Consider the following 144,179-nt stretch of genomic DNA (forward strand, 5'->3'; position numbering starts at 1 on the left):
GTTAGTGATGGCATAGAAAAAAATGAGTGTGCTGATACTGATTGCCATCTGGTATCCAAAAGCAAGGGCTTCCCGGGTGGCACTGGTGGTAGAGAACCCACTTGCCAATGCAGAAGACGTAAGAGACGTGGGTTCGATCCCTGGGTTGGGAAGATCCCCTGGAGGAAGGCATGGCAACCCACTCCAATGTATTCTTGCCTGGAGAATCCCATGGACGAAGGAGGCTGGTGGGCTACAGAGTTGAGTTGGACACACTGAAGACTCAGCACAGCACACACATCTGAAAACCAACCTGGGATCTATCTAAGGACCTAACTCAAACACAACTCAGGGTGGGTGTATGTTAAAAACAAAACCAAGATTCACAGCTCAAAGGCCTAACTAGGGTCAACACCTCGCCAACCTTTCCTCAGGATTTCTCAGGCTTGGTAAAATGGACGGCCAAGAAGCACCAGCTCCCTCCGATCCTCATCCATTCCAGGTAATTATGAATTTCTCTTAATGGTAATGACAACACATCCGATTTTATATGAAAATGCATTCCGAAGGATTTCTCGTCAGTCTGGGACCTTTGGGCATTTAATTCTGGGTACTGGGAGGAGGCGGAGAAGGCAATGGCACCCCACTCCAGTACTCTTGCCTGGAAAATCCCATGGATGAAGGAGCCTGGAAGGCTGCAGTCCATGGGGTTGCTAAGAGTCAGATATGACTGAGCGACTTCACTTTCACTTTTCACTCTCATGCATTGGAGAAGGAAATGGCAACCTACTCCAGTGTTCTTGTCTGGAGAATCCCAGGGATGGGGGACCCTAGTGGGCTGCCGTCTGTGGGGTTGCACAGAGTCGGACACGACTGAAGTGACTTAGCAGCAGTAGCAGTAACTGGGAGGAGGATAGACGAATGAACAGACAAAGAGAAGCAGACAGACAATTTTCCCTCAAGAAACATTTTTCATGCAAGTTTTCATACAAGGGAGAAAAGTACTGATTCCCGTAAGTCACGCATACTAATTCACTTCAGTTGTGTCCTACTGTTTAAGACCCCATGGACTATATCCCGCCAGGATCTTCTGTCCATGGAATTCTCCAGGCAAGAATACTGGAATGGGTTGCCATTTCCTCCTCCAGGGGATCTTCCTAACCCTGGAACCGAACCTGGATCTCTTATGTCTACCTACATGGGCAGGTGAGTTCTCTGCTACTAGTACCACCTGGGAAGCCACCTCTCAGTCACAGAGAAAATAATAAATTGACCAAACAGGAAAAGGAAAACAGACTGCTTGTCCAAGATATGGGGTTCAGGAGCTAGGGCAATGTGGCTTCTGACATTACTGGCATCTTCCCGGGAGCTGCTCAGCTATGTTAAAATACATCTCAAGGGCTGGAATTTTCACCTCCTTGGCAAAGTGCTGCAGCTCTCACAAAGACAGGGTGGGAGAGAGAATGGAACGAGAAGAAAACATAATAGGAAAGGAGAAAAGAAAGAAAAACTATGGAGACACAACAAAAATATCCACCCTTTCTCACAAGTCTTCACAGAGTCCGCAGCAGTTAGCGGGAAACCTTTCTCCCACTTACCTGTTAGACAAGGTTCAAAATTTCTCTTCTCTTTACTTCTATTAATTTATTCCTCTATAGTTAATATCCTCATTTTAACTTTTTTTAATAAAAAAAACTTTTTCAAAAATTTTATATTATACACTCTAAATCTGTGCAGTTTTACTGTATGTTAATTATCTATATGTTAATTAATTTTATCAATAAAATTGTTTTCAAAAGCCACAAACAGAAGTCGGGGTCTGCATGGGCAGATGGGGACTCATCCAGGAGCCCCCTGCCACGTCACGGGGAATGTGGTGCCCCTGCCGCTCAGGGTGTGCTCCCTGGTCCGGCTTCTAACGACAGGAAGAAATCAAGCCAGGAACCCTGGCAGGACAGTGAGAAGCCTGAGGTTCACATCCTGTCTGCTCCGGCATCAGCACCAGACTCTCAGCTCTGTCTCCTCAGCTTGGACAAGTGGTGTTGCTGTTGTTCAGTTGCTAAGTCATGTCCGCCTCTGCAACCCTAAGGACTGCAGCATGCCAGGCTCCCCTGTCCTTCACCATCTCCCGGAGTTTGCCTAAACTCATCTCCATCCAGTCGGTGACGCCATCCAGCCATCTCATCCTCTGTTGTCCCCTTCTCCTCCTGCCATCAATCTTTCCCAGCTTTCCCAGCTTCAGGATCTTTTCTAATGAGTTGGCTCTTCGTATCAGATGGCCAAAATATTGGAGCTTCAGCATCAGTCCTTCCAATGAATATTCAGGATTGGTTTCCTTTAGGATGGACTGGTTTGATCTCCTTGCTGCCCAAGGGACTCTCAAGAGTCTTCTCCAGAGCCATAGTTTGAAAGCATCAGTTCTTCGGCACTGAGCCTTCTTTACAGTCCAACTCTCCATTCATATGTGACTACTAGAAAAATCATAGCTTTGACTAGACGGACCTTTTTCAGCAAAGTAATGTGTATGCTTGTTAATACACTGTCTAGGTTGGTCATAGCTTTCCTTTCAAGGAGCAAGCATCTTTTAATTCGTGGTTGCAGTCACCATCTGCAGTGATTTTGGAGCCCAAGAATAGTATACAGCTAGAAAACATGAGTAAAATACAAACAACAACAGAAGAATTACAAGAGAATGATTTTATTCAAAAAAGGAAACTATTTAGAAAGTACAATTCTATTTGATTAACTTTTAAAAAACCTGCAAACTGAGGAAACATCGTATTAAAATAATTTAGAAAACAAAAATAGTCAAACAATACTAAAACATACAGCCTACAATGGGCATTGTTGAGAGTGTGAAAGAAGAGATATAAATAGCAAAACTCACACACAGGTGCCTTCAAAAGTACTTTAAAGGTCTAGTTCTTGGATTTCCCTTGTAGCCCAGTGGATGGGTATCCACTTTGCCTCGCGGGGGACCAGGGCGGGGGACCAGGGCGGGGGACACCGGTTCAATCTTCCACCTGCTGAGGAGCAACTAAGCCTGTGCACAACTGCTGAGCCTGCTCTGTAGGGCCCTACAGTCACAGAACTGAGCCCGCAGGCTGCACCACCCGCTACCAGCAGGCCTGGAGCCTGTCCTTAACAGGAGGGGCTCCAAAACAAGAAGCCCACACACAGAAGCCACACCTGGAGAAAGTCCAGGCACAACAGCGATGAAGCCTACTTTTATAGAGAAGAAATTTGGAAATGAAAAAAATAAAAAGGCAAATCAACTTTTTAAAAATATTTGTTCATTTTTGCACTAAAGAATCCACCTGCAATGCAGGAGACCCCGGTTCCATTCCTGGATCGGGAAGATCCGCTGGAGAAGGGAAAGGGTACTCACTCCAGAATTCTTGGGCTTCCCTTGTGACTCAGCTGGTAAAGAATCTGCCTGTAATGTGGGAGACCTGGGTTCGGTCCCTCACCCCAGTATTCTGGCATAGAGAATTCCATGGGCTGTATATCCATGGGATTGCAAAGAGTGGAACACGACCGACCGACTTTCGCTTCCCTTCCCTTCCCTTCACTGATGCACTTGGTCTTGGTTGCTGCGCACAAGCTTTCTCTCCTTGTGACAGGCGGGGGTTGCTCTCCTTGCAGCGCCTGCGGCTCATTGCGCGGGCGTTTCGGCGTTTCTCCGTTTCTCCGTGCGGAGCACAGGCTCTAGAGGTCTCAGGCGTCAGTAAGTGCAGCAGGCGGGCTCGGACTCAGCAGTCTGGATGACGGGCTTAGGTCCCGCGTACCACGCGGGATCTTCCGGTACCGGGGATGGAACGTGTGTCCCCCACATTAGCAGGCGGATTCTTAACCACTGGATCACCGGGAAGTCTTGGGAAATCAACTTTTAAAAGACTTTTAATGGTTCAAAAATGCAGAATAGAGAAAAATCAACTTCTAAGACATCTGAAGTTTTCCACATTAGAAATAAAATTATATAAAATTATTATTACTTTAAGTTTGTAAATATTTGCAAATTTGATATGGAGGAATTTGCAAAATTGTCAGTTAACATTTTTTGACTTAAATTGGACAGATTTGAGTAACTCAGAAATCTCTCGCCTGTACTTTTCTTCTGTATATTATTGGATATGTATGAGTGTGTGTTTTGTGCAATTTCCTTTGATTAAAAATAGACTGAGTTGGAAGTGAATTGCTTTATCTCTTCAATATGAATAAAGTTGCACTTCTCTTAAACTCCTGTTTAGAGTCTGTCACACAGGCTTTGTGAATAAGGCAGACTGGGATTCCATCAAATTCAAGGCTTGAGCCCTTGACAATAATTTTCCTTATCCAGAGGTCATTCCATAGAAGCATGCTATCTGTTGCTCACTAGAAGAGCAAAAACCACTGAATTCCTGTAAGTTGATATCTTCTTCTAAACACAGGATTTCAAAAATTCAACAAAAAACTTTACTGGCAGTTCAGTGGTTAAGGCCCTGTGCTTCCACTCCAGGGGACACACGTTCATCCCAGGCCAAGGGAACTAAGATCCCCCTCATGCTGTCATGGGGGCAACAACAACAAAATCAACAAAAATAATACATTGAGAAGAATGAACCCTCACATTACATGAATTTTGAACAGTTTACTAAACTATATTCTTATAGGACAAATGCTAGTAAGTACAAATCCCTATCTATTAGGGTGTTAGTAGAAAAACACCTTAGTTCAGAGTGTCTCTAGTACTGTCTTGTCTTCGGAGAGTCTTGTTTAGGCCCTCTTTCTTTCTTTTTTAACAAAGACTTTATTAAAAAGCTGTATTTATTTGGCTGCACCGGGTCTTAGTTGCTGCGTGCAGGATCTTTAGTTGCAGCATGCGATCTTAGTTGCAGCATGTCTTGTCTTACATGTGGGATCTAGTTCCCTGACCAAGGGAACAAGTAGTCTTAGCTACGGGACCATCAGGGAAGCCCTTCTCTTCCTTTGCTTATCCTCAGATTCTGATCTGCTTCTGTGTCCTATGACATGCGCATCCTAAACTGGAGATAACGCAGTATCAGAGCTGATACACTAACTGCAGAGATGACTATAACAGAAACTTCACTTAAAACTATTTGATTGGATTTGAAAGACTTACAAACATACAAAAAGTTGCAATCTAATGCAACAATTATTTCTTTTTTCCAGAATCATTGAAGAGTAAGCTGTGGACCGCATTACCTTTGAATACTATAGCATATATATCCTACAAATAAGGATGTTCTCCTACATAACAATACAATACAACCATCAAAATCAGATGCAGTGATGCATTACTGTAATTTTAGTTGAGCTCCATCAAGAGTTGCCCATTATCCCAATAATGTCCTTTATAACAAAAGCATTCGATTCAGAATCTCAAGCTGCATTTATTTGCCATGTGTCTTTTGTTCCTTTATTTTGTAACAGCTCCTCAGTCTTAGCTTTCATGCCCTTGATACTTTTGATGATGAAAGACTGGACTTTTTTTTTCTTTTTTTGGCCACACCATTGGGCATGAGGGATCTTAGTTCCTTGGCCAGATATCAAAACCGTGCCCCCTGCATTAAGAGCTCAGAGTTTTAACCACTGAACCACCAGGCAAACACCACGGTTGGATATTCTGTAGAATATCTCTTAAAGTAATTTAGTCTGTTTCCTCAGGATTAGAAATAAGTTATGCATCTTTGACCAGAAAAATCACAAAAGTGATACTGTTTTTATTGCGTTCTACCTAATGTTGCGTGATTTTGATGGTGGACCCTCTGTTGATAATGATCAGGGATTCCCAGCTTTTTGGCACCAGGGACCGGTCTCAGAGAAGACAATTTTTCCATGGACCCTGGGGGAAGAGGGGCTGGAGACGGTTCAGGTGACGATGGGAGTGATGGGGAGCAGTGGTGAGCCACAGATAAAACTTCACTCCCTCTCTGGCTGCTCACCTTTTGCTGTATGGCCCAGTCCCTAACAGTTATAATCACTTATTTAAGGTGGTGTCTGCCAGCTTGTCTCACATGAAAGTTGCTTTTTCCCACCTAGGGAGTTCCCTGGTGGCCTAGTGTTTAGATTTCAGGCTTTCACTGACAGGGCTCAATCCCTGGTAGGGTAACAGAGATCCTAAAAGCCTTTTGGCAGAACCAAAAAAATAAAAAGTTACTTTTCCCGTTTTAAATATATTTATGCCTAGGTTCTTGGAATGTATGCAAAAAGCATATTCCTCATCAAACATTAAATCTATGCATTTATATCATTTCAATTTATTAATTCACTTATAACTGTTTGGACTCATGATTTCCAGTTCTATTCAGTAAGTTATAATTAGCTACAAGTATTATTTTTTCTTGTTAGTCTGTCCCAGGTTTGATCAATAGCATCCCTTCAAGATGTCCTCCTCCCTGTCCTTTTGATGTGTGTCCATTATCATTCTTTTTTTTCAAAATATTTATCTATTTGCTTGGCTGCATCAGGTCTTAGTTGCAGCATGTGGGATCTCTGCTGAGAGAGGAATCTTTCGCTGTGAGGTAGGGATTCTCCAGTTGTGGCTCTATGGCTCACCGATTTAGCTGACCCATGGCATGTGGGATCCTCCTCGACCAAGGATCAAACCTGTGTCCCCTTCATTGGCAGGCAGATTCTTATCCACTGTATCACCAGGGAAGTCCACAAAGCAAATTTTAAAGTAGAAGGTAAACAGGAATCACCTCACTCTAAACTCTGTATTTTTATACCAGTTTTAAATTTGATTTCCTCAAAACTAATACAATAAGGAAAGGTATAACATTTAGGAGAGTTGATTGGCCATGAAAGTTGAGTTTTTCTCCTTGATTATATTTTGCTCATCTCTCATCTGGACTTCTGCAATAGCCCCCATATAACTGTTGTTCCTGCACCAACACTCATCTCTCATCTGGACTTCTGCAATAGCCTATGGGGTCTATTACCTGAGGCCCTAAAACTACTTTATGGGGGCTGCTATATGGGGGCTATTACCTAAGGCCCTAAAACTACTTTATTTAGTTTTAGGGCCTTTGCAAGTAGGTTTAATTGCCACTCTAAGGAGTCTGAATTTTGTTTTTAAGTTTCATGAGAAAGCTTTGAAAGATTTTAATGATAACCTGATCTGACTGACTCTGTAGAGTCTTCTTCGTAAAGTAGCAAAAGAGTGTTGGTGCAGGAACAACAGTTATATGGGGGCTATTGCAGAAGTCCAGATGAGAATAAGCAGCAAACGATACAATCATAGGGCAGCAATGTCCAAAGAGAGCTTGTGCTGAATAATGATGTCAGAGCAAAGGCCCATCCTTCTTCTCTGATGAGTACCTATGAGGCCATTCCTACTTCTCATGAAGTAGGGGTGGAGTGGTGTCTCTTCAGGCCAATAAATTGCAAGGTCAGAATCTTTCTTTCCTAAGCAATACCAAAAACGCAACATACTGATGTTAGGATACTGGTTTTATAGTATTCTTGCTTACCACACAAAAAAGACAACAACAATTTCAGAATTATGGCCCTGGGATCTAGCTATCTTCTAAGTTGATGTTTTTTAATACTTTTGAAGAAAAACTTGTAACAATGTACAGTTGGCTATAATCATCCTTCAATATTTTTTTTAACACATTCAAAGTCCATCTTTACTTTTTTATTTAGTTTTAGGGCCTTTTATCCTATTTTCAATATGGAAGCTACACTAAAATATTTTGATCCAGCTTAAAGGAATTTTTTTAATTTTCAGTGTTAGTTGGATATTTATTTTTGCTGTGGAAGGACAACCCGTGTTTTAATAAATGGGATAGATGGACTGTTAAAATTTTGGTCTTTCTAAAAGCCAGAAAGTATTCACTGAACATTATTTCATGTCCCCTTGGACCTGTGGCTCTTCCCTTGATCTTATTACTATGAGCTTTCATGTAGAATGCCTTTTTTTCTCATAGTAAGGCTATTCATGAATAAGTTAAAGAGGTTTTCAGATGATTGAGTGGTGAAGTTATTGCAGACTCTGGTTCAAACATAGAAAGAGGGTGAAAGAGATCAAGGCTTAGTCAGGTCCGACTCTTTGTGACCCCATGGACTGTAGTCCACCAGGCTCCTCTGTCCATGGGATTTTCCAGGCAAGAATACTGGAGTAGGTTGCCATACCCTTCTCCAGGGGAGCTTCCTAACCTAGGGATTGAACCTGTATCCTGTGTCTCCTGCATTGCAGGCAGATTCTTTACCCACTGAGCCATTGGGGAAGTATTAATAGTAGTATTATTAAAAGTAATAATAATAGTGCCTGACAGCCTTTCTCAGGGTGGTCTGAGATTTAGAGAGCAGAGAATAAGCACTATATCATCAATACTGTCAATGCTGTTTAGAAAAATATCGAGCTGATCTTTATTAAGGATAGGGCTTGCAGAATATGAATTATACTGCAATTATTATAAATTGTCCTTGGTCACTCTAGCTGGTCAAGAAGTATCAGTTCACTGGAGGAAAAACATGAAATAATTTTAGCTTTTCCAATTATAAAATTGTTGACTACCCCCTTTTCTGCTGTTTTGTCTGGTTAGCAAACCTTGGGCAGTACTGTGGAAGAAGGCAAGGGATGCTCTTAGCCTCCGGCCATTGACCAAAGCCTTCATCTGTAGGCCTAGGCCATGCTACACTAGCACTGGGAGAGCACAGTACCACAGGCCCCGCTTTGGGATTGCCTGGACCTTTGTGATGCTGCAGTCTCTGTTGATGTGGTTGTTTCCTGGTCTCTCTGCATGTGGTCCATGTATGTTTCCTTAGTGTTTTCTTCCCTTAAAGGGAGGCAAGATCCAAAAGCTAGATCAAGTAGGTTTAATTGCCACTCTAAGGGGTCTGAATTTTGTTTTTAAGTTTCATGAGAAAGCTTTGAAGGATTTTAATGATAACCTGATCTGATTGACTCTGTAGAGTCTTCTTCATAAAGTAGCAAAAAGTGTTGGTACAGGAACAACAGTTATATGGGAGCTATTGCAGAAGTCCAGATGAGAGATGACTATGGCTGGGATTAGACAAATACTAGTGAAGCAGCTGATTCATGATATATTTTGATTGCAGAACCCATAGAACCTAGTGGTGGATTTGGAAAAAGGTGTGAAAGAAGAGTATGCCAGAGGTATGCCATGATTTGGGGCCAGAGGTATGCCAAAAATCTATAAGACAGCCATTAAAACAACTGCAGAAAGCTGGGAGAGAACTGTGGTGTTCACTTGGGGACAAGGATGTGAATAATCAGCAAACGATACAATCACAGGGCAGCAACGTCCAAAGAGAGCTTGTGCTGAATAATGATGTCAGAGCAAAGGCCCATCCTTCTTCTCTGATGAGTACCTACGAGGCCATTCCTACTTCCCATGAAGTGAATTTTTTTATGGTTTTATGACAACGGGTGTCATCAAGTAAAAACAGATATCTGGTAAAATGGAATAGAGAAAGTGCTGTTAGAAGGAAGATCAAACGTCTAGAGAGCTTTGTTCATGATGTAAAGATACTGAAGCCACACAGGGACTGAGGATGTAAGTGAGGACAGAGGATGAGCATGTTGGAAGAAAAAGCATGAGGGGTCCTCTGATTCTAGCACTGTTATGTGAATGCTTCCATAGAAAATAGGCTAAGGTGCATGTTAATGATAAGGAATGAGAAAAGGAAAGCATGGCTTAAGGGCCAAATAATATAACTTACCAGTGTGAGGATTCCACCTGGAATGTAGCATTGTGGTACACACACTCTCTACTGACAGGATGGCGTGGGTGGTGGTCCGCTCTGTTTTACACTTTAACTTGGGTCTTTTCTGGATTCTGCATTTACTGCTAAGTACAGTAATTGTGACATCAGGAGGAAATCATCCAATCATGGTTTTCTGCTTTTCTTTTTAAATTTCTTCTCACTTATTTATATGAATCTTTTATACTTTTCATACTATATTCTTGTCTCACTTCTTACCCATTCTACAGGTTATGGTATACTGTACAAAATATTAGCATTCTCAAATTTTACTTTAAGTTTTAATCTACTTTAGGGCAGTTTTTTGACCCAGAATTTTAGAAATTATCAATAGGAATACATCTCTTATCAAGAATCTCAGCCATTGTGACATCAACTTACCACATTTTTAGAAAGGGAATGTTGCTATCTGGATGACCAGATTAACATATCACCCTGTGATGTCATCATATGGGCTCAATAAAGGACAGAAATAGTATGGACCTAACAGAAGCAGAAGATATTAAGAAAAGGTGGCAAGAACACACAGAAAAACTCTACAAAAAAAAAAGATATTCACAGCCCAGATAATCACCATGGTGCAATCACTCACCTAGAGCCAGACAACCTGGAATGTGAAGTCAAGTGGGCCTTAGGAAGCATCACTATGAACAAAGCTAGTGGAGGTGATGGAATTCTAGAGAGCTCTTTCAAATCCTGGAAGATGATGCTGTGAAAGTGCTGCACTAAGTATGCCAGCAAATTTGGAAAACTCAGCAGTGGCCACAGGACTGGAAAAGGTCAGTTTTCATTCCAATCCCAAAGAAAGGCAATGCCAAATAATGTTCAAACTACTGCACAATTGCACTCATCTCACATGCTAGCAAAGTAATGCTCAAAATTCTCCAAGCCAGGCTTCAACAATACATGAACCATGAACTTCGAGATGTTGAAGTTGGATTAGAAAAGGCAAAGGAACCAGAGATGAAATTGTCAACATCTGCTGGATCATCGAAAAAGCAAGAGAGTTCCAGAAAAACATCTATTTCTGCTTTATTGATTATGCCAAAGCCTTTGACTGTGCGGATTACAACAAACTGTGGAAAATTCTGAAAGAGATGGGAATACCAGACCACCTGACTTGCCTCTTGAGAAATCTGTATGCAGGTCAGGAAGCAACAGTTAGAACTGGACAAGGAACAGACTGGTTCCAAATAAGAAAAGAACAGACTGGTTCGTCAAGGCTGTATATTGTCACCCTGCTTATTTAACTTCTATGCAGAGTACATGATGAGAAACGCTGGGCTGGAAGAAGCACAAGCTGGAATCAAGATTGCCAGGAGAAATATCAATAACCTCAGATATGCAGATGACACCACCCTTATGGCAGAAAGTGAAGAAGAACTAAAGAACTTCTTGATGAAAGTGAAAGATGAGAGTGAAAAAGTTGGCTTAAATCTCAATATTCAGAAAACTAAGATCATGGCATCCAGTCCCATCACTTCATGGCCAATAGATGGAGAAACAGTGACAGACTTTATTTTTCTGGGCTCCAAAATCACGGCAGATGGTGACTGCAGCTGTGAAATTAAAAGATGCTTACTCTTTGGAAGGAAAGTTATGACCAACCTAGACAGCATATTAAAAAGCCGAGACATTACTTTGCGAAGAAAGGTCTGTCTAGTTAAGGCTATGGTCTTTCCAGTAGTCATGTATGAATGTATAAAATATATATGTATATGAATATAAAGAAAGCTGAACACTGAAGATTTGATGCTTTTGAACTGTGGTGTTGGAGAAGACTCTTGAGAGTCCCTTGGAATGCAAGGAGATCCAACCAGTCCATCCTAAAGGAAATCAGTCCTGAATATTCATTAAAGGACTGATGCTGAAGCTGAAGCTCCAATACTTTGGCCACCTGATGAGAAGAACTGACTCATTGGAAAAAACCCTGATGCTGAGAAAGATTGAAGGTGGGAGGAGAAGGGGACAATGCAGGGTGAGATGGTTGGATAGCATCACTGACTCAACGGACACGAGTTTGAGTAAACTTCGGAAGTTGGTGATGGACAGGGAGGCCTGGCGTGCTACAGTCCATGGGGTTGTAAAGAGTCAGAGACACGATTCATCGAACTGAACGGATATTTGTACAGTGAGCATCTTGGTGATCCCTCTTCTATGAAAGATAAAGCAACATCTTCAGACAAAACATATAATTTGATGCTAAAAATTATTTATTTTCTATAGAATCCTAATTATTGGCATGTTTCTTAAGAAATTTACGTATAGTGTTTTATTAATACACAAGTCACACTTTTTCAAACCTTGCTGTGACCCATTTGATGGGATTTGGACTTTGAAGTTACAAGATTACCTCTTCTAGGTTGGTAGAAGAGGAGGAAAAATATTACATAGGAACAATTTACAGGTAGCTCAAGTGGTAAAAAATCCACCTGCCGAAGTAAGAGACACAGGCAGGAGACACAGGTTCAATCCCTGGGTTGAGAAGATACCCTTAAGAAGGAAATGGTGACCCACTCCAGTATTCTTGCCTGGGAAATCCCATGGACAGAGGAGCCTGGCCAGCCATAGTCCATGGGGTTACAAACAGCTGGACATGACTGAGAACACAGGAGTAATTAAACTTTATGAATGAAAAAGATACTGAGTTCTGCCTTGTTAGAGCCCCTGAATACTGAGCAGAACAAATGTGATAATGGTTTTACTGAGAGATTGATTTTTCAATATTTAAAATTTTCTATATTTTTTTCTCCATTTTTTAGCTGCAGGAAAGACCAAAAGGGGTTAGCATACACCAACAGTGTTGCTTTGTTAAGTGTGCTTTGTAAGAAGCAAATATCATCTAAGTTGCTAATAATTAGAAACGGTGATAGAAACATTCTTTTATATGCTTAATTAAGAAGATGGAATAATGAATCTCTATCTATATTTTAGAAAAGGCCAAAGCCCTGCTGAACTAGATAACTGGACTTTATACAATGAATTGCCAAGATAAAGCAGGCAGATGCCACCACTTAAGGCATCGACAACCTTCATATTTAAGGTAACACTGCTCCTTCTTAGAACTTTTTATGTTTAATTACGTATTCAATATTTGCCTTCTCACTGTTGTAGGCTTTCTAAAGGCAAGGACCATATTTAGAATTTTCACAATATCTGAAATGCTGTAGGCTCATCAAATGAGTGAATAATCTAATTTTAATTTGGGAAGATTAATTAAATTGGGAAACTGTTAATTAACACACTGATCTCTTTTATTAGTCAACATTTAATTAGCTATAAAAATTGGGATATGAGTAGGAAAAAACAATTTTCACAAATAACCTAGTAATTTTTTTTCTTAAAAATGAGAAAACCAAACAAAATTTAATAACATGTATATATGGGAGAGGGCTTCCCAGGGGGCTCAGTGGTAAAGAATCTGCCTGCTAATGCAGGAGATGCAGGAGACGCATGATATTTTCGATCCCTGGGTTGCAAAGATCCCCTGGAAGACGAAATGGCAACTCACTCCAGTATTCTTGCCTGTAGAATCCCATGGACAGAGGAGCCTGGTGGTCTAGTCCATGGGGTTGCAAAGAGTCAGACACACCTAAGCAGCCTAGCTCACATGCATAGATAAGAGAGACCCAGAGGAATTCAGTAACTCCCCAAAATGGTCAAAACCCTCACCTTGAACACCATCCTTAGCTAAAGCCATTGGGGGCAGTGGTTTGGGGACCTCAGAGTTGGGGAGGGGGGAAGGCCACTCACATGGAGATAGAAAGCAAAAGATTAGTAAAAAAAAAAAAAAAAAATGTCGGGCAGAGACAATGGGATATAGAGAGGAATTTTAACAGCCTCTCCCTGTCTACCATACCAAGGAGTTCATCCTATGGTTATCTATGGTGATGGCTGCATTCCTGGGTCAGCTCCTCTGTTTACATTCTTTTAGGAAGTTAGGGGAAGATCAAAGCTTATTCCTGAGCTTTTGGGGGCCTTGATATTCATCTAGAAATAGTGTAGGGGTCAATGTGAAAGTCAAAGTGAAGTTGCTCAGTCGTGTCCGACTCTTAGCGACCCCATGGACTGCAGCCTACCAAGGTCCTCCATCCATGGGATTTTCCAGGCAAGAGTACTGGAATGTGTTGCCATTTCCTTCTTCATAAGTGGCAAATTTTGCTCTCCTACAGTCCTACCTTCGAAATATTTTTAAAGACATTTCACAGTCCAGAAGTCGATAGATTGCTTTATCTCACTGAGTCAGTTTCTTAGTTTTGACAATAAAGTCATGTCAGTTACTCATTTCAGGAAGCACTGATGCAAGCAGGCTCTTAAAGTTAGGCCTATAGGATATAGGCAATCAAGTATTTAATAAGATGCATTTCTATGGAGACAAAAGTAAAACAAGGTTTAGTGATTAGCGGGAGGTGGTTTAGTGATTAGTGGGAGGTGGTTTAGTCACTCAGTCATGTTCGATTCTTACAACCCCATGGACTGTACCCCGCCAGGTTCCTCTGTCCATGGGATTCTCCAGGCAAAAATACTGGAGTCGGTTGCCATTTTCTTCTCCAGGGTATCTTCCCTACCCAGGAATCAAACCCAGGTCTCCTGCATTGTAGGCAGATTCTTTACCGACTGCACTGTGAGGGAATGATTGGAGCAAATTATAAACTCAATATCTGAGTCTTGAGAGTTTCTACTTGAGAAGATTTGGACAGGGAAGCCTGGCATGCTGCAGTCCATACAGTCGCAAAAAGCTGGACATGACTGAGTAACTGAACAACAACAAAAGCAAGGCGAATAGGCAGCTCACGCTCAGAAACACCAAATTCCCCATTTATCTGGGGAAGAAGTTTGTATGGATAACATTTGCGGTGAGGGCTACAGGTGTGTGGCTTTATGCTGATCAGTTGGTGGTGAGGTAACAGGGTGGGCTGCAGAAATCTGGCCCTCGGCCAGAAGTTGCCAACCTCCACCAGGGTGGGGGTCTCAGAAGAATGTAAAGGTATTGTTATGTATATAACATAGGTTCCAGGAGTTACCATCCTCCACCTGGGTGGGGGTCTCAGAAGAATGTAAAGGTATTGTTATGTATATAACATAGGCTCCAGGAGTTACCCTCCTCCACCCAGGTGGGGGTCTCAGAAGAATGTAAAGGTATTGTTATGTGTATAACATGGGTTCCAGGAGTTTCCATCCTCCACCTGGGTGGGGGTCTCAGAAGAATGTAAAGGTATTGTTATGTATATAACATAGGTTCCAGGAGTTACCATCCTCCACCTGGGTGAGGGTCTCAGAAGAATGTAAAGGTATTGTTATGTGTATAACATAGGTTCCAGGTGTTTCCATCCTCCACCTGGGTGGGGGTCTCAGAAGAATGTAAAGGTATTGTTATGTGTATAACATAGGTTCCAGGAGTTTCCATCCTCCACCTGAGTGAGGGTCTCAGAAGAATGTAAAGGTATTGTTATGTATATAACATAGGTTCCAGGAGTTACCATCCTCCACCCAGGTGGGGGTCTCAGAAGAATGTAAAGGTATTGTTATGTATATAACATAGGCTCCAGGAGTTACCCTCCTCCACCCAGGTGGGGGTCTCAGAAGAATGTAAAGGTATTGTTATGTGTATAACATGGGTTCCAGGAGTTTCCATCCTCCACCTGGGTGGGGGTCTCAGAAGAATGTAAAGGTATTGTTATGTATATAACATAGGTTCCAGGAGTTACCATCCTCCACCTGGGTGAGGGTCTCAGAAGAATGTAAAGGTATTGTTATGTGTATAACATAGGTTCCAGGAGTTACCATCCTCCACCTGGGTGGGGGTCTCAGAAGAATGTAAAGGTATTGTTATGTGTATAACATAGGTTCCAGGAGTTTCCATCCTCCACCTGAGTGAGGGTCTCAGAAGAATGTAAAGGTATTGTTATGTATATAACATAGGTTCCAGGAGTTACCCTCCTCCACCCAGGTGGGGGTCTCAGAAGAATGTAAAGGTATTGTTATGTGTATAACATAGGTTCCAGGAGTTTCCATCCTCCACCCGGGTGGGGGTCTCAGAAGAATGTAAAGGTATTGTTATGTATATAACATAGGTTCCAGGAGTTACCATCCTCCACCTGGGTGGGGGTCTCAGAAGAATGTAAAGGTATTGTTATGTATATAACATAGGTTCCAGGAGTTACCCTCCTCCACCCAGGTGGGGGTCTCAGAAGAATGTAAAGGTATTGTTATGTATATAACATAGGTTCCAGAGGAACCAGGAACCTACCCCAAGGCAGCACTGTTATTTCTAGACTGTCCTCCCTTGTTTCTGTATTCCCTCCCTTCCTTAGATTGCTGTTGTTCAGTCCTTGAGTTTTAGACTCTTTGCAACCCCCTGGACTGCAGCACGCCAGGCTTCCCTGTTCTCCACTATCTCCCAGAGCTTGCTCAAACTCATGTCCATCAAGTCGGTGATGCCATCCAACCATCTCATCCTCTGTCGTCCCCTTCTCCTCCTGCCCTCAATCTTTCCCAGCATGATGGTCTTTCCCAATGAGTCTGCTTTTCGCATCAGATGGCCAAAGTATTGGAGCCAACAGTTTGAACCTGCCCTTTGGAACTCAGGGAAGGTCACAGAGGCTGAATGAAACCGACTTCCTACAAATAAGAAATGGGGGCCACAGAAAGGGTTTGTACCCCGAAGCCCCACAGCATCCTGCTCTGTTTCATAACAGGAGATATACTATCCTTTTAATGTTCTACTCAGTGGACACCTTTGCTCTGACAGCAAAACTGCTTTGGATAGGAGGAATCCAGTCATGAATTGCTAAAGATTGCCTCAAGAATAAAAAAGGGTGGATTCAGGCATCCTGATTACAAGGAAGGCTGTTTTGCAAACCTTGATATCATTTTTTTATGCTATGCTAAGTCACTTCAGTCATGTCCGACTCTGTGAGACCCCATAGACGGCAGCCCACCAGGCTCCCCCGTCCCTGGGATTCTCCAGGCAAGAACACTGGAGTGGGTTGCCATTTCCTTCTCCAGTGCATGAAAGTGAAAAGTGAAAGTGAAGTCGCTCTGTCGTGTCCAACTCCTAGCGACCCCAAGGACTGCAGCCTACCCGGCTCCTCCGTCCATGGGATTTTCCAGGGAAGAGTACTGGAGTGGGGTGCCATTGCCTTCTCCGTTTAAAGAGATAAGCTAGGGTAAACAGGACTGGAGGGAGAGGTTAGGGAGGATGACAAAAAACTAGCATCAGTTAGGGTACAAGGCACTTTCTGTGGTTAATCTTATTAATTTGAACCTATAACATTCTTGACAACCCACTCCGGTATTCTTGCCTGGGAAATCCCTTGGACAGAGGAGCCTAACAGGCTACAGCCCATGGGGTCGTGAAAGAGCCAGACAGGAATTAGCAACTAAACAGCAACATTCTAGTGAGATGGGGGACACCCGCAGTTGCAGAAGAAGAAACTGACAGTTACAAACATTTGGAGACTTGTTCTGGTAAAGGAAAAGAAAAGAAAATCCCACCAGTTTCCATGTCGTATGTGGTTAAGAAACTGATGTGTTAAAATTACTTGAAAATTGCTAGTTTGTGCAGAATGTGAATATCAACTAAGGCCTCAATATAGATGAAAGTAAAAGTGAAAGTCGCTCAGTCATGTTCGACTCTTTGAGCCCCTAAGAACTGTAGTCCATGGAATTCTCCAGGCCAGAATACTGGAGTGGGTAGCCTTTTCCTGCTCCAGGGGATCTTCCCAACCCTGGGATCGAAACCAGGCCTCCCACATTACAGGTGGATCTTTACCAGTTGAACCGCAGATCAGATCAGTTGCTCAGTCATGTCCGACTCTTTGCGACCCCATGAATCGCAGCACGCCAGGCCTCCCTATCCATCACCAACTCCCGGAGTTCACTCAGACTCACGTCCATTGAGTCAGTGATGCCATCCAGCCTTCTCATCCTCTGTCGTCCCCTTCTCCTCTTGCCCTGTGAAAAGAAGAGAAGCGAAAAGCAAAGGAGAAAAGGAAAGATATAAACATCTGAATGCAGAGTTCCAAAGAATAGCAAGAAGAGATAAGAAAGCCTTCTTAAGCGATCAATGCAAAGAAATAGAGGAAAACAACAGAATGGGAAAGACTAGAGATCTCTTCAAGAAAATCAGAGCTACCAAGGGAACATTTCATGCAAAGATGAGCTCGATAAAGGACAGAAATGGTATGGACCTAACAGAAGCAGAAGATATTAAGAAGAGGTGGCAAGAATACACAGAAGAACTGTACAAAAAATATCTTCACGACCCAGATAATCACGATGGTGTGATCACTGACCTAGAGCCAGACATCCTGGAAAGCATCACTACGAACAAAGCTAGTGGAGGTGATGGAATTCCAGCTGAGCTATTTCAAATCCTGAAAGATGATGCTGTGAAAGTGCTGCACTCAACATGCCAGCAAATTTGGAAAACTGAGCAGTGGCCACAGGACTGGAAAAGTTGAACTGCAAGGGAAGCCCAAAAAGGCATTCTGCATGAAAGCCTATAGGAGTGAGAGTGCCTAGTTGTGTGCGACTCTTTGTCACTCTTTGGACTGTAGCCTGCCAGGTTCCTCTGTCCATGGGATTTTTCAGGGAAGTATACTGGTTGTTACTCCTGCTAAGTCGCTTCAGTCGTGTCTGACTCTGTGCGACCCCATAGATGGCAGCCCACCAGGCTCCCCCGTCCCTGGGATTCTCCAGGCAAGAACACTGGAGTGGATTGCCATTTCCTTCTCCAATGCATGAAAGTGAAAAGTGAAAGTGAAGTCGCTCAGTTGTGTCCGACTCTTTGTGACCCCATGGACTGCAGCCCACCAGGCTCCTCCATCCATGGGATTTTCCAGGCAAGAGTACTGGAGTGGGGTGCCATCACCTACTCTGAAGTATACTGGAGTGGGTTGCAATTACCTTCTCCAGGGGAGCTTCCTGACCCAGGGACTGAACCTGTATATCCTGTGTCTCCAACATTGCAGGCAGATTCTTTATCCACTGAGCCATCGGGAAGATAACAGATAAATGTTATCAAAATGGAAAATACGAATACCAAACAAAGCACATCATAGTCAATTAGCCTATAAGGAAAAAAACAGTAGGACTTTTATTTTTGTTTAAATTTACCTCATCCTTGGACTGTAGCCTACCAGGCTTCTCCATCCATGGGATTCTCCATGCAAGAACACTGGAGTGGGTTACCATTTCCTTCTCCAGGGGATTTTCCCAACCCAGGAATCGAACCTGTGTCTCCTACATTGGAGGCAGACGCTTTAATCTCTGAGCCACCAGGGAAACCCAAATTAAAATTTTAAAAAATGTTTATTTTTCTGACCATATACACGTTAGTACAGTTCAGTTCAGTCGCTCAGTCGTGTCCGACTCTTTGTGACCCCATGAATCACAGCACATCAGGCCTCCTTGTCCATCACCAACTCCCAGAGTTCACTCAAACTCACATCCATCAAGTCAGTGATGCCATCCAGCCATCTCATCCTCTGTCGTCCCCTTCTCCTCCTGTCCCCAATCACTCCCAGCATCAGAGTCTTTTCCAATGATTCAACTCTTCACATGAGGTGGTCAAAGTACTGGAGTTTCAGCTTCAGCATCATTCCTTCCAAAGAAATCCCAGAGCTGATCTCCTTCAGAATGGTCTGGTTGGATCTCCTTGCAGTCCAAGGGACTCTCAAGAGTCTTCTCCAACACCACAGTTCAAAAGCATCAATTCTTCGGTGCTCAGCCTTCTTCACAGTCCAACTCTCACATCCATACATGACCACAGGAAAAACCATAGCCTTGACTAGACGGAACTTTGTTGGCAAAGTGATGTCTCTGCTTTTGAATATGCTATCTAGGTTGGACATAACTTTCTTTCCAAGGAGTAAGCGTCTTTTAATTTCATGGCTGCAGTCACCATCTGCAGTGATTTTGCAGCCCAGAAAAATAAAGTCTGACACTGTTTCCACTGTTTCCCCATCTATTTCCCATGAAGTGATGGGACCGGATGCCATGATCTTCGTTTTCTGAATGTTGAGCTTTCAGCCAACTTTTTCACTCTCCTCTTTCACTTTCATCAAGAAGTTCTTTAGTTCTTCTTCACTTTCTGCCATAAGGGTGGTGTCATCTGCATATCTGAGATGATTGATATTTCTCCTGGCAATCTTGATTCCAGCTTGTGTTTCTTCCAGTCCAGCATTTCTCATGATGTATTCTGCATATAAGTTAAATAAGCAGGGTGATAATATACAGCCTTGACGTACTCGTTTTCCTATTTGGAACCAGTCTGTTGTTCCATGTCCAGTTCTAACTGTTGCTTCCTGACCTGCATACAAATTTCTCAAGAGGCAGATCAGGTGGTCTGGTATTCCCATCTCTTTCAGAATTTTCCACAGTTTATTGTGATCCACACAGTCAAAGGCTTTGGCATAGTCAATAAAGCAGAAATAGATGTTATTCTGGAACTCTCTTGCTTTTTCCATGATCCAGCAGATGTTGGCAATTTGATCTCTGGTTCCTCTGCCTTTTCTAAAACCAGCTTGAACATCTGGAAGTTCACGGTTCACATATTGCTGAAGCCTGGCTTGGAGAATTTTGAGCATTACTTTACTAGCATGCGAGATGAGTGCAATTGTGCGGTAGTTTGAGCATTCTTTGGCATTTCCTTTCTTTGGGATTGGAATGAAAACTGACCTTTTCCGGTCCTGTGGCCACTGCTGAGTTTTCCAGATTTGCTGGCATATTGAGTGCAGCACTTTCACAGCATCATCTTTCAGGATTTGAAATAGCTCAACTGAAATTCCATCACCTCCACTAGCTTTGTTCGTAGTGATGCTTTCTAAGGCCTACTTGACTTCACATTCCAGGATGTCTGGCTCTAGATGAGTTATCACAACATTGTGATCGTCTGGGTCGTGAAGATCTTTTTTGTACAGTTCTTCTGTGTATTCTTGTAAGATGTGATTGGTGTTGCAAATAAGATGGTAGGTGTTGCAAGTAAGATTGTAGGTGTTGCACGAGGGCATCAGAGGGGAGACACACTCAAACCATACTCACAGAAAACTAGTCAATCTAATCACACTAGGACCACAGCCTTGTCTAAGTCAATGAAACTAAGCCATGCCTGTGGGGCAACCCAAGACGGGCGAGTCATGGTGGAGAGATCTGACAGAATCTGGTCCACTGGAGAAGGGAATGGCAAACCATTTCAGTATTCTTGCCTTGAGAACCCCATGAACAGTATGAAAAGGTAAAATGATAGGATACTGAAAAAGGAACTCCCCAGGTCATTAGGGGCCCAATATGCTACTGGAGATTAGTGGAGAAATAACTGCAGAAAGAATGAAGGGCTGGAGCCAAAGCAAAAACAATACCCAGCTGTGGATGTGACTGGTGATAGAAGCAAGGTCTGATGCTGTAAAGAGCAATATTGCATAGGAACCTGGAATGTCAGGTCCATGAATCAAGGTAAATTGGAACTGGTCAAACAAGAGATGGCACGAGTCAATGTTAACATTCTAGGAATCAGTGAACTAAAATGGACTGGAATGGGTGAATTTAACTCAGATGACCATTATATCTACTACTGTGGGCAGGAATCCCTCGGAAGAAATGGAGTAGCCATCATGGTCAACAAAAGAGTCCAAAATGCAGTACTTGGATGCAATCTCAAAAACGACAGAATGATCTCTGTTCGTTTCCAAGGCAAACCATTCAATATCACAGTAATCCAAGTCTATGCCCCATCCAGTAATGCTGAAGAAGCTGAAGTTGAATGGTTCTATGAAGACATACAAGACCTTTTAGAACTAACATCCAAAAAAGATGTCCTTTTCATTACAGAGGACTGGAATGCAAAAGTAGGAAGTCAAGAAACACCTGGAGTAACAGGCAAATTTGGCCTTGGAATACGGAATGAAGCAGGGCAAAGACTAATAGAGTTTTGCCAAGAAAATGCACTGGTCATAGCAAACACCCTCTCCCAACAACACAAGAGAAGACTCTACCCATGGACATCACCAGATGGTCAACACCGAAATCAGATTAATTATATTCTTTGCAGCCAAAGATGGAGAAGCTCTATAGAGTCAACAAAAACAAGACCAGGAGCTGACTGTGGCTCAGATCATGAACTCCTTATTGCCAAATTCAGACTGAAATTGAAGAAAGTAGGGAAAACCACTAGACCATTCAGGTATGACCTAAATCAAATCCCTTATGATTATACAGTGGAAGTGAGAAATAGATTTAAGGGCCTAAATCTGATAGATAGAGTGCCTGATGAACTATGGAATGAGGTTCGTGACATTGTTCAGGAGACAGGGATCAAGACCATCCCCATGGAAAAGAAATGCAAAAAAAGCAAAATGGCTGCCTGGGGAGGCCTTACAAATAGCTGTGAAAAGAAGAGAAGTGAAAAGCAAGGGAGAAAAGGAAAGATATAAGCATCTGACTGCAGAGTTCCAAAGAATAGCAAGAAGAGATAAGAAAGCCTTCTTCAGCAATCAATGCAAAGAAATAGAGGAAAACAACAGAATGGGAAAGACTAGAGATCTCTTCAAGAAAATTAGAGATACCAAGGGGACATTTCATGCAAAGATGGGCTCGATAAAGGACAGAAATGGTATGGACCTAACAGAAGCAGAAGATATTAAGAAGAGATGGCAAGAATACACAGAAGAACTGTACAAAAAATATCTTCACGACCCAGACAATCACGATGGTGTGATCACTCATGTTAGTACAGTGGTGCCTATATACAATATTCGAATGAATAAATATAAAATATAAGCATTAAAAAAAAAAAAAAAAGAAATTGATGCGTTATCACGGAGCAGGCAGAACCAGAGATGCTTCCCAAGCTTGAGCAGTTAGAAATTAGATTTCGGCAGGGGGTAATCAACAGGGAAGACAGAGCTGTGGTTAAATATTATTGACTGCGGAAATTTGGCAGTTCCTGGAAAGAGGTTGGTAAGTAGAGTTTATTAGGGGCATTTTTCAGCGGCCTGCCCGCGAACGCAGACTTTGCCCGGGGTGGACAAGGTGGACGGAGCCTGCCACCAAGAAGCATGTCTCCTCCCCCCCGGCAGGGTCGTCTCTGCCTCGTCGAGGCCTCCGGGCGACCGCAGGGACCGGCAGCTAGGGGCCGGCGTCCCTCCGCCTCCGGAGCCGCGCGGAGGCTGGCGGGGCCCTGAGGACCCGCCCAGGGGACCGCGCTGGGCGGCCGCCTGGGGGGCCCTCGCGCGCCCGGCCGCGCGCCGCCGGCTCGCCCGCGCTCCCGCGGCGCGCCCCCGCGTCCGGCCCCTCCCGCTGCAGTCCGAGGAAGCCATGGCCACCAGCGGGCGCCGACCGTACCTGTGGATATTCCTGGCCGCAGCGCTGGCGTCCTTCCTGGCTGGATTTACGGTGGGTGAGTGTGCTGACCGCTGCCCCGGGCGCCAGGCGCCCCTCCACTCTGCGGCCTGCGTGGAGAGAAGAACGACAGCCTGCGGGAACGGCCGCGGCGCCGCGTCCCAGCCCGACTGGAAGCCGAACGCGATGCATTCCGGCATGCCGAGCTCGGGGCTTCCCTGGTGGCTCAGCGGATAAAGAATCCGCCTGCAATTCAGGAGATCCCATTTGATTCCTGGGTCGGGAAGATCCTCTGGAGAAGGGATAAGCTACCCACTCCAGTATTCTTGGGCTTCCCTGGTGGCTCAGCTGGTAAGGAATCCGCCTGCAATGCAGGAGACCGGTTCCATCCCTGGGTTGGGAAGATCTGCTGGAGAAGGGATAGGCTACCCACTCCAGGATTCTTGGGCTTCCCTGGTGGCTCAGACGGTAAGGAATCCACCTGCATGTGGGAGACCTGGGTTCGATCCCTGGGTTGGGAAGATCCCCTTTAGAAGGGAACGGCTACCCACTCCAGGTTCCTGGCCTGGAGAACTCCATGGACTGGACAGTCTATGGGGTCTCAAAGAGTCGGACACGACTGAGAGCCTTTCGCTTACTCAGGTTACTGTTAAGAGCCGTTGTAAAGAAAATTTAGAGTTGCCATTATTCGCAGGGGTCAAAGAGATTGTTTCGTTTCCAAGAGTCGAAACTTGTAACTGCCCTTCTGTGATCATTTATTGCAAAAATCTCTGGGGAATCCTCCCCGTGTGTCAGCCGCTGCGCTGTGAAGCAGACCTCCTTGGGAGAACAAGAAAGATAGAGGCCCGTGCTCTAATACATAACACGAGGAAAATGACAAGATTCTCTCTCATCTAAAACTCCTTTAACCAACTCAGAATTACACAGCGGAATTTGAAGGTTTTCTGCATTTAGTTTGAATTCTTCGCACCGCCGCCGGTGATCTGTTTCTCTGCTGAGGGCTCTTTGTGTTGTTGCTGTTTTTTGACTTTTGGGGTGGGGGGACTTTTAGTTTTTATAAAAGTCAAAAGCACTTATTGTGTATGTAATATGCATATGTCCCCACCCCCACCCCCCACAGGTTGGCTTAGTAAGCCCCTCAAAGATACGGCCACTTCAGCAGACAGTCACCAGAATTTAAGGTGGAAACTGATATCTGAGATGAAAGCTGATAATATAAAATCATTTCTTCGGTAAGTTTGTTTTGAATAAGTGATCTTAAAAATAAGAATTTTGACACAATGCAGAGTGAAAACTGTTTGAAAACTGATTATATTGATGTGGGTAACCTTTGTGTGAAATGATATAATATCATATTAATTCCTGGTAGTTTAAATGTCCCTTTATACCACTCTTAGAGTAAAATCTATTTGAATGATGCCGAAGTCTTTCTTCCCTGACTTCGTGTGCAAAAAAAGTCTTTGGTTTCTTTATTAAGAGATGTTCCAACTTCATGCACTTTGAAGGGCAGCTGAACGTTACTCTCTGTTCCCCAGGCCTGGGTCTAATCAGGGAATTTATTTAAATGTCACATTCTATCAGGAAGACTCAGATGGTGGTAAACTTTGATTTAGAGAGAAAGAGATTAAAGTTTCAGATTCCGTTCACCAAAGATTAAACCTTTGTCCCATCTACAAACTTAAGGGACATAAACAGGACAGAAAGAAAGCAGAAGGATCAGTGCAAAACCCCCAGTGTCTTAGCAAGAGAAAGAATGACATTCAGGGGAGTGATTATGAAGTTCTTGAAGACAGCTATTGTGACATTTATTTCACTAAAGAAAAAAAAAAAAAAAACAGTTTTATTGAGGTATAAGAAAATTAGAGACACCAAGGGAACATTTCAAGCAAAGATGGGCTCGATAAAGGACAGAAATGGTATGGACCTAACAGAAGCAGAAGATATTAAGAAGAGATGGCAAGAATACACAGAAGAACTATACAAAAAATATCTTCACGACCCAGATAATCACGATGGTGTGATCACTCATCTGGAGCCAGACATCCTGGAATATGAAGTCAAGTGGGCGTTAGGAAGCATCACTACAAAGCTAGTGGAGGTGATGGAATTTCAGTTGAGCTATTTCAGATTCTAAAAGATGATGCTGTGAAAGTGCTGTACGCAATATGCCAGCAAATTTAGAAGACTCAGCAGTGGCCACAGGACTGGAAAAGATCAGTTTTCATTCCAATCCCAAAGAAAGGCAATGCCAAAGAATGCTCAAACTACCGCACAATTGTACTCATCTCACACGCTAGTAAAGTAATGCTCAAAATTCTCCAAGCCAGGCTTCAGTAATATGTGAACTGTGAACTTCCAGATGTTCAAGCTAACTTTAGAAAAGGTAGAGGAACCAGAGATCAAATTGCCAACATCTGCTGGATCATGGAAAAAGCAAGAGAGTTCCAGAATAACATCTATTTCTGCTTTATTGACTATGCCAAAGCCTTTGACTGTGTGGATCACAATAAACTGTGGAGAATTCTGAAAGAGATGGGAATATCAGACCACCTGACCTGCCTCTTGAGAAATCTGTATGCAGGTCAGGAAGTAACAGTTAGAACTGGACATGGAACAATAGACTGATTCCTAATAGGAAAAGGAGTACGTCAAGGCTGTATATTATCACCCTGCTTATTTAACTTATATGCAGAGTACATCATGAGAAACGCTGGACTGGATGAAGCACAAGCTGGAATCAAGATTGCCAGGAGAAATATCAATCACCTCAGATATGCAGATGACACCACCCTTATGGCAGAAAGTGAAGAAGAACTGAAGAGCCTCTTGATGAAAGTGAAAGAAGAGAGTGAAAAAGTTGGCTTAAAACTGAACATTCAAAAAACTAAGATCATGGCATCCAGTCCCATCACTTCATGGCAAATAGATGGGGAAACAGTGGAAACAGTGGCTGACTTTATTTTTGGGGGGCTCCAAAATCATTGCAGGTGGTGACTGCAGCCATGAAACTAAAAGATGCTTACTCCTTGAAAGGAAAGTTATGACCAACCTAGACAGCATATTAAAAAGCAGAGACATTACTTTGCCAACAAAGATCCATCTAGTCAAGGCTATGGTTTTTCCAGTAGTCATGTATGGATATGAGAGTTGGACTATAAAGAAAGCTGAGCGCTGAAGAATTGATACTTTTGAACTGTGGTGTTGGAGAAGACTCTTGAGAGTCCCTTGGACTGCAAGGAGAGCCAACCAGTCCATTCTAAAGGAAATCAGTCCGGAATATTCATTGGAAGGGCTGATGCTGAAGCTGAAACTCCAATACTTTGGCTACCTGATGCAAAGAGCTGACTCATTTGAAAAGACTCTTATGCTGGGAAAGGTTGAGAGCAGGAGAAGAAGGGGATGACAGAGGATGAGATGGTTGGATGATATCACCAACTCAATGGACATGAGTTTAGGTAAACTCCAGGAGTTGGTGATGGACAGGGAGGCCTGGCATGCTGTTGTCCATGGGGTCTCAAAGAGTTGGACACAACTGAGTGACTGAACTGAACTGAGCTGAATTTCCATAGAATATACGGCATCCATATAAAGCTTATAATTTGAGAGTGTTGACATATGAATAATACACTCAGCCAACCTCCTCCTCAATCAAAAGACAGAAAAATTATATCATGGCTTTGCAGTTTATTCCTCCTTCACTCTCTATGGATTCCTTTTTATTGTCTAATATTTTATTTAAATAGAATCATACAATATGTGCTCTTTTATGTCTTTCACTCAGCATAATGAATGATTTTGGAATTCAGCCAGGTTGTTGATTGTATCTGTGGAGTACATTGCTTTTTATTGTTGAGTATTATTCTGTTGTATCAGAGAAGGCAATGGCACCCCACTCCAGTACTCTTGCCTGGAAAATCCCAGGGGCAGAGGAGCCTGATAGGCTGCAGTCCATGGGGTCTCGAAGAGTCGGACATGACTGAGCAACTTCACTCTCGCTCTTCCCTTTCATGCATTGGAGAAGGCAATGGCAACCCACTCCAGTGTTCTTGCCTGGAGAATCCCAGGGACGGGGGAGCCTGGTGGGCTGCCGTCTATGGGGTCTCACAGAGTCGGACATGACTGAAGCGACTTAGCAGCAGCATTCTGTTGTGTGGATGGATCAATTCAGTTCAGTCGCTCACTTGTGTCCAACACTGTGACCCTATGGACTGCTGCACGCCAGGCCTCCCTGTCCATCAGCAACTCCTGGAGTCTACTCAAACTCATGTCCATCGAGTCAGTGATACCATCCAGCCATCTCATCCTCCGTCGTCCGCTTCTCCTCCTGCCCCCAATCCCTCCCAGCATCAGAGTCTTTTCCAATGAGTCAACTTTTCAAATCAGGTGGCCAAAGTATTGGAGTTTCAGCTTCAACATCAGTCCTTCCAATGAACCCACAGGACTGATCTCCTTTAGAATGGACTGGTTGGATCTCCTTGCAGTCCAAGGGACTCTCAAGAGTCTTCTCGAACACCACAGTTCAAAAGCATCACTTCTTCGGTGCTCAGCTTCCTTCACAGTCCAACTCTCACATCCATACATGACTACTGGAAAAATCATAGCCTTGACTAGACGGACCTTTGTTGGCAAAGTAATGTCTCTGCTTTTGAGTATACTATCTAGGTTGGTCATAACTTTTCTTCCAAGGAGTAAGCGTCTTTTAATTTCATAGCTGCAATCACCATCTTCAGTGATTTTGGAGCCCAAAAAAATAAAGTCAGCCACTGTTTCCACTGTTTCCCCATCTATTTGCCATGAAGTGATGGGACCAGATGCCATGATCTTCGTTTTCTGAATGTTGAGCTTTAAGCCAATTTTTTTACTCTCCTTTTTCACTTGCAACAAGAGGCTTTTTAGTTCCTCTTCACTTTCTGCCACAAGGGTGGTGTCATCTGCATATCTGAGGTGATTGATATTTCTCCAGGCAATCTTGATTCCAGCTTGTGCTTCTTCCAGTCCAGCATTTCTCATGATGTACTCTGCATATAAGTTAAATAAGCAGGGTGACAATATACAGCCTTGACGTACTCCTTTTCCTATTTGGAACAAGTCTGTTGTTCCATGTCCAGTTCTAACTGTTGCTTCCTGACTTGCATATAGGTTTCTCAAGATGCAGGTGAAGTCGTCTGGTATTCTCATCTCTTTCAGAATTTTCCACAGTTTATTGTGATCCACACAGTTAAAGGCTTTGGCATAGTCAATAAAGCAGAAATGGGCTTTATATAGGGCAGGAATTTAAAATTTTGATAAAGTCCAGTTTTTGTCTTTTGTTTCATACTTTTGTGTTCTATCTAATTTAGCCTATGAGAAGTTGTGAAGATTATTTTTGAAGTTTTATGATTGTAGCTTGTGTATTTAGGTCAGTGGTCCACTTCAAGGTAATTTTTGTGTGTAGTTTGATATGAGTTGATGATTTTCTAAATACAAATATGTAATTATTCTTACAAGATTTTTTAAAAAACTTTCCTTTCCCTTTTGAATAGCTTTGATAGATTTGACTAAAATCACTTGACCATAATGGCTTGTTTTTGGATATTATATTTTCTTCTGTCATTGTGTCACTCAGTCATGTCTGACTCTTTCCAACCCACGTACTACAGCACACCATGCTTCCCTGTCCTTCACTATCTCCTGGAGTTTGCTCAGACTTGTGTCCATTGAGTCGATTATGCCATCCAACCATTTTATCCTCTGTCACCCACTTCTCCTCCTGCCTTCAATCTTTTCCAGCATCACAGTCTTTTCCAATGAGTCGGCTCTTTGCATTAGGTGGCCAAAATATTGTAGTTTCAGCTTCAGCATCAGTCCTTCCAGTGGATATTCAGGGTTGATTTCCTTTAAGATTTCCTTTTAGTCTTGCTGTCCAAGGGGCTCTCAAGAGTCTTCTCCAGCACCACAGTCTGAAAGCATCAATTCTTCATTGTCAGCCTTCTTTATGGTCCAACTCTCATGTTGGTACATGACTGCAAAAACCACAGCTTGGACTACATGGACCTTTGTCAGCAAAATATTTTCTTCTGTTGATCTATTAATCTCAGTACCATGTTGTCTTGTTTGGTATAGCTTAATAGTAAGTTGAGTAAAATGAGATAGAGTTAATCCTACATATTTTGCTTTTTAAAAATTGCTTTGACTATTTTATTTGCATTTTCAAATAAATTTTTTTTTAATTTTATTTTTAAACTTTACATAATTGTATTAGTTTTGCCAAATATCAAAATGAATCCATCACAGGTATACATGTGCTCCCCATCCTGAACCCTCCTCCCTCCTCCCTCCCCATACCATCCCTCTGGGTCGTCCCAGTGCACTAGCCCCAAGCATCCAGTATTGTGCATTGAACCTGGACTGGCATCAAATAAATTTTAAAATCAACTTCTCAATTCCTACCAAAGAAAAAAATACCTGCTGGAACTTTGATTAAAATTGCATTGAATTTGTGAACCAATTAGAAAGAGTAATTTAATCTCTTCATTCATTGTAGGGATGTACTGTGTGTGTTAGTCGCTCAGTCGTGTCCAGCTCTTTGTGACCTTGTGGACTGTGGTCCAGTCCCTGCTAGGCTCCTTTGTCTATGAAATCCTCCAAGCAAGAATACTGGAGTGGGTTGCCAATTCCTTCCCCTGGCGAGCTTCCCAATCCAGGGATCAAACCCAGGTCTCCTGCTTTGCAGGTGGATTCTTTACTATCTGAGCAAACAGGAAAGCCTTAGGGATGCACTACAGTTTACTCAGTAGATCCACCTGCCAATGCAGGAGACACAAGGGAAGCGGGTTCATTCTCTGGGTCAGGAAGATCCTCTGGAGGACGAAATGGCAACCCATTCCAGTATTCTTGCCTGGAAAATTCCATGGTCAGAGGAACCTGGTGGGCTGCAGTCCACCGGCTTGCAAAGAGTTGGACACAACTGAGCAAGCACACACACACGTGCATATGACCGTATTATGACTGATAAAACAGGGGAAAAATTTAGTTGAGATCCACTACAAAGTTTTCCCCTGTTCAAAGAAACACAAAAGAGGAAATAACTTCTCCTGAACATTGTAGCCTGAATATATGATGTGTGGAGCTGCAATGCCTATCTTGGGACCATAAGGAGAAATTCAGTAAAGTTGTTCCCTGATGCTTTTTTTTTTTTTTTTTGCACTTCTTTCATTTTGGTGGGTTGATGAAAAGGTGGGAGGCAAACCTTAATGATTAATCCTTCACCTTAAATGAAGGGAATATACTTACCTTACCCTCCCCCCCATTGTAAGAATATTATTTACTCACTAAAGGAAATAAAACAATAATGAATTATGTGAAGTAAAATTTTAAATATCCCCAAGCCCTGGTGGTTTTCTTGTGCACTCAAAAACTTCTGTCTACAAACACATTAATACTTCTTTAAAAAAGTTAGTTTATTTTGTTTGATTGCATCGGGTCTCGGTTGCAGCCCACAGGCTCTTTTTGTGGCATGGGGGCTTCTCTAGTTGGGGTGTGTGGGCTTAGTTGCCCCGTGGCATGTAGGATCTTAGTTCCCTGACCAGGAATCAAACTGGCATTACTGCATTGCAAAGTGGATTCTTTTTAGTTTTCTTGGCTTTCCCTTCATGGGTCTCTCTATTTAAGACCTTTGTTTTGGATTGTCAGCATCTGGCTTGGCCCTTTGAGGCTTCCTATCAGGAATGCTTTAAGTCAAAATGCACGTGTGGGAAGGTGGATTATTAATCACTGGACTAAAAGGGAAGTCCTGATACTTCCCTCCGCCCCCAAATATTGTATGGTATTAAATGTCAGTAACTTGCAGCTTTGATTTAATGATAATAGATGTGGAAAGCTTCACAGAAAAGAAAATGATTGAAGTATCGTAATGAATAGTTAACAGCTTACAGCTGGGGAATGTAAATAACTAGGAGTGGTGTACAGGGATATTTACGTAAGTAGGATGATACTTTTGTCTAAGAGAAGATCTTGTGCAGAGGCTAAAAAGGGTGGTGATTTTAGGAGACCAATTAGCATATTAAATGATAAGAGTGAAGAAGTTTATAAGGTGAGTGGTAAGAAATGAACCTGGAAAGTGGATCAGATTAAAAAAAGGGTCCAAATGCTATGTCCAATGTGAACTTTATAATGCAGAATATAAGGAGCCATAGAAGGATTTTAAGCAGTTGATCAGTATGATCAGATGAATGATTTAATTCCACAATGGATCTTCTGGACCCAGGAATCAAACCCAGGTCTCCTGCATTGCAGGCAGATTCTTTACCAACTGAGCTATGAGTGAAGCCCTACTAAATTATAAGCAACTTATTTAACTGCTCTCTGTTAATGTATTTGCAAAATGCAGATAATGGAAAAAGGGTGGTTAGGATTAAATCAGAAAGCCCATGTGAAATACCTCATCGGGTTACTGGCATATAGTAAGTTTTCAGTAAGTACTGATTTTGCTTTACTCTCTGTCTTTTTTGGTTGTTCTATGATTGACTAAAACACCAGTGTATAGAAGTATAATTGGGCTACTTACGGAGGGAGGGGGTTTGGGAAACTTTTAAAATATTTACCTCAAGCAAAGTGAATTTCATTTGAAACTATGTTTCTGAAGTTACTTAACTGTTGCAAATCATTTAGACTCAGAACCAAGAGATCATTGCCCAAACTCAGTTCAGCAAATCTGAATTATGTAATTCCTGGATAACAGGCAAGTACTGAGCATTTGGAAATATAAACATAAAGATGCATGAACTTGAATTTCATTGGGATAAATAAACAACTGTATACAGTAGGGTGAAAACAGTGCCAGAAGTGCAGGCTAGCACAGCTGCCCGGCTGGTGTCTGGCAAACATGATGATCTTAGTTTGAGAATATCTTCACTTCCTGATAAGCAGCAAGAAGTTAGCACCGGTGGCGTAGGGATGTGCCATCCTTCCCTCATGTTTGCTCATCCCCGAATCCCTGCTGACTGTGTTCAGCACCAGATGTGTTCTTTTCTGAGGAAGCACTGTCCGGACCAGCTCAACAACGAACTGACCCGAGGGAGCAGAGCCACAGAAGAATAAGGAAAAAGAAGACTCAGAAATGAAGTGGGGATCAGGAGGCTGATGCCATTCGCAGGCAAAAGCCCAGATCCTAACCCTTGCAGGCCTTTTATTGTTAACTTCTCCTTCCTTGCTTGTGCTCTAGAGATATCTGTTCTTTAGTCTCAGATGTCAAACCTTCAGGCCTTTCATGCTTCTGTTTAGCCCTTTGGCTAGTGACTCCCTTTCTCAGCAACCCCCTCAAGGCTCTGGTGACTGGTTTTCCATCAGTCACATCAGTACTTCAGCATCTTGTTTTCAAGATATCTTTCCATGTTGTACATTTTACTGCTCCCAGCCCTTCACCTGGGGGTGATATAAGAATATATATAAGATATAAGAAAATATATATATATTTTATATATATATATAAGAATATATATAAGATATAAGAAAATAAGAAAGTCATTCTTATTTTTCAAAGAACACCTGTTAATTATAGTACAGGCCTGTGCATAGCATATTCCCTACAAGCACATGTGAAAACTGCAGTTACACACAAATATTTAAAAACTGGCATATCTAGAAATCCCTAGCTGTGTTTTTTATATCTCGGTTATAGAAATGATACTTAACATCTAAAATATGAGTTATGCATCTAGAAGCGTTCTTAGGACATTTTCTGAATATAGTCTTTGAATCCCACTTTAATTTTATTTTCATTTCAGTTCGTTTACAAAGCTACCTCATCTGGCAGGAACGGAACAAAATTTATTGCTTGCCAAGAAAATCCAAAACCAGTGGAAGAAGTCTGGACTGGATTCAGCTGAGTTGGTGCACTATGATGTTCTCCTGTCTTACCCTAATGAGACAAATGCCAGCTACATATCAGTCACGGATGAACATGGAATTGAGGTGACTGATGTACAATATTGTATTAGTTTCAGGTGTACAGCAAAGTGATTCTGTTTTATGTAAATTTTCTTCAGATTATTTCCCATTATAGATTATTATAAGTTATTGAATATTGTTCCCTGTGTTACATAGTAAAACTTCGTTACTTCCCTACCTAATGTATCTGTTAATATCTGTTAATGTATCTGTTAGTGTATCTGTTAATCCTATAGTGCATGCTAAGTTGGTTCAGCTGTGTCTGACTCTTTTTGACCCCATGGATCATACCCTGGGAGGATACTCTGGCCATGGGATTCTCCAGGCAAGAACACTGGAGTGGGTTGCCATTTCCTCCTTCAGGGGATCTTCCCGACCCAGGGATCGAACCCGAGTCTCTTATGTCTCCTGCCTTGGCAGGAGGTTCTTCACCACTAGCACCACTTGGGAAGCCCCAGAATACTGGAGTAGGTCTCCATTTCATTCTTAAGGGGATCCTCCCAACCCAGGGATCGAACCTGTGTCTCCTGCCTAAGTCTCTTGCGTTGTCAGGTAGATTCTTTACCACTTGAGCCACCTGGGAATTGTTAATCCTATACTCCTATTTTATTCCTTCCCCCATTACTTCCCTGCTGGCTCAGATGGTAAAGAATCTGCTTGCAACACGGGAGACCTGGGTTCGATCCCTGGGTTAGGAAGATTCCCTGGAGGAGGGCGTGGCAACCCACTCCAGTGTTCTTATCTGGAGAATCCCATGGACAGAGGAGCTTGGCGGGTTACAGTCCATGGGGTCACAAAGAGTTGGACACGACTGAGCACAGCACATCCCTTTCTTCTTTAGTAATGATAAGTTATTTTCTATGTCTGTAAACTTTCTCTTTTGTATATAGATGGATCCATGTTATTTTTTAGATTCCAAATAAAAGTGATGTATTTGTGTCTCTGACTTACTTCACTTAGTATGATATTCTCTAGGTCTACCCCTCTTGCTTGCAAATGGCAATATTTAATATGCTTTTATGGCTGAGTAACATTGCATTGTATATGTAAACCAAATCTTATTAAACCAGTTGTCTGTTAATGGGCACGTGGCTTGTTTCCATGTCTTAGCTATTGCAAATAGTGCTGTTTCAAATATTTGGGTGCATGTACCTTTTCAAATCAGAGCTTTTGTCATTTCTGTATATATGCCCACAAGTAGAATTGCTAGATCATACAGTAGCTCTATTTTTAGTTTTTTAAGGTGCCTCCATACTGTTAGGTCGGAGAAGGCAATGGCACTCCACTCCAGTACGCTTGCCTGGAAAATCCCATGGATGGAGGAGCCTGGTGGGCTGTAGTCCATGGGGTTGCTAAGAGTCGGACACGACTGAGTGACTTCCCTTTCACTTTTCACTTTCATGCATTGGAGAAGGAAATGGCAACCCACTCCAGTGTTCTTGCCTGGAGAATCCCAGGGACGGGGGTGCCTGGTGGGCTTCCGTCTATGGGGTCGCACAGAGTCGGACATGACTGAAGCGACTCAGCAGCAGCAGTAGCAGCATACTGTTAGGATAGTGGCTGTACCAATTTACACTCCCACTAACAGTGCAGGAGAGTTCCTTTTTCTCTACACCTTTTCTGGCATTTGTCTTACATTTCTCTGATGCTTAGCGATGTTGAGCATCTTTTCATGTGCCTGTTCACCATCTGTATGTCTTCTTTAAAGAAATATCCATTTAGGCCTTTTGCCCACAAAATGTATTATTCTTTAATAGCAATCTGAAATGTTTCTAACTTTATGTGTTTCAATTCTTGCTAGATTTTCAATACATCATACACTGAGCCACCACCAGTTGGATATGAGAATGTTAAGAATATTGTACCACCCTATAATGCCTTTTCACCTGCGGGCGTGCCAGAGGTAAGATAAAAGACATTCAGTTCTTTAAGCCTTTATTTAAAAATATCTATGTAAAGGAATAAAACCAAGAAAAGTAGGTGGATCATACATGTTAATTCATACTTTAAGACTCCATCCTCTACATAACCTCCCTAAAAACAATTTTTAGAAAAGAAATACTTGAGAACCAGACCCTGATAAGCACATGCCATTCTTTGAAATAACTCAGAAACTGCTGCACATGTCTTAATTCAGTAAGGGCAGTAGGTAGTTTTCAAACTTTTTTCCTTTGTCCATTGTCTGACTTTGTTATAGACTTGTAGATCTAAATTGATAAATCATACCACAGAAGTTCTAATAATAACTCCACCCATAAATACCATGGTTGGAAATAACGTAGCTACTTTTATTTATAGTATTCCCCATACTCAGTGTACACTAGTAATTTCTTCAAACATTTAAACACTGTTTAAATATTTTACATATTATCTCTCTTTTTTTTTTTAACTTTCAGGATACTGAAATATTTTAAAAGATTTCTCCAGAATTAGCATGGGTGTGTTTATTAAGCCCAAGACAAGAAAGATAACTTTTTATTATGATGCAGTATTATGGAGCAAGGAGAAGGCAATGGCACCCCACTCCAGTACTTTTGCCTGGAAAATCCCATGGATGGAGGAGCCTGGTAGGCTGCAGTCCATGGGGTCGCTAGAGTCGGACATGACTGAGCAACTTGACTTTCACTTTTCACTTTCATGCATTGGAGAAGGAAATGGCAGCCCACTCCAGTGTTCTTGCCTGGAGAATCCCAGGGACGGGGAAGCCTGGTGGGCTGCCGTCTATGGGGTCGCACAGAGTCGGACACGACTGAAGCGACTTAGCAGCAGCAGCAGCAGCAGCAGCATTATGGAGCAAACTTCTATTTTGGTTTTCTCTTTAGCAGTGTTTTGTATTTTTGCTGTTGTTGTTTGTTTTTATTTTTATTTCCAACAGGGGGAGCTTATATATGTGAACTACGCTCGTACTGAAGACTTTTTCAAACTAGAAAGAGAGATGAACATCAACTGCACTGGAAAGATTGTTATTGCCAGATACGGGAGAATCTTCAGAGGAAACAAAGTACTTTGTTATTTGCTTTTCTAAAGGGAAAAATAATATATAACCAGTAAATATAAATGATTTACATCATTTGCATTATGGTTTCCAAAAATTGCCATTGGTTGGTTTAGTCACTGAGCAGTGTCCGACTCTGTGTAACCCCTATGGACTGCAGCCCACCAGGCTCCTCTGTCCATGGGATTCTCCAGGCAGGAATACTGGAGCGGGTTGCCATTTCCTTCTCCAAAATTGCCATATATATATATATTTATAAATTTGTTATTTTCATGGTTGCACAGAAAAATCCTGGGGTTTTATGTGTTTGCTTGTCTTTTGTCATTGTTGTTTTTGCTACCTCGTCTATCTGGAAAGGGAAATTATTCTTCTTAGTTTTACTACCAAAGCTATGTTGTTTTTTTATTAAAATGATGAAATTTTATATAAACTAAAAAATGAAAATTCATATATTACTCAATTCATTCATTGCCCAGATGTAATCAATTCTTAATAGGTCTTTTCAGGCCTAATTTTGTGAAATATGAATGTATGTCTTCATATACTCATTTTACGTAATTTCTTCTTTTTTCTTAACAAAGAGGGCATCAGATACTACATATTGTATAAATTTATTTTTTTCACTCAATAATAACTCAGAGGTCAGCACATTGAGAGTTATATAATAAGATGGTTAAGAGTATAGGGTGCTATATCTGTGTAACCTGGCTTCTTGTCTGGTGCGGGTTCCCTATGCTCTAGATCTTTTCCTGTGAGCAAGTTACTTAACCTCTCTGTGCCAGTATCTCTTCTTACGTGAAATAGAAATGCTAATAATAACATTAATCTCCTAGAATCCACAGTAGGATTTATCAACCTTACATTTGAAAGCATTTAGGATAGTTACAAGTACTGAGTAATTTCTTGTAACTGCTTATTAAGTAAAACTTCATTTTGTAAAACTCTTTGTTTGGCTGTACTGAGTTTTAGTTGCAGCACACAGGATCTCTAGTCATGGTGCTTGAGCTCATAACCAGCATGTGGGATCTAGTTCCCTGACCAGGGATCACGCCTGGGCTCCCTGCATTGGGAGCTCCGAGTCTTGGCCACTGGACCATTAGGGAAGTTCCTCCCTCATCATTGTAGATGGCTATGTAATATTTTACAGAATTATTAAGCAATTTATTTAACTATTCCACTTGCCTTAAATTTGTTACTGTTACAAATATTTATATTGTGAGCATCATTGTCCATATGTACTTGAACATTTGTATGAGGATTTTGGTAATATAGATTCACTCCTAGAAGCTGAATGGCTAAATCATAGTGTACAGTTGAATCAAATCTATGGCAACATAGATTTGAACTGTGTGAGTCCACTTGTTCAGGGGTATTTTCAATGGTTAATAATAGTATTATACAGTTACTACATGGGCTTCCCAGGTGGCACAGCGGCCTGCTAATGCAGGAGACACACAGGAGGTATGGGTTCAGTCTCTGGGTCAAAATCTCCTGGAGTAGAAAAGGGCAACCAACTCCAGTATTCTTGCCTAAAAAGTCCCATGGACAAAGGAGCTTGGCAGGCTGCGGTCCATTGGGTTGCAAAGAGTTGAACAGGAATGGGGAACTATGCACATATTCAGTTTCTACAAGGTCAGAGGTTGGTTGAAACCACAGATGCAGACAAATGGAGAATACAGAGAGCCAAGCCTAAGTTATTCTTGGATTAACCCTGCATTGTTCAAGGATCAGTTGTACATTATTTCAAAAGTTTGATGGGCATCATAGATTTGTACTTCAAAAAAGTTGTATCAGATTTTACTTTTTCTAATCTTTGTCTGAATACTGGGAAGTGTTTTAGCTGATTGATGGTTATCTATCTTTCATTATACTACTTCTGGTAATCAAGAATTCAGTATCTTACAGGATACATTTTCCTATTTGTGGTCAGTTTGAATTGTTAGAAAAATATTTAAAAAACACTGGGCGATGTTTCAGACACTAAGTTCTGGGTAGCTTTTCTTCTTTTCTTTCTCTTCTCCTCTTCTGCCCTGGCTCTCTGCAGTGAGATGATGGAGTGTTAACCATTGGACCATCAGGGACTTCACCTGTGTAAAATTTTAAATTAGCTTTCTCAGCTCCACAGACATTTACATCATCTTAAGTGTGTGGTCTGGAGGAAGCACAAGCTGGAGTCAAGATTGCCGGGAGAAATATCAGTAATCTCAGATATGCAGATGACACCACCTTTATGGCAGAAAGTGAAGAAGAACTAAAGAGCCTCTTGAGGAAAATGAAAGAGGAGAGTGAAAAAGTTGGCTTAAAGCTCAACATTCAGCAAACGAAGATCATGGCATTTGTACCCATCACTTCATGGCAAATAGATGGGGAAACAGTGGCTGACTTTATTTTTCTGGGCTCCAAAATCACTGCAGATGGTGATTGCAGCCATGAAATTAAAAGACGCTTACTCCTTGGAAGGAAAGTTATGACCAAGCTAGACAGCATATTGAAAAGCAGAGACATTACTTTTCCAACCAAGGTCCATCTAGTCAAGGCTATGGCTTTTCCAGTGGTCATGTATGGATGTGATAGTTGGACTATAAAGAAAGCTGAGCACTGAAGAATTGATGGTTTTGAACTGTGGTGTTGAATAAGACTCTTGAGAGTCCCTTGGACTGCAAGGAGATCCAACCAGTCCATCTTAAAGGAGATCAATCCTGGGTGTTCATTGGTAGGACTGATGTTGAAGCTGAAACTCCAGTACTTTGGCCACCTGATGTGAAGAGCTGACTCATTTGAAAAGACCCTGATGCTGGGAAAGATTGAGGGCAGGAGAAGAAGGGGACAACAGAGGATGAGATGGTTGGGTGGCATCACCAACTCAATGGACATGGGTTTGGGCGGACTCCGGGAGTTGGTGATGAACAGGGAGGCCTGGCATGCTGCAGTTTATGGGGTCGCAAAGAGTTGGACACAACTGAGCGACTGAACTGAACTGAAGTCTGTTTTTCTAAATGTTGGAGAGTATGCATGCTCATTCGCCTTGGTCATGTCCAACTCTTTGTGATCCAATGGACTGTAGCCCAGCAAGCTTCTCTGTCCATGGGAGTTTCCAGGCAAGAATACTGGAGTGGGTTGCCATGCTCTCCTCCAGGGGACCTTCCCAACCTAGAAATAGAACCCACATCTCTGTTGCCTCCATTGCAGGCAGATTCTTTATCATTGAGCCACCTGGGAAGCCCCAAACACTGAGGGGTAGATAGTTAAAGTGAGTTAGACAAGGTCCTTGTTCTCAAAAAATAGTAGTAGAGAAGAAAGATATTTAAAAGTTATTTTACAATGCTTTGATCCATCTTGTAATATAGTCATATACAAAATATGGAAGATGTGTAGAAAAGAGAGACATTAATTTTGCAGTTTTAGGTATACTAGGAATGCTTCACAGAAAAGGTAATAACTTGTTTGGAGTTATGTTGAATAAATGTGAGTTGTTAAGTCTACCTGGGCAGAAATCGTATTGAAGCCTAAAAGAACTGATTGTTACCAGTGTGATAATAAAAGTGCGTAAGTTTCCTTATGTTATTAAATTGGTTTTATCTTACAAGGATAAGTCAGTCTTTTGCCATTTCTACATTATGGATTGCTTATTGCCCCTGCAGGTTAAAAATGCCATGTTGGCAGGAGCCAAGGGAATCATCTTGTACTCAGATCCAGCTGACTACTCTGCTCCTGGGGTGGAGCCATATCCCAAAGGGTGGAACCTTCCTGGAACTGTAGCCCAGAGAGGGAATGTGTTAAACCTGGACGGTGCTGGTGACCCCCTCACTCCAGGCTATCCAGCTAAAGGTAATAGATGAGCCTGTTATGGCCCACTCATTTTTGCAAAAATATTACTTGTCCTTACAGAAGGTGTAAAAGTAAGCATCTATAGAATACCATTAAAATTGTGCACAATTGTATTTTGGATTGCTACTGCTAGGAATTTAAAAGAATTTCCCTTTTATTATTTCAGCTTTAAGTTTCCATGAGGTGTGGACGTGGAGGGGGTAGTAGACAGTTCAGTTCCCTTCTGCCTTTAGTAGAGGTTGAAGAACACATGTCCAGAGTAATACTATTCTTACCAAACTAGAACTTAGGGTTTCTGAACTGTGTAATGATTTTATATTTCTACAGATCACATATTTTTATTTTTGAAAATATCAATGAGTTTTTTTGTGTGATTTAATATGTAAAATGTGAAAGGTTTTCACATTTGGGTAACCATATCCACAATCAAGATAATGAACGTGTCCATTACCCTGAAAAGTTTCATCTCATCTTTTTGTGATGCCTTCCTCTCAACCCCACTCCCTCCCTGCCAATCCCTAGGAACCATTGATTTGCCTTCTGTCTAGTATAATAATTTTGAACTTCAGCTATGTTGACGTCTGTGTCAATATTTCAGTTCTTTTTGTCGTGGTTGTTGAATGGTATTCCATTGAGTGGATACTCTACAGTTTGTTTGTTTACTTTTTCTTGGGAATTTAGATTGCTTTAAGTTTTGGAGATATTATGCATAAAACTTCTACGAACAGTTGTATGCAAGTCTTTATATGTATATATACTTTTGTCTCTCTTGAGTAAATGAATAGAAATGGCTTGGCTGGATAACATGATAGATGATTTTCAGATTGTTTCCAAAGTGCTTGTACCATTTTGCATTCTAGCAGCAGTGTGTGAGTGTTCCATTTGCTGCATCCTTGCCAGCACTTAGTATGGTTGATCTTTTTAACTTTACATTCTAATCGATACGAAAGTCTCCAGGTTACAATTCTTTTTTAAAGTTTTGGTAGCTATTCTGGTTCCTTCCCATGTGAATTTTAGAACTGGCTTATCAATTTCTACCAAAAAGTCTCCTGGGAGGTTGATTGAGGTTGAATTAAACCTATAAGTCAGTTTTGGGAAAATTGATATTTTAAAATATGGGATCTTCTGAGCCATAAACATGGTACAGCTCTCAATTTACTTAGGTATCTGTAACTTTCTCTCAGCCCATTTGTTGTTTCACTGTACAGACCATGTGTATCTTTTTTCACATTTATCCATAATAATTTCATAGTGTTATTCTTTTTTTAATTACATTTTAAATTTCGATTTCCAGTTGACCGTTGTTAGTAAATGGAAATGTTGTTTCTAGAGGAAACATACTGATCTTGTGTATTGATCTTGTATTCTGTAAACTTATCAATAATTAGTTCTGCTAGGTTTTTTTGGATTCCATCAGCTTTTGTATAGGTGATCATGTCATATGCACATAAAGAGAGTTTTATTTCTTTGTTTCTGTTCTGGATGCCTTTTCTTTTTCTTTCCTTATTGTAGTATCTGGTACTTCTAGAACATTGCTGTAAAAAGTTGTTAGAGCAGATATCCTTGCCATGTTCCTGTCCCCAAAGACTGTCCCTGTCTTTCTCTGTTAAGTAGGATCTTAGCCATAGGGTTTTTTTTTTTCTTTCAGATTTTATAGATTCTTTTAAATCTGATAAAGATTGAGGAAGTTCACTTCTATCTTAAAGTGCTATGAATTTTTATCTTAGCACATTTTTCTCATTTGACTAGCAATGTGTAGTGAATGTTGTCAGATTCTTTTACTGTACCTAATAAAATGATGTTAAATTGTTCTTATCTATGTTTTTCTTCAATTATACATATTGATTTGGTGGGGGGGTGCACCCCGTGAAGCTTACTGGATGTTCTCGAATAAGGTATTAAAGGCAGGCCATGCTTGTAAAGACAGAATCCTAATCACTAGGCTACCAGGAAATTCCCCAGATTGATTTTTGAGTGTTAAACCAAAACAACCTGGGATAAACTCTAATGGAACATTCTTTTTTTTTTTTTTTTAAATTATTTATGACTACAGTCTTCATGGCTGTGTGCAGGCTTTCTCTAGTTGCAGTGAGCGGGGGGTTCTCTCAAGTTGCAGTGCACAAGCTTCACACTGCAGTGCCTTCTCGTTGCAGAGCACAGACTCTAGGTGCACGAGCTTTAGCAATTGCGGCACTCAGGCTCAGTAGTGGTGACACAGGGGTGTAGCTGCAGCATTTTCGAACTTCCTGGACCAGGCACCGAACCCTTGCTGCTGCACTGGCAGGTGGATTCTTAACCACTGGACTGCCAGGGAAGTCCTCATTGTATTATTCTTCTATGTAATACTGGTATATTACTGGAATTGTGCTAACAATTTTGCTAAGAATCTGTCTTTAATAATAACGGATATTCTCCTATCAATTTACTGTCTTGTAATATCTCTGTCTCGTTTTGGTAGTAGTAACATTGACTTCATGGAATGAATTAAAAATTACTTCATAAGACTGTTCTATACATCAGTGTCTCTTTTGCTGTCTCGTACACAGGGTTATTGTTACCATCTTTCTAAATTCCATATATATGCGTTAGTATACTGTATTTATGTTTTTCCTTCTGGCTTACTTCACTCTGTATAATAGGCTCCAGTTTCATCCACCTCATTAGAACTGATTCAAATGTATTCTTTTTAATGGCTGAGTAATACTCCATTGTGTATATGTACCACAGCTTTCTTATCCATTCATCTGCTGATGGACATCTAGGTTGCTTCCATGTCCTGGCTATTATAAACAGTGCTGCGATGAACATTGGGGTACACGTGTCTCTTTCCCTTCTGGTTTCCTCAGTGTGTATGCCCAGCAGTGGGATTGCTGGATCATAAGGCAGTTCTATTTCCAGTTTTTTAAGGAATCTCCACACTGGACTCTGTGGGAGAGGGAGAGGGTGGGAAGATTTGGGAGAATGACATTGAAACATGTAAAATATCACGTAAGAAACGAGTTGCCAGTCCAGGTTCGATGCACGATACTGGATGCTTGGGGCTAGTGCACTGGGACGACCCAGAGGGATGGTATGGGGAGGGAGGAGGGAGGAGGGTTCAGGATGGGGAACACATGTATACCTGTGGCGGATTCATTTTGACATTTGGCAAAACTAATACAATTATGTAAAGTTTAAAAATAAAATAAAATTAGAAAAAATGCAATAAGGAAAAAAAATAAATAACATAAAAATAAAATTAAATTTAAAAAAAAGAAGAAAAAAAAGCAATCTGAATAAATAAATAAATAAAAGGCCAAAAAAAAAAATTACTTCATCTTCTTCATTTTTCTGCAAGTGTTTATGTAGAATGAGTTTGATTTTATCTGAAAACATGGCTCAGTGGTAAAGAATCCACCTACTAATGTAAGAGATGCCAGAGATGCAGGTTTGATTCCTGGGTCAGGAAGATCCCCTGGAGGAGGAGATGGCAACCCACTCCAGTATTCTTGCCTGGAGAATCCCATGGAGAGAGAAGCCTGGTGGGCTGTAGTCCATGGGGTTGCAAAGAGTCAGATGTGACTGAGCAACTGAGTGTGACATGGCATGATGTAGAATCCTTCAGTGAATCGATATGGGCCTGGTATTTTGTTGGTAGGAATGTTTTTAATTGCAAATTAAATTTCTTCAGTAGGTATATGGCTGTTTACATTATGTATTTAATCTTGAGTGAGATTTGCTAGTTTAAGATTTTGTCCATTTCATCTAAGTTGTTAAATTTATGGGCATATAGTTCTTTGTAATATTCTTCCTTTCTTCTCTCTCTTTCTTTCTTTTCTCCAGGTACTGGAGTGCTATTCTCTTCTTTATTTCTGATATTGATGGTTTGTATCTCTTTTCTTTTCTTGATTTGTCTTGCAAGGGATTTATCAATTTTGTTAATCCACTCAGAGAACCAGCTTTGGATTTCGTTGATAATTTCTATCATTTGTCTGTTTTCTATTTCTAACATTTCTGCTCTGGTCTTTAGTAGGATATATCCTTTCTTCTGCTCATTTTTGCTTTATTTGCTCTTATTTTTTCAGTTTCTTAAAGTAGAATTTGATGTAACTTGTTTGAAACCTCTCTTTTTTCTAAGATAGTTGTTTTAATGCTCTAGAAAACTCTATTTTGGCTGAAACCACAAGTCTCAATTAGAATTTAAGCCTGACAATACTTTTCATCTTCCTTTAAGGAGAATATTGTTATTATTTGAGTAAGAAATTTTCACTTATTCCCAATACCACTTAGTTCAGTCACTCAGTTGTGTCTGACTCTTTGCAACCCCATGGACTGTAGCACACCAGGCTTCCCTGTCCATCATCAATCCAGAGTTTACTCAAATTCATGTCTGTCAAGTCAGTGATGCCATCCAACCATCTCATCCTCTGTCCTCCCCTTCTCCCTCTGCCTTCAGTCTTTCCCAGCATCAGGGTCTTTCTCAATGAGTCAGTTCTTTGCATCAGGTGGCCAAAGTATTGGTGCTCCAGCTTCAGCATCAGTCCTTCCAATGAATATTCAGGACTGATTTCCTTTAGGATGGACTGGTTGGATCTCCTTGCAGATCAAGGGACTCTCAAGAGTCTTCTCCAAAACTACAATTTAAGAGCATCAATTCTTTGGTGCTCAGCTTTCTTTATAATCCAACTCTCACATCCATATTTATCCACCAGAAAAACCATAGCCTTGACTAGATGGACCTTTGTTGGCAAAGAAATGTCTCTGCTTTTCAATATGCTGTCTAGGTTGGTCATAACTTTCCTTCCAAGGAGTAAGCGTCTTTTAATTTCACGGCTGCAGTCACCATCTGCAGTGATTTTGGAGCCCCCCAAAATAAAAGCCACTGTTTCCCCATCTATTTGCCAAGAAGTGATGGGACAGAATGCCATGATCTTAGTTTTCTGAATGTTGAGCTTTAAGCCAAATTTTTGACTCTCCTCTTTCACTTTCATCAAGAGGCTCTTTAGTTCCTCTTCATTTCTGCCATAAGGGTGGTGTCATCTACATATCTGAGGTTATTGATATTTCTCCCAGCAATCTTGATTCCAGCTTGTGCTTCATCCAGCCCAGCATTTTGCATTTCCTTCAGTTCTTATTTTACAGTTCTTTCTAGTTTCAGAATCTGGGACACATTTTCCAGGTATTTAGTTGACTGAAGCTTCTCTAAAAAGGATTCAAGATATCCTTAAGGAAATAAAATATTCATTACATGAAATGTCAAAGCAAATATAGGAATCTGTAATCCCTGTAATTGATTTTATATTAAAATGCAAATGATTTAATTTCTTACTGTCAAATTTAAATAGACCATATTAGATAAAACAGTCAGTCACTTTGGGGGAACTTTAAAAGTTTGGATGTAATATCAAACATATAGCAAATCTGCATTAGTAATAACAGGAATTCTTTTATACCCTTTGCTCAATTCTTCAGTTGTTTTCCTCTTATGCAATTGATTTCTGCAGAGTACACCTTCAGACTTGATGTTGAAGATGGAGTGGGAATTCCCCAAATCCCTGTACATCCCATTGGATATAATGATGCAGAAATATTTTTACGGTATAGTTTTCCAGTTGTATTTGAGAATAAGATCTATTACACTAAACATCTATTTTCTGTTCTAAAACCTACCTATGTTAAAAGTGAAGTCTTGTATCAGAATTGACTCCTAAAGTAGGGAATATAGAACACATCTTTTTTTCTGTAAGGAAAGAGCAGTTTATTAACTAAGAAATAATAAGAAAACAGTCCTGTATTTGCTACAAATGAAAGTCTCAAAAGGAAAAACTATGTCTAAAGATAAAAATATTGACTTGAGATTTTTGAAGTAGTTAGGTTATCTTAGGTATTTGTATTTGACCTGCATTTCAAAAATGTGCTGATACCCACAACTCACTGGATTTGTAAACTTATACCAGTTACCCAATCTTTCTCCAATTCAGGTTCCTTCTCTGAAATGAAGACAGAACTAGTTTCTACCTGATAGAGTGATTATGAGTAGGTGAAATCATTATATAAATATCATAGGAAAAACATTCAGTCAGTGTTTGCTATTACCGTATTGTGTAACTGTTGGTTCTTTTTCAGATTTCCTAATGTCTATTTTTTGTTTAATGTATGTGCAAATGCCATTCAGTAATGTTTTTTGAGTGGCTACTATGTAACCAGCAGCTTTTCTAGAAATTAATTTCTTCTTCTCCTTAATTTCATATGTTTAGGATTTCTTGAACCTAATGCTTTCCTATGTAAATAATTAAAGTCAGAAGCAGAGAGGCTGATGCACTGATGTTTCCCATTTCCCCTCACTATTTTGGTTGTTTTTTCCTTAGCTCTTTTTTTGGTGGGAGGCTGTGCTGTGAAGCACATGGGATCTTAGTTCCTCAACCAGGGCTTGAACGCAGGCCCAGGCAGTGAAAGGCCAACTCATAACCTCTGGACCGCCACGGAATTCCTCTCCTTAGCTCTTACCACTAGCATAGCAACATTTTACTTATGTTTCTCTTGCTAGTTATGGTTCTCTTGCTAGGATGTAAGCTCTGCAAGGGAAGGAAATTTTACAGTTCCCAGCACTTAGTAAATCCTCAATATATATTTGTTAAATGTTTGAATAAAACCTCATCAACTTACTTTGTGATTTCTTTTAGAAATTGTGATGCTCAGCCTTTTTTTTTTTCTGTCATTTTCATTTTCTCTTGACAGCTATTTGGGAGGAATTGCTTCACCAGATGAGAGCTGGAAGGGAGGTCTTAACGTGAGTTACAACATTGGGCCTGGCTTTGTAGGACACGATTCTTTCAGGTAGTTTTATGTTACTTTAGTATCCTACTAAAAGTTTACATATTTAGTGGAAAAATGTCAAGATAAGTGTTCTGCCAGTTTTGCTTTGCTTATATTTTTTTTTCTCATTTTTCATAGTGAATAATTATCGTTTAGAAATACTTAGAGCTTCCCTGATGGCTCAGATGGCAATGCAGAACCATCTGGGTTCAATCCCTGGGCTGGGAAGATCCCCTGGAGAAGGAAATGGCAACCCACTCCAGTGTTCTTGTCTGGAAAACCCCATGGACACAGGAGGCTGGCAGCCTCCAGTCCAAGAGGTCTGCAAAGAGTTGGACACGACTGTGTGACTAAGCAAAAGAATTACTTATGGAATGATGTATTAAATTCTTCTTCCAACAGGGATATCACAACATTTGTTTTTTACATCTCAAAAATTGCTACATCTGAGTTACAGGTTTAACATTTTAAGTCTCCTCTCTTTTTTCTAAAGTATTTATTTGGCTGTGGCAGGTCTTGGTTGTAGCACGTGGTATCATCCCTGACGAGGGGCTGAGCTGGGCTCCCTCCACTGGGAGCATGGAGTCTCAGCCACTGGAACACCAGGGGAGCCCCTTAACTTCCCTCTGTACCTAACGTTTTTAAAGAGCTCTTCAGATAGCTGTCAAAATGCTACACATGTGAAGCACTAGCTTAACCTAAGGGAAGGAGTAAAAGAGAAGACAGACAGGTTCCAGCCTTTTTAGTGATCACTTCCTGTGTGTGTGGGTTAAATAAGTTAAAATGGGTATGCACATAACTGTTATAAGGCTCAATACACTTATTTTAGTTATTATTGTTATCAACCCATGATAGCACTTTTGAGGAGGCATGATCACAGAATATGTTTCATTGAGCTTAATTTTACAGAAAGAATAAGTTTTCCAGTGGATCAAGTTAGGCAGGAAATGTCAGTGGCAGAGAACAGCTTGTCCAGAGTTGTACAACATCATGGCATGATCAGAACTTTAAGTACTTTGATTTGCTTGAAAGGTAGAGAGGAAGGGAAACTTAAAAATTGATGAATTGCAGAAAATATAGCTGTTTTTATTGAGACAAAATTATTAAGTCAGTCTTGTTTGCTAGAAATTTACTTAACAATATGAAATTATATTTTGAGAATGTCTTTTAATTTCTATTAAAAGTTTTATTTCAGAACTTTTAAATTATTGCTGCTGACAAGTGTTCAGCCAAGTCTGACTTTTTGCAACCCCATGGACTGTACCCTGCCAACCTCCTCTGTCCATGGGATTTTTCCAGGCAAGAATACTGGAGTGAGTTGCCATTTCCTTCTCCAGGGGATCTTCCCAACACAAGGATAGAACCTGTGTCTCTTGCATCTGCTACATTGGCAGACAGATTCTTTACCATTAGCACCACCTGGGAAGCCCTTTAAAGTATTAGGAGTTCTGTTTTATTTTATAGGAATTTTAGAAATATTTTTATGTAAGTGTTTATCTCTCTCAATTAGAATGGACTTTTTTTAATATAAGAGACTTCATTATCTAATTATTAATACTTTCGAGGTACACAATGAAAGATATATGCCTTTCTGATTTATAAACAGAAACATACAAACACGGAGAAATCAATAAACACATGGCTACAGTCACAGTTCAAGAGTAAGCTCAGAAACAGACCATCTCCCTGCTGAAGACATCAAAAAGCTGTCCATCTTCACCATAAGCAAAAATCCCTGTTTGATTTGAACTCAAAGTGGGCAAATACACTATTTAAAAAAAAATAATTGCTAAAAACAAGACTCGGTATCATTTCTTATCTAAGAGATCTTCATAATAATGCATTGATCAACTTATAGAGATTACCAAATGGTAAGACCTGAAACCAAATTCTTTACCATTGCCACCACAAATGGGATGTAACTTATCTGCTATAAGCAAACTAGAAACATAAACAAAACACAGAATCAGTAGGAAAAAATAAGTTGGAGATACAGAGATTCAGGCAAGTTAAAATTTTATTGCTGCTTGGAATGTACATCTGAAAGTCAAGGAAGACGTGTCTGGGTTTAAGCTACCCATTCTTGGCTCTCCAAGAAGAATCCATTGTACATCTTGGTGGGACTTCCAGAAATGATAAAGGATTATTTTTTTTAAGTAAAACCATAATTCTCGTACGAATATAAAATGAGTTTGTGTAAAAATTTTATTTAATGCAACAAGGGAACCTGAAAGGAGTTAAAAGCTGGTTCAAAGGAGAATTCAAAGATGATACAAAAAATGAGCTCCTTAGGAATGCTGCAGTGAGTATGCTTAATAGCTGAAAAACTGATTTCTTCCACATTAGGAAAGGAAAGTTTATGAGAGAAATTGTGCATTTCAGTGGACATGAGTTATTTGTATTACCAGATTTCCACAAGTTAAATTCTGTCTCTGTAGAGTTTTTAAATAGTCTTATCAAAGACTTTGATAGGCAGAAGTAACTCTGATATGTGAGCTGAGTTTGTTCTCAGATTTCTCCAGTATTTCCCTATATAGGAGGATATTCATTCCTTTCACAAATATTTATTGAGCATTTACTGTACCCTGGCACCATTCTGGGCACTGGGGATTCAGCAGTGTACAAAACAGGCAAAAACCCCTGCCATCTGGAGTCTATATTCTTGAATTCAGTTTATTTGGAACGTAATGAATTTGAAGTGATAGCAGGACATTATGGGCCATTATGTGTAATTTAATCTTATAGGCAACATCCCTTTAGGAATTAACTTGTAATAAAATGCAACATGTTCTTCCCTGTTGCAAGGCGGGGAAGGTAAAGGCCCATCTGAGTCAAATTGCCCCCAGGGCAGGTCTTGTGATGGTGCCAGATTGGAGGCTCAGGTTTTGGAAGGCTCAGATAGAGCACAGGGGTTCCTTGTGTCTGTATGGCTACATCCCTGGCTGATGTCATTGTCATTCAGGTTCCTGGCAAGTCAAATTCCCTCAGCATAGAATCCCAAATTGAAGATCAAATTCCTCTGGAAATCATTTCTGTCGATGGTAAAGCAGGAGATGCCCCAAAGTCAATCTCCCAAGTTGTCCAGAATTTCAGGAACTTCATTTGCAGAGCCCACAACGTTCTTGCTGACCCACTGGAAACCATAGCAGTATTTCTCTAGGTAATTCTTTTAGGTACTTCTGGAGTCAGTGATACTAAAAACTAGAAAAATATAAAGATTAAAGATGTAGATGAGTTTCTTTGAGAATCTGAGCAGATAGCTAGTTTATTTTCCGTTTAGATTAAAATAGATTGTCTTCTCTCATTCCTCATTGTTGCAGCATTCTTTTATTTTCTTCATTTAATTACATATGTCAGTGAAGTTGGGTTTCTTACTAATAGATCTTAGGCTCATATATTTAGAAACATGCTAAAGAATACTTTTGCTTTTTGCTATTAATTTCTATCATTCAGAAGCAAAAATAAAATCTTTTACTAAATGTCTTAAAATGCAGAACAACACCCACTGATTAGTTTTCCCCTAAAGGCACTTTTTAGTTGAATACTATTCATGAATTATATACACATTCAGAATCACAATGTACTTTTAGGGTGAGAAACACCAGAATCTACACTTAACAATATACAGGATTTGATGTATTAGTTCTTGCATTCAAAAATGAACTAAAAAGTAGAAAGTTCTGGGGTTCCCTGTGCACTTCCTATGAGCCTGCCATAGGTTAAAAATTTTTGTTCCCCTCTGATAAAGAGGCTCAACATTTTCCCATGTCAGTTTGGCTTTATAAAATGTAAATAGCATTTTTTTTTTATCATTTTCTGATCTTGATTGTACTTTCCTGTGAATTCTGATTTGGTTAATTACAATTGATGAATGAATATTTAAAAGGAAGGCCCAGATCAGAATCAACAGTGATGGCCTGGAACAGTTTCATCATATAGCTATCTTATACACTTTAGCAGGTGTTTCTCAAACTGCCATTTAACAATAAAGTTTATCATGTTTCTTGTAGGCAGCACTCAATCAGCTCTTTAACAGTATACTGATGGACCATTTTGATAATCTTGGAAAATGTTAACTGAATATCAGGAATTAATATTACTATAAAACAAATTAAAAATAAGCTTCTCCAGAGACTTCCCTGGGGGTCAGTGGCTAAGACTCTGAGCTTACAATGCAGGGGGCCCAGGTCCTGATCAGATCTCACATGCCACCACTAAGATCTGGTGCAGCCAAATGAATAAATACATATTTAAAAAATTAGGCTTCTTTGACCTTTAGTAGATAATAGGCTCTCTCCCTTATTTTTGTAATTGTGTAGCATGTATTTAAAAATTTTAGAATGAATATACAAGCTGTGTTTAATAATAGAATATTTTGAACTTTAAATATCAACAATAGAGCTATGAGGGAGGAAAAATATATTGATGTTTGATTTTTAAAATTTGAATTTAATGTGCATGCTTCAGTACACAGGAGTAAGATGTCATGATATCTGCAACTTACTTGCAAATGGCTCAACAGTATTACAGTTATTTCAGTTTGCATGGTGGGTATTTGGGAAGTTATTGCCCTGTTATACAATTTTCCGTACTTTTGATATTTCTTATAACAAAACAGTGGAAGAAAGCTGCTAGACATAATGCTCCTTGTGAAGTAATTTGTCCCCTTTGAAATTCTAGGAAGGTTAGAATGCATGTTTATAATATCAACAAAATTACACGGATTTACAATGTAATCGGAACTATCAGAGGATCTGTGGAACCTGGTAAGTTGATGGATTATTGTAGTTGTTTGGCTTTATAAGATTGCAAGAAGGTGTTAGTCCATGGCTAATTTTTTCCTGGCTGATGTGAAATGACTAACTTTGGAAGAAAAAAGTATAATTCTAAATGAAGACTCTACCTTATGGTGTTCATTTCTATGGGGAAACTCAAGAGGAAGTTTTTTTTTCTGATTAGAACATAACATTTTTAATATGCTTTATTTTTAGTGTGATTTTAGTTTCAGAATAAAATTGAGTACTAGGTACAGAGAGCTCACATGTAACCCTTGCTCCCCTCAAACCCCATGTGTAACATCTTGTACTGTGGTGGTACATTTATTAGAGGAAGTTTAATTTAAAATCATAAGTTGTACTCTTTATAAATGTATTCAAAGTTGAAGTTCTTTTGAACACATTTTTTCCCAGACAGGTATGTTATTCTGGGAGGTCATCGGGACTCCTGGGTATTTGGAGGCATTGACCCAACCAGTGGGGCTGCTACTTTGCAAGAAGTTGCCCAGAGTTTTGGGAAACTGCTCAGAAGTGGTAAGTAGTGTTTCTGTGGTAGGTGATGACAAAAACTGACGAACTGAAATTTCCTTAGCTTTTAGGCGGATATACCTAGTTATGTGTGTTAACAATGATTACAGGCTGGAGACCAAGAAGAACTATCATTTTTGCCAGCTGGGATGCAGAAGAATTTGGACTTCTGGGTTCTACAGAATGGGCTGAGGTAAATAAGACAGAAGAGTTCTTGTTTTCTTGGTCAACAGGCAACAAATATTTATATCTCATGACTGAAGTGACTTAGCCTGCATGCATGCATCAGAGAAGGAAATGGCAACCCACTCCAGTGTTCTTGCCTGGAGAATCCCAGGGACGGGGGAGCCTGGTGGGCTGCCGGCTATGGGGTCGCACCGAGTCAGACACGACTGAAGCGACTTAGCAGCAGCAGCAGGATAGTCACAAATAGGTTCCATTACCTAATATGGTTTTAATTTTGATAAATAGTCAAGAGAATTTAGGAATTAGAGTTTGTTTTTACTTTCGTAGCAGATTGGCAAAACAGAATATCCTCTTAATTACTGGACTGTGAACAAATTTATTACTGTCAAAATATTTTAGTTTGTATTATTTGTTTTGTAAAAAATATGTATGTTCAGAAAGTAGTTAAAACTAGCAGGCTGTTTCTGACAAATGACTTAACTTGTCTAAAAACTGATACAGATCCTTGGAGTTACTTTTCAAGTTTTTGAAGTTTCTTTGGATTTCTTCTATCTAAGAAAACATCAGATGTTCTATTATGGTGACTATATTATAATTTCACATTTATAGATTTGATACATAATTGTAAACATGGGTTTATTTTACCATTCATGAAAGTGCCTGATTGTGGAGTATAAGATGATAATTTTGTAAATTGACTTATTTTTTGCTTCAGCTATGATTAATTCTGTCACTGACTCTTGATGCTTTAAGTGTCTCTCCTAGGCTCCCCTCTGTCATCTTCTTCCCTTAGCCTCTCTGTCCAGTATCTCTAAGTTCTTAAATGTGCAAGGTAAGCTCAGAAGGCAAGTGTGCCGAAAACAATTTCCCTCACCATCCTCTACTTTATAAGTCCAGATTTTGTAGAATTGCTTTAAAGCATGTCATGTATTTCTTGCCATCTATTGTTTCCTTCTGACTCCTTTCCTCTTACTTTACTTAAAAAAAAAATGAATTAAATAAATACGGAAGTAAAATCACACACAGTTACTTGTATCACTTATGCTTTGTTCCATTTATATTGCAGAGTTTTATTATTACGCTGATATTGTGAATATGCATTTTGGAATAGACTTAACTGTAGATGAATAATTTCTTAGGAATACATGCATGTATAAATATATATTTCAGTTCCTATAATTTCAGCAGCTTAAAATGAAGATAAAACAAATCCAAGATATAATATGCCTTGCATTAATTTAAATACATGTGGGTTAAAAGACAGTTTCGATACTGTTTCTAGTTTTCTGCCAGATTCTTGATCACATTCCACAGCATCCTTACCTTCTTAAATATAGCTTAGGAATCTTCTTTATTTCTACTGTAAGTATGTTATAATGGGGACTCTGACTCTATTTATCTATAGCAAAGTCAGCTGTCACCTGACCTGTGGGGGCAGCTGCAGAGATAAGAATCCTCATTTGTGTAATAACCACTCACAGCTTTAAATGTTTTTATTGTGACGTATTCTTATATGGTAGCAAGCTAGAGAGAGTAGAGAGGTCTCAGCATATTCACATATGTGTGTGACACTAGCCTTCCTCTGCTTTATCTTATAGGGTGAGTGTATCAGACAGAGAGAAAGAATGTCTTCTCAGTCCTGTTGTCCATCCTCTCTCCCTCTAGTGTTTTTCTCTATTCTCTGCTTTTTTTTTGTTCTTTTTCTTCATCATACCTTAAAAAAGTTTTAGATAAACGCAAATTTTCAACTATTCACTTTAAATGATAAATTTACATGGGTATATCCAGTTTCAGTGGATCTCACACTTCTATGTATATGTAATGATTGCTAGAGATTCAGTTCAGTTCAGTCTGACTCATTGCGACCCTATGGACTGCAGCACGCCAGGCCTCCCTGCCATCCCAGAGTCCACCCAAAGCCATGTCCATCGAGTCGGTGATGCCATCCAACCATATCATCCTCTGTTGTCCCCTTCTCCTCCTGCCTTCAATCTTTCCCAGCATCAGGGTCTTTTCAAATAAGTCAGTTCTTCACATCATTTGACCAAAGTATTGGAGCTTCAACTTCAGCATCAGTCTTTCCAGTGAATAATTCAAGACTGATTTCCTTTAGGATGGACTGGTTGGATCTCCTTGCAGTCCAAGGGACTCTCAAGAGTCTTCTCTAACACCACAGTTCAAAACCATCAGTATTTCAGCACTCAGCCTTCTTTATAGTCCAACTCTCACATCCATACATGACTACTGGAAAAACCATAGCCTTGACTAGATGGACCATTGTTAGCAAAATTATATCTCTGCTTTGTAATATGCTGCCTAGCTTGGTGATAGCTTTACTTCCAAGGAGTAAGCGTCTTTTAATTTCATGGCTGCAGTCACCATCTGCAGTGATTTTGGAGCCCAGAAAAATAAAGTCTGACACTGTTTCCTCTGTTTCCCTATCTATCTGCCATGAAGTGATGGGACCAGGTGCCATGATCTTAGTTTTCTGAATGTTGAGCTTTAAGCCAACTTTTTCACTCTCCTCTTTCACTTTCATCAAGAGGCTCTTTAGTTCTTCTTCACTTTCTGCCATAAGGGTAATGTCATCTGCATATCTGAGATGCAGGTTATTGATATTTCTCCCAGCAATCTTGATTCCAGCTTGTGCTTCTTCCAGCCCAGCGTTTCTCATGATATACTCTGCATACAAGTTAAATAAGTAGGGTGACAATATATAGCCTTGATGTACTCCTTTTCCTATTTGGAACCAGTCTGTTGTTCCATGTCCAGTTCTAACTGTTGCTTCCTGACCTGCATACAGGTTTCTCAAGAGGCAGATGAGGTGGTCTGGTATTCCCATCTCTTTCAGAATTTTCCACAGTTTATTGTGATCCACACAGTCAAAGGCTTTGGCATAGTCAATAAAGTAGAAATAGATATTTTTCTGGAACTCTCTTGCTTTTTTGATGATCCAGCGGATGTTGGCAATTTGATCTCTGGTTCTTCTGCCTTTTCTAAAACTAGCTTGAACATCTGGAAGTTCGTGGTTCACATATTGTTGAAGCCTGGCTTGGAGAATTTTAAGCATTATGTACTAGCATGTAAGATGAGTGCAATTGTGAAGTAGACTGAGCATTCTTTGGCATTGCCCTTCTTTTATTCACTCACAGGGCATGGAAACTGCACTCTGATAATACTTTTGCCTCAGGGCTCACTGCTATTGCTATAAACAGTAACTAAGCATCATAATGTTTTTCTTGTTTAAATGTATCAATGTTGTCAACCAAGCAGTTAACAGCATTTTCTCAGAAATTATTGTCAAAGGTATGGGTTTTATAGAGGTATTTGTAGACCCCTCTTATACCCAATTAATCTATTTTGTTTATATTCCCACAAAATGCTGTGAGTGAAGTAACAACTTTGCTTCAACTATAGGAGAATGTAAAAACACTCCAGGAGCGAAGCGTCGCTTATATCAACTCAGATTCATCTATAGAAGGTAAATTTTATTTTTGATTGTTATTAAATAGTATACCATCATTTAAGTCTGTACATTCAGTTTGTAAACCAAGGTTTTCCTCTTCCTATGCAATACCTCAATACCTTCATTTTCCATTTTACTAGAGAGAAAATCATTATAATTCGAATGAATCAATGTGATTCGTAACTAAATGATTGATCCTAATTTCTTTATATTTGCCTATTTTGAATTACTAGTCTTTAGCAGCCTTGATGGGAGGGGAGTTTGGGGGAGAATGGATAAATGTATATGTATGGCTGACCGCATTTGCTGTCCACCTGAAACTGTCACAACATTGTTACTTGGCTTTAAAATAAGTTTTTTTTTTTTTTAAAAAAAGAATATTTTTATTAAACACACTATGTGTTTTGAAGATTCGAGATATTTTAGAGGGTGGTTAAACTTTGTATTGAATAACATTGAACTACCTGAGGTGCCAAAAAAAGGAGAAGAAAATCTCTAGTATGTCATTACATTCTTCATGTGGAGATAGTAAAAGGATTGGACTAAAATATTTCAGAAGAAATATTTTACAGAATATTTTATACAGAAATACCTCCTGAATGTAATGAAACAGATTTGAAGGGAGCAAAATCTACACACTTCCTTTGACTCTAATATGTGACATTTGTATCTCCAGGCTTTGTATTATTATTTCTAGATACATGTCAGAGCACACTTACTAGCCACTGACATGCTCTGGTCTAATGTCTGCTGTATACTATTGTATTAAATGAGTGAGGGAATTCCCTGGGGTGGTCCAGTGGTTAGGATGCCATGCTTACACTGCTGTGGGCCTGGGTTTGATCCCTGGTTGGGAAACTATGAATGAAGAGAATGAATACTGTGGCCTTACCCCTTCCTTTGCCGAAATCCCCCTGAGCGATACTGCCTTGGTGAAGAATGACTCACTGGTACTGTGGGAGCTGCCGCCTTAGCAAACTCCAGTGTCCTAAGTGTGTCCTGCAGCCTCTCTCGCCACTGAAGAATTATTTCCATCCTATTTTTGTTGTTGTTGTCTTAAATAATAGTCTTTATTTTTACACAAAGTGCTGCAAAACGAGGCAGTTCCCCAAGGGTGACTTGGAGCTAGAAATTCCATCCTGAGTGTGAAAGTGTTAGTCGCTCAGTTGTGTCCAACTCTTTGCAACCCCATAGACTGTAGCCCACCAGTCTCCTCTCCATGGAATTCTCCAGACAAGAACACTGGTGTGGGTTGCTGTTTCCTCCTCCATGTTTCCACCCTATTTTTAATTCTCTGGGAATGATGCATTCAATTTGAAGTTTATAGTATCTTGTTTGTACTTGGAAAATAAAGTTAGAATTAAATATAGATTGGAGTTTCATTTGGAAGTATTAAAATACTTTATGTGTCTTGTGTATTTTTCAGGCAATTACACTCTCAGAGTTGACTGTACACCCCTTCTTCATCAATTGGTGTATAAACTAACAAAAGAGGTATGTAGTAGATGTGTCTTAATTTTTTCTGATGGACAGTAAATAACTTTTGTTTTCTAAGTTGGTGATACTTAGAGTGGAGAAAGGAACGGAGAGTATATGTCTGTAAGTATATGTTTAATGAGGGTAATAAAAAATGTTTGTGTGTGTATCCCTACATAAGTTCTTATAGTTCCCAACGAGAAACCTGAGGTCATGTAGCTTATTAAAACCCATTAAATTCCAACATTGTTTAAACACAGACTTTCTGAAATTAACTGCTCCTTTTCACCCCACCTGCCCTGCAAAACCAGGACTCATTGACAAGCTCAGCTCTTTAATGTCTGTCTGCTGTTCTAAGGCCTCATTGTAGATCATCTTGGACAATCTCCTAAGTACATGGCCAGGTTACTACCAAGTACAAATTATAAATGAATAGGAGTTTGGGCTGGGATTTTTTTCCCCTGCCATTTGTAAAAGCATGTTTTTCTATAAAGAGTATAAAACACAAATGTTCATGTAGATAAAAAGAGACGTTGATGTGAAATAACATGTGCTTTAATATTGGCAAAAATGTAATTGTTCTGTCTCTTTTCTTAATATTTGACTTATCTTTTCAGATCTCCAGCCCTGATGATGGTTTTGAGAGTAAATCTCTTTATGAAAGCTGGTTAGCAAAGGACCCTTCGTCAGAAAGTAAAACTTTGCCTAGGTAAATCATTTGTATGCACGTTTTCTACCACAGGATCAGTTGAGTTCCCAGACATGCAATTGTTTCTCCAGACATGCAATTCTCAGATGTCTCAATGGTTTGAGAATATTTTTGCAAATATTTAGTAAAAGATTATTAGGTATTACTTTGCATTCTTGTATAAAATTACATTCAGATATGTATTAAATAAGGGCTTCCCAGGTAGACACCCTGCCAATGTAGGAGACACAAGAGATGCAAGTTTGATCTCTGAGTTGGGAAGAACCCCCTAGATGAGGAAACAACAGCCCACTCCAGTATTCTTGATTGGAAAATTGCATAAACAGAGGAGTCTGGCGAGCTACAGTCCATAGGGTCACAAAGAGTCAGGTATGGCTCAGCACATGAATTATATGTATTAAATATATTAATAAATATAACTTCAAATGGTAATGATGAAGTAAAAAAAATGATGGGTTATTTCTTTCTAAATTTATTAAGGTGCATTATCAGCATCCACCAAGTTATGTCTTTACCTGTAGTTAGTTTAGAATTTGTGCAAGAATTAATTTTTACTTCTCATTTGTACAACAGCTGTCGTGCACTTATTTTGTATTTATATTTGTTTTCAACTGCTATGCTTTTTCTAAAACCAGCTGTTGGTAACAATTCATAGCAAATAAGGCTTGTGAGAGTTTAAATGTATCTTCATTATGTTTTATTTACTTATCCAGAAATAAGAAAAACACTAGAGTAAAAGATTAAAAAACATCCCAAGGTCTCAATCTCAAAAACACATCTAATAGTTTGGAAGTATATAGTTAGGTTCTTAATGTCTACGTAATTTTATATTCTGTTTTACTGACATCATTTTGAGTGAAAATCTTCTATGTCATTACATTATATATAAATATATATGTATGTATACACTGGCTTCTTAATTATATGCAAAGAAATATAATTAGATTTATTTCTGAAATATACTAGGGCACATTTAGAGTCTTCGTGATCTTAAATGTAGACTTTCTCATGACAGTTTTCATACTAGACCACAGTTCTCTGAGGGGAGAGATCATATCTTATTATTTGTTTTCCCTCAAAAAATACCATAAATGCTGAGGCCATAGTTACCCGTGAACTTCCTGATGTTCAAGCTGGTTTTAGAAAAGGCAGAGGAACCAGAGATCAAATTGCCAACATCCGCTGGATCATGGAAAAAGCAAGAGAGTTCCAGAAAAACATCCATTTCTGCTTTATTGACTATGCCAAAGCCTTTGACTGTGTGGATCACAATAAACTGTGGAAAATTCTGAAAGAGATGGGAATACCAGACCACCTGATCTGCCTCTTGAGAAATTTGTATTTGAGAATTTGCAGGTCAGGAAGCAACTGTTAGAACTGGACATGGAACAACAGACTAGTTCCAAATAGGAAAAGGAATACGTCAAGGCTGTATACTGTCACCCTGCTTATTTAACTTCTATGCAGAGTACATCATGAGAAATGCTGGACTGGAAGAAGCACAAGCTGGAATCAAGATTGCTGGGAGAAATATCAATAACCTCAGATATGCAGATGACACCAGCCTTATGGCAGAAAGTGAAGAGGAACTAAAAAGCCTCTTGATGAAAGTGAAAGAGGAGAGTGAAAAAGTTGGCTGAAAGCTCAACATTCAGAAAACGAAGATCATGGCATCCGGTCCCACCACTTCATGGGAAATAGATGAGGAAACAGTGGAAACAGTGTCAGACTATTTTTCTGGGCTCCAAAATCACTACAGATGGTGACTGCAGCCATGAAATTAAAAGACACTTACTCCTTGGAAGCAAAGTTATGACCAACCTAGACAGCATATTCAAAAGCAGAGACATTACTTTGCCAACAAAGGTTCGTCTAGTCAAGGCTATGGTTTTTCCTGTAGTCATGTATGGATGTGAGAGTTGGACTGTGAAGAAGGCTGAGCGCCAAAGAATTGATGTTTTGAACTGTGGTGTTGGAGAAGACTCTTGAGAGTCCCTTGGACTGCAAGGAGATCCAACCAGTCCATTCTAAAGGAGATCAGCCCTGGGATTTCTTTGAAAGGAATGATACTAAAGCTGAAACTCCAGTACTTTGGCCACCTCATGTGAAGAGTTGACTCATTGGAAAAGACTCTGATGCTGGGAGGGATTGGGGGCAGGAGGAGAAGGGGATGACAGAGGATGAGATGGCTAGATGGCATCACCGACTCAATGGACGTGAGTCTGAGTGAACTCCGGGAGTTTGTGATGGACAGGGAGGCCTGGCGTGCTGCGATTCATGGGGTCGTAAAGAGTCGGACACGACTGAGTGACTGATCTGATCTGATTTGATAGTTACCAGGTTGCCAAATTTGGTGTCACTGCCCAACTCTGGTTGTAGTCAGTACAGATTTATAGTTTTATCATAGGTATAAACAGATGTAATAGGGAAGTTCCTTTTTTTCCACATTTTAATCAACTTTATTTTCTAAAGTTTAAAAATAAATTTTAAAATAAATTAAAGTTTATTTGTTATTTTACGTAATAAAATAAAAAAAGTTTTCATTGTTTAAAATCAGCATATCGTCGGGGTGTTGTTGTTTAGTTGCTAAGTCTGGTCCAACTCTTTGCAACCCCATGAACTGTAGCCTGCCAGGCGCCTCTGTCCATGAGATTTTCCATGCAAGAGTACTGGTTGTGTGTTGCCATTTCCTACTGCAGGGGATCTTCATAGGAAAGTTTTCTTGAGGTTGGTATACCTTTTTTAATTTTTGCAAAGGTACCATACAGTTCCTTGCAGTTGTTGGGACAGGATTCATTGTCCCATCTATTTATATTATCTATTTTTGCATTTATTTATTCATGTGTGTGTGTTATATTTTACATTTAGAATTAACAAGCTGGGATCTGGAAGTGATTTTGAAGCTTATTTTCAGAGACTTGGGATTGCTTCAGGAAGAGTCCGTTACACTAAGAATAGGGTAAGCCATCTTCTTTATTTTGGATACATAGCACTTAATCCACATTCCTTTTGTTAGGAATTCTGTCATTTAATGGTTGGGCCCTGGGCACTGTGCCCTGGGAAGAATGCCAGGGATAGAGCTAAGACTGTAGGTCCTACTGTAGATAGACTGAGAAATAATTTGTGTTATTTTGTGAATGTTCACTGCCAGGGTTATTCAGTGAAGTGGTAATTGACAGAGTAATGCCAGGTGCTTAGCTGGTTATCACTGCCAAGAGGTTTGCATCCTTCTTCTGATGCAGGTGTTGTTGGAAAATTTAGTTCTTTTCTGGTCTGCCCCATTGCATCTCAAGCACATTGATGGTATGTAAGTATATGGGTTAGGCAAACCTATACCATTTTTGTCTATGTTATAAGTTATGTCATAAGTCATATTGAAGATTACATCAGTACACTTAGGTTTGTCAAAAATTTTACTAATTTTCTGATAAGTGCAATATGCCAACAACATGCTTGTCTAGAATACATATCCCTTGCAAATTTGACTATCCAGAATACAACTAAGAACAGGGAAGTAAGCAAAAACAGCTGCAGAATAACCCAAAATAAGTGCATAAATCAGTATACTGCTACTCATTACACTTCATTCGTAAGAGATGTACTTTTGGGAATTCCCATCAATCAGACTCCATGCTTCCCCTGCAGGGGGCACAGGTTAGATCCTTGGTCGGGGAATAAAGGTCCCACATGCCATGTGGCACAGCCAAAAATTTTCTTTTAAATATCAAAAGACATATACACAATGGAGTATTACTCAGCCATTAAAAAGAATACATTTGAATCAGTTCAACTGAGGTGGATGAAACTGGAGCCTATTATACAGAGTGAAATAATCCAGAAAGAAAAACACCAATACAGTATACTAACGCATATATATGGAATTTAGAAAGATGGTAACGATAACCCTGTATGCAAGATAGGAAAAGAAACTCAGATGTATAGAACAGTCTTTTGGACTCTGTGGGAGAGGGATAGGGTGGGATGATTTAGGAGAATGGCATTGAAACATGTATAATATCATATAAGAAACAAATCACCAGTCCAGGTTCGATGCAGGATACAGGAAGCTTGGGGCTGGTGCACTGGGATGACCCAGAGGGATGGTATGGGGAGGGAGGAGGGAGGAGGGTTCAGGATGGGGAACACGTGTACACCCGTGGCAGACTCATGTTGATGTATGGCAAAACCAATACAATATTGTAAAGTAATTCGCCTCCAATTAAAATAAATATTTAAATTAAAAAAAATAATAAAAAATAAAAAAAATAAATATTTAAATTAAAAAAAATAAAAAATAAAAAGACAAAAACTCACCACACTGTACACTTAATGTTGATGAATGTTATTAAATTACACCTCATTAAAGCTGCCTTTAAAAAAAGAAAAGAGAGGCACTTTACTCTCTTTCAAAGCCTGTTCACTTTTGTATTCTGTCATCATTCTGAACAAAGTGATCTAGTTTCTAAGACAATGCAGATTAAAAGCAGAATGTTAGATAAATGGAAGGAGATAGATACAAAGATTCCTTTCAGTGATATTAAAAGCAATAAAAATGATAGGTTTATATCAAAGAAACAGGTAAACTAATGTTAAGAAAAGCAGATCTAAGTAGTCAAAAATATTTACATGGGGTACCACCCTGTAACAATTTGTTTATAATGATAATCCTTAATTTTGTAACAAAGATTAGGTGGCATGTGGATATACATTACTTGGGAATGCAGGCGAAAGGCTTAAAGGTACAGCTGACCTTTAAACAACTCAGGAGACAGAGGTGTTAACCCCTGGAGAAGTTGAAAATCATGTGTAACTTTACATTTGGGATCCTATAGTATGTATTTATTATAAAAAAAAAAATCTGTGTATAAGTGAACCCCTGCAGTTCAAACTCATGTTGTTAAAGCGTCACCTGAATAATCCTCCAGTTATTATCAATTACTGAGCTGCACAGAACCTTTCATTCTCAGTCAATTGATTTCTAACTGTGCTGATATTCGAGTATGTACTCCTTAATTGTCAGCAAAGCAATGAGGAAAATTTTCAAGAAGCAGTATTTTAAATGAAGATTATATGAATTACTAAGTGAATAATGGTAAAATTTTAAGTTGGTGAACATTTCATGGTGAACTCTTAGTGAATTAGCCTTAAGTTTCTCCTTTATTGTGATGAAACTCAGCGTACCATATGGTTATGTTTTTTAATGGAAGCATTTTATAATTCCATAAAATATAATTTGAATATTTAATATTTTTCTATACTTGATCCCTCTCCACCTTTTTTTTCTCCAGAAAACAGATACTTACAGCAGCTATCCAATATACCATACAATTTATGAGACATTTGAGTTGGTAGAGAAGTTTTATGACCCCACGTTTAAAAAGCAGCTTGCTGTGGCTCAGCTACGAGGAGCATTGGTTTATGAGCTTGCAGACGCTAAAATCATTCCTTTCAATATTCAAGACTATGCAAAAACTTTGGAAAACTATGCAAGGAGTATCTATAATTCATCCAGGAAACATGAGCAAGCATGTAGAGGCCATGGAGTATCATTCGGTAAGAAATGGTTGGGCAGGTATTTTACAGTCGTCAAGTTAGAGCTTTAAAATATCCTCTCCTGTCATCAGTGCATACAGTTTCATCCTAGAATTTATCCCCACTTCATTTCACCATTCTGCCTTCTAGACAAAGAACTTTAAACACCTATTACACAGTGCCATTTAGTTTGATATGTGTAGGATGAATCCATTGTGCTAAGTTTGTGCTGCAAACATTGGGCTGATAAATATTTTCCCTATATTGCTGCCTTTAAAAATGCTTTTATTGTTATAAGTACAATACTATTATAGTGTAACAATATTACAGAAAGATGGGGAAGTAGAGAAAGCCACAAATTCCGCTACATATATGTATTATAATTACTACCATTATTATTACAGCATTTACCTATTAGTGTTTTCCTACATGGAAGATTTTTACATAGTTTTCAGCATTCCTTCCTTTTCTATCTTGCCTTTTTGTGGTTGCTGTTTCACACCAAGTCTCTCTTGGGAAGCAGTGATGAAATTTATTATAGCACAGAGTAGTGTAGGAGCATTAAGCATTGTATCTTAAAGTAGTTTCCTGGCTCAGATCCTGGCTCTAATATTTAGTCACTGTCAGATCTTGGGAAAGTTACTTAACACCTTTACTGTCCATTTTATTGTGAATAAAATAGGAAAATATGTTTCCAAGATCGTTGTGGAGATTCAGTTGGTTGGTACATAGAAATAATGGTGACTGACAGTGCTCATAATGTTAGCTATTATTACTGTTTTATTGTAACCATTCTCTTTTACTGTTCTGGGAGTACATCTTCTTTGTATATATCAAGTTAACAAACACTTACTGAGTGTCTGCTGTGTGCCAAGTGCTCCATTATTTCCTGGAAGATAGAAAGAAGTTTAAGAAATAGTCATTGTCCTCACAGAGCTTATATTCTCATGGAGAAGGAGAAGACCAGACACAGGAGATAAGCTGTTAGAGGGATACATGGAGAGTACTCTAAGGGCCCTGAAAATGAGTACTGGATGGTCAGTAATGGCTTCTGAATATAGTCACATAGCAATTAGTAATCTTCAGAAAGAGGATTAGCAGCAATACTAAGATCTAGAAACTGAAGCAAAGAAAAATTTAGAAAATGGTGCTTACATCATTATGACTCTACAGTCACTGCAGTGATGGGGAAAATGAAGAGAGATGAAACGAAGAAGCAAGCAGAGCCTGAAGCAGGATGGGTGTGCGGAGTCCTGTGGCTGTCCAGCATCTGTTTCTCTTCATAAATGCCCCAATTTCTTTCTGGTGAATTAGCCTTTACTAATTTTTATTATGGAGGGTCCAACTGAGAGACAGATTAAACAGTTGCAGCAGAAGGACTGTGTACAAAGTTGATGGATAGATGGATATACATTTCTCTACATCCTGCTTATCAACTCATTGCATTGTCTTATATTCCTAAGACTCTACTAAAACTGCTGTTTCCAAAGGTTTCATTTACTTATGCCACTGAATCCTAGGGACACGTTTCAATTTTTCTCTATTAATATTTTGACTTTTGTGTTTCATTTGAAATTTAAAGTTTCTTCAACACTCTTTTCCCTTAGGTTTCATAATAGCTACTATTAGATTGTTTGATTTGTACATAATATTAAAAGCAGCAACAATAACTGAAGGCCAAAAAAGGACCTTATTTCTTCTATTGAATGTACTTATACTGAATGCATTACTTACTAGCTTTGTAGTCTCACAGAGATCCCATGTTTGGAGCTGTAATACTTTATCTATAAAATGAATATTGAATCCCCTGCATTATAGGATTAATGCAAGAAGCAAATCAATAATGTATAGTAGTATCCAGTTTTGAAAAGATGGAAAATGATAAACAGGTTGTTATAAAAATGATACACTTTCCTAATCTCTTTTCTTAGAAATTTTGTGAACTAAAGATTGATCAGACCAAACTGGATCCCAGTTCTCAGAGTTTGAATGTATCAGCTTGTCTGTCACAGGTTGCCTTAAATAAGATCTTAAATGTACTACTTAAAAACTAAAAATGACATTATTTTATTCTGTAATAATTATAGGAATGAAGCTCATTTATAGTGTCTGGCATACAGTTGTCCCAATAAAAAAGTACTGAAAGAATAAATAAATGAATGCTGAGTTTCTGATAAATTGAGTTTTTATGTCCTAGACTCTTGAAATTTGTTATTTCCTTCAGAACCAATTTTGCCATTTTAAATTTTATACATTATTTCTTTGTTACAAGATATCCTAATACATTCCAAGGATCTACAAGAAGACTCAGTAGAAAAATAGTTTCAATACCTATTGAGTCATAGCAAGCTAGCATGGGGACGGCTGGAAAGTGAAACTGAAATGTGAAGCACTTGTGGTTAATAATTTCACCTCTATTCTTCTATTTTTTAAAGAGTCCTTATTTTCTGCTGTGAAAAACTTCTCAGAAGCCGCTTCAGATTTCCACAGAAGACTTTCACAAGTTGATCTGAATAAGTAAGTTTCAAATGTAAAGCTATCTACTGTTTTTAAAAGCAATGTGGTTAGTGGAATGAACTGTGTGCCCTCAAAGAAGCATTCAATTCAGAATCACTGCTACTCAGATTATGGTCTTCCAACCAGCAGCATCAGCCTCACCCAGGAGCTTGTTAGAAAGACAGAATATCAGAGCTCGTGCCAGACCCGCTGAGTTGGAATTCTGCAGTAGACTCTCCAAGTATTCACATTAAAGTTTGAGGCACGTTGCTACTGAAAGATAAAAAACTCATCCCATGGCGGGGGCTAAGGAGACATGTCTTTGGAAGTTTGCATAGTAAGAATTCTGACTGCTGCTGGTAATTCATAATTCTGAGGGTTTAAGTGCATTCATAACCCATTTTACTACAGTCCCAAATAGTCCTGTGAACAGTGTAGAAATTCTTTCTTATACTTTTTTTTTTGCATGTCCTTTAACCTCTTACCACTTGAAAGTTGAAAAATAATTTGAATTATACTCAAAGCATTATTTAACAAGCATAAACTGCACCACCTCACACTTCATATCACTTTTCTTAATATTTTTAAAATTCACTCAAACAAGGTTTCCCACCTCCCATGCAGGCAGAAAGCTGTGTCAATCATTGTGAGGGGTCTTTCTCTCTCCCTGGGGTTGTAGGACAACCTAGGGAACTTGTGCAGCACCCCAAAAGATTAAGTTGGCAGATTCCAAGTGTGGAGGGGCTCCCTGCCCACGAGGTACAGCTGTCTGTCTCCCTGCTTGGAGACTCCTGCAAACTCCCTTCATTCTGTGTTGTTCAGCCTTTACTCTGCTACTGTCCTCCATGGTGGAACTGAATGACTTATCAAGAATAGCTTGGCAGTCCACGCTGTCTATCTTTGCAGGGGTGCTGGCTCTCCTGCAAACAATTAAAAATGTCTTTCACTTCTTTAGGGAAAGTCTGTGGTCTTGAAAAAGAAATCAAACCATTTCCTAATCAGTCTCTTTGTCTATTATAAATAATAGAAAGATGTGCCTGCTGTTATATGCAGCTTACCATATGAGCCTGGGTATTTAATATTCATTTTCTTAGAAGTCTGTGATTTAGAAGTTTATTTTCCCCATGCCTTATCCTTATTTAATAGTTTGAAATGTGGCTTCATGGTAAGGATTTTAATTATCTATTTTTGTATTCTCAAAGCCCCATGGTAGTGAGAATCATGAATGACCAGCTGATGTTTCTTGAAAGAGCATTCATTGATCCTCTTGGTTTACCAGGAAGGCCGTTCTATAGGTAAGGAGGTAACAGGTATTGCACTAAAGGACACCAAGCATGTCACTCCGACCCAAACCAGCGTTCCTGGAGGTCTGCTTTAAACTACTGTGAGATGAGTGGAAAGTGGATATGTATACTGAAGGAAACACGGGTGAGATTATGCTGGTGGCATTAGTGGTGAGGAACCCGCCTGCCAGTGCAGGTAGACGTAGGAGACGGGGGTTCGATCCCTGGGTCGGGAAGATCCCCTGGACGAGGGCACAGCAGCCCCCTCCAGTGTTCTTGTCTGGAGAATCCCATGGACAGAGGAGCCTGGCAGGCTACAGTCTATAGCATTGCAAAGAGTTGGACACATCGGAAGTGACTTAGTGTGCATGCAAGACAGTATACTTTTTTTTTAATTTATTCAGCTGGGCCGGGTCTCAGTTCCATCATGCGGGCCCTTTGTCTGTGCACACGGGCTTTCCAGTTGTGCCACACAGGCTCAGAAGCACATGGGCACTGTAGTTGGGGTGCGTAGGCTTCGTTGCTCCACAACACGTGGGATCTTAGTTCCCCCACCAGGAATTGAACTCCTGTCCCCTTCATTGCAAGGCTAATTCTTAACCACTGGGCCACCAGGGAAGTCCCTTAACAGGGTAATCTGTAATATCAGAAAAATTAATTTCATATCCTGTATTGCTTTGCTACAGATATAAATGGCAAATGATAGTTGAAAAAGACTCTTTGTGACAAAATTTAAAAGACAGAATCTTAAAGGGGATCTTATAGCTCATGTGGTTCAACTTTCTACATGAATCTTTTCTGTAGGATTTCAGGAAAGTGGTTATCCAGCCACTGTTTGAATCTTCCAATGATGGGAGACTTGCTACCACATGAGAAAGTTCATTCAATTATAAGAAAGATCTACTTAATAGAAAGTTTTCATCATGAAGATATATTTCCCCATAATTTTCTCCCTCTGACCTTGTACTGCTCTCCAAGTCAAGTAGAATAGTCTCGATCTATTTCCATATAGCATTTAGGGTTTCAGAAGATGGGTGCCATAGTTTCTCGTAACGAATTGTATTTTTTCCCAGTGTCTTGGCTGCTTTTGGATAGTCTCCAGTTTGTCAAAGTGCCTTTTAAGCTGTGGTTCCTTGGTAAAAATTAGAAAGGCCCTAGAGTCAGAAATCTATGTTCTAGTTCACTTGGCACATGTGTGATTTACAGCAAGTCATATCTAGGGCTTGCTCATCTGAATTAAGAGGGTGATAACAAGCTATTCTACAAGGCTGTTTATAGTCAAGTGACACAAACAAAAGATAGCTCTACATATTGCATTTCTTATAAATATTAGTAATTAGTGTTAACATTTAATTGATTATAATCCTAGGCACTTAGAACCCATCTCTGCCAAATACCAAGTGTCAGCTGGGCAAATTACTTCTCCAAGACTCAGATTCCTCAGCGGTAGATGGAGATTACTGTGCTTATACCCCATAGGTTTATAGATTTAAGGCTTGCAGAGGATTTAGCTCAGAGAGGGATACACTGGGTACATACTTGCTGTTTTTAGTATGTGTATTGCGGAAGCGAGCACAATAGTTGCTGTTTTTATAAAATCTTACATATTGTAAAGATAAATGTTTATTGATACAAATAAAATAGCAGCCATCAGTTAAGTATTTACATAAAACAAAGATTGAAAGCCAATTTATAGATTAATCTTTTTTTGCCTATGAGTCCATCTTTATATATATATATATATATATATATATATTCAATTTATATGATTTATAAGCAGAATATCTCATTTTCAAATTCAGGCTCTATGGAGTTCCACAGAATAAAAAGGGGCAGTTCTAACACCTAGATGTGTCTGTTATTTCCTTCAGAGAAAATCAGAGATGAGAGTTTGGTGTTAAATTTTGAATGCAGTTATGTACACATTTGGTTGTTTATTTATTCATTTATATTTACATAAATGGGACCATATATCACCTTGCAACTGCCTTTTTGGGTAACAATTTATCTTAGAGGTTTTTCTGTGTCAGTATATATTCTTTTAGCTATTCTCATCTGTTTCATTGTTTTCCATTATATGGCTTGCATGTGTAAATTTTTAGTCCTTATTGGGTTTTTAATTAATTTGTTTTTTCCCCCAATTACTACTATTAGAAAAGTACTGCTATAAAATATCCCCAAGACCTACTTGAACATTTAATATTTCTATAATCAGTACCTGGGATTTCAGGGTCAAAAGGTTAAACACATTTTAAATTTGATTAAGTAGCTGACAAACTGTCCTCCAATTTAAAATATATATTGGGAACTGTTCATTGAACACGAAGGCTGTATTCTAAAGTGAGGGAGAGGCAGTTCAAGACGAGGAGATGCAGACCTCACCGCTCCCAGACACAGAATCGACAGCCACAGATGGAATGGTTTCATCTGGGAAAAAAGAAAACAAAAGCCCTGAAAACTAAGTGAGCAAGTCCTCCATGTCAGGTGAAGAAGTGTGGGTGTGAAAGGGGTAGAGGAGGCTACTGACCAGTCTCAGCGCAAATCCCACTCCACTGTGTGGTTGTAGCAACCAGCCGTCAGGAGGGAGCTCACAGACCCGGAGCTTCCCTCTGGGGAGCAAAGGGTTTGTCCCCAAATGAGCCACCTCACCTGTGCCTGAGGGTGAGCCTCCCCGATATCTGGCTTTGAGAACCAACGAGGCTGCATCTGTGAGACCAAAGGGATGCACAGAAGCTAGAAATAGCCTGGGCCAAAAGAACTCTGCTAGATCACCTGCCACCGGCCCCAGCACAGAAGCAGCCCTTGAGTATCCCCCAGATTCTATGTGAAAGAGGTTCATTTGTTGATCTTAAAGCACTGGCTCAAGGGACAGGGACCAGTTAGAACCCTCTCTGGGGTGGAGGCTGGTGGGTACTCTGCTTTCCTCTGCCTTGCTGAGGCTGTGGGCACCATCTTTACCCTCTTCTTTCCTGAAGGCGATGGTCTTCATGCAGTCCCTCTGCTGAGCTCCAGAGCACCAGTATCTCCAGAGGGAAGCTTTTATCTGCGTGTGGTGGTACTCTGCTTCTGCACCTGGTGTCCTGGTTTTTCCAGCTGTCGCCGGCAGACACTCCTTGATTGCTTGGCTCGAGGTTGGGAGGGTGAGGGGGGCTTGCATTCCTGAATCCCATGGGGCTGTAACAATTGGAGAGCCAGTTCTTGCCACAGAGCAGACTGAAACACACCCCAGGTCTTTCTGAGGAAGAGGCTCCTTTGCCTGGCCAAGAGCTTCAGCCTGAAGGGCAGGGTTTCACTCCAACATGCTTCTAGAAGTCTGCAGGGCTGCCCTTGGGTAGTGAAGGCTGGTGGAAGCGCTCTCTGCTTCTCCTCTGCCTCACTCCAGCTTGACCCTCTCTCAGAAGGGAGCTTATACCCTTTTCTGGTCCTCCGATTTTTGAAGCTGCTACTGGGGACGCCTCTACATTTTCTGACTGTGGTGACCAGAGGGAAGTATGCTTGCAGCTCTCAAGGGGATAGATAGGAAAAGAGAGGCAACAGACCCAGGGGCTGTCTTCTGGGGAAGGAGGCCCATAATCCTGTAAGCACAGCTCCAGGTTGAGGGGCAGGACTCTGATTCCACCCATGTAAGTGCTGGCTGTAAAGCAGAGAGAGACCCAGGAGGGCGGTGCTGTCTTCACACTCTCTCTCTGCCATGGTCCGGGAAGCCAGCATCTCTTGGGGGAGCTCTTAGAGATGTCTGGTGCCTCAGCTTCTGTGGCTGCTGCCTGAGGGGTGCCCTGATCCCGTGGCTCTGGTGGCCAGACAGGATTGCTTTCCTTGGTCCCACAGGGTTACGATGATCTCAGAGTCAGTGCGCGGGAGGCTACCGCCTGCAGTCACTGCACAGATGGCAGACTGAAACACAGCCCGTCTTTCTGTAAAAGAGGCCTGTTGGCTTGTCTTAGAGCTTCATCCCAAAGCACGGGGTTTTAGGCTTCCCAGTGGCGCTAGTGGTAAAGAACCTGCCTGCCAGGGCAGGAGATGCAAGAGATGTGGGTTCAGTCTCTGGGTCAGGAAGATCCCTTGGAGGAGGGCACAGTAACAGTCCAGGATTCTTGCCTGGAGAATTCCATGGACAGAGGTGCCTGGCAGGCTACAGTCCATAGTGTCACGAAGAGCTTGACACGACTGAAGTAACTTGGCACACAGGCACCAAATAGAAGGCACGGAGTTAAAAGAAAGAATACCTTAATGCAACTGAGAAATGCACTGGACGGGTTCATTAGCAGACTAGACAAAGCAGAAGAATCAGTGACTTGGAACACAGGCAGTGGAACTCACAGAGCAACAAAAAGTAAGAAGGGTTTTTTAAAAGTGATGACCGTTGAAGGGACCTCTGGGACAACATCAGGTGAAGCAATGTGTGTCTTATAGAGGTTCCAGAAGGAACTGAAAACATCCCTAACCTGGGGAAGGAAACAGACATCCAGATCAGGAAACCCAGAGAGTGCGAATAAGATGAACTCAAAAGATACCCACCCTAAGACAAGCTATCATTAACATGTCAGGAAAGGTGTTAACAGGAACCATGGAACTCCCCTGGTGGCCCAGTGGTTAAAACTTCATGCTCCCTCTACAGGGGGCATGTGTTCGATCTCTCATCAGGGAACTTAGATTCTGCGTGCCATGGCAAGGCTGATTAAAAAAAAAAAAGTCTCAACAAACTGGATACAGAGGTAATATGTGTCAATATAACATAGTCCATATATGACAAAACCACAGCTGCCTTTATGCTCAATGGTGAGAACCCCAAAGCATTTCCTTTAAGATCAGGAACAAGGCAAGTATGCCCACTCTCACCATTTTTATTCAACGCGGTATTGGAAGTCCTGGCTGTAGCAGTTTGGAAACTGCTACAAATCAGGAAGAAGTAACTGTCACTATTGCAGAAGAAAATCCTAATGATTCCACAAATAAACTGTTGGGTTGGCCAAAAAGTTCATTCAGGTTTTTCTGAAAGGTCTATGGAAAAACTCAAATGTACTTTTTGGCCAACCCAATGTTAGAATAAATGAAATCTGTAAAGTTATAGGACACAAAAATCCATGTACAGGAACCTATGGTGTTTCTATATACTGATGATAAGAAGAAAAATTAAGGAAACACCTCATTTACAATTTTATCAGGTTTTCTTGATTCCTGAATCAATAATATTGTACAATACTCTCCCTCTACAGTTCTCCAGAAGATGGCATATGTACTAAGTAATATCTGTGACCTGTATCTCTAGTATCTCAGCTTACATATAGGTCAGACTATTAATATTTATAAACAGTTCAGCATGTATACTTGTTTCATTAAGGACGATCCACTTAAGGCCATACTAAAATTCAAGAGCCAAAGCAATAAATCCTGATATACTCTGGGAAATCTAAATGATGACATTATAAATGTCTTCGATCATTAATACTTACAGAGACTTCTATATTTTGTCATATAGTAGCTTTACATTCTGAAGTAGCTCTAGGGTTTGACTGTTAGGCCTAATTCCTTTTTTTTTTTTTTTTAAAAAAAAGAAGGGATCTGAAGCACTGCCCCCGGCCGCCCGCAGCTGCCTTTAATTTACTTTGTCTGCGCTGGGTCATCATTGCTGCGAGCAGTCTTTCTCTGCTTGTGGTGAGGGGGGCCACTCTGGTTGCAGTGCCTGGGCTTGCTGCGGCGGCCTCTCTCGTTGTGGAGCGTGGCCTCTGGGCTGTGCAAGCTCAGGAGTGAGTGTGGGCTCAGTAGGTGTGGCACACAGGCTGGGTTGTCCTGCAGCATGTGGTGTCTTCCTGGACCAGGGCTTGAACCCATGTCCCCTGGATTTCCTTAATTACCGGACCACCAGGGAAGTCCAGGCCGAATTCCTGATAAGAGTGATTAATCCAATATGTCCCTTTCTGCAAGGTAGAATTACATGCAGTGGGGAGAGAAGTGGCTTGATCTCCTGAGTTACTTACGAGATGAAGCAGGAAATCAGGTCCAGACTTTCCTTCTAGATCAGAAATAAGTGTGTCTTTGTTGGCAACCCATATATAGCTGCTTTGCCTTTGTGGAAGGGGCTTCGTTATCCTTACTAATTATGATATTTTTGAAATACATGCTACTTTGCTTGTTTCTTTTTAATTCTGAAGAGTATTGGGAATAACTGTCCTTCTTGTGGAATCTTTAAAAAAGGCAACACAAATGTAATTTTTTTTTAATCTCTTATTAAAAAATATCCATAAATTATCCATGCTTTGTGGATGTGTAGGCAGTTAGACAACTAATGCCTGTAATTTACAGGAAAATATCTGCTTATTTCCAGCTGCTTGGGTTGATAACATGATATGATTCACTAGACGGATCTTATCAACTCCTTTCTTTGCTTAAAATTGTCCCATTGCCTAAGTGTCTCAAACAACAACATAAGGTTTTACTTTGGAGTAACAAAAGTAGATATCAGGAGGAGACACAATATTTCATTATGAATGAGATCTAACAAAGACACCACAAAAAGAGAAAGGAAAAGCATGTGAAATGTAATGTATGAGTACTCTTTAGCTCAGCCTGTTCTCTGTGTTTTTTTCTGCTAGGCACATCATCTTTGCTCCAAGCAGCCGCAACAAATATGCTGGTGAATCATTTCCTGGCATCTTTGATGCTATGTTTGATATTGAAAATAAAGCAGATCCTCATTCAGCCTGGAAAGAAGTGAAGAAACACATTTCTATTGCAGCCTTTACAATCCAAGCAGCGGCAGGGACTCTGAAAGAATTCTTATAGTAAAGTCTCAGGTAACTGGCTGCCGTTAAAAGTCTGAGGATAAAATCCATCTTTCTGTTAACACATGAAGCCAGAGCATGCTAAAATTTTGCTTTTCATGTCATGTTTTGACTTTAGACTTCCAGCTTGTTCATCTGTAAAGAGATTTTTGGCTCTGAAAATTTAAAACTTCATCATCAAAGTGCTAATCCAATAAAACAAACCAAAGAACTTCATCATTTGTAGTAGAATGGAGTAAGAAATGGCAACCCACTCCAGTATCCCTGCCTGGAAAGTACCATGGACAGGGAAGCCTGGCTGACTACAATCCAAGGACATGACTGAGCATGGACATGCATGCATATGGAAAAAGAGATAAAGTAAATGAAAATTCCCTAAAATAAAATATGGCAAGGAACTTAAACTCTTCAGACATTGTTGGCTAGAATGTAAAACAGTTCAGCCACTTCAGAAAACAGTCTGGCACTTTTTTATAAAGTTAAATATATACTTATAGCTCAAATTCTACTTCTAGATATTTACTAAGGAAAAGTAAAAACATGATCACCAAGACTCTTAGCATGTTTGTTGCAGCTTAATGTGCAAATAACTGTAAGGAAAGATTGAATGCATGAGGAGAAGGGGATGACAGAGGATGAGATGGATGGATGGCATCACCGACTCAGCAATAAAATGAAAGAATTGCCAGTCCACGTAACATTATTGGCAGACATTGTCGAGGGCAAGAAGCCAGACGCAAAAGAATGCTTAGCATGAGATTCTTCTTAATACACGAAGAAGCAAAACTAATCTATGGTATTAGAAATTAGATCATTGACTGCATGGGTCAAATAAGGGTCAGGGAGGTTTGTGGCACAGAGGGAAGTTTCTGGCATTATGGGAGTTTTCTCTATCATGATCTGGGTGATGTTTACACAGGTATACACATTTGTCAAACCTCATCAAATTGTACACTTAAAATGTATAACAATGATAAATGTTATTACCAATAAACAAAATCTGGCAAGCAAATTGGAATAGCTTCATTTTCCATCTTTTCTCATAATTTTTAGTAAGTCAGTTGTTGAAAAAAAAACATTGGGATTCTACCTTTCTCTCTGCATTACCAGATCTAACAAATACCTTAAAATTTAGCAGAATACATCAATTTTTTTCCTAAAAGCAAAGTGATTGAATTGTCTCCTAGCTTGCTTTCTCTTTATCTTAACATTTAAAAATAAAATTATATAAATATGCATGTAATACTGATATATATGTATATACACATATATAAATATATACATTTTTAAGCTTTAAAAATCCTTCTGTGAATGGAGAGTTTGTGGCTAAATTTACACCCTCCCTGCCTTTCTCCTGCTGCCTCACCTTCTGTGAAATCATTATGGAGTACAAATGGTAAAGAAAAGTGTAATAGCCATGCTTTTGATAGCTTCAACCCTACTGAATAATATGTCTGACAGGTGAAAATAGTTGACCCTTGAAGAACATGAGGGTTAGGGGTGCTGACTCTGTGCAATTGGAAATCCATGTGTAACTTGCCAGTTTGGTTACTCCATATCCTTGTTTCTGCATGCATGCATTCAACCAACTTCATGCATTCGTGAAGGACTGTTGCATGTATTTAGTGAAATCAGGTAAACAGACCTGTGCAGTTGAAACCTATGTTGTCCACAGGTCTGCTGTAGTTGCCACAAATCTTCATACTCAGTCCTGTTGAACAGAATCATACTAGCTTGTACAAACTTTCATGAAGGGCCTAATGATTCAGAATTGTGGGTAATCTAAGATGAAAGCTTCCTAAAGCTTAGTTATTCAATTATTTTGCCAAAAAGAGAATCAAAATCAGATGAACCCTCATAGGCAGGCAGGCACACTGACTACAATCAGAAGCTTTAAAGGGCAATAAAAGGTATTACTTATGAAATAAAAATTTATAAATCATATTGCTGCTGCTGCTAAGTCACTTCCGTCGTGTCTGACTCTGTGTGACTCCATAGACAGTGGCCCACCAGGCTCCCCCGTCCCTGGGATTCTCCAGGCAAGAACACTGGATTGGGTTGCCATTACCTTCTCCAATGCATGAAAGGGAAAAGTGAAAGTGAAGTCGCTCAGTCGTGTCTGACTCTTAGTGACCCCATGGACTGCAGCCTACCAGGCTCCTCCATCCATGGGATTTTCCAGGCAAGAGTACTGGAGTGGGTTGCCACTGCCTTCTCCGAAGGAGTACTTACATAGCAATAATCACTCTACTTATAATAAATTCAGTTCTTTAGTCAAGGCATGGAGTGGCTGGATGTATTACAAAGACCTAACTTTTTCAGCTCTAAAGATACACATAGGCTCAGGGTAAAGATTTGAGTGTAAGAGGATATTCCGTGCAATTGGAAAGCAAAAGAAAGCAGGTACAGCCAGACAAAACAGACTTGATGCCAAAAATAATAAAAGACAAAAGGTCACTGTATAATGATAAAAAGGTCAAAATATCCAGAAGATACAGCAGTCATAAATATAAACCCCACATTGGTACAATGAAACTTGTTAAGCAAATTCTAACAGAGCAAAAGGGAGAGATAGATAATGCAATAGTACTAGAGGCTTTCAATATCACACTGATAAGTGACCACTGATAATCCACATAAAATCAATAACAAATACTGAAATTTAACCATACCTGTAACAAATGACCTTAATAGACATATAAGATTTGAAATGAGCAGCAGAATATACATCTCAAGTGCACACAGAACATTATCTAGGATAGATCATATGATATGAAAAGAAATGAAAGCAAAAACACATCTCAATAAATACTGAAATCATGACAACTGTCTTTTTGGATAGCAATGGTGTGAAACTAGAAATCCACAAGAGGAAAGCTGGAAAATCTACACATACATGGAAAACAAACAAGACACTCCTACTAAACAACCAGTGAGTCAGAGGGGAAAAAATTATCTCACAACAAATGAAAATGGAAATATAACCTATCATGGGATGCAGGTAAAGCAGTTCTAAGAGGACAGACTATAGCAAATAAGTTCATATATTAATTAAATCTCAAAAAAAACACAAAAACAAAACCAAAAAAAAACCCTGACTTTATACCTCAAAGATCTAGAAAAAGTTATCAGGAGGAAGGAAGGAAATAGTCAAGATCAAAGTGGAAATACATGAAATAGAGACCAGAGGGGGGAAAAATAGAATTAACAAAATTAGAGCTGACTCTTTGATAGATAAACAAAACCAACAAAACCTTTTACCAGACTAGAAAAAAAAAAAAAAAAAACTCAGAAATGAAAAGGAAGACACTACAGAAATATTAAAGACCATATGAGACTATTATGAACAACTATATGCCCACAAGAGAGCCTAGAAGAAATGGATAAACTATAAACACAAACTACCAAGACTGCATCAGGACGAAGTGGAAAATGTGAACAGACCAGTAACAAGCAAAGAGGTTAAATCAGTGATCAAAAGCCTCCCAACACACTCCCGGGACTGGATGGCTCCATTAGCAAATTCTACCAAACATTCAAAAGAAAATTAATATCAGTCCTTCTCAAAGTCTTTCAAAAAGTGAAGAGGAGGAAACACTTCCAAATTCATTTTTTGAGGCCTCTAATTACCCTGATTCTAAAGCTAGAAAAGAACACTTAAAGAAAACAATAGAGCAATATCCCTAAGGAGTTTAGCTACAAAAACATTCAACAAAATCTTAAGACACAAAGGGGTTACACATCATGATCAGATGGGATTTATTCCTTGTATCCAAAGATGGTTCAACATGCAAATCAATAAATGTAATACATAACATTAATAAAAGATAAAAACTGCATTATTATTTCAGTAGATGCAGAAAAGCATGTGATAAAATACAACATCCTTTAATGATTAAAACTCCCTAGGCAGACTGGGTATAGAGGTACATACCTCAACATAATAAAGGCAATAGATAACAAACCCACAGTTAACAGATACTCAGTGAAGAAAAGCTGAAAGCCATTCCTCTAAGATTGGGGAAACAAGGCAAGGAGGCCCACTTTCACCATCCTGTTTCTATAACCCAGGGTTTCCTGCTCTGGCTAGAACAGATCATTTGAAAGTTTGTATGGACACATAAGAACCTGAATAGTCAAAACAATCTGAGAAAGAAGAACAGAGCAGGAACAATCACATCCCCTGACTTCAGGCTATATTACAAAGCTACAGTAACCAAAATAGTATGGTAGTATCAAAAAAACAGACAAAACACACAGGTCAGTGGAACAGCATAGAAACCCCAGAAATAAACCCATGTTCTTATGGTCAATTAATCTATGACAAGGGAGGCAAGCATATACAATGGAGAAAAGATAGTCTCTTCAATAAATGGTGCTGGAAAAATTGGACAGCTACATGTAAAAGAATGCAATTAGAACACTCTAATGTCATACATCAGAGAAGGCAATGGCACCCCACTCCAGTACTCTTGCCTGGAAAATCCCATGGATGGAGGAACCTAGTAGGCTACAGTCCATGAGGTCGCTAAGAGTCAGACACAACTGAGCGACTTGACTTTCATTTTTCCCCTTCATGCATTGGAGAAGGAAATGGCAACCCACTCCAGTATTCTTGCCTGGAGAATCCCAGGGATGGGGGGCCTGGTGGGCTGCCGTCTATGGGGTCGCACAGAGTCGGACACGACTGAAGCGACTTAGCAGGAGCAGCAATGTCATACATAAAAATAAACTCAAATTTACTCAAGAATAAATTCAAACTCTTTGCATTAAAGACCCAAATGTAAGGCTGGATACCATAAGATTCTTAGGAAAATACAGGCAGAACACTGACATAAATCACAGCAAGATCTTTATCAGTCCACGACCTAGAGTAATGAAAATAAAAACTAAAATAAAGACATGGATTAAACTTAAAAGCTGCTGCACAGCAATGGAAACCATAAAATGAAAAGATGATGAGAATGAGCCATTATCTTATACCACTTGTAACTTGAAATATGTCAAAGATCTAAACATAAGTTCTGATAATTTAAAATTCTTAGAAGAAAACATAGGAAGGAAACTCCTCAACACTGGTGTTAGCAATGATTTTTTTGGATGTGACAACAATAAACAAATAGGACTCCATCAAATTTAAAAGATTTTACACAGAAAAGAATAATAAAAACAACCAAATGAAAAGGCAACCTACAGAATGAGGGAACATTTTTGCAAATCAATTTATGATAAGGGGTTAATATCCAAAATATAGAGAGACCTCACATAACTAAGGAACAAAAATGCAAATAATCTGACTTAAAAATGGGCAGGATCCCATGAAAAGGCACATATATACATTATTATGTATAAACAGATAGTAGGAAGTTGCTAAATAACACAGAAGCCCAGCCTAGTACTCTGTGATGACCTACAGGGGTGGGATGAGGGGAGGGAAGGGAGGTTCAGGAAGGAAGGGATATATGTGTGTATTTATGTGTGTATTTATATATATATATATTTATATAATTATGACTGATTTGTGTTATTGTAGAGCAGAAACCAACAGAAATTTGTAAAGCAACTATCCACCAATTAAAAAATTAATAAACTAAAAAAAATAAATAAAAGTAGGCTGAAGACCTACACAGACATTTTCCCAAAGACATACAGATGGCCAACAGGTACGTGAAAAGACGCTCAATATCAATAATCATCAGGGAAATGCAAATTAAACTACAATGAGGTATCATCTCATATCTGTTAAAATGGCTATTATTAAAAAAACGAGATAACAAGTGCTGGTGAGAATGTGGAGAAAAGGGAATCCTTGGCATACAGTATGGAAAAGTGAAAGTGAAGTCGCTCAGTCGTGTCCGACTCTTTGCAACCCTGTGGACTGTTGCCTAGCAGGCTCCTCCATCCATGGGATTCTCCAGGCAAGATTATTGGAGTGGGTTGCCATTTCCTTCTCCAGGGGATCTTCCCAACCCAGGGATTGAACCTGGGTCTCTGCATTGCAGGCAGACGCTTTAACCTCTGAGCCACCAAGGAAGCCCCTATACAGTATGGAGCTTCCCCCCCAAAATTAAAGGAAGGACTAACATGACTCAGCAGTTCCACTTCTGGGAACAAAGTGAAACCAATAACTTGAAAAGATATGTGTACTCCAAAGGTTATGGCCAGATTATAACAGCCAAGATATGGAAAAAACTTAGTGTCCATCAATGGATGAATAAAGAAAACATGCTATTTAATACACATATAATGGAATATTATTCAGCCACAAAAGAGGAGGGCATACTGCTATTTGTGAAAACACGGATGGCCTAGGCACATTATGCTACCTGAGACGTCAGACAGAAAAAGATGAGTACTATATGTTATCACTCACGTTTGTAAGTTTAAAAGTCAAACTTGCAGAAACACAATAAAATGGTGATTAACTCAACAAGTTAAAGCAATGGTACAAATTTACAATAAATAGTCAAAAATCTCGAGATATAATGCATGCTACAGTATATTACAATACAATCATCAAAATTGTGATGATTACAATAAATTGTGAAACATTCTGAAAGAGATGGGAATACCAGACCACCTCACCTGCCTCTTGAGAAACCTATATGCAGGTCAGGAAGCAACAGTTAGAACTGGACATGGAACAACAGACTGATTCCAAATAGAAAAAGGAGTATGTCAAGGCTGTATATTGTCACCCTGCTTATTTAACTTATATGCAGAGTACATCATGAGAAATGCTGGGCTGGAAGAAACACAAGCTAGAATAAAGATTGCCAGGAGAGATATCAATAACCTCAGATATGTAGATGACACGACTTTTATGGCAGAAAGTGAGGAAGAACTAAAAGAGCCTCTTGATGAAAGTGAAAGAGGAGAGTGAAAAAGTTGGCTTAAAGCTCAACATTCAGAAAACTAATATCATGGCATCTGGTCCCATCATTTCATGGCAAATAGATGGAGAAACAGTGACAGACTTTATTTTTTTGGGCTCCAAAATCACTGCAGATGGTGATTTCAGCCATAAAATTAAAAGACACTTACTCTTTAAAAGGAAAGTTATGACCAACTTAGACAGCATATTCAAAAGCAGAGACATTACTTTGCCAACAAAGCTCTATCTAGTCAAGGCTATGGTTTTTCCAGTAGTCATGTATGGATGTGAGAGTTGGACTATAAGGAAAGCTGAGCGTCAAAGAATTGATGCTTTTGAACTGTGGTGTTGGAGAAGACACTTGAGAGTCTGTTGGGCTGCAAGGAGATCCAACCAGTCCATCCTAAAGGAAATCAGTCCTGAATATTCATTGGAAGGACTGATGCTGAAGTGGAAACTCCAATACTTTGGCCACCTGATGCGAAGAACTGACTCATCTGAAAAGACGCTGATGCTAGGAAAGATTGAAGGTGGGAGGAGAAGGGGATGACAGAGGATGAGAGGTTGGATGGTATCATCGACTCCATGGACATGACTTTGAGTAAACTCCGCAAGTTAGTGATGGACAAGGAAGCCTGGCATGGTGCAGTCCATGGGTCATAAAGAGTCAGACATGACTGAGCAATTCAACTGAACTGACAGTATAATACAATCATCAAAATTGTTAGAGAATTTATTCCAACTTCCAAAAAAAAGGATACTAAGGTGATAGAGGTGTTAACTATCACTACAATGGCAATCATGTTAGAATGTCAATATGTATCAAATTAACATTTTACACTTTAAATTTACATGTTACATTTCAGATATGTTTTAAAAAAACAAAAGCAAAACAACAACAAAACACTCTAGAAGAGGATGGTGCCTGATTTGAGTACTTTACACCCAGAACAGCACTTCCTTGTCAGACTTACACTGTCATAAAGAACATACAATAAACTCCCATTTATCTATCTCCCAGCTCAAAGAATCATCCCCCTGCAAAAAGAAAAAAAAAAAAAAAAGTTTTTTCCCTAAGCATATCCTATTCAGTGGTCCACATGCTAAGAGATTCTCATAAGAATACTTTTGAAATAGCAAGGAAATATTTTGCTAGTTACAAATGTTTTGCCTGTTTTATTCAGTTCAGTTCAGTCACTCAGTTGTGTCCGACTCTTTGCGACCCCATGGACTGCAGCACACCAGGCCTCCCTGTCCATCACCAACTCCTGGAGTTTACTCAAACTCATGTCCATTGACTCGGTGATGCCATCCAACCATCTCATCCTCTGTCGTCCCCTTCTCCTCCTGCCTTCAATCTTTCCCAGCATCAAAGTCTTTTCCAATGAGTCAGCTCTTCACATCAGGTGGCTGAAGTATTGGAGTTTCAGCTTCAGCATCAGTCCTTCCAATGAACAAAAAGGACTGATCTCCTTTAGAATGGACTGGTTGGATCTCCTTGCAGTCCAAGGGACTCTCAAGAGTCTTCTCCAACACCACAGTTCAAAAGCATCAATTCTTCGGCGCTCAACTTTCTTTGTAGTCCAACTCTCACATCCATACCTGACTCCTGGAAAAACCATAGGTTTGACTAGATGGACCTGTGTTGGCAAAGTAATGTCTCTGCTTTTTAATATTCTGTCTGTCTAGGTTGGTCATAAATTTTCTTCCAAGGAGTAAGCATCTTTTACTTTCATGACTGCCGTCACCATCTGCAGGGATTCTGCCTGTTTTATTATTATATATATTTTTAAGGCCTTGCTGTGGGGGTAGTGGGATCTAAGTTCCCCCAACCAGGACCAGGGATCAAGACTGAGCCCTGACAGTGAAAGTGCTGAATTCAAACCATTGAACTGCCAGGGAATCTCCTATTACTGACTTAAAAAATTTTGGTTTTTATTATTTTTTTCCAACACCAAAAACATCTTGCATTGGGATGTAGCCAATTAGCAATATTGTGATAGTTTCAGGTGTGCAGTGAAGTGACTCAGCCACACGTACACATGCATCCATTCTCCCCCCAACCCCCTCCCATCCAGGCTGGCACATGACCCTGAGCAGAGTTCCATGCGCTATCCAATATGTTTTTCTTGGTTATCCATTTTAAATATAGCAGTGTGTACATGACCTTCCCAGAGCCCTTAACTGTCCCTCCCCCCCCAGCATCGGCCAAATCCGTTTTCTAAGTCTGTGAGTCTCTTTCTGTTTTGTAAGTTCATTTGTATTTCTTTTTCGATTCCACAGTTAAGGGATGTCATAGGCTATTTCTCTTCTGTCTGACTTCACTCAGTTTGACCCCCTCTAGGTCCATCCATATTGTTGCAAATGGCCTTATTTCATTCTTTTTAACGGCTGTGTGATATTTCAGGGTGTGTGCCTATGTGTGTATACACCACATCTTCTTAAATCATTCCTCTATTGATGAACATTTAGGTTGTTTCCATGTGTTGGCTATTGTAAACAGTGCTGCAATGAACATTGGGGTGTAGTATCTTTCGGGGCCATGTTTTTCTCTGGATACATGCCCAGGAGTGGGATTACACGGCCATAGGGTAGCTCTATTTTTAGTTTTTTAAGGAACCCCCATGCTGCTCTCCCACAGTGGCTGCACCAATCTATATTCCCACGAACAGTGAAGGAGGGTTCCCTTGTCTCCACACCCTCTCCAGCATTTGTCGTTTGTGAATTTTTTGGTGATAGCCATTCTGAGTGGTATGAGGTCACTATCTCATTTGATTTCCGTTTCTCTAATAACTAGCAATTTTGATCATTTTTTTATGTGCCTTTTCATGTCTCTTCTTTAGAGAAATGTCTATTCAAGTCTTCTGCCCATTTTTTGAGAGTGTTGTTTGTTTTGATGCTAATAAGTGACATAGCTGCTCATAAATTGTGCAGACTAATCCCTTATGAGTCACATCATTTGCAAACCCTATTATTGACTTTTAAATTCAAACTTAGAAAAGCCATGAATTTCTATTACAATAATTTCATCATTTAAACATGTTTTTATGTTGAATGACATAGAAGTAAACCAATAAAAAGCATGTGAAAGGTAGGGATATGGTTTAATTTAGAAATTCTAAAAATTTATTCTAGGGAAAATTGTAAAGAATGCCAATATATGTGACCAGGATACGTACTACAACATTTCATCATATTAAAACTGTAAACTAAATATTCATCAATGGGAAACTGGTTAACTTCCAGTATAATAACCGTAAGACTGAAACAGTTTTCCTTTTTACTGTAAGTTGTCCATGAGTTATTTTTGAGTTAGGAAATGAAATCTTGAGAAAAGTAAAGGCTAAGACGCCACACTGAATACCCACAGAGCTCACACTGGGGTTCTGGGCTTTTACTCTTTGCACCTTTCTGTATTGCTTTAAGAATTTCTTATAATAAGAACTACAGTAATGCTGTTCTCATTTTGAAGAAAAGTCTGTAACGTTCAGGATGCAATGAAGTTCAAAGATAGAAACTTTTTTTGTATCTTAGGAATTTACTACTTTTTCTATTCTGAGGACATAAATAACACTAATTTACAGAAGCATACATGGGCTATTTTGGTGTTTATTAGCTCAGAATTTTAAAACTATCAATTGACTTTCAAACTTTCAAGTTTATACATGGAAATGAGATACAAGAAAACAATTATTTCTCCTCTAGTCAACTTTCAAAGTATAGAAATGGGTTTAGTAAAACAATAACGTCAGAAATAATTACAGTAATCATTGTGCTGTCGTTGCTTTTTAATGTGAGTGCGTCATCTGCTCTGTTTCCTCTCATTTCAGTAACTCCTATATTCATCCACTTCTGTCAATACCAAGGGCAGTTATTCTGAATTCAGGCCAACAATATCTTTCACTTAAATGATGTAACAACTTCCTTTCAAATCACCCACTTCCTTTCCCCTATTGTACTACAATTATAGTAACTTCAGCCCAAGTGAACTTCCTAAATGTGATCATGCTGCACTCAGCAAAGCTTTCAGTATGGACTTCCACACTCCCAGGAATGATATAGGTAGTAGGTATTGGTAGGCAATCACTGCAGTTCGAACAACTAGAAAAAAATTCATTGAATGCACGTTTTTAGAAATATCAAAATGCTGTGGAAGCAGTGAAGACTAAATGTATTCAATACTAAAACTCTCCAAGTACTGCTGACAACTACTGATTACTTCCCTGGGGGCATTTGCCAATTCTAGTTATGAGCTAATGATCAGATTTGGCCTAGATTAAAGCACTTTACAAGGGAACATCAGCAGAGCTTCTAATGATCGTATTCTAGTACCACCACAATGTACTAGAATCTAGAGTAACCTAAAACCAAAGGCTGGGATGTTTGCTCAGGGGCGAGGACAAGACAGAAAACTTGAGGGCTCAGCAGACTAACAAGAGTTTTCTTGAGACCATCGTTATCCCTCAATTCCAGGTCTTTTCATCTCTTTCTCCTCCCTCTTCTATTTGGTTAAATCCTGCCCATTTTTTCAGGATGCTGGTGTCTGCCCCCCCAAAAATCTATGTATAAAATCTACCAAATATGCTCTCACAAGCACTCTTTACAGTATTATCTTTAGCATAGTTTTTATTTGATGACCTTTTGCTTTCCTTGAAGGAAATTTCTCTGGAAGCAGAGGCCCACGTGTTTGGTCAATTATCCCCAGCACATAAGAAAAGTGGCTAAAAAAATGCCTCCTTAAATGAAATAAAATAAGCAAAGGAATGGCTACAATACTTAAAGGTGGTCACAAACTTTTGTATCTTATCAAAAATTTTAATAAAATCTACAAATTTCATTAACTACCAACACAGAACAATTCCTTGGGAGAAAGAAATGTTAAGACACCTAGCCTTAAGATGACCTGACAAAGCATAGTAATATACAAAAGATCACGCATGCATGGCTACAGATCTCTGTTTGGAAGAAGCGACCTATAATTTATAACACAATAATTTTACATGTGGTCCTTGATTCATTAAAACACTAAAGCTCAGGTTTAAGTGTTTCTCCCTGTAATTTGATGAGACAGGCACTCTTTTCACAAAGAATCTTAGCTTTACATGACTGAAATGAGTGAATTTATTTGCCTAATGCACTAATAATTCTTTTTAACTTATGGTTTCTTTCATCCCATTACAGTTTAGTCACTCAGTCAGGTCTGACTCTTTGCGACCCCATGGACTGCAGCACGCCAGGCCTCTCTGTCCATCACTAACTTCTGGAGCTTTCTCAAACTCATGTCCATCGAGTTGGTGATGCCATCCAACCATCTGATCCTCTGTCGCCCCCTTCTCCTCCCACCTTCAATCTTTCCCAGCATCAGGGTCTTTTCCAATGAGTCACTTCTTCGCATCAGGTGGCCAAAGTATTTTCAAAGAAGTTTCAAAGTATTTTCCAAAGAAGTTTCAGCTTCAGCATCAGTCCTTCCAATGAACAAAAAGGACTAATTTCCTTTAGGATGGACTGGTTAGATCTCCTTGCAGTCCAAGAGACTCTCAGGAGTCTTCTCTAACACCACAGTTCAAAAGAATCAATTCTTCAGCTTTCTTTATAGTCCAACTCTCACATCCATACGTGACTACTGGAAAAACCATAGTTTTGACTAGACGGACCTTTCTTGGCAAAATAATGTCTCTGCTTTTTAGTATGCTCTCTAGTTTGGTCATAACTTTTCTTCCAAGGAGCAAGCGTCTTTTAAATATTTCATGGCTAGTCACCATCTGCAGTGATTTTGGAGCCCCCCAAAATAATGTCTGTAACTGTTTCCACTGTTTCCCCATCCACTAGCCATGAAGTGATGGGACAAGATGCCATGATCTTAGTTTTCTAAATGTTGAGTTTTAAGCCAACTTTTTCACTTTTCTTTTTCACTTTCGTTAAGAGTCTCTTTAGTTCTTCACTTTCTGCCATAAAGGTGGTATTATCTGCATATATAAGGTTATTGATATTGCTACTGGCAATCTTTATTCCAGTTTGTGTTTCATCCAGCCTGGCATCTCGCATGATGTATTCTGCATTTAAGTTAAATAAGCAGGGTGACAATATACAGCCTTGACGTAGTACTTTCCCAATTTGGAACCAGTCTGTTCTTCCATGTCCAGTTCTAACTGTTGCTTCTTGACCTGCATACAGATTTCTCAAGAGAGAGGTAAGGTAGTCTGGTATTCTACCTCTTGAAGAATTTTCCACAGTTCATTGTGATCCACACAGTCAAAGGCTTTGGCATAGTCAATGAAGCAGAAACAGATGATTTTCTGGAACTCTCTTTGCTTTTTCGATGATCCAACAGATGTTGGCAATTTGATCTCTGCTTCCTCTGCCTTTTCTAAATCCAGCTTGAACACCTGGAAGTTTACGGTTCATGTACTGTTGAAGCCTAGCTTGGAGGATTTTGAGCATTACCTTGGTAGCATGTGAGATGAGTGCAATTGTGCGGTAGTTTGAGCGTTCTTTGGCATTGCCTTTCCTTGGGGTTGGAATGAAATCTGACCTTTTCCAGTCCTTAGGCCACTGCTGAGTTTTCCAAATTTGCTGGCATATTGAGTGCAGCACTTTCACAGCATCATCTTTTAGGATTTGAAATAGCTCAACTGGAATTCTATCACCTCCACTAGCTTTGTTCATCATGATGCTTCCTAAGGCCCACTTGACTTCACATTCCGGGATGTCTGGCTCTAGGTGAGTGATCACACCATGGGTGTGATTTGGGTCATTAAGATCTTTTTCATATAGTTCTTCTGTGTATTCTTGCCACCTCTTCTTAATATCTTCTGTTTGTTAGGTCCATACCATTTGTCCTTTAATGAGCCCATCTTTGCATGAAATGTTCAGTTGGTATCCCTAATTTTCTTGAAGAGATCGCTAATTTTTCCCATTCTATTGTTTTCCTCTGTTTCTTTGCACTGATCTCTGAGGAAGGCTTTCTTATCTCTCTTTGCTCTTCTTTGGAACTCTGCATTCAAATAGGTATATCTTTCCTCTTCTCCTTTGCCTTTAGCTTCTCTTCTTTTCTCAGCTATTTGTAAAGCCTCCTCAGACAACCATTTGGCCTTTTTGCATTTCTTTTCCTTGAGGATGGTCTTGATCCCTGCCTCCTATACAACGTCATGAACCTCCATCCATAGTTCTTCAGGCACTGTGTCAGATCTAATCCCTTGTATCTATTTGTTACTTCCACTGTATAATCATAAGGGATTTAGATTTAGGTCATTACCCAGATGCTCTAGTGGTTTCCCCTGCTTTCTTCAACTTAAGCCTGAATTTGGCAATAAGGAATTCGTGATCTGAGCCACAGTCAGCTCCTGGTCTTCTTTTTTCTGACTGTATAGAACTTCTCCATCTTTGGCTGCAAAGAATATAATCAGTCTGATTTTAGTCTTGACCATCGGGTGATGTCCATGGGTAGAGTCTTCTCTTGTGTTGTAGGAAGAGGCTGTTTGCTATGACCAGTGCATTTTCTGGGAAAAACTGTTAGCCTTTGCCCTGCTTCATTCTGTACTCCGAGGATAAATTTGCTTGCTACTCCATGTATCACTTGACTTTTGCCATTCCCTTCTCCAGTGGACCACATTTTGTCAGAACTCTCCACCATGACCTGTCCATCTTGGGTGGCCCTGCACGGGATGGCTCATAGTTTCACTGAGTTAGACAAGGCTGTGGTCCATGTGATCAGATTGGTTAGTTTTCTGTGATTGTGGTTTTCATTCTGTCTACTGTCTGATGGAGAAGGATAAGAGGCTTATGGAATCTTCCTGATGGGAGAGACTGAGTGAGGGGGAAAATGGGTCTTGTTCTCATGGGCAGGGCCATGCTCAGTAAATCTTTAATCCAATTTTCTGTTGATGGGCAGGGCTGTGTTCCCTCCCTGTTGTTTGACCTGACACCAAACTATGGTGGAGGTAATGAAAATAATGGCAATCTCCTTCCAAAGGTCCCATGCATGCACTGCTACACTCAGTGCCCCCAGTGCTGGAGCAGGCCACCGCTGACCCATGCCTCCACCGGAAGCTCCCGGACACCCCGTTACAGTAATGTTATTTGCTGATGAACATTGTTTTCCAATGATTTATACCTAAGAATACAGATTTAGAAAACTCCCAAATGATAAGGCCAGATTCTAGATGCCAAATAAGGCCAACAAAGTACAAATTAATTGCCAAGGGGCTTTTACTTTCATTTAGCTCTGCAGATTCTTATTAATAGCCCATCAGCCCTACAGAGGTCCTTATCAAGAAAGTTCATAGCTCAATTAACTACATTTATCTTTTCACAATAATGAATACACTTGATACTAAGAAAGAAAACACTAAACACTAATAGAGAAATGGCAGTGCCAATTTTAGATTTTGTCAACTACAAATTGGCAGTTGCCATCTAGCACTACCACCGTCCAAGGGCAGAGAAGCCCCAGCAAGACTTTAGGCTCTAGAGCAGCGGCTGCGTGGTGCTAGAGCGGCTGTGAGGAGATACCCAATGTTCAAGGGCAAAGGAGAAGCCCCAGCAAGACGGTAGGAGGGGCTAATTCATGTTTAGAATCAAACCCCATTTCTGCCAGAGACGCTCAGAGGGCTCAAACAAACCTTGTGCAGACCAGGACCCAGGAACCCCATGGAGCCTGAGCCAGAACTGTGTTTGAGCATCTCCTGTGGAGGTACGGGTCAGTAGCTCTGGGTGCAGCAGACCTGGGTATGACATAAGCCCTCAGGAGGAGGTCACCATTAACCCCATCATAGAGCTGTCAGAACATACACTGGACTGGGAAATAGATTCTTAGAGGGCATAACAGAACCCTGTGTGCACCAGGACCCAAGAGAAAGGAGCAGTGACCCCACAAGACTCTCCCGGATTTACCTGTGAGTGTCCAGGAGTCTCTGGCAGAGGTGTGGGTCGGAGGTGGCCTGCTGCAGGGTTGGGGGCACTGAGTGTAGCAGTACATGCATGGGATCTTTGGAAGGAGATTGCCATTATCTTCATTACCTCCACCATAGTTTGGCCTCAGGTCAAATAACAGAGAGGGAACACAGCCCTGTCCATAAACAGAAAATTGGATTAAGATTTATTGAGCTCGGCCCCACCCATGAGAACAAGACCCAGTTTCCCCCTCAGTCAGTCTCTCCCATCAGGAAGCTTCCATAAGCTTCTTATCCTTCTCCATCAGAGGGCAAGCAGAATGAAAACCACTATCACAGAAAACTAACCAATCTGATCACATGGTCAGAGCCTTGTCTAACTCAATAAAACTATGAGCCATGCTGTGTAGGCCACCCAAGACAGATGGGTCATGGTGGAGAGTTCTGACAAAACGTGGTCCACTGGAGAAGGAATGGCAAACCACTTCAGTATTCTTGCCTTGAGAACCCCATGAACAGTATGAAAAAGCAAAAAGACAGGACACTGAAAGATGAACTCCCCAGGTCGGTAGGTGCCCAATATGGTACTGGAGATCAGTGGAGAAATAACTCCAGAAAGAATGAAGATGGAGCCAAAGCAAAAACAACACCCAGCTGTGTATGTAACTGGTGATGGAAGTAAAGTCTGATGCTGGAAAGAGCAGTATTGCATAGGAACCTGGAATGTTAGGTCCATGAATCAAGGCAAATTCGAAGTGGTCAACAGGAGATGGCAAGAGTGAACAGTGACATTTTAGGAATCAGTGAACTAAAATGGACTGGAATGGGTGAATGTAACTCAGATGACCATTATATCTACTGCTGTGGGCAAGAATCCCTTAGAAGAAATGGAGTAGCCCTCATAGTCAACAAGAGTCCAAAATGCAGTACTTGGGTACACTGTCAAAAATGACAGAATGATTTCTGTTCATTTCCAAAGCAAACCACTCATAATCATAATAATCCAAGTCTATGCCCCGACCAGTAATGCTGAAGAAGCTGAATGGTTCTATGAAGACATACAAGACCTTCTAGAACTAATACCCAAAAAAGATGTCCTTTTCAACATAGGGGACTGGAAGGCAAGAGTAGGAGGTCAATATCTGGAGTAACAGGCAAATTTGGCCTTGGAGTACAGAATGAAATAGGGCAAAGGCTAACAGAGTTTTGCCAAGAGAACGCACTGGTCATGGCAAACACCCTCTTCCTACAACACAGGAGAAGACGCTACCCATGGACATCACCAGATGGTCAACACCGAAACTAGACTGATTATATTCTTTGCAGCCAAAGATGGAGACCTATACAGTCTGCATAAACAAGACCGGGAACTGACTGTGGCTCAGATCATGAACTCCTTATTGCCAAATTCAGACATAAATTGAAGAAAGTAGGGAAAACCACTAGACCATTCAGGTTATGACTTAAATCAAATACCTTACAATTATACAGTGGAAGTGAAAATATGTTCAAGGAATTAGATCTGCTAGACAGAGTGCCTGATGAACTATGGATGGAGGTTCATGACATGGTACAAGAGGCAGTGATCAAGACCACTCCCAAGAAAAAGAAATGAAACAAGGGAAAATGGTTGTCAGAGGAGGCCTTACAATAGCTATGAAAAGAAGAGAAGCAAGAGGCAAAGGAGAAAAGTAGCAAGGAGAGATAAGAAAGCCTTCCTCAGTAATCAGTGCAAAGGAATAGAGGAAAACAATAGAATGGGAAAGACTACAGAAGTCTTCAAGAAAATTAGAGATACCAAGGAAACATTTCATGCAAAGATGGGCTCAATAAAGGACAGAAATGGTATGGACCTAACAGAAGCAGAAGATATTAAGAAGAGATGGCAAGAATACACAGAACTATGTAAAAAAGATCTTCATGACCCAGATAATCACGATGGTGTGATCACTCACCTAGAGCCAGACATCCCGGAATGTGAAGTCAAGTGGGCCTTAGGAAGCATCACGACGAACAAAGCTAGTGGAGTTAATGGAATTGCAGTTGAGCTATTTCAAATCCTAAAAGATGATGCTGTGAAAGTGCTACATTCAATATTCCAGACAATTTGGAAAACTCAGCAGTGGCCAAAGGACTGGAAAAGATCAGTTTTCATTCCAATCCCCAAGAAAGGCAATGCCAAAGAATGCTCAAACTACCGCACAATTGCACTCATCTCACATGCTAGCAAAGTAATGCTCAAAATTCTCTAAGCCAGGCTTCAAAAGTACATGAACCATGAACTTCCACATGTTCAAGCTGGATTTAGAAAAATGCAGAGGAACTAGAGATCAAACTGCCAACATCCATTGGATTATCGAAAAGCAAGAGAGTTCCAGGAAAACATCTTCTTACTTATTGACTATGCCACTGATGCTTTTGAACTGTGGCACTGGAGGACTCTTCAGAGTCCCTTAGACTGCAAGGAGATCCAACCAGTCCATCCTAAAGGAGATCAGTCCTGGGTGTTCATTGGAAAGATTGATGCTGAAGCTGAACCTCCAATACTTTGGCCACCTGATGCGAAGAGTTGACTCACTGGAAAAGACTCTGATGCTGGGAAAGATTGAGGGCAGGAGGAGAAGGGGACGACAGAGGAAGAGATGGTTGGATCGCATCACCAACTCAGTAGACGTGAGTTTGAGTAAACTCCGGGAGTTCATGATGGACAGGGAGGCCTGGAGTGCTGCAGTTCATGGGGTTGCAAAGAGTTGGACACGACTGAGTGACTGAACTCAACTTTGTGTGGATCACAATAAACTGCGGAAGATTCTTCAAAAGATGAAAATATCAGGCCACCTGTCCTGCCTCCTGAGAAATCTGGGTGCAAGTCAAGAAGAAAGTTAGAACTGGACATGGAACAACAGACTGGTTCCAAATTGGGAAAGGAGTATGTCATGGCTGTATATTGTCACCCTGCTTATTTAACTTACATGCAGAGTACATCATGAGAAATGCTGGACTGGAGGGAGCACAAGCTGGAATCAAGATTGCTGGGAGAAATATCAATAACCTCAGATATGCAGATGACACCACCGTTATGGCAGAAAGCAAAGAACTACTAAAGAACCTCTTGATAAAGAAGAGTGAAAAAGCTGGCTTAAAACTCAACATTCAGAAAACTAAGATCATGGCATCTGGTCCCATCAGTTCATGGCCAGTGGATGGGATAACAGTGGAAATAACGGCAGACTTTTTTTTTTGGGCTCCAAAATCACTTCAGATGGTGACTGCAGCCATTAAATTAAAAGACGCTTGTTACTTGGAAGAAAAATTATGACCAACCTAGACAGCATATTATGCAGAGACATTGCTTTGCCAACAAAGATCCATCTAGTCAAAGCTATTGTTTTTCTAGTAGTCATATATGGATGTGAGAGTTGGATAAAGAAAGCTGAGCGCTGACGAATTGATGCTTTTGAACTGTGGTCTGGAGAAGACCCTTTAGAGTCCCTTGGACAGCAAGGAGATCCAACCAGTCCATCCTAAAGGAAATCAGTCCTGGGTATTCATTGGAAGGACTGATGCTGAAGCTGAAACTCCAATACTTTGGCTACCTGATATGAAGAGCTGACTCATTGGAAAAGACTCCGATGCTGGGAAAGATTGAAGGTGGGAGGAAAAGGGGACAAGAGAGGATGAGATGGTTGGTTGGCATCACCGACTCAATGGACATGAGTTTGGGTAAACTTTGGGAGTTGGTAACGGACAGGGAGGCTTAGTGAGCTGCAGTCCATGGGGTTGCAAAGAGTTGGACATGACTGAGCGACTGAACTGATCTACCACTACGATTAAACTACATTCTGCTGCAGCTGCTGAGTTTCAACACACCCTGAAAGAGTTCAGGGTGGAGAGCAGGAATGAGGCGTTCTGTGCTCTGGGAAACTTGTACATGTATTCAGATAGTTCAGAAGCTGATTTCATGAGTCCAATTTTTGCATCTCCTTTGTCTAGAAAAGCACCAAATTCCTTCACCATGAACCTGCTCCTTGTGAGCAGCAAAACTTTCTTCAAAAATACGTGCTTTGGACTCAAAGGGTCCTATGTGAAAAATCACTTCTTCCAAAAGCTTTTTTATATAATCCCTATCTTGTTTAGATGGACTAACCTGGTGGCTCGGTGGGAAAGAATGCGCCTGCCAAGGGAGGAGGTGTGGGTTCAATCCCTGGGTTGGGAAGATCCCCTGAAGGAAATAAACCTAGGAGTTATTGTTAAAAATCTCACCCTCTAATCTCTAATTCCTTTGTGTTGAAGTTAAATCTATTATTTTCTCTTCCTACTGATTCCGCTGTATTTCACACCTTCATCCTAAAGGGCCTTTCTCCTTAAACCACTTATAATTGTACCTTTCATTACAATGATCTATTTAGATAATTTTTATATATATATACATTGGCCGTGTCACTAGACCTGGGGGATCAGAGTTCCCTGACCAGGGATTAAAACTGGGTCCCCTGCAGTTGGAAACTTGGGAGTCCTAACCACTGGACTGCCAGGGAATTCCTTAACAATGATCTTTCTAAAATAATATGTATTACAAATTAATGAAAAAAAAATCTCAAATATGTGAAAAAACCTCAAAGAAAGAAGTGAGGGGAAAAATTTGTCCAACTAACTCTGAGATTGCAGGAGTCTAAAAATGGATTAAGTCTACAGACAGAAAACTACCTAAGCACTGCTCCAAGAGATAGATCTGTTTTGCACGGTAGATTAGGTTACAAATTCTGATACTGCTGTACATGTATGCTGAAACTGAACAAGTAAACAGACAGTGGATGATAGAAGCCAGGGCTGTTTACTGTAGGAGTGGGGAGACACACACCATTTCCTGTGGAGGTCCTTTAATGGACCAGAACCTGGTGGTCCAGAGTCGACAGATAAGAAAGTGAAGGAGAGAGAAAGAGGCTGATATTCCTTGGTTTATGCAGAAAGCCAATAAAGTCCCTGAAACAGAGCTTGCTCTGTTCACGGAGGCCTCAGGCGCCCTCTAAATGGGGTGAAGGCACACAGCGCCTTCTTGAGAGGGTCTTAGAAGCCCGTGCAGGAATGTGAACTCAGAGTGCCTCTGCACTCCAAAGAAATAGCCTGAGAGGGAGAGAGAGAGAGAAAGCAAGACACGGGGACCAAAGCTCTGATGGAGCAAAGGTGTTTTATTCAACATTGTGTAGGTATTTATACTGTCTTACAAGACAGCTATTTTCAGTAGAGATAAAATCAAAACTTACAAGGAAACATGAGGTCATCCATGTGAAAGAGAGAGGGTTGTAAATAATCACTTTTACTATATGGTTCATAAAAAGGAAGAGGGTACTTAAATATCTGGATTCCTCAGCCCCCAGGAGAGGCTTGCCTCTTCTCTTAACTCCTGAATATTTAGGAATTAATAAGGAACAGAGAATTCCTGACAGATCCAAAACAGCACACAGGAAGCCTCCTGTTAAATGCTTCCTGACAATTTCCCAATAAGAAGAACCTAGAATCTTTGGAGAAATGACTGCCTTGAGCAGGCTCAAGTGCCAGAAAGAATGTGCTAACACAAAACCAAAACCAAGCCAAACTGAAAACAAACCCACAGTGACAGGCCAGGGGCGTGACAAAGGAACACAGAGGCAACTGAAAGGCTACAGGAACCAACGCTGGACAACTTGAGAAAGCAACGTGGAGTATAACTCAAAGTCTAAAAACGAGTCTATCTGGGTGTGTGTATATATATATATATATGATTAAATAAACCAGGAGGAAACAAATCTTCCAGTGCACAAAAATCCTAAATCATGTATGTAGATACTCTACCCTTCAGAGATGGAGCATAACGCCCTAGCCTTTTTTAAGTGTGGGCTGCACATGACTGAAAGAAGACCAGACACGGAGTAACTTCCCTCTTACAAGTCTCACAGACACCTCAGCCAGACTGCAATGGTGAGCCACCTTGACAGTACCTATTCCACACCACCAATGAGAATGGCACTTTACCCTTGGGGTTTTCTTTCTCAAAACACATATGTTTAATCCTAAGGAAAACATCAGACAATTCCCGATTATAAGACATTCTACAAAATACCTGACCAGTACTTCTCCAAACTGGTAAGGTTTTCAAGAAAGTTTGAGAAACTGTCAAGAAGAAGAAAAAACCAAGGACAAATGATGACTAAATGAAATGTGGTGTCCTGGATGGGAGCCTGCAACAGAAAGAAAGACATTAGGTGAAACTAAGGAAATCAGAATGAAGTATGATCAATACTGGATCATTAACTGTAAAAATGTACCGTACTAATGCAAGATGTTAAAAATAGTGGAATATATGGGAATTCTGTACTATCTTCACAACTTTTAAATCCAAAATGGTTCTTAAACAAAAAGTTAATTGAAAACAAATGAAGCTGATAAAAAGAAAAAAACGCAAGCCTCATTAGACATCCACGCTGCTAGTGTTTTCCCATCATAGAATAAAATGGAAATTCTTCCACAAACTTTGGGACACCACTCCCAGAGGCTCTGATTTTAGTAGGTCTGACATGTTGGGGACCAAGAATTTCCATTTGTAACAGATTCCCAGATGCCGACACTGCTGGCCTAGAAGTGGTATTTTGATGACCAATAACCTGGACTACAAGATCAAAGCCAACAATTCAGATTCAAAAGCCAGCAATTCTTTTGCTATTTATCCCTATATTTACAGTCTTATCTTTTTCTGCACATGTTATGCTCCAGACCTAAACTGTTTCAACCAATTCTCATACTAATGGAGAAAACTAAGGTAAGTTTAATATGGTTTCATAACATATTTTATCCAACACACAGGTATAAATTCCTGTCTACAAGCTATATGCAAAATACATGACAATCAAAATGACAATGGCAACTTTTTTGAACTGAGGAGGACTCTGAAATTTCTTTGGAAGCTGTTTAAAGAAACTAGAATCCTTAAGAGTTGTTAAATCATAAATGATACGTTTTTAACCCAGCTATTATTAGAACCAAAACCATACAGACAAAAGGACTACATACTTTATTTTATAAATTTATTTTCTAACAAAACATATGAAAAAGTAAGATTTTTCCTGGTAACTAAACACAATGGTACTAGTTTTCCATGCAGTATACGCCAATGTTTCATGGAACCCATTAATTCAACTGACAGACACAAGCAGCATAAAACAGTCAGGAGCACAGAACACAAAGCCAGGTGCCTGAGTTTGAAATCTCTATTCCACAACTCACTAGTTTTGCCATCGGGCAAGTTATTAAACTTGTGCCATAAATCAGTTTCCTTGCCTGTAACAAGAGAATATACCTCACAGGGTATCATGAGGATTAAGTCCATATTCATAAGTCCTTAGACTGGCCCGTAACAAGCGCTGCATGCCTTGATGTTTGTAAGAGCCAGCCAACATGCCAAGTACTACACTAGAAAACAGGAGTATGATGGTTGGCCTAGACACAGTCAAGGCTGTATGTGGTCTATAAGAGGATACAACCATTAACAAATCAATCACACAAATAAATAATTAATAAATATGGAACTCTAAACTGAAATAAGCAACATGAAGGATGACAATATTTTTAAAAAAACATTAATACACTCATCTAATCTCATTTTTGGAACAGAAAGTATTACAGGTTCAGGGAGTAATAAGCATTTTGACAGAATGATAATTCCCTCTCCCAGGCTTAATCTTTCTTAGCAGTCTTAAAAGCATAATTTAACAATACAATCATCTGGACACTGTTATCTGCTGAGTCAAAAAGGATTAGCAAATAAAATTATTTTGCCACATAATTTTTAAGCAACATAAAAATGTTTAAGGCTGGAAGTTTTCACTTAAGTATACATTAAAGGTGGCCTACTAAATTGGAAAAATAAGAAAAGGCATTAACTGGCATTTAATAAAACCATACCCTTTAAAAGTAACTTTTTTATGGAATTCTTCACACTAAGAGCTATACAAAAACTTAAAGAAGTAAAATCAAACTATGCAAAAAAAAAAAAAACAAGCAACCTTTGCAAGTCTAGTATTTTAGAGATAATGTCAAAGGTATAAAGTATAAAGCACCATGCATCTGTACTTAAAAAAAAAAAAACCAAGCCACGCAACAACTCCAGAGTTGTTTAACTTGTAAAAGATTTGGGCAGAAAGGAAGCAATCAAGTAAAACACCAACTTCCAAGCTACCCAAAAAACAAAAGAAATGAAACTTGGAAACTTAGTTAGAAACAAGGTAGGACTTAGTTTGCATTATAGAACTGAGGCTAAAGAATTATAACATAAGCAAAAGAATGAAAATAAGTATCAAAAGTGAATACCAGGTCAAAATAATTTGAATGAAACAAACCAGAAAATTCCTTAACTTTCTGATAATAAAAAGTACCTGGCCATTACAAAGAAAAAGAAAGGTTATGGACCTCATAAAGTGAGCTTTTAATCCTTTTTTTCTTTACTCCAACTTTTTTTCTTTACTCCAAATCCGTCCCCTGCAGTAGAAACACAGAGCCTAAACCACTGGACCACCAGGGAATTTTCACTTTCAAGATTTTCTGTTAATTTATTTATTACAGGTGTATGCATAACATAAATTTTCAATCTGGGTAATGATTTTTTTTTCCCAAAGCAAGGGACGGTAGAGCAATAACCCAGTCATCTTAAGATACTGGCAAGAGCTCTTTAAGGGTCTGTTCACCCTTAGATCGCTAAAGAACTGTCTAAAGAAAACCAAACAAGTTTTACTTAGTAAGAATTAAAATCTCTGGCATAAAATATAAATTTTAATAAAATAGATCACTGCAGTACTCTACTAATATTTGGTTACAATGTTCGTCTATGATAGGTTGATTTCAATTTATATTTTAATGGCTCATAAATTGCTGGTTTTAATTACTATCAAAATACTAGGTCTCAAGAGCTACTCGGAAAATCGTGTTCTACTAAAAACAAATAATCAAAACTAATGTTCAACGTTAGTTGATGGTATTGTACCAAGGCTAATTCTTAGTTTTGTAAATGTTCTAATGATATGTAAGATTTTAGCAGTTGGGGAAGATTAATACAGGACATAAAAAAAAACTGTACTTTTTTGCAACTTCCGTAAATCTAAACTTATATGAAAATAAGAGGTTAAAAATAAAAGTTCAAATTCTCAGCACTTTTCTTCCTTTATATTAGTGAACGTGCCAAGCAAGAAAAATGCTATTTTAAATTTCCCTAAAATGTTGACTTACCCATCAGATTAGTTATCAAGTGTACAATAAACCTAGCTTTATTTTGCTATAGTAATTACTATGAATACACTAAGATAGATGAAGCTTTTCTAGAGCAACAACTGAATAAAGTTACCCAGAATTTTGACCCAGATTGATAATTAAAACTCATTCTACTTAATTTTAACTGTATGTATGAGTCTAAGATAATTGTTTATATTTAGATTTTTATTTATGCAACAAATTCAGAGGTTCCTAGGAATAACAAAGGAAATAGAATGGTCCCTAGTATAATCAGACTAAATACATAAATTGTGAGTATATAATGTATAGATAATACATTATATATAAAGGTGAGTGGTTTGTAACTAACTCTTACATGAATAATATTCTTGCTTTAAATAATAGTTCAAGGGTACATATCACGTATTGCTTAGGGGGAAAAACCTCAAGAAGGAATGATCAGTAAAGGGCCTAGTAACCTTATCTCAAATCAAATCAATTATCAATCCTTATTCTAGATTTCATGTCTCTAAATGAACTCAGGTTCCAGAATTATGAAAAGTTAAAAAAATTTAAATACAACCCCAAGTACTAGAAATATGCATTTCGTTTGGGTCCAATCTCCAGTGCAAAAATTTCTTGCCATGGTATTTTAGTGTCATAAAAGCTGGCTGACAATTTTTCTGTCTTTATACGTAACACAGCTAAACCATTTAATAATTACACTAACTACATTTAATAGTTATTTATTTGTTAAGGGTAATAGACTTGAGAAACACTATTAACTAAAACTGTACTTCCGCAAACTTTTCAAGTCCATTAATACCAAGAAAGAAAAACACTCAAGAAGCTTAAGAAATAATTATTTTAATCTACATAAACATAATATATACTCACATGTATTAAGTTTTGCCGTAGTTTCTGCCTTCATAACATGTCTTAATTTCAGTTTCCTTTGTGAACTCTGCACTGCCTCAAAAACTAATTATCCTTTAATGGGTTCAATTAGCATGAACTATCTAATTCTGTGATACCTATGTTTAATCAATACAATATATAATCAACACTGTATCACCTAGAATTGTCAAGCTGTTTGTGAAAACTTAAAAAAAAAAAAAAAAACCTTCAAAAGAATAAGCTATTTTGTTTATTTCACATGTAATAGCTGTCATAAAGCAAAGTTTAAGTATTTACTTTTCTGATACCCTTATGTATTTCCAAAAGTCTTTTAGCCTGCAATTTTACAGACAGTTTTCCACCAGGGAGGCCAAATAATATATATAATTTATCTTTATAACTTATAAAAGATTCTAAGAGGGCAGGCACAAACTGTAAGTTAGGTACAATTCAGTCATAACACCATACAAAGACCTTATGAATAATTAGGAAAGAGATGTTAACACTACTGTTTAGTCTTATAAAATGGTGAATTTTAATCAAATTGATACCTTTTAATTATTTATGTTTCCTATATTCTTAGATCACAGTGCTTGGCAAGTATACAGGTACTGATGTAATTTTTAATCCAATTAGTTGTAAATGAATTCTGATTTGTTAATCAATGTTTGTATTTCCTTGCTACTACTTAAGTATGACACTACCATGAGTTAATCCCCCTACAAAATGTTATTGTTGAGTGGAAAAGCAATGCAGAGCTTCATCTCTTCCTTAAAGATTTTCAAGTATCATAGGAACACAGATTCATGAAAAAGCTAATTAAAAATTTGACATTCCATCCTGTTTTAGTGATTAATTATAGGATAAAAGAAAGAGATGTAAAAACAAATGTTTCTTTACATTTCTCTGATTAATGTAATATTATGCTAAGAAATATTATAACTGTTATGAGCCATTTTCTAGCTTCTTCAAGTATAGGACACAACTACAGTTCTATTAGTGAAGAGAAATGAAGAATTAATTTAGGTAACTCAAAAGCGATATGGGAGGCACAAAAAGATAAACCAACTTTGGCTTTAACCTACTGCAGACCCTGAAATGCCAGATTCAACAACAACAAGAAAACAAGAGTACAGCGGCAAGCCACCACTTGACCACATAGCAAGAATTCTGAAACAGCCAGTAACATTTCCTTCCCTTCCCAACTCATTCCGTTGTCTCTTCCTTTTGTTTTTCCTCGGTTTTGGCTGCAGGCAGTTCAAGGCTTGCCCACTGCATAGGTTCAGCTTTTCTCATGGTGATCTCAATCTTTGTTGCAGTCATAGTTACGTAGCTTCGCTTTACATCAATCACCTGTAACATATTAAAGAAAATGCCAGTATTCTGGATGGCTTTACTAATTTTAGAGGCAATAAGTTCAAATGATACACAAGATTTCATGTCTATGCCTACTGCTAACAGTCAAAACTCCAAGCTTCTAAGGTCATCTCTAGCCTTAGATGTAAACTCCTGGGTAAGAAATAATGCTAAGTTATTTATCTACTCTGCATCAATGCTTACCTAAAGTACTGTCTTTTATTATAAAATGGCATTTTAAATACTAAGAAAAAATTCTGCTGGATTTATAATACTTACACCCCATAATTTCACATTTTGATGAAATTCCTTCTCTCCTTCAAATACAATGTGTACATTTAACTGGAAAAAAAAAAAGTAGATTAATGGATCAAAACCAAAGTAAGGATTTATGATATTAAAACAGTGATTATAAAAATAAGAAGACACGGATAAAAATCATTTAAGTTATTTTAAGGAACTGCCAATATTATACTTTGAGAAAACCGTTAACAGTGAAAAAAATATTAACATGGAATTTCATATTGAGAACTAAGTAGCATTATTATCTATAAATCTTCTAAGCCACTACAGTACTTTCAGGATGCTTCAGAAATATCTCGCTGAGAACGTTCACTTAAAGTAGTTTCTAGGAAAGTAATTTCAAATTATTTTTTTGAACTGGAGAAACTTTTAAAAATCTTAAAACAGCTCAAGCAAGATCAACATTTTATAGTACAGTGAGAATAATGTGTAGTGGTCTCCCCGGTGTTCCAGGGGCACCACTGGAAGAGTCCGCCCCCAGTGCAGGCATGAAGGGTCGCGCCCTGGCTGGGGAGCTCACACACACGCCGCAGCTGGAGAGGGCCCGCGCTACCAAGTGCCCGCACAGCATCATGGAGGGCCCTGCACGCTGCAGCCGCAACCTGACACAGAGAAGACACACACACTTTCGATGGGACAACGCACAGGACAGAGCTGCCTAGTGTACTCACCAATGTGCTATTTGCTACCACTTGGCTGAGCTCTGGAAGTGAATTTTTCGCATATACTGAAATGGTGACTTCACCCCCAGTCTGATGCCAGTCATGTCTACACGGAACAACCTTTTTCCCCTGCAATATAAGAGAAACTTTGAATTTACAAAGTGTCTTAACCTCTTAAAAAGAGTAATCTGACCCATTAAAATTGAGAAAAACACCACATAAAATTGAGCCCTTAATATTTTTAAGCATAAACAAATTCTAAAGCCCCTATCAAGAAGTTTAACCAATAAAACAAAATACTAGCTTTATGACTTAAGACCATACTTTTGAGACTGAAGTAGAGATATTTGCTCAACAATATAAACCAGACAACATCTTAATCTCATGCATAATAACTTTCCAGTTATTTTCTACACACTGAAATTTGAGGAAAAATAATTGACTAGTTTTAAGTGTCTGCTGTTCTTATTGAATATTTTCCTCTTACAATAACATGAATAAAAGGTAAGAATTTGTGGAAATAATCTTTTGATTACTATTATGGAAATAAATTATTACCTATGAATGATACACTGCTGTAACAATAACTACTTGAAAGATGAAGTGTGATGTGTCTTATAACTGAGGGTAATTTAATGCATGAGATTGTGAGACACTATTATTTGAAAAAGCAATATTTATATTTTTGTATAATTACGCCAACTGAATTTAAATTACTTACACCACTTAAATTTTTTTGCCCTTAAACACCTGGCTTAGTCACTCAATAGTTGATAACTATATGCATTAAAAAATAACAAAAAGGTGTTTTTCATCAAGACTTATACTATGAAAACTTAAGCACACAAAACAACATTTTATTTTTTCAAAGCAAAACTTTCAAATTTTCGTACCTTGGAGAAAATACAGGGAGATTTCACTTTTTACTAATAAAACACTCATAGAAGTTTTGTGGTAGACAAATCATTATAACTTAACAGATAACATTTACAATATCTAACCCAAGTGTTATTAAAAAGCAGACATAATAATATATGCTAATATACACTGAATTCCTAAAGTAATCTAACATAAAGATACACACACTGAAAACATCATTGTCTTGGAGTTTTTAGTGCCAATACAGCACATAAAACTAATTTAATGTATTAAAAGACACGTTAATAATAACTAACAAATATGTATTTAGCAATGAGTTGCTTGCCTTCTTACAGTTTAATGGGATTTTCCGAGATTATTTGCATAGCTACAAGTCTTTTAAAATGCTGTTAGGTAAGTAGAAACTGATGCTTTCGCTTTTCTTTTGCTAAGTTTTCTGGTAGCAAGCAGAGGCTGATTCATGTCAATGTATGGCAAAAACCACCACAATACTGTAAAGCAATTAGCCTCCAATTAAAATAAATAAATTAAAAAAACACAAAAACATAAACAATTCCAAAGAAACAAGTCTACAATCCTACCGTCTGGCCACTAGATGGAGTGTCTGTCATGTATAAATGGCTGAATGACAGTAAGGGGCCAAAAGAGCATCAGAGGTCTCAATGGTAACTCAAATGACCAGAAAAGTGATTTTTAAACAGAAAAAGTCAAAACAAAGTATGCAATTACAGAAAAATATGCTTCCATTTAGACTAGCTTACTATTTCAAAACAATCTACATATTTGTAATCAATATACACAATGGTTATTCTGATCAAAGAGCAGTGCGTTAAGAGCTTGACTCAGATTAATTTTAGATTTTAGTTAGGTTCATCAAACTGAGGAACTTTTTTTTTTTCTTGAATCTAAAGACAGAGTAATCTCAAATGTCTTCAAAATGACTCAGATAAATACACTCCAATAGGCTATTTTTTAAACATTACTTACAGCATCCTTTTTAGTCCACATGTGTTTCCCTGTTGTACAGCCCTCTTGGGCTAAGAATGTATTAAAATCAGAAGTTTTTCTTCTACAACAGCTCCAGTATTTCATCCTTTAAATTATCATAGAAAAATTTTAGAAATAAAATCTGACAGTCAATTAAATTTGGAAGTGTTATAGTAATAAGTAACTTAAAAAAGTAAGCATGTAACTTTAGTATTTTACAAGTGTCTAAGTTGCTAAAGGATGGCATCGCAGACTCGATGGACGTGAGTCTGAGTGAACTCCAGGAGTTGGTGATGGACAGGGAGGCCTGGCATGCTGCAATTGATGGGGTTGCAAAGAGTCAGACATGACTGAGTGACTGAAGTTGCTAAACAGTTAACACTACCAGAAGACCAATAACCAGAATGCCATTTAGTATAGCAATTCTGGCATTCCTGAGTGAAGATGCTTAAAACCATCACAAAATCCAAAATCAGCTTTTCACTGACAGTTTGCATCTCAGTTTCCTCATGAAGCTACTATGAAATGGTTGATCAAAGATTGAAGACCTTCATATTTGAATAAACCAGGAAAGTGAGAACATGCAAAAAATCTAAAAACGAATGTTTACATAACCTGTGATAGGCAATCCCAAAGTAAGTAAAAAATTAACTTGAGAAAAATCTAACACTATTTACTCAAGAAAGATCTAACACTGGAAGACAAAAATTACAGTAAAACTTTGGGTTTGTGTCCTGAACATACGGAAACAGAGTGGAAGATTTTCACAGTACTGTGTTTCTATAAACTACAGTGTAACATAATGAGAGAGGTGCTCAGCTGAGGGCTGTGGAAAAGTATTGGTTTTCTCAAGATGCCACAATGTTGGGGTCTTAGTGTCCCAGGGCCCCAAATTCCAAATGTCCTACCAATGGGCAGGGCAGCTCTTCAACAAAACACCTATTCAGCTTAAAGAAAAAAAGTATCCTATTGTAATATAAAGGAATATTAAAACACATGAGGTTTGAATCACAGTGGTCACTTCAACCGTAACCTTGTATCAGTTTTCCCACCTGTAAAAAGAAGGCAAACTCACATTTCTACGTTATTTTAAAGTTTAAATGACAATATAAGTAAAATACCTAATATTGTCGCATGGCAAATAATGTTTAAAGGCATATTAACATTTCTAACATCTACCATAAAGTTTTCATTAGTCTGGTTTAAGTTACCCTTCGTGGAAAATAGGTACTCCAGAATGATATACACAGACTTCTTCTAGACTCTGTGGACCCTGGTATGTCTATAAGAGAAAAAAAAGAGGGAAAAAATTAGTTTCATATCTCAATGTTACATTTCACATGTATTTGTAAGTACTGGTGACCTCTATGAACTATGAAAATGCCCAAGAGGTAACAATTACCTAGAACATTCATAAATTCACCTCAGGCCATTCCAATAAGGAATGAAAAAAGATTCCTGTTTAGATATGCTTAAATTTCAGTTCCCTGTGAAAAAGGTAAATATTAAAGTAGGCAACAGGATGTATCAGATGTTTTTTAGACTTTTGGGTATGAGGACACATCCCAACATATTCCAAACATATTCAGGTATGTTCTAGAAATTTACAGGCCAATACTAAAACCAAGAAATTAGTGTTCTCATCAGAAACATAGTTATAGCATGATTATGTGCTCACACAGTAAACTCTGTGAGCATTATGAATTGAAATGGAAAATCGAATAAGCAATTCTGGAAGTCCAGGGTGATGACTTCTTATCCCTACAAAGGGTAAAATGAGCTGCAGACCTATATATATATCCAGGGTTTGTCTGGAAGATCCGGGCCCCATTGCTGCTGTAGATGAAGGCTCTACAGATGAATTCACAAAAAGTTATGTTAATAAAACATAGATGCAGCCAGTAGTATATTTTCTGTCTACTTTGGTATTTACAGCAACCATCCTACAGTTACAGAAAATAAAATTCTGTACATTTACTTTTTGTAAATTCAGATTACGGGGTGTGTATCTCCTGAAGATACTCCATGGGCACCCAAAACCCAGCGCATTAAGATTCTGAACTTCTATCACTACTGTTCCCCAGACCTCCTACTCTTCTTCCCCACCTTATCTGATGGCACCATATCTACTGAATCTCTCAAAGTAAAAATTCTTCAAGTCCTCTTCAGGTTCTCTTTACCTTCTACCCTCATGTAGTCTATCACAAAATCCTGTCAACCTGAATTTTAAAAAAAATCTTACCAGTTTAATTTGCTAAACTTCCTCAAGATCACTAGCAGATTCTCGGCAATGAAACTCTGCTAAAAGATTCTGATGAATTTCTCTGCCTTCAGTTTCTGGACTCTACCATCTACTTAAACATGCACCACTCTCTTGTTTAAAGCCCTTTAAATACCACTACCTCAAACCATATACAATAATCAGTGCCAGTGGTCTGCACATTTAAATGTGCCTCTAAGCCCAAAAAGAAACAGACTTCCTAAAGAGGATAGAGAAAGCCCATCATGAAGGAAAAGATGAACAAACTGAGTTTCATTAAATTTAAAGAGACTGTTTATTAGAAGCCATTATTAAGACGGTGAAAAAGTATAGTCTCTCTGACAAAGGACTTGCAGCTAAAACAGATGAAGAATCCTTAAAATCATTAAGAAAAAGTCAACTTAATAGAAAAACAGATACAGATTTTGGACAGTGTCACAAAGGAGGACATCCAAATGGCCAACAGGCATACAAGAGCACAGTCAACATCATCATCAGCAAAGTGCAAATTAAAATCACAATGGGAACATTCCACATTCACCAGAGTGGCTGAATATAAAAGACTGATATTACAGAAGTGTTACCAAGCTGTAGAACAAATAGACCCAGCCTCATATATCACTGCTAAGAGTATAAACACAACCACTTTGTAAAATTAGGTGGGAGGACCTGCTAAAGCTGCAGACACACACACATACATACACACACACACACACACACTCACACACTGAAGAAGCAACACTATTTCTAGTTATCTACCTAAAAGAAATGTGTAAACGTATCCCAAAGTCATGCACAAGTATGTCCATAATAACATGAATCAATAAACTTCACAGGACAGTAGAAAGGATAAACTGATTGGCACACTCAAACAATGGTATGCTTTAAAGCAATGAAAAGGAATAAATTACAGCTACATGAAACCAAGATAACCACAAACAGTTAAGCAAGGAAGACAGACTTAAGTACCTGTTCTATGATTTTATTTACAGTAAATTTTAGAAGTGGGTAAAACTAATCTATGTTGAGAGAAAAAAGTAGTTACCTTTGGGAAAGGAAATAATGGATGAGAGGAAACATATGCACTCTGACTAATAAACTTGTATTTATATATATTCAATGTTGTATTTCAGTGAAAAAACTTTAGAAACATTACTTCAATGGCCACCGTGACCTAAAGGAAGGCCTAAGCTGTGAGCAGCAAGCCTTTCAGGATCTAGCCCGACTTTTCTTTTGATCTCAACTTTACATCAGCAAATTCTGTATCATTATCATTGACATTTTTGATTTTTGTACATGACTGCTCTCTCTGCTTGGAATATCCTTTTCCATTTATAGAACTGTCATTCATTTCTCAAAATTCATCTGGGATACCTTCACTCTGACATGCCTACAGACCCCACCACCTCCACTGCACCTCCCGCACCCAAAGAATTAATCATTCTCTATCTACTACATCTACCTTAAATACATGGGAATGCATTCGTATTTCCATCTCTAAAGGAACAAGGTGATCCCAAACTCAGCATGAAAGAAGACTGCAAACCTGCTCCCAACCCTAACTCCAATGTCTCCTCCTCAGTTAATGGTGCACTGAGATGCTTCATTTCTGGTTTATCAGCAGGTCCTGCTAATACTTCCAGGTGTCATTCATTCTAACGTGCTTGTCATGTGCTGGCACTGTTCTAGTACTCAAGACATAGAAAAGAGAAAATGTTTTCCTTTCGAATCTTATATGAGTGAAGAAGGGAGGCGAAATCTGTAAAATAAGTAGTATGGAATAAGGTGTAAGTGCTGTGGGGAAATAAGGACAGTATGGAAATGGTGGTGAGGGTGTACTATTACACAGAGTGGGCAGAAAGAAGCCTCAATGAGATGTCTGATGACATCCTACATGTAACTACTTCTCTAAAACACATGCCAATGCCTGGTTTTTCAAAATAGCACCCTAGCTGGTTTTCCTTCCCTTGATTCCACTCCTGCACCACTAAATTTACCATTCATCAGCCAAAGATATCCTTTTAAAGTCCCTCCTTAAACAGACTACGGCTTTATATTATACTTACTAAAGCCCGAACTCCTCACTGCGACGTACAAGGACCTCCATAATCTTGCCTGCCTTTCATACCCTGTTTCATACCCTTGATCAATCCTCCACTGACTTTTCTTATAATTTCTTGAGTAGCCAAGCTCTAAAGCCTCTAAACATACTACTCCCACATCTACTCCAAAGTTTACACAACTCATCTGCTACATCATTCAGATTTCTGACTTAGTGTCACCATATCAAAAAGGACTTCCCTGGTAAGTGCCCATAAATAGTTTTACTCTGTATCTCCTTGTCAGCTTTATTCAAGTCTACCTAAATTCACAGCAGTTAAGAACTTATTTGTTGTCCTCCCCAAAATCAGAATATCAGCTCCCCAAGAACAGGGATTTTTGGTTTATTTAATACCACATTTCCAGTCCCTAAAACCATCTCCGGCACACAAGAAGTGCTCAGTAAATGCTGACAGAACTAGACCTGTTTATTCCTGTGATCTATCAGACGTACTCCTCAGGGACAGGCGCATGCTCATAGTCCTGCTCCATGGAATAGTGCCCAACACATAACAGGCACGTAAATGTTTGTATCTAACTGAGTCAGTAAATTACTCTTTTCTCAAAATAAGAAGTTTACTTCCAGACGTAACACAAATTTTATAATATATACCTTTGAACACCCTCCATTTTTACATGAGGTTCCAATCTTAATTTCATCACTGTCTTCTTCTAAAAGAAAGAAAAACAAAATAGAAACATTAAAATAGAACATTTTTACTATAGTGCTTTCTTAAAAAGTACCCTTTTCTTAAAATGAGTATTTAAAAAAAAATAATCTAAATACAAAAAAACTGCTATTTTACATGATTTTACTTAACAGTTTTCTGTGTGACCTTTCATGTAACACACATAAAAATGAATCAGAAGCCAACTATTGTGATTAAATCTTGCCTATATTCCCAAAATGGCACAGGACATGATGCACTTCTATTCTATAATGCACCCTATATCCAGTATATTTACCTTATGTAAAAGAGAAATCATGATTCTTTTTCCCCAGATAACAGGTATGGGTCAGAGAATGCTGAATATATTTTATATCATGCATAATGAAACATTTACAAAAAAGCTTAATTCACTGTTAAAAAGTAATGAGTAACAGAATAAAAAAAATTAACAGGTTCTCCTTTTTAATAAAAACAAAATGAAATTAATCACAAATTCATTCTGTGGTTTAACACACATTCAGTGAACAAAAAAGTTCTTTACTACAAAGTACTACTTTTTTATATCTATATGCTATAAACTATACTGCTTCTGCTTCTTTTAGATAACTGGCTAACTGAACAGAAAAATATAAAAAGCAAAATCTTACCTTTCTTATTTTCTTCATTCCCCGATGACAGTTTAAGTTTATCAAGTGCTTGTTTTAGGGAGGCAGATATCTTTAATTCCAAATTTGTCATTGGTTCATCCGGGCTAGAGATTTTGGAAACTTTATTACCATTATTGAGGTACAAAAACATTTCTTTTATTAAAAATAAATATACTTAAGAGTCTACTTATGATAAGTCAAAAGCTTTGTGAATCAAGTCTTTCTAATTAAAAAAGTATTTTACAATAACTGCTATAATATAGCTACGTTTCTAAGTTTTAGCAGAAAAATGTTGATACTAAATATCAAATAACCATGCTACTTTCAACACAAATTGTGCTAATGGGAAGGAAGAAAAGACTAAGAATCCAAATTTGCCAAGATGAGCAACTCCACGGAGGGGACTGTGAAGGAACTGCCCAAGGAAAACCCCGAGCATGCAAGTACGGACCAAGTGAACAATTATGCACTAAGTGATTCACTCAGCAGGGCGTGCACACAGCACAACTCCAGGGCAGGTGTGTCCACTGTATATGCAGTTATGCTCAGGGTGAGGGAGCCACATGTCTTTCTTGTGCCTTGGCATGTATCGTTTTCACTGTGGCATAGTGGAATTCTCTAAGGGAATCGTCCTTGTCAGGGAGTCAGTTTGAGTTGAAAAAGAACTCGGAGGCTTTCCTTTCCATTCTACCACTGTTTGTTGAATATTTTTTAAGACATTCTTCACAGAAAAACATTTCCTTTCCTTTCAAAAATTCTAATAAAGAAGAATTTTATTTTAAAGCAGCTCATTTTATCATTACAACAGTACATAAGTGAATAATTATGTACTAAGGCAATATTATGCACGAAGTGAATCCATATCCCTCCTGGTGGAGACAGTTCATGTCACGTGGACACTACTACACGCACCTGTTCATGCAGTTACATCACAAGGCAGTTGTAGCAGGGTTAAAAAACAGTACCAACAGTGTCCCCTAACATTTTGTAAAGTGCTGTATGTAGAATTTAAGACATTCAATAAGTGTTAAGAATACTAATAAATGCAACAATAAAGCTAAAAAATCCTAGGTTATTCATTCTACATCCTTAATGAAAAACCTACTGCATAGGAGGCACTAACAAAGTACATAAAAACTTGTATCCTCATAATCTCTATAGTACCATCCAATGAATTTAGGATAAAATACTTAATTTCTCTTTCTCTTAGGTGAAGTTATTAAAGTGAAGTTATTATTTTAAAAAATATTACCTCATACTGTCAATTACAGTAGACTCAACTTATAATATTTAATAATGATCCATGTCAAAATTCTTGTCTTTTTATGACTTCCCTCCCCCACAACTGGCAAATCAATCAGTAAGACGTGATAAAATTTCTCATGATTATGAATAAGGTGGATATACAATAAAATCATTCTAAGTAGTTTGGTTAAATAAACAAAATAAACATCAAAAAGTCCCTGAGGGTTTTTTCTTTGTTGGATATTAGTCAAGATGCTATAAACTTATTTATTTAAGATTAATAAAGAAAAATTGGGGAAATCATTAATCCATAGTATGAATATCAACAAAGGTCATGTTTGAGGCCAAAAACCATCTTTTTTTTTTAAGTCCTGTATTTTGATTCTAAAACAACTAAGTACTCAAGGGCTATGTGAAGAAGACCTGGTATAACAGTGATATCCAACAATCCCAGCATATGTGGGATTATACAACAGAGTATAGTGGGTAAGCAAGTATGAAGAATCTGCGCAATTCTACTGCAAAATGAGCAAAATGTATTTTTAAAGTATTTTAATAGATATGCCATGTAAATCAAATAGATTAAAAATTGATCAGTAATGAGACTAACAGTTTTCAGACAACTGGGGGTAAAAGATGAATGACTAGGCTTATTCTAAGTGGCAAAATATGGACAAATATATAGAATCTGACCCAATACAAGGGAAATTTATATACTCGGTAATGATAAAATGAGCTGCTTTAAAATTCACTAGAATTTTTGAAAGGAAAGGAAATGTTTTTCTGTGAAGAATGTCTTAAAAAATATTCAACAAACAGTGGTAGAATGGAAAGGAAAGCAACCAAGTTCTTTTCCAATTCAAACTGACACGGACGATTGATTCCCTTAGAGAATTCCACTATGCCACAGTGAAAATGATATATGCCAAAGCACAAGAAAGACGTGTGGCTCCCTCACCCTGAGCATAACTGCATATACAGTGAACAAACCTGCCCTGGAGTTTTACTGTGTGTATGCCCTCAAGGAAATAGAAGTGAAAAGGTATTATCTATGAGAAAACGAATTTATAAGCAGAGTACATCATGAGAAATGCCAGACTGGATGAAGCACAAGCTGGAATCAAGATTGCTGGGAGAAATATCAATAACCTCAGATATACAAATGACACCACCCTTATGGAAGAAAGCGAAGAACTAAAGAACCTCTTGATGAAAGTGAAAGAGGAGAGTGAAAAAGTTGGCTTAAAGCTCAACATTCAGAAAACTAAGATCATGGCATCCAGTCCCATCACTTTATGGCAAATAGATGGGGAAACAATGAAAATAGTGACAGACTTTATTTTTTTGGGCTCCAAAATCACTGCCGATGGTGACTGCAGCCATGAAATTAAAAGACGCTTGCTCCTCAGGAGAAAAGCTATGACAAACCTAGACAGCATATTAAGAAATAGAGTCCTTACTTCTAGTCAAAGCTATGGTTTTTCCAGTAGTCATGTGTGGATGTGAGAGTTGGACTGTAAAGAAAGCTGAGCGCCGAAGAATTGATGCTTTTGAACTGTGGTGTTGGAGAAGACTCTTGAGAGTCCCTTGGACTGAAAGGAGATCCAACCAGTTCATCCTAAAGGAGATCAGTCCTGGGTGTTCATGGAAAGGACTGATGCTAAAGCTGAAACTCAGAATACTTTGGCCACCTGATGTGAAGAACTGACTCATTTGAAAAGACCCTGATGCTGAGAAAGACTGGAGGCAGGAGGAGAAGGGGACAACAGAGGATGAGAGATGGTTGGATGGCATCACCGACTCGATGGACAAGAGTGTGAATAAGCCCTGGGAGTTGGTGATGGACAAGGAAGCCTGGCGTGCTACAGTCCATGGGGTCGCAAAGAGTTGGACACGACTGAGCAACTGAACTGAGAGAAAAACCAAATGGTTCAAAAGTTGGTGAACTACACAAAGGCTACAAATGATATGATGCAAAATTGTAAAAGGTAATACCAGGAACAAATGCTGTTATTAAGTGTAACATGAGTATATAGCTATATAAAGTGTACCTTGGCCTTTTTATTGCTTCTACTGGTTTAGGGGCCTGAATGATGTGCTCCTGAAATTTGGGTTTCAACTCAGATAATTCTTTCTTCTCAGTAGTCTTGACTTCAGGTTTGACTGGCTCAGGTGGCTTCTCACTGTTATGCCTTCCTTTCGTACAGCCCTGTTGGTGAAAGGTATTCATTCACTGAGAATTATCCTATTATCTATTTCACATGCTGTAACAAATATTAATTTTCAATTCTTAATTCATAAATTCAAGTCCATGTTTTCTCCACTTTTAACACACTGACTTATTTTAAAAAACTAAAAACAGAACTTCAAACTAAATATATTTGTAAATGAGTTCCTACATGTAGAATAATGCATTAAAAAGAGGCCTCTAAATTAGACCTAACAAATAATCTCCTTTAATTATTCTATTAAAGGAATAGCATAAACTATGCTACAAACTCTGGAGATCTCACAGAGAATTCTACAAATTATTTATACAAAAGGGCCTCAATCTGAGTCTCAGTTCTCCTGCTCCTAGCTATATGATCTTGAACAAGTTAATTTTTTTAAACTTGTTTCCTCATCAGTAAAATTGAGACAATTTTTGAGAGGATTAAATAAAAAATACAATAGAGTCAATAAATGCTAGCTCCCTTTTCTATATACCATTGACATACATTTTAACGTCCCTGAAATCATAAGGTCAAAGGTATGTCATTTAATTAGCAACTTTGGTCTTCTTTCTTAAGGGTACACAGAATAATAGTGCAACTTCATGGTATGTGAGATAACAATAATTTATTGTTCCTAACTGAATATGATTTAAATTGTTGCCTCCTCATGGAGTTCTATTTAAGACTGCTAACATCAAATAACAAGGAACTACTGCATAGCACAGGGAACTATATTTAATATCTTATAATAACCTGTAATGGCAAAGAATCTGAATAAGAAGAGGTACACATATGTGTAAGTGAATCACTATGCTGTATATCTTAAACTAAAAGAACACTATAAATCAGCTATACTTCAAATAAAAAATAAAAAGCTAAAGAAAAAATAAGCTGTAGGAAAAAAATTCTAGAGTGTAATTTAGATGTATATAAGTACACTAGAAATGAAAACAAAAAAAGGACTATTAACATCAAAAACATAAATTGACAAGTAGTTAATTAACATCTTGAAACTCTAATCTCTAAAACAGATAAATTCCCTACTTTAAGTGCCACAGAAGGGAGGTGACCTCCATTTTAAAAGAAAGGGACTATCTGTAAGTTAACAAGGACTAGAGAAAAGCTGTCCAAAATCAGACTCCTCAAATCTGGAGATTCCCGTAATATGTACGTTTTGGGGGATAATCTAAGAGAAAAACACATTAATACTTACTACGATACTTAAAAAGTCAGAAAAATCAGTTGTTCTTCTCTTACAGCAAGACCAACCCTAGGAAACGTAAGAGCCAAAAGAAGAAAACAAAGTGAAAACTCTTTGTAAAAGAACCGCAACTCACTGAAATACCACTTGCACTTACCTCCTTGAGTCGCAAAGTGACCCGTATATATATAAATTTATAGTATTAAAGTGCTGTAAATAATTAATCAATTTAAATGTTTAGTCTTTGACTAAAAAAAATGAATTAACCAATGCGGCTGTGATCCATCATAAAAGGAAGCACCTTAAAATATGGAAACAGAAATTGCTTCTGATTTAGAATAGTACTTGACTTTTAGAACAAAAACATTTTATAATTTATAAAATTAGATATTTTAAGGAATCTAGGGTGCAAGCGAAGTGCTTTACTTTAAAAAGTGACTTAGATTAAAATCCAGTAAATTAAGAGATACTCAGCATAGTTGTTTCTCAACAATAAGCATTGTATTTTCAGAAAAACACTACTTAATGTAGCAGCTTAAGCACTGTTAGATCTTTCAAGGTGACATGAGCTTTTCAGTTAGAAGCATACAAATATAGAAACTGTAAAGCACTATGAGATTCCTAAACAAAGTATCAAGTACCTAACCAAAACACTGCTTTAAGTTGTCACCTATAATTCCAATACAGTACAAGAAAAAGGAAATAAAAATGCAGTAGTCCCAAAGCTTGGGATGTCTCAAATCCAGACTAAGGGCCAGCTTTGCAGATACCCACCTGGGCCTCACTGTTTCTCTCAATATATACATGAAGAATTTGGTAGTGTCTTTTTCATAATACACACTTAAAAGCTTTTTTAAAAAGAAGTGCCAAATATTCTATAATTCATATTTTCCTTTATTCTGAAATTTTCTTTTACTCTGAACTGAGATGAAAAATAACGAGTACAAAATTAAAGGTTTAGTTAGTATAGATAATATTGTCACCAGTAAAGCTATTTTGTATGTAGAAAGTTTTATTATCTTAATTCTATATGAAGAATTAAGTATTCTGGGAATACTGGGATATACACACGACATAGACTAGTTGTTCCCAATGCCCACCCGAGATGTTCCTCAGTCAAATGTGAAAAGGAAATTAAAATTTAAGTTTGCGAGTATAGGGCTGCAAACTGTCTTTTCTTAAGAACTGTTCTTTTCCCTGAATGTGCCTCTTCTAATAAGAATAATTTGGAAAAGGAAATGGCAACCCACTCCAGTATTCTTGTCTGGAAAATTCCATGGACAGAGGAGCTTGGTGGGCTACAGTCCATGGGGTTGCAAAGAGTTGGACATGATGGAACATGCATGTACAACTTGAATAGTAAAATGTTTTTTTCTTTTGCTCATGCAATGTTTAATTTTTTACTTGGCTAAACAGAAAACTGACAAGAGTACACAATCTACTGATGAGATATTTTGCTTAAAATCTACTGGGCTGTGAAATTCAGTAGTATTGGAAAGTCTAGGTCTTCAAGAAATGTTATAAAAACAATAATAAACAGAACCTAATTAGAACAGAGAAAGAAAAATACTTCCAAGTAAAATCATCAAGTTTAATCAGAACAATTAACAGTTGGATATAAACAGAGGAGCAATGGAGTGAATGACTAGAATGTTAGTGGTATCATTACTAGCAGCAGCAAAGGCAGGTTATTTTTGGAATAAGGGGTCACTTCAGAACTCATCTGTAGTTGCCAATGACACACATAAATGAAAAGTACATTGTAGAAGTGCAGTAAGGACAAAATAAACTGAATGAGAGGGAAAAAGGAAGCCCAAACTGAGAAGTGAAGTGTGCCCATGGTTAGAAGATATGAGGAAAAACATCATCAGAAAACACAAAGATGCAAGGAGTCAGATCACAATTTGTGGTATCGAACGTTTGTTCTGTTTCTCTCACTTAGAGGTAACCAGATTAATATACGCTTGTTATTTGCTTGTATATCATTGTTTTTTACACTTGGCTAACAGCTAAACACCAAGGTCTAATTACTCCATGAAATGTAAAATTAGAAATTCAAAGGACATTGATAAATACAAACATGATGTACTGCTTATGTTCCTAAGAAAACCTAAAACCATAGCAGCCATGTTGCAACATTTTCTTTTGAGATACACAATGGAAAATGTACCTCATTATCATAAATTTTAAAAGACCAATACACCCAACACATCGAACAATATTCTGTCATGTCTCTAATTCTTCAGAACACCAAGAAACACTGGCGGCACCTCTCTTCTGCACTGTATTATCTAAACTTAGGCGTCTGTCCGGAGTCGCACTGCCAAGTGTTTGTAACAGTCCTCCCTAACATTCAGAGCTGCTCTTATGAGCCAACAGCTGCCCGAAATGTTGAAAGACTAAGAATGCGTACAGTTGCTTTCATTTCCCCTCAGAGTCAGGTGAAGAAATGAGGGACGTAGAAAATTAGAGCTGGAATAAAAATAATAATTTTCTAACTGGAAAAACCCTTCAGATTGCCATCTACTGTCTCCTTTGACTCTAGTGGAACACTTGCTTAAAGCACTCCAAAATGGTCAGTAATAAAGCATAAGCTGAGGAGGAAAAAAAAAGATCTAGTATTATACCTCTGAATTTACTACATAAATGTTATGACAAAAATGTATCAAGCTCCTACCTTTAATGCATCATGAAAGACTGGAACGCCTGGGTGGTATGTGCAAGCATCTGGTCAAAAGCAAAGAAAAAAGAAAACACTTCACAATGAAGAAAACCCATTTTCCTTCAGTGTTAACATATAATCCTTTTTCCATATGCAGGTAATACTTCACTAATGCTCCAGTTTGATGCATGACACACAATGCTTAATATAACATTGTATTAAAATAGTAAAGGTTAAAATTCTAATTTGAGTATGACAGCTATAAATAAAAATACACATAGTTCAAGTATAACAAATTATATTTTGTATTCTAATCTTTACAGTAAAATTTGTTTAGTACCCAAACTTTAGTATTGTATTTCAATTTTGTTTTTACAAAAATATTATCAAATTTAAACGTTTTTGTGTGTATTGATCCATAAAAGTTGCCCAAGAGATGCCGTAAAAAGACATTTTTGAAGAATAGGTTCAATTTTTTAAAAACTAATATATCAATAATATCTAATTGCTAATTTTAATTTTCTTAAGTAGGTGTCAATTCCTAGATATAAACCTTATCAAAAAAAGGCTTAAATTTTACAAAGTTTTCAGGTTTGTCACTGATTGTTAGTCTATTATTTCCCTACCCCCCCCCACTACACCATCGATTTTTACTTAACTCTCTAACGAAAATGGAATTATAGTCTGCAATATGGAGTATTACGTTTAAAAAACGATAATAGACACATTTATTCCCTAGTTAGATAGAACCATGAGCTCAGAAAAAAGCCAGCTCCACACTTGTGCAATTTTCTTACAAGGATACTTTGTTCAAACTTTCGTGTCTGTTTAGCACTCAACTGACTACAACCTCTGATTCCTGGAATCACCTTGCTGCTGCTGCTAAGTCACTTCAGTCGTGTCTGACTCTGTGTGACCCCATAGATGGCAGCCCACCATGCTCCCCCGTCCCTGGGGTTCTCCAGGCAAGAACACTGGAGTGGGTTGCCATTTCCTTCTCCAATGCATGAAAGTGAAAAGTGAAAGTGAAGTCGCTCAGTCGTGTCTGACTCTTGGCGACCCCATGGACTGCAGCCCACCAGGCTCCTCCGTCCATGGGATTTTCCAGGCAAGAGTACTGGAGTGGGGTGCCATTGCCTTCTCCGATGATACATTTCTGGTGCTGAGAGAAAAATCTCCCTATCCCCGTATTAAGTCAGTATGGTTTCTTTGGTTAGTAACCAGGTACTACATAGAGACCATACTAGCTAATAAAGCGAGAAAGTGTCAGGTTCACAGTACAGTACCTAAGCCCAGATTCAGAAGATCTACTAATTAAGGGTAGTAGTGGAATTGAGGGCTGGAAAAGGAGATTCAAAGTAGAAATGAAAGTGTAGAGGAACAGGAATTTGAGAGGAGAATCAAAGTAGAGAACAGAGAGCATATTTCATATCAAATTTACATACAGTCCGAGGCACACAGTGCATAATGTCTGACACAGGCATATATAATAATGGACATTCTGGCAGCAGAACAGCAAGAGTGAGTCAGGTCTTAACCATACAACTTGTATAAACAGTCCTTGAAAATCACTGCTAAATAACATGCAGATGGACATCTTTCTCTCTAGTCCTTAAAAAAAAAAAATCAAGTTTGACACTTAAGCTCAAGGTAATATTTTATGGGTAAAAAGCTACCGACAGCAGTGGTAAGAACCAGGGCTTTTAACACTGAGTCTAACCCAGGCTCAAATTTTGGCTCTGCCTCTTGGTAGCTGTTTGTTTCCTCAAATGTGTGGACTGAATACAATATTGTTAGTGAAGAAATGCTTCTTCAAAAGCTGTTTTAACACATGCAGATCACCACACCAAAACACTCCTTTAGCTTTTGTATCTCCATTTTCCATCAACCCACCTACCTGTAGTATTGTAAGTCCCTACAATAACCCTGGGCTTCCCTGGTGGCTCAGACAGTAAAGAATCCACCTGCAATTCAGGAGACCTGGGTTTGAAAATCCTGGGTCAGAAAGATCCCCTGGAGAAGGCAATGGCAACCCCCTCCAGTATTCTTTCCTGGAGAATTCCATGGACAGAGGAGCCTGGCAGGCTACAGTCCACAGGGTCGCAAAGAGTCAGACATGACTGAACAACTAATTTTGTTAGGCTAATAACCTTTCAGCAACCTTAAAAGTGTTCCCTACTTAATTCAGTGCTGTGGATGCTCAATCCTTGAGACTGTCTACTCCGCTGGCTTCCCTTATCTCTTTCCTAGGCACTGAACCATTTCACACACACACAGAGCTGACTTCCAAAAAATTGGCTATATTTCCCCTTAAAATTAGGCTGGTACTTTACACCCTATAAACATACATATTATCCCATTCAACAAAGCATAACACTTTCCTCTTTAACATTAAAGCAGAATAGGTATAGCCACTAAAGCAATTTACTTTTTACATAGGCTACCAACAGCAAAGGGCTTTAAAACCTTTGTTCCTTGAGTTTTTTCCACTGAAGTCTCGTAATTTTCTCCCTGAAAAACTTCACATTAATACTGTAAAAGTAATTAAAGTTATATTTTCCTCAGAAGCCTACCAAAGAGCTTACCATTTTAAATTATGTCCCCAATTTACCTGTGCAGCAAGATAACCATTCAGGTATATCAGAGGTGAAAAAGAGTTTTTAAAGTTTGATTTTAATTCCCTACACAATGAGGAAACTTGTTGCTAACTTGTTGTACTTCTTTTATTAACTGGGTAAACACTTCACAGGGTTGTTGTAAAGATTAAATGAGATAACGTAATATATATTAAGTAACCGACCAATGTCTGGCATACAGAAAACATACAATAAATGCTAGTGGAATTTGAGAAAGTGTTGTTAACTCCTCAGTTTTCAAGGAATCAAGTCAGTCCTTTACTCCATTCACCTACCAAAATTCAAATCCACTGATCAGTTTCTATCATTCACCTAGTCAGTAACTCTCAAGTTTACATCCTTAATCCTACACCTGGGTGCTGGATAGCTGCACCTCTTGGGCACCTGGGCTCGGGGGAGAATTTTTCCACCCGGTGGCGGTGCGGTGGGATGGGGGATGGTTTCAGGATGATTGAAGCGTTACATTTATTGTGCACTTTATTTCTACGAGGACTACATCAGCTCCGCCTCAGATCACCAGTCATTAGGTCCTGGAGGTCTGGGACCTCTGCTACAGAGGACATTTAAGCACAGTGTCCTGCAGACGGCGCAGTACTAAGACGGGAAGGCCATGCAAAAATACCCAAGGAACACGGACGGCTACAAAGTAACGGATGACGAATGGTATCTCCCACTGGAACAGATGTATCAAAACCGAACAGCGTAACCGTTCAAAAGAATCTGAACCAAGAACAGTTTTGTTTTTTTTAAAAGTATGGTTAAAACAGTGAGTCAAGTGAATGCCAGGATAACCTGCCCGCTGCCCAACCCTGTGTCTGTCTCTGACACACACGCGCGCGCGCGAGCGCGCATCCACCGCACGGCGAGCCCAGGGCACCTGGCTAACTCCTCACCGCTCCGAGAGGCGCGGGCGGGGACAACGATGCTCTTAACCCGGCCCAGAGGGAGAGCGGACGGCCGGGGAGCATGTGCGCCGGGCGCTGTGCCGAGGGCGGGCGCCGGGTGCGGACGCCGTAGCCGGGTCCCGCAGAGCGGCCCCGCACCCGGGAGCAGTCCGGGACGCGGCCCGGCGGGGTCAGCCTGGGAGGCCCCGGGCGTCCCCTGGAAGGGATGCGGTTGCCCGGCGGGGTCAGCCTGCGAGGCCCTGGGCGTCCCCGGGAAGATGCGGCGGCCCGGCGGGGTCAGCCTGCGAGGCCCCGGGCGTCCCCGGGAGGAGGTGGAGGGGAGGGGGCGGCGGCGCCTCTCTCACCGTCAGAGTTGGTCTCGGGGTCGAAGCGCTGGCCGCAGCCCCGGTTGTAGCACAGCAGGGCCATTCTCCTTCCCGGACGCCGGAACCGCCACTCACTGCCTCTGCAACTCCCAGCGCGCGACCCGGGCTTGCGGGCGCGCAAGCTGCCGGCTTCCGGGAACGGCCAGCTCCGCCTCGGGAACCTTCGCGAAGGTTCCGGCCGCGCAGGCGCAGCGGTGACGGGAAGAGGCCAAGGAAGAGGCGGGGGGCCCGCAGGTTGGGCTCCGCGGAGCGGCAGGGGAAGAGGGCGGTGCGGCGGCTGGGCGGGCCGAAGGGCGGGGCGGGGGTCCAGCAGGTGGGGCTCCGCGGTGCGGCGGGGCTGCAGGCGCGACGGGAAGCGGCGGGGGAAGCGGGCGGAGGCCTCGCAGGTGGGGCTCCGCGGCGCGGCGGGGCTGCAGGCGCGGCGCGGGGACTCGCGGGACAGGCCTCGCAGGCCGGAAGCTGGGCCTCCGGGCGCGCCCCGCCTCCCTCGGCTCTGCGGGTCGCGTGTCCTCCGCGCAGCACGGAGACCGCCCCGCTCCCCGCCGCCGCCGCCGCCCAGCAACCTCCTTCCTCTTCGGACTGGGGTGAGGCATCTACGCGCGGCTGGGACGTTGGCTCCTGATCGTTCTGAGAACGAGATGAGGGTCGTGCAGCCTTTCTGACTCCTCTTCCCGGAACGTTCTTCTTTAATAACTGAGCTGGATGGTGTACAATCCCCCCGTCTCCACTGTTCCGATCTCGGAAGCGTGGAGAAGGTGTAGGCATCGGGAGCGGTTTCAATAACGGAGTTCAGTTCAGTTCAGTCGCTCAGTCGTGTCCGACTTTTTGAGACTCCATGTATCACAGCACGCCAGGCCTCCCTGTCCATCACCAACTCCCGGAGTTCAGTCAACTCATGTCCATCGAGTCGGTGATGCCATCCAGCCATTTCATCCTCTGTCGTCCCCTTCTCTTCCTGCCCCCAATCCCTCCCAGCATCAGAATCTTTTCCAATGAGTCAACTCTTGGCATGAGGTGGCCAAAGTATTGGAGTTTCAGCTTTAGCATCAGTCCTTCCAATGAACACCCAGGACTGATCTCCTTTAGAATGGACTGGTTGGATCTCCTTGCAGTCCAAGGGACTCTCAAGAGTCTTCTCCAACACCACAGTTCAAAAGCATCAATTCTTTGGCACTCAGCTTTCTTCACAGTCCAACTCTCACATCCATACATGACCACTGGAAAAACCATAGCCTTGACTTTGTTGGCAAAATAATATCTCTGCTTTTCAATATACTATCTAGGTTGGTCATAACTTTCCTTCCAAAGAGCAAGCGTCTTGCAACCTCATGGCTGCAATCACCATTTGCAGTGATTTTGGAGCCCCCCAAAATAAAGTTTGACACTGTTTCCACCGTTTCCCCATCTATTTCCAATGAAGTGATGGGACCAGATGCCATTATCTTAGTTTTCTGACTTGAGGGCAAATCACACGGAAAATACAAAGCAGTTGAAAATCAGAATATCGAAGGAAAATATTCAGTGACAGTGCTCAAATGGTCACTATTGCTCGAAATTATTGTTGAGTTGCTAAGCTATGTCAGACTTTTGTGACCCCAAGGACCGTAGCCAGCCAGGCTCCTCTGTCCGTGGGATTCTCCCGTCAGGAATACTGGAGTGGGTTGCATTTCCCTCTCCAGGAGATCTTCCTGACCCAGGGATTGAACCTGCGTTTCCTGCACTGGCAGGCAGATGCAGATTTGTTTTTACCAATGATCCACCAGGGAAGCACTGTTGCTTTAAGATGCTCGGGTGATTGTTACTATTTCATGTTAACTTCCATTTAACCAGTTTGCAATGCTGAATTCTCCAATCCTGGATCCTCTACTAAGACTTTTGATACTCTTCATCAAGAGTATCAAAAGTGTAGTGATACATTAAGGGGCACACGCAAATAACCCTAGCTCCAACTTGTGTATTTCGCAAACTTGGTGTATTTGAAATGATAGCAAATTCTTGATAACATATACTGAACAATCAAAATGTCAATATCAATAAGTAACATTGATATTTCATAAGTAAGTAGTATCAGTGTTTCTTAAATGCTTACCTGGTGGCTCAGACAGTAAAGAATCTGCCTGCAATTCAGGAGACCCTGGTTCGATTCCTGGCTTGGGAAGATCCCCTGGAGAAGTGATAGGCTATCCACTCCAGGATTCACAGGCTTCCTTGGTGGCTCAGATGGTAAAGAATACATCTGCAACGAGGGAGACATGAGTATGATCCCTGGGTTGGGACGATACCCTGGAGGAGGCCATCAACCCACTGCAGTATTATTGCCTGGAGAATCCCCATAGACAGGGGGCCCTGGTGGGCTACAGTCCATAGGGTCTCCAAGAGTCGGACACAACTGACTGACTAAGCACAACACAGCACAAGTCTTTTAAAAGTCTTTCAAAGTGGCTCAGTGGTCCACCTGCTAATGCAGAAGAAACAGGAGACTTGGGTTCAATCCCTGGGTGGGGAAGATCCTCTCGAGGAGGAAATTACAACCCACTCCAGCATTCTGGCCTAGAAAACCCCTTGGACAGAGCCGCCTGGTGGGCTATAGTCCATGGGATTGCAAAGAGTGGGAGGCAACTGAGCATGCATATGCACTTGCAGTCCTTTAAAATAGCTTCAGAACTTTTAAGTATATAGTCAGTTGTTTCCAATGGTAATATTAATTTGCTTTTTCACCAGCCATGGATGTGAGCGAAGAGATGAAAAAGAGGTTTAAAAAGTTTGGGTTGTGGACAAATCTGTTTTCTGAGTATCCTAGCATCATTGATACTGGGAAAAATTGAAGGCAGGAGGAGAAGGGGACCACAGAGGATGAGATGGTTGGATGGCATCACCGACTTGATGGACGTGAGTTTGAGTAAACTCCAGGAGTTGGTGATGGACAGGGAGGCCTGGCATGCCGCAGTCCATGGGGTCACAAAGAGTCAGACAGGACTGAGCCACTGAAATGACTGACTAGCATCATTGTAACATTGAAAGGTCTATCAGTAAGCTAACTCATTTAAATGGTTTTAATGCTTATTGTCAGTTTTTTTTTCAACTATAGCATTTTACAATTGGAAAATAATAATTGCTTATAATAGATAATTTGAAAATACAGAATACTGAAAAACATCTGTACAAAAAAAAATCAATAATTCTACTCATCAATAAGTACTGACATCATTAAAATAACTGATAAAATTGTTTCCAGTGGTTTCCCCTTCCTCCCCACCCCCACCCAGGCAAGTAATGGTATGAGTGTTAAGAAACAAAAGGCTGGATTCATAATGTATTTGGAAGTTTATGTTCCTCATCTTGGTATTTTAATAAGCTATGCAGTTAAATTAGTAAGAAAAGTATGGAGACCGTGCATTCCACTCCACCCCCAATCACACATCTCTCCACCCCTACACACCAGCGGTCACTGCCAGGAATGGTTCAAGAAACTTAGTGGTGGTAAACGTGCATAATTTATATAGCTTCAAATCCAGCTTTTAACCATCCCACCCCACCCCTCCATACACTAACTCTTACATACCATCTTGAGGTTTTTCCCATGTTGCAAAAGCAGTGCTATAAAATAAAAGTAGACCTTTGGCGGCAGACCTAGCTCTGCAAAATAGAACCTAGAAGACTAATCGCTTCAGGAAATCTCTCTTGACTTCAATTTTCTCTTCTGTCAAATGAAGTAATAATAATTATAAAGAGATCATGTAAATGTTAAAAGCATGGAGATCACTTGTAAGGTTCTTTGGTACATTGCCTTGCCCATGGTAGGTGCTCAGTAAATGAAAACTACTTTTACTTAGAAATGTTCTACAGATAGTGGGCTTCCCAGGTGGCTCCGTGGGTAAGAATCCACTTGCAATGCAGGAGACGTAGGAGACACGGGTTTGAACTGTGGGTTGGGATCCTGGGGAGGAGGGCATGGCAACCTACTCCAGTATTCTTGCCTGGAGAATCCCATGGACAGAGGAGCCTGGTGGGCTACAGTCTCTAGTCTTAAAGGCACATATGACTGAAGCAACTGAGCAGGAGCACACACAGAAATAGGATGACTGAACGGTATCCAATTTCATTGCCACCCAAAAATATCAATATGTTCTTAGACAATAGGCATTCTCTGTAGTTACCATAATATAGTTTCCAATGTTTCTTTTTTGTAAATAATAATATGATTCAGTTCTGTTCAGTTCAGTTCCTCAGTCATGTCTGACTCTTTGCAACCCCATGAATCACAGCACACCAGGCCTCCCTGTCCATCACCAACTCCCGGAGTTTACCCAAACTCATGTCCATTGAGTGGGTGATGCCATCCAGCCATCTCATCCTCTGTCATCCCCTTCTCCTCCTGCCCCCAGTCCCTCCCAGCATCAGGGTCTTTTCCAATGAGTCAACTCTTTGCAGGAGGTGGCCAAAACACTGGAGTTTCAGCTTTAGCATCAGTCCTTCCAATGAACACCCATGACTGATCTCCTTTAGAATGGACTGGTTGGACCTCCTTGCAGTCCAACGGACTCTCAAGAGTCTTCTCCAACACCACAGTTCAAAAACATCAATGCTTCGGCGCTCAGCTTTTTTCACAGTCCAAGACTCACATCCATACATGACCACTGGAAAAACCATAGCCTTGACTAGATGGACCTTTGTTGGCAAAGTCAAGTCTCTGCTTTTGAATATGCTATCTAGATTGGTCATAACTTTCCTTCCAAGGAATAAGCGTCTTTTAATTTCATGGCTGCAATCACCATCTGCTGTTATTTTGGAGCCCAGAAAAATAAAGTCAGCCACTGTTTCCACTGTTTCCCCATCTATTTCGCATGAAGTGATGGGACCAGATGCCATGATCTTCGTTTTCTGAATGTTGAGCTTTAAGCCAACTTTTTCACTCTCCTCTTTCACTTTCATCAAGAGGCTTTTTAGTTCCTCTTCACTTTCTGCCATAAGGGTGGTATCATCTGCATATCCGAGGTCATTGATATTTCTCCTGGCAGTATTGATTCCAGCTTGTGCTTCCTCCAGCCCAGCGTTTCTCATCATGTACTCTGCATATAAGTTAAATAAGCGGAGTGACAGTATATAGCCTTGACATACTCCTTTTCCTATTTGGAACCAGTCTGTTGTTCCATGTCCAGTTCTAACTGTTGCTTCCTGACCTGCATATAAGTTTCTCAAGAGGCAGGTCAGGTGGTCTGGTATTCCCATCTCTTTCAGAATTTTCCACAGTTTATTGTGATCCACACAGTCAAAGGCTTTGGCATAATATAATAATATAATAATAATATGATTAGCGTTCTTATATACAAATATTTATATCTCCTTTTTTCTCAGCCTAGTTTCTTGAAACTGGAGTTTCTAGCAATACAGTATGAACATATTTAAGATGAAATATACAGCTATGTTACTTTCTAGGTAGATTATACAAATTTACACTCCAGTCATCAGTACATGAAAGTCCTAAATTCATAGCATCCTTCATTAAGTACTATAACTATTAATAATTTTGTTTTCTTTGTGTTTTGTGAATTCACCACTCATATTTACTCATTTTCTTTGGAAAACTAAAGATTTTTATTTTAGTTGTAAAGAGAATTTTGTATAATTTTAAAATATAAAAATAAACATTAAAAAATTTATTCATAGTTGGCCTTTCTTATTTATCTTTTTTTGATACATGAAGCAATATTTAATTTTATGTATATTTTATACATAAAATATACAGTCAAATTTGTGTATATTTTTCTTGGTGTTATTTTTTTCCCAGTGTTTTTATACTTAGGATCATTAAGGCAACTACTCCCATAATACTGTTTATGAAAACACAGGTATACCTACTCTGGGTTATTTTTAGGTTTTCTATTCAATTCTATTAAATTATTATCTTCTCTGTTTCATGTATTATTTCCTCTGTTTTCCTTAATTCAATTTTTTTTTTTTTTTTAGGATAAAAGCCTAATTTTTTTTTTCCTCCTTGTTCACTGATGAAATAATTCAAGGGTGCAGATTTGCATTCACATGTTTTAGCTCCATTTTACAAATTATGTGGTGTTACTATTCTGCTATTTTACTAAATAACCTGAAGTTGTGGTTATATATATATTTTCATATCACAAAAATATGAGGTCTAGGTATTTAGAAACTTGAAATTTGCAGTGATAACCTAGCTTTCAAATATAGCATATGCATTTTATCCTGGAGAAGGAGATGGCAACCTAGTCCAGTATTCTTGCCTAGAGAATCCTGTGGATGGAGGAGCCTGGTGGGCTGATGTCCATGAGGTCGCCCAGAGTCAACATGACTGAAGCGACTTAGCATGCATGCATACATTTTATATATAGATTAGAGGGTGACAATATGAATACCAGTTTTGTTGGAGCACAACATCATGAGACAAACACTGTTCTTATCAAATTCAGAAATTTATGAGGCACAAATGTATTTGGGCTTAGTAATTGTGCATGTACAATTTTATTTATTTAAGCTGTGATGGTGTACTAATTACATTAGAAAACTGTCAGAATTTACAAATTTTCTTACATGGAATAACTGAATTCTTTTTTTGTAATGAAGCCTATGTTGAATCAAAAAAAAAAAAAGACCAACCTTATCATAATATCAGTTTCTCTTTTTAATTCCCTGCATCAATCACATTTTTATTTTATTTTTTTTTTACTTTACAATATTGTATTGGTTTTGCCATACATCACCATGAATCCACCACGGGTATACATGTGTTCACAATCCTGAACCCCCCTCCCATCTCCCTCCCCATACCATCCCTCTGAGTCATCCCAGGGCACCAGCCCCAAGCATCCTGTATCCTGCATCAAACCTGGACTGGCGATTCGTTTCTTATGTGATATTATACATGTTTCAATGCCATTCTCCCAAATCATCCCACCCTCACCCTCTCCCACAGAGTCCAAAGACTGTTCTATACATCTGTGTCTCTTTTGCTGTCTTGCATATAGGCTTGTCATTACCATCTTTCTAAATTCCATATATATGCGTTAGTATACTATATTGGTGTTTTTCTTTCTGGCTTACTTCACTCTGTATAATAGGCTCCAGTTTCATCCACCTCATTAGAACTGCTTCAAATGTATTCTTTTTAATGGCTAAGTAATACTCCATTGTGTATATGTACCACTGCTTTCTTATCCATTCATCTGCTGATGGACATCTAGGTTGCTTCCATGTCCTGGCTATTATAAACAGTGCTGCGATGAACATTGGGGTACATGTGTCACTTTCAATTCTGGTTTCCTCAGTGTGTATGCCCAGCAGTGGGATTGCTGGGTCATAAGGCAGTTCTATTCCCAGTTTTTTAAGGAATCTCCACTCTATTCTCCATAGTGGCTATACTAGTTTGCATTCCCACCAACAGTGTAAGAGGGTTCCCTTTTCTCCACACCCTCTCCAGCATTTATTGCTTGTATACTTTCGGATCACAGCCATTCTGACTGGCATGAAATGTTACCTCATAGTGGTTTTGATTTGCATTTCTCTGATAATGAGTGATGTTGAGCATCTTTTCATGTGTTTGTTAGCCATCTGTATGTCTTCTTTGGAGAAATGTCTATTTAGTTCTTTGGTCCATTTTTTGATTGGGTCATTTATTTTTCTGAAATTGAGCTGCAGGGGTTGCTTCTATATATTTGAGATTAGTTGTTTGTCAGTTGCTTCATTTGCTATTATTTTCTCCCATTCTGAAGGCTGTCTTTTCACCTAGAAATGTGATTAATTACTACTCTGTAAACCAGTATAAATACCATATAATAATATTGCATATTTTGTAAATAATTCTTTCAAAATTTGGTTACATTTTTCAAAAGGGGTTGAACATCTTTAACTGAAATAGTTTTAAAATTTGGATTCTCAGAAACCCTTCAGCTTTTGAACGCTTTGGAAAAGTGCAATTAAAAAAGAAACAACAACAAAGATTAGAAACAAAAATATGTTGAAATCATTCCTACAAAACAAAGGAGGGAACAAAATATAAATAAATACTGAGAAACTAGAAATGATAATTTCATATTTTAAATATCATAGCGTTATGTTACTCTGAGTGTGAGTTATTTCAACTGGTGTTACCATCAGCTCAGTTCAGTTCAGTCGCTCAGTCATGTCTGACTCTTTGTGACCCCATGAATTGCAGCACGCCAGGCCTCCCTGTCCATCACCAACACTCGGAGTTCACTCAAACTCTTGTCCATCGAGTCAGTGATGCCATCCAGCCATCTCATCCTCTGTCGTCCCCTTCTCTTCCTGCCTCCCAATCCCTCCTAGCATCAGAGTCTTTTCCAATGATTCAGCTCTTCGCATGAGGTGGCCAAAGTACTGGAGTTTCAGCTTTAGCATCATTCCTTCCAAAGAAATCCCAGGTCTGATCTCCTTCAGAATGGACCAGTGGATCTCCTTGCAGTCCAAGGGACTCTCAAGAGTCTTCTCCAACACCACAGTTCAAAAGCATCAATTCTTTGGCGCTCAGCTTCCTTCACAGTCCAACTCTCACATCCATACATGACCACTGGAAAAACCATAGCCTTGACTAGACGGACCTTTGTTGGCAAAGTAATGTCTCTGCTTTTGAATATGCTATCTAGGTTGGTCATAACTTTCCTTCCAAGGAGTAAGCGTCTTTTACTTTCATGGCTGCAGTCACCATCTGCAGTGATTTTGGAGCCCAGAAAATTAAGGTCTGACACTGTTTCCACTGTTTCCCCATCTATTTCCCATGAAGTGATGGGACCAGATGCCATGATCTTCGTTTTCTGAATGTTGAGCTTTAAGCCAACTTTTTCACTCTCCTCTTTCACTTTCATCAAGAGGCTTTTTAGTTCCTCTTCACTTTCTGCCATAAGAGTGGTGTCATCTGCATATCTGAGGTCATTGGTATTTCTCCGAACAATCTTCATTCCAGCTTGTGCTTCCTCCAGCCCAGCATTTCTCATGATGTACTCTGCATAGAAGTTAAATAAGCAGGGTGACAATATACAGCCTTGATATACTCCTTTTCCTATTTGGAACCAGTCTGTTGTTCCGTGTCCAGTTCTAACTGTTGCTTCCTGACCTGCATATAGGTTTCTCAAGAGGCAGTTGAGGTGGTCTGGTATTGCCATCTCTTTCAGAATTTTCCACAGTTGATTGTGATCCACACAGTCAAAGGCTTTGGCATAGTCAATAAAGCAGAAATAGATGTTTTTCTGGAACTCTCTTGCTTTTTCGATGATCCAGCAGATGTTGGCAATTTGATCTCTGGTTCCTCTGCCTTTTCTAAAACCAGCTGGAACATCTGGAAGTTCACGGTTCACGTATTGCTGAAGCCTGGCTTGGAGAATTTTGAGCATTACTTTACTAGCATGAGAGATGAGTGCAATTGTGTTGTAGTTTGAGCATTCTTTGGCATTGCCTTTCTTTGGGATTGGAATGCAAACTGACCTTTTCCAGTCCTGTGGCCACTGCTGAGTTTTCCACATTTGCTGGCATGTTGAGTGCAGCACTTTCACAGCATCATCTTTCAGGATTTGAAATAGCTCAACTGGAATTCCATCACCTCCACTAGTTTTGTTCATAGTGATGCTTTCTAAGGCCCACTTGACTTCACATTCCACGATGTCTGGCTCTAGGTCAGTGATCACACCATCGTGATTATCTGGGTCACGAAGCTCTTTTTTGTACAGTTCTTCTGTGTATTCTTGCCACCTCTTCTTAATATCTTCTGCTTCTGTTAGCTCCACACCATTTCTGTCCTTTATTGAGCCCATCTTTGCGTGAAATATTCCCTTGTTATCTCTAATTTTCTTGAAGAGATCTCTAGTCTTTCTCATTTTATTGTTTTCCTCTATTTCTTTGCATTGATTCCTGAGGAAGGCATTCTTATCTCTTCTTGCTATTCTTTGGAACTTTGCATTCAGATGCTTATATCTTTCCTTTTCTCCTTTGCTTTTCACTTCTCTTCTTTTCACATCTATTTGTAAGGCCTCTTCAGACAACCATTTTGCTTTTTTGCCTTTCTTTTTCATGGGGATGGTCTTGATCCCTGTCTCCTGTACAATGTCATGAACTTCAGTCCATAGCTCATCATGCACTCTATCAGATCTAGTCCCTTAAATCTATTTCTCATTTCCACTGTATAATCATAAGGGATTTGATTTAGGTCATACCTGAATGGTCTGGTGGTTTTCCCTACTTTCTTCAATTTAAGTCTGAATTTGGCAATAAGGAGCTCATGATCTGTGTCATAGTCAGCTCCCGGTCTTGTTGTTGCTGACTGTAGAGCTTCTCCGTCTTTGGCTGCAAAGAATATAATCAGTCTGATTTTGGTGTTGACCACCTGGTGATGTCCATGTGTAGAGTTTTCTCTTGTGTTGTTGGAAGAGTGTGTTTGCTATGACCAGTGTGTTCTCTTAGCAAAACTCTATTAGCCTTTGCCCTGCTTCATTCCATATTCCAAGACCAAATTTGCCTGTTACTCCAGGTGTTTCTTGACTTCCTACTTTTGCATTTCAGTCCCCTATAATGAAAAGGACATCTTTTTTGGGTATTAGTTCTAAAAGGTCTTGTACATCTTCATAGAACCATTCAACTTCAGCTTCTTCAGCATTACTGGTTGGGGTATAGACTTGGATTACTGTGATATTGAATGGTTTGCCTTGGAAACGAACAGAGATCATTCTGTTGTTTTTGAGATTGCATCCAAGTACTGCATTTCAGACTCTTTTGTTGACCATGATGGCTACTCCATTTATTCTAAGGGATTCCTGCCCACAGTAGTAGATATAATGGTCATCTGAGTTAAATTCACCCATTCTAGTCCATTTTAGTTCGCTGATTCCTAGAATGTCAACATTCATTCTTGTCATCTCCTGCTTGATCACTTCCAATTTGCCTTGATTCATAGACCTAACATTCCAGGTTCCCATGCAATATTGCTCTTTACAGCATCGGGCCTTGCTTCTATCCCCAGTCACATCCACAACTGGGTATTGTTTTTGCTTTGGCTCCATCCCTTCATTCTTTCTGGAGTTATTTCTCCACTGATCTCCAGTAGCAATTTGGGCACCTACCGACCTGGGGAGTTCCTCTTTCAGTACCCTATCATTTTGCCTTTTCATACTGTTACCGACACTTGGTCAGGGTTGCACCCTTGCGTGTTTATTCCTACCATTTTCAGGTTTGATAAGCATCAGAAGGGGTGACTGGATTCCCCTGGGCATTTTACATATCAGCCACAGGGGAATCTGAGGTTAGAGAACGAAACCTGATTCTGATGAAATAAGACATTAAGTTGCATCCACAAAGACTAGAATACAATGATGGGCCAGGAGAGTGTGCGGTGGGGCATGAAACAGGTGTTACCATAACATTACCCATATTTGAATTTTCATATAGACTGCAATTCTTGATGGAAGTAACTTATTAAATTCTCCTATCAAAATTTGAAAGTACTTTTTCTTATAATAAATTCTCCATTATTTGTTTTTATTTTTTAAACTCCCACCTCTGGTGGTGCCCTTGTTAGTTTCAACAGCTTCCTGAAATGAAAGGTGAGAATCATGCCTGTTGGTGAAAGTGAAAGAGAGTGAAAAAGCTGGCTTAAAACTCAGCATTCAGAAAACTAAGATCATCCAGTCCCATCACTTCATGGCAAATAGATGGGGAGACAATGGAAACAGTGACAGACTTTTTTTTTTTTTTTGGTCTCCAAAATCACTGCAGATGGTGACCACAGCCATGAAATTAAAAGATGCTTGCTCCTTGGATGAAAAGCTATGACCAACCTAGACAGCGTATTAAAATCCAGAGACATTACTTTGCCAACAGAAGTCCGTCTAGTCAAAGCTATGGTTTTTCCAGTAGTCATGTATGGATGTGAGACTTGGACTATAAAGAAAGCTGAGCACAAAAGAATTGATGCTTTGAACTGTGGTGTTGGAGAAGATTCTTGAGAGTCCCTTGGCCAGCAAGGAGATCCAACCAATCCATCCTAAAGGAAATCAGTCCTGAATATTCATTGGAAGGACTGATGCTGAAGCTGAAACTCCGATACTTTGGCCAGCTGATGCAAATAACTGACTCATCCTCATCCTGGAAAAGGTTGAAGACAGGAGGAGAATGGGATGACAGAGGATGAGATTGCTGGATGGCATCACCGACTCGATGGACATAAGTTTGAGTAAGCTCCAGGAGCTGGTCATGGACAGGGAGGCCTGGTGTCTACCATCCATGGGGTCACAAAGAGTTGAACACGACTGAGTGACTGAATTGAACAGAACTGAGATGTTATTTTCTAAGAAGAAATTCCATTTTAGTGACAGTTTCTTCTATATCATCCTTCCTTCCGAATTAGAAACTCTATCCAGTTTGTTATAGTGTATAACAAAGATGTTTTCAAAGAACATCAAGACAAACAAATCCACTTTATATGTCTAAAATGTAAAATCCTTGAAAGCAGAGATTTTCTCTTTTATTCACTACCATGTCTTGAACACTTAAAACATTACTGACACAAGATATGCACTCAGTATGTATTTATTAAATAAATTGAATGGACTCATGTACTTAGAAAGGGGCTGCTCCTGCTGCTGCTGCTAAGTCACGTCAGTCATGTCTGACTCTGTGCAATCCCATAGACGGCAGCCCACCAGGCTCCCCCGTCCCTGGGATTCTCCAGGCAAGAACACTGGAGTGGGGTGCCATTTCCTTCTGCAATGCATGAAAGTGAAAGGTGAAAGTGAAGTCACTCAGAAAGGAGCTAAAAGGTAATAAATTCACAATTAATTTATAGCTGACATTTTTCTTTAGCTTGTAGAATTTGGAGGAAAAATGAATAAAAACAAATTTAAATATAAAAATTAATTTAGAGGTATTTATATTACAATGAACAAGACAGCATTAGATTCCAAAAAAGATATAGATTAAAAAGTCCATGTAAATTGAAAAGTCAGTTTACATAAAGGCAAAAGAAGAAATAGTTTTAAACATTAAGTTCAAATTTATTATTTTTTAAAAGACAAGTTTATTTCAACTTTTTTTAAGTTACTTTTCAAAAGACAAAGTGTAACTTTTTAAAAAACAAGTTGAAAGTTATTATTTTTAAAGACTGAATAATTACAGATTCAATGAGTCTTAGTGAAACTTAAATGGTGTAAAGTATAAATGTTTTTTTCCAGAAGATGGCAGCAATGGTTTATTTTAGAACTCTGGGAGTTAGTGATGGACAGGGAGGCCTGGCATGCTGCGATTCATGGGGTCGCAAAGAGTTGGACACGACTGAGCGACTGAACTAAACTGAACTGAACTGAGACACCCTCAGTCATCATACCAAGTGATGTACATCTTTAAAAGCTATAGCATATCGGGAACATTGGGGATATTTTTTATTATTCCTTGGAGGCACCACTTCATCAAAAAGACCCTCTTATTGATGGCTAAGGTTTCTGTGATTCCTTATACTTACCTCCTCTCTTTTAAACACTCCGCCTGCATTTCACTTTTTATATACTTCCCAATAAATCTTAAATTATATGTCTGAATATGTCACTCCTTATCTAAAATAAAACAATTCCATAAACCATACAAAATAAAGAATAATGCTTTTAGTTTATTCATTCATTAGTCAATTCATTCATTCATTCATTATTCATTCATTCATAGTCAATTCAGTAACTATATTCTATTTACAAAGCACTATGATAGGCCCTAGGATTTGAAACAGGATATTACATGAAGCTTTCCAGTTTGGGAATTGCAAATATGTAAAGATATAGGTGCAGGAAAGCAGTTCCCTAGAGAAGAGTACTATCTGGGGACTATTGAGGCACAAAAGAACAGGGGAGAGAGTTAAGTATGACTAAAGTCACCCAGGTTTGTAATTCAGGGGAAAATTTTGGGCTTTAGGGAATAATTAACATGTAGGTATAATTAAACAGGACTTCCCTGGTGGCTCAGACGGTAAAGCGTCTGCCTACAATGCAGGAGACCAGGATTCAATCCCTGTGTTGGGAAGATCTCCTGGAGAAGGAAATGGCAACCCACTCCAGTATTCTTGCCTGGAAAATCCCATGGACAAAGGAGCCTGGTAGGCTACAGTCCATGGGGTCGCAAAGAGTTGGACACGACTGAGCAACTTCACTTTCTTTCACTTTCTATAATTAAACAGCACATAAATATTATTGGCAAATATACACATTAAAAAAAGCTAGAAATGATTAATGTGAGATTCACCCAGAAAATCTCTATTGCCTACTAGCATTTTGGTATACACATATTTATAATCTTGGCTTACACAGACACAACTCACTTGTGCATACTCTAAATATCTAAATATACAAATGCATCATACATGGATCATAATACACATTCTGTTTTTGTAACTTCAATTCACTTAACAGTAAGTCATGAAAGGGGAGTGGGACGGGACAGCAAATGAGACTAAAAGGAACGGTCAGGAAGCAGTCTAAGAATGGGGAGAATGGTGCCATGGGTCACAAGAATGGAGCAACTCTTAGGAATGGAATAATTTAGCATCAAATGCTGTAGAGCAGATTAGCTGAGAAGAGAGCTCTGAACAATTAATTGGCTGGATTTGGCCATTAGTTTCCGGAGGGTGACCTCTGCTAGAACAGCGTTAGCTCATCTATTGTGGGAGGAGGAGGGATGAGACAGAAAGAAGGGATGAGCTATTCCTAGGAGAAGTCCCTTCCAAAAGACAGGATGGGATAGTAGCTTCATAGGAAGTCTTAATAGAGGAAGAGTATTGATTGATTGTTTTGCTTGTTTTAAATGGAGGAGATTAGAGCGAGAATATAATTTGTGAAGAAACAATCCAGTAGACAAAGAAATGGCTAAAATATAAGAAAAAAAGGGAATTGCTAAAAAAGCAAGATTCTGGAAATTGTCAGATATGCTCAAAATCTATTAATCTGTTGATAGATGAAGTGCTTGTTCATAATACGTTTTTTCCCCCCAGAGTCTGAAAGGAATGATGTACAAGTGAGTGTAAGTATAATTCAGTTTTTAGGTGTAGAGTGAAGAATTTGCATTCAAGGATCTTCACACCATGGTCTCTACACTTCATGATTGCACTTTGTGTGACTCACGCATGAGTCGAACTGAATTCCTTCCTCTTGTCCCAAGGTGTCCTGTAGTTTCCGTAAGGCTTTGTTTACTTCCCATTTGGCTCTTTTCCAATCTCTTGTTTAAAGCTTATACATTCTTTGCTATTGTTTAGTCACAGCAGTCGTGTCCAACTCTTTACTGACCAATTGGGATTTTCCAGGCAAGAGTACCAGAGTGGGTTGCCATTTCCTTTCTCTAGGGGATCTTTCCCACCTAGGGATCAAACTTGCCTCTCCTGCATTGCAGGCAGATTCTTTACCACTGAGCCACCAGATACATCCTTAAAATTAAAAAAAAAAAATTATACTTCCTACTTGGAGCTCTTCTCACCATACAACCCAGTTCAACTGTGACTTCTCATATCTGAAAGTTACAGGTTAAATAGTCAATGTTACTCCAGGAAACACAACCAGTATAGAATACTGGAGGCAAACAAGACACGTATTAGTGTGTGTGTGTGCACGTGTGTGTGTGTGTGTGTGTGTGTGCATATGTGTGTATGTGTGTGTTGGGAAGGGAAGTGATAAGGGAAAAATCTTTCAATATATGATCTTTCATGGTCTGACAACATAAAAGAATCTTTTAGGTAGTGGAAAGGGTTCTTTGTTTTAATCTGGTGCAGTAGTTTCTCTTTTTTGTTAAATGTAAAATGTGTATTTGATTTGCTAAAAAGTAAGGAACTGTTTCTTTTTGTTTTGTTTCTGTTAAAGTTTCCCAAAGGTAATTCTAAAATATTGTTATTTATATAACCTGTGAGTTTTTATCACGGAGAAGGCGATGGCACCCCACTCCAGTACTCTTGCCTGGAAACTCCCATGGACGGAGGAGCCTGGTAGGCTGCAGTCCATGGGGTTGCGAAGAGTCAAACACAATTGAGCGACTTCACTTTCACTTTTCACTTTCATGCATTGGAGAAGGCAATGGCAACCCACTCCAGCGTTCTTGCCTGGAGAATCCCAAGGATGGAGGAGCCTGGTAGGCTGGCGTCTATGGGGTCGCACAGAGTCAGACACTACTGAAGCGACTTAGCAGCAGCAGAGTTTTTATCAATCTGTAAGAAAAATAAAATTAAGGAATATATAAAAAGAGGTTGGATACTAATATAGCAATCAAAAAAATCATTCGAAGAGCTTAGATTTGGAGTGAGAAGTCCTGACGTTGAAGCCAAATATATCATCTTGGACATGTTGCTTTACTTCTCTGGTTCACATGGTTTCTAACCTAACAATAGGTTGTTAGAAGTATCACTTGAAAAAAATTTTTGAAAATGTGTTGTGAACAATAAGGTCTTGAAAAAATATTAGTAAGGCATTGTAGAGGCATTCGTGTAAAAATATATCACAGTTTTATTTAAGGATCTTTACTATTATTACTGTATATAATTTTCTGTAAGTTTTACAGATTTTGATATTCATATTTACAGCATTTGCTTCTTATATTGAAGCACAAGTTGACGATTAAAAGTCCCTCAGCAATTTTTGTCAAATGAATTAATAGTGAATATTTGGTTCTATCCTGAGTCTTAGCAAAATAATTTGTTTTTATTTTTTTAAATCAGAAGATCTTTAGTAGGTTTTAAATATAATGAATATCTACATATACTGTTTTAAGTAAATAGTTCAAGCAAATTTAACTTTAGATTTTGCTCCTAAGATCATTTTGCCTTTTGTTCATAAATGTAAGACATTTTAATCACAGTTATAACAATTGCTTTTTTTTTGGTAAAAATATTTGGAGGAAAATAACAATATATTTGGCTGGGTAGATGTCATTATGTCAGTTTAATCTGTTGACCAACATTCAGCTAACCATTATTCACCATTCTGCCATTTCCTTTTAGGTGAATGAACTGATTTTATTTTTGGCTGTGTTTGATCTTTGTTGCTGTGCACAGGTTTCCTCTAGCTGGGAGGAGCAGCGGCTGCTCTTCTGTGGGTTCTCATCGCAGCGGCTCCTCTTGGTGCAGGGCGCAGGCTCAAGGGTGTGTGGGCTGCATGAGCTCCAGTGTGTGGGCTCAGGGTTGCAGGGGTTTGAGAAGCTGTGGCGCACAGGCTTAGTGGCTCCGCAGTGTATGGAATCTTCCCGAACCAGGGATTGGACTCATGTCCCCTGAATTGGAAGGCAGATTGTTATCTACTGTACTGCTGCTGCTGCTAAGTCCCTTCAATCGTGTCGGATTCTGTGTGACCCCATAGACGGCAGCCCACCAGGCTCCCCCATCTCTGGGATTCTCAAGGCAAGAACACTGGAGTGGATTGCCATTTCCTTCTCCAACGCATTACAGTGAAAAGTGAAAGTGAAGTCACTCAGTCGTGTCCAACTCGTAGGGACCCTATGGACTGCAGCCTACCAGGCTCCTCCTTCCATGGTATTTTCCAGGCAACAGTACTGGAGTGGGGTGCCATTGCCTTCTCCACTGTACTGCTAGGGAAGTCCAATGATTTTTTAAAATAAAGGTTTTAAACTAAGAGTTGATCCATTTACTGGCTTTTGTCTGTATAAAATATTATCATTTATAACTCCTGTTGGAAATTTTATTTGGTCGTCATTATTTCTACCAAACCAATGTGCTTGCATTAAATTTTATATATCATAATGTTATACCCGGAGTTTTATCTGTTACAAATTTATTTCTCTTTCATTTGTACCAGTCATAATCATAAAAACTTCAAAGACTGCAAGTATGTATTTATTTCTTGGCTAATCTTAGAAAAAAATATATAGAACAATTACCTTCAGATAATTTAAGATTAAGCTAATGTCCATGGCTGGTTTATTGTATGGATAAGCCAATTCTTCCTTAATTTTTCAATCGTTCTGTGTCCTAGCAGTGTTTCTAACTCAATGTTTTGCTATATTTATGACACCTTTTCTTAAGTCTGCAAAATGAGTCATCTTAATAGATATCATTTAAATAGATATTTAAAAATAATATGTTCTATCAATTATCTGTGATTCTGAGTAACATATCCTTATGATTTCCTCCATTTCTTTTAGCAGTTGAATTAATATATATTATTTTATAAGAAATTAGTGATAAACTACTCAGTTGGTCATGAGATAACTGAGTGAGGAATTCATAAAAAAACAGAATGTGTTTAGAGGACTGATGAAAACTGAGATAATATTATAAGAACAAAGAGTTTTAAATAAAGAGTTTCAGGAAAAATAGTCTAATACTAAAATCATGCTATGAAATATCTTCCCATGGGAAATGTGAACACATCAGTTATTCAAAAGCAATCTGGAAACAGCATTAAAAAAAATATACCCTAGGGAGTAATTTTATACAGTGGTTGAGCCAGATAGGAATCTAATGGCCTTTGCTCTAGCTACTTGGTGTGACAAGTAAAATAGCAAGTTTATATAGTACTTGTCACTGGAAAACAGAAGTTATAAAGTAACATGACCAGCACAGGTAACTCGATTCTGTTAATAAAATGCAGTCACATTTTACTCACCTGTAAAATAATAGGAGTAATGATGACCTTCAAAAAATTTTGCAAGTAAAAAATGTTATGAAGCATTGTCAGACTCTATTACATATTTTATTGACACGTACTGCTTCTCTGGAAAAATAATTCAATAAGCGGAAAATGGGAAAGAAAGAGAACTAATATAATGAAGAGGAAAAAAATAAATAAGAAGGAAAGCGGAAAACATTTGCTAGGTACTCTAATGGGTGTCAGGCTGCAATGGGACCTGCTCAAGGATATTTATTTATACTAAGATAGAAAAGAAATCCAGATATTTCTCTTCCCAGTGTGTTAAAGACCTTAACACTCTCTATTTTTGCAAATACTTACCTTTTACTGGTAGCAGTGTCATTTTCAAAATCTCATGCACAAATATTTCTTTGGTTAAACTTTTACATATCTGTTTCATAATATTTTAGTTCATTTTTCATCATTAAAAATAAGTATGTCTGAAAGACAGTGGCATAAACTACAACTCCAGGAGCTGAGTACAGTTGACCATTGAGCACCATGGGTTTGAACTTTTCAGGTCCACTTAGCAGATTTTTCCATAGTAAATACTACATTACTACACAGTCTGAGATTGCTTGCATCTTTCATTAGGAAGCTATATATATGGAGGGACTCCAAGTACAGAGAGCCAACTCTAAGTTATACTTGGATTTTTGACCATGCAGAGGGTGGGGAGCCCTAACCCCCGACCAACATTGTTCAAAGGTCAGTAGTATTTCAGTCAGCATGTATTTCCATATTTTTTTAAAAAATCAGGGCTCTTTAAAAATACCAAAAGCCAACTAAATAAGGTCTAAATATGTGCATGTCTATATAATTGAGCCATCCAAATATGATTTCTCAATTTTTAGTAAAATCTGAGAGCATGGGATTGCTTTGTTCTTTTACATTCATTACCATCTCCAACAACAAGAAAAATCCAGTACTTACTCTTCTCCAAGCTCTTTATATTAAATAACCCTCACGAAAACTGTGATGAATATTTTATTACCCCAAGTTTTCAGATTAGAAAAATGAGGCATAAGGGAGTTAGCTTACTTGCCTAAGTTATCACAGCTGGTAGGTCTCAAAGACTTGATTCAAACTCATGCATTCTGAATCCAGAGCTCATATTTTGGGGCTTTGTCTAAAGCATTTAGAATAAGTTTCTTCTACAGTATCCAGGAGTTATGGAGTTAACACAGCAACGTTCTAAAATGTTTTGTAGCACTTGCGTAATTAATTTGAAGACACTTTCAGATGGACACTGGCTATTATTAGCTGCTCAGTCATGTATGGATGTGAGAGTTGGACTGTGAAGAAAGCTGAGCACTGAAGAATTGATGCTTTTGAACTGTGGTGTTGGAGAAGACTCTTGAGAGTCCCTTGGACTGCAAAGAGATCCAACCAGTCCATTCTGAAGGAGATCAGCCCTGGGATTTCTTTGGAAGGAATGATGCTGAAGCTGAAACTCCAATACTTTGGCCACCTCATGCGAAGAGTTGACTCATTGGAAAAGACTGATGCTGGGAGGGATTGGGGGCAGGAGAAGAAGGGGACGACAGAGGATGAGATGGCTGGATGGCATCACCGACTCAATGGACGTGAGTCTGAGTGAACTCCGGGAGTTTGTGATGGACAGGGAGGCCTGGTGTGCTGTGATTCACGGGCTCGCAAAGATTCGGACACGACTGAGCGACTGAACTGAACTGAAGTGTTCTCTTGTTGCCAGAGTTAAGTCTTACTTTCATTGCTACATGCCTAGTACAATGTCATTACATAGGTCTGGGGATACACAGTGCATATTTGTTGAATAAGTTATGTATTAAAATTTCACAGAGAAGGCTGCTCAAAAAAAAAGGGGGAGGAACAATATTTGGAAGATACTTTTATTCTATGGAGCAAACTTTTAAGATAATTAAAATTTTATTTTGTGATAATTGAAGAGTAACATGAAGTTGTAAAAAACACAATATTGGAAGCTCCCATGTACCTTTACCTGGTTTGTCCTCATGATGATATCTTGGAAAACTATAGCACAAACACCATGATGAGGAGATTAATATTGATACAGTCCCATTCATCTTATTCAGAGTTTTCCAGTTTTACATGTACGGATGGTCCCTGACTTACAATGATTTGACTTATAATTTTTCACTTTTACAATTGTGCAAAGGGGATATACATTTAGTAGAAACTGTACTTTAAAAATAATTTATTAGAATATAGTTGATTTACTATGTGTTAGTTTCTGCTGTACAGCAAAGTGAATCAGTTATACATACATTCACTGTTTTCTAGATTTTTTTTCTCCATGTAGATCATTATAGAGTACTGAGTAGAATTCTTGTTTCTGTGCTATACAGTAGGTCCTTATTAGTTATTTATTTTATATATAGTAGGAGGGCATGGAAAACCCACTCCAGTATTCTTGCCTGGAGAATCCCATGGACAGATGAGCCTGGCAGGCTACAATCCGTGGGGTTGCAAAGAGTAGGACAAAACTGAGCAACTGAATTGAATGAATTGAACTGAACTGATGGGGCTGAATGTCATGATCTTAGTTTTTAGAATGTTGAGTTTTAAGCCAGCTTTTTCACTCTCCATTTTCATCAAGAGACGCTTTAGTTCTTCTTCATTTTCTGCCATAAGGGTGGTATAATCTGCATATCTGAGGTATTAATATTTCTTCTGGCAATCTTGATTCCAGCTTCTGCTTCACCCAGCCTGACATTTCACATGATGTACTCTTCATATAAATTAAATAAGCAGGGTGACAATCTATAGCCTTGATGTAATCTTTTCCCAATTTGGAACCAGTCCGTTGTTCCGGGTCCAGTTCTAATGTTGCTTCTTGACCTGCATATGGATTTCTCAGGAAGCAGGTAAGGTGGTCTGGCATTCCCATCTCTTTAAGAATTTTCCAGTTTGTTTTGATTCACACAGTCATAGGCTTTGGTGTAGTCAATAAAGCAGAAGTAGATATTTTTCTGGAACTCTCTTGCTTTTTTGATGATCCAACAGATGTTGGCAATTTGATATCTGGTTCCTCTGCCTTCTCTAAATCCAGCTTGAACCTCTGGAAGTTCTCAGTTCATGTACTGTTGAAGCCTGGCTTGGAGAATTTTGAGCATTACTTTACTAGCGTGTGAGATGAGTGCAATTGTGTGGTAGTTTGAACATTCTTTGGCATTGCCTTTCTTTATGATTGGAATGAAAACTGACCTTTTCCAGTCTTGTGGCCACTGAGGTTTTCAAATTTGCTGCCATATTGAGTGCAGCACTTTCACAGCATCATCTTTTAGGATTTGAAAGAGCTCAACTGGAATTCCATCACCTCCACTAGCTTTGTTTGTAGTGATGCTTTCTAAGGCCCACTTATCTTCGCATTCCAGTATGTCTGGCTCTAGGTGAGTGATCAGACTTTGTGGTTGTCTGGGTCATTGAGATCTTTTACATAGAGTTCTTCTGTGTATTCTTGCCACCTCTTCTTAACACCTTCTGCTTCTGTTAGGTCCATACCATTTCTGTCCTTTACTGAGTCCATCTTTGCATGAAATGTTCTCTTGGTATCTCTAATTTTCTTGAAGAGATCTCTAGTCTTTCTCATTCTATTGTTTTCCTCTATCTCTTTGCATTGATTTTTTTTTTTAACTTGGCAAAGTTCCTTGGAGATTTATCCAAATTATTGCATGTAGCAACCCCGCCTTTTTATGCCTGACTAGCATTCCATAATATGTATGTGCCATAGCGTATTTAATTTTTCCCCACTGAAGGACATCTAGGTTGTTTCCAGTTTTTATCCATTACAAACTTGTGCCTACATATCTTTGCATGAGCTTAAGTACTCATTTCTCTGGGATAGTTGTCCAAGCGTGCAATTGCTAGGTCATATGATAGTTGGAGAAGGAAATGGCAACCCACTCCAGTATGCTTGCCTGGAGAATTCCATGGACAGAGGAGCCTGGTGGGCTACAGTCCATGGGGTCACAAAAGAGTTGGATAGGACTCAAGCAACTTTGCACATGATAGTTGGATGTTTAGCCTCATAAGAAATCCACAAACTGTTTCACCGTGGCTATACTATTGTACCTCTCCACTGGGAATGTAGGAGTTATTCAGTTTCTCTGCCTGCTTGTAACCATTTGCTATTGTCATCATTTTAAGTATTAGCTATTCTGGTAGATATGTAGTATCATTTCATTGTAGTTTTAATTTTCGTTTCTCTAATGGCAAGCCATTTGGAGATCTTTTCTCAAGCCATCAATTATCCTTTTTGGTGGTATATGGAAGGCACATTTTATTTACATTTCAGTCAGATCAGATCAGTCACTCAGTCGTGTCCGACTCTTTGCAACCTCATGAATTGCAGCACGCCAGGCCTCCCTGTCCATCACCAACTCCCGGAGTTCACTCAGACTCACGTCCATCGAGTCAGTGATGCCATCCAGCCATCTCATCCTCTGTCATCCCCTTCTCCTCCTGCCCCCAATCCCTCCCAGCATCAGAGTCTTTTCCAATGAGTCAACTCTTCGCATGATGTGGCCAAAGAACTGGAGCTTCAGCTTCAGCATCATTCCTTCCAAAGAAATCCCAGGGCTGATCTTCTTCAGAATGGACTGGTTGGATCTCCTTGCAGTCCAAGGGACTCTCAAGAGTCTTCTCCAACACCACAGTTCAAAAGCATCAATTCTTCAGCGCTCAGCCTTCTTCACAGTCCAACTCTCACATCCATACATGA

At 39.4% G+C, this 144,179-nt stretch overlaps 2 protein-coding genes and 1 long non-coding RNA gene across 11 annotated transcripts; 1 reads left to right on the plus strand and 2 right to left on the minus strand.

Moving 5' to 3' along the window:
- The first annotated feature begins 23,017 nt into the window (after positions 1–23,017).
- On the plus strand, positions 23,018–74,845 carry NAALAD2 (N-acetylated alpha-linked acidic dipeptidase 2). 8 transcript variants are annotated; one of them, XM_086383054.1, is made up of 20 exons: positions 23,018–23,113; positions 24,176–24,287; positions 32,820–33,006; positions 34,784–34,885; positions 35,858–35,983; positions 39,619–39,805; positions 45,289–45,382; positions 46,523–46,621; positions 51,281–51,366; positions 51,790–51,909; positions 52,014–52,096; positions 55,507–55,570; positions 56,982–57,049; positions 57,649–57,740; positions 60,609–60,699; positions 63,029–63,293; positions 65,708–65,789; positions 66,971–67,063; positions 73,645–73,845; positions 73,952–74,845. In XM_086383054.1, the coding sequence occupies exons 1-19, from the start codon at positions 23,032–23,034 to the stop codon at positions 73,832–73,834; spliced, it is 2,223 nt and encodes a 740-aa protein (XP_086239180.1). In that variant the 5' UTR covers positions 23,018–23,031; the 3' UTR covers positions 73,835–73,845; positions 73,952–74,845. The 8 variants fall into 8 exon arrangements, with proteins under 8 accessions (XP_086239180.1, XP_086239179.1, XP_086239182.1 ...); XM_086383053.1 differs by having other exon boundaries at positions 73,645–74,845; XM_086383056.1 differs by lacking the exon at positions 66,971–67,063.
- An 11,213-nt stretch (positions 74,846–86,058) lies between these two features.
- On the minus strand, positions 86,059–86,397 carry LOC147342621 (uncharacterized). Its single transcript, XR_015157369.1, has 2 exons — positions 86,265–86,397; positions 86,059–86,225 (listed from the first exon to the last, which is right to left on the minus strand). It is a non-coding gene; the product is annotated as an uncharacterized LOC147342621 (long non-coding RNA).
- A 10,248-nt stretch (positions 86,398–96,645) lies between these two features.
- Positions 96,646–120,927, minus strand: CHORDC1 (cysteine and histidine rich domain containing 1). 2 transcript variants are annotated; one of them, XR_015157368.1, is made up of 12 exons: positions 120,804–120,927; positions 116,934–116,983; positions 114,269–114,325; positions 112,894–113,051; positions 109,598–109,701; positions 108,893–108,951; positions 105,708–105,770; positions 105,131–105,201; positions 103,920–104,025; positions 102,063–102,182; positions 101,368–101,430; positions 96,646–101,085 (listed from the first exon to the last, which is right to left on the minus strand). XR_015157368.1 is itself a non-coding variant. In XM_086383061.1 (11 exons), the coding sequence occupies exons 1-11, from the start codon at positions 120,865–120,867 to the stop codon at positions 100,939–100,941; spliced, it is 999 nt and encodes a 332-aa protein (XP_086239187.1). In that variant the 5' UTR covers positions 120,868–120,927; the 3' UTR covers positions 96,646–100,938. The 2 variants fall into 2 exon arrangements, 1 of the variants encoding a protein (XP_086239187.1); XM_086383061.1 differs by lacking the exon at positions 105,708–105,770.
- Positions 120,928–144,179: the final 23,252 nt, after the last annotated feature.

The sequence above is a fragment of the Bos grunniens genome, chromosome 29 (genome assembly GCF_055505025.1).
Source record: "Bos grunniens cultivar Pamir isolate PY7600 chromosome 29, Bosgru_T2T1.0, whole genome shotgun sequence".
NCBI lineage: Eukaryota > Metazoa > Chordata > Mammalia > Artiodactyla > Bovidae > Bos > Bos grunniens.

Excerpts from the sequence above, each read along its gene's own strand:
- CHORDC1 (XM_086383061.1), bottom strand. The coding sequence starts at position 120,867 with ATGGCCCTGCTGTGCTACAACCGGGGCTGCGGCCAGCGCTTCGACCCC. Across the intron at positions 114,326-116,933 it reads TCTTTCATGATGCATTAAAG|GGTTGGTCTTGCTGTAAGAG; the intron begins GTAGGAGCTTGA and ends TACGTTTCCTAG. Across the intron at positions 102,183-103,919 it reads TGTGGACTAAAAAGGATGCT|GGGAAAAAGGTTGTTCCGTG; the intron begins GTAAGTAATGTT and ends CTTATATTGCAG.
- NAALAD2 (XM_086383053.1), top strand. The coding sequence starts at position 23,032 with ATGGCCACCAGCGGGCGCCGACCGTACCTGTGGATATTCCTGGCCGCA. Across the intron at positions 52,097-55,506 it reads GTTCTACAGAATGGGCTGAG|GAGAATGTAAAAACACTCCA; the intron begins GTAAATAAGACA and ends CTTCAACTATAG. Across the intron at positions 65,790-66,970 it reads TCACAAGTTGATCTGAATAA|CCCCATGGTAGTGAGAATCA; the intron begins GTAAGTTTCAAA and ends GTATTCTCAAAG.